General features: G+C 35.4%; 1 protein-coding gene and 1 non-coding gene across 3 annotated transcripts; both read left to right on the forward strand.

Moving 5' to 3' along the window:
• The first annotated feature begins 45,662 nt into the window (after positions 1-45,662).
• Positions 45,663-45,769, forward strand: LOC141687880 (small nucleolar RNA R71). Its single transcript, XR_012561359.1, has one exon. It is a non-coding gene; the product is annotated as a small nucleolar RNA R71 (small nucleolar RNA).
• A 7,690-nt stretch (positions 45,770-53,459) lies between these two features.
• LOC141684045 (sister chromatid cohesion protein PDS5 homolog A) lies at positions 53,460-71,695 on the forward strand. Of its 2 annotated transcripts, none has more exons than XM_074488872.1 (33): positions 53,460-53,690; positions 55,981-56,184; positions 56,286-56,467; positions 57,492-57,618; positions 57,720-57,938; positions 58,669-58,885; positions 58,961-59,106; positions 59,203-59,351; positions 59,491-59,640; positions 59,737-59,785; positions 60,015-60,206; positions 60,310-60,492; positions 61,202-61,356; positions 61,491-61,617; positions 61,708-61,857; positions 61,944-62,003; positions 62,182-62,318; positions 62,466-62,583; positions 62,790-62,921; positions 63,054-63,250; positions 63,804-63,960; positions 64,121-64,264; positions 65,390-65,470; positions 65,564-66,217; positions 66,308-66,403; positions 67,223-67,302; positions 67,833-67,884; positions 68,007-68,093; positions 68,178-68,215; positions 69,433-69,495; positions 69,568-69,740; positions 70,741-71,144; positions 71,229-71,695. In XM_074488872.1, exons 1-33 carry the CDS (start codon positions 53,598-53,600, stop codon positions 71,271-71,273), a joined length of 5,061 nt encoding a protein of 1,686 aa, XP_074344973.1. In that variant the 5' UTR covers positions 53,460-53,597; the 3' UTR covers positions 71,274-71,695. The 2 variants fall into 2 exon arrangements, with proteins under 2 accessions (XP_074344973.1, XP_074344972.1); XM_074488871.1 differs by having other exon boundaries at positions 53,461-53,690; positions 66,305-66,403.
• The last annotated feature ends 59,717 nt before the right edge of the window (positions 71,696-131,412 follow it).

Consider the following 131,412-nt stretch of genomic DNA (forward strand, 5'->3'; position numbering starts at 1 on the left):
CATTATAAATAATGAAGTTACGGGATACTTTATTAAGTTCCGATATATATATATACCTATATATATACATTCATACACTCCTTTAAAACCTCTATTATGAAAATAATAAATAGAGTTGCAGTGTCCAATGAATTTGGAAAGGAGAAAACCTTGGCATAAACCTGATATCTTGCTGATCAGGCAAAGATACCAATAAGTAACCTTTTCTACTAGTAGATGGACGAATTCCCCACTGGTCATCACCCTGGTCGCAATAGGACCTTATGCTGGACTGCCACTCAGCCACTTACGCATTTGATGGACTCCCACTGAGCCACTTACACTTTCATGGACGCCCACTGAGCCCATATTGCTTATGCCGACTCAAATAGATGGACTTAATTCCCGAACATTGGGTAAGTAATCAATTTATTTATCAAAACAGCAACCTCGTTGCGAATATAAAATACACCACAGAGCCGGATCCTTTAGATTTTTGAGCGAGTATTGAAGTCCCCTTCAAAAAGGAAGATCTTAAATTTGAAAATGAGTTTTGGGATCCGCTCTAAACTTTAAAAATCATTTTGAAGACTCGAAAACATTTTTAAGAATGTTTGGAGTACTGCTGATTTATTAAAATAAATCAGTCCCAATATATTAGAAAATATCTGAATATTATTATTTAAATAATATTCCCAAAAAGGATAGTTTCTATAAAAATAATCGAAGTAGAAGTGTTAAAACTCATACTTGAAATGGGTATTAAATAACCAAAGATATACTTATACGAAAGTACTATCTTTATTTAAATAATCAAAAATAAGTTTGATTATCGAAACATTATTCTTTAATAAAATAAAGAATATTACTTAGTAAATAATCGGAGTCATAAGTCCTCAAATGAATATTCAAAGTAATATTCATTAATAAAATAAACGGAGTCATATGTCCTCGAATGAATATTCAAAGTAATATTCAATAATAAAATAAACGGAGAAATATGTCCTCGAATGAATATTCAAAGTAATATTCATTAATAAAATAAATGGAGTCATATGTCCTCGAATGAATATTCATAGTAATATTCATTAAATAAAATAAACGGAGTCATATGTCCTCGAATGAATATTCAAACTAATATTCATTAAATAAAATAAAGTTATTGAATAAACCTTATTCGATTAATAGTTTTGAAAACTATATCAATATATATATATATAAATATATATATATATATATATATATTATACTCGGGAACATCGACTCCCGGTTTAGAAAAATGTTCACCTTTGGGTCCCCTATACTAAGAGTATACGCAACTACTGCTTATCTCTAGCATAGGTATTATGCAACTATAAGCATTGAAATCAACAGATAGATAACCAGATTACGAAACAGACATGCATATATATACCATCTCAGCATGCTTCAATATATCGCAAAATTTGCTAATTAACCAACATGCATCTATCACAAGATAATGCATATACATATATACATCACCACAACAGTATAACAGGTAGAAAACTTGCCTGAGTGCTCCCGGATAGACTTAAGCTTAGAGTGGATCTGATAACCTATGAACAACAACATAAGTTGGAATTAAACCCCGGTCTCTTAAGAAACTAGACTTTAACCAATTGAACCCTAACGTTCGCTTATGGTCACTCCTACGCTTAATGAATCACCTAAGTCGTTCGAGTACCCTCGGCTCCACCATTTTTAATAAATTAACCATTAAGAGTTTTAAGGAGATTCTTTCGCGAGTGCCTTAACAACTGCCTAATACACTTTACATAAATGTTTCATACTCCAATTAGTCATTTAAGGTCTTTAACCGATGTTTCAAAGTAAGGCGAGGGGTAATGGTTCGTTCGCGAAACGCGTTACTTAAAACGGTCGTTTCTCCTAAACCGTACATCGGATTCAAACGAACCACATATCAAAACGAAGCTCGTAACATGAACTATCTAATCATGGCAATGGTCAAAACCTAAAAGTGAGTCCTCGGGTCCTGATGTTAAGAACAAAAACAGTCTAAAGTAAATCGGACATTACGACGGCTATGTTTACGCGATTACCAATTTTTATCCTACTCCAAATCAACCACAAACCAACCACAATTCAACCATACAACCAAACTCCATACATACAATGCTACAACAGCCCCAACAACTCAATATTTCCAATTTACACTACTTCCCAATCATGAACTAAAAGCTTACATAAGTTCTTTAACTAATAAACAAGATTTACAACTCCAAACACATCACAAAACCAACTAATCTCTACATATTCAAACACCATGCTTCTCATGAACTATAATACTCATATTAAACTCTTAACATTCAATAACAAAGTTAGGTTAAGAGATTATACCTTCCTTGGTGAGTAAAAGTAACTAAGGAGCTTAGAATCACCCTTGAAAGTCCTTACCAAAGCTTAATCTAAACAAAAACTCAAGAACAAAATTTCAAGTTCTTGAAAAACACTATTCACCAAGAAATTTGATGAATTGATTAGCTATGTTAAACATGGAATCTTGAGCTTAAACTTATGGCTCATCTAAGTTATGAATTATGGAAGCTAAAGAAACAAACCTCTTGAATTATGAAGGTGTGTAGCTTGATTTTTGAAATTTTTCCTTTGCTTTTCATGGAAAAGCCGAGAGCAATAGATGGGGGAAGAAGAGAAATGGGTTTGTTTTGGTTGCTTTTGATTTTGGTGTTTGTGAAATGAATACTTGGTGGAGATTGCTTTGATAAAGTGATGACATCACTTGGATGACCTCACCTCCAAGCCACATATCTTTCCCTTAAGGTTTGATGATGTCACCTTCTCTTTTAACCACTTATTTTAGCTTTTCTTTAAAGCTTCCTTCCCATTCTACTTGTATGTGCTTGTCCCTTGGTCGTTTATTTGTTTTTCGGTTCGCTTAACTCTGTTCTCTTTTGTTGTTTTAGGGATAACATCCGGGATCTTATTACTTGGGTTCCCCTAAATCTTTCTCAATATCTTATAATCCTTTAATGATCCTCTCTTATAATCCTTGAATTTAAATCCCTTTAACCATGTTACCTTATACTCAATTCTTTCGGTATCTGGTGGATTTTCGGGAAAAATCAAAATGTTCGGATTTGGATTCTGACGATCTTTACATACACTTATATACCACATAGAGTACTAATAATATCTCAGAAGATCAATAAAAGAACCCCTACATAGTGTGGTATGAAAAGTTTTCTTATTCAGCATAATCAGCAAAACACTATTCATAAGGGTTTCAAAAATTCCAAAAATTGGGGTTATTACAGTCTCCCCTCCTTAAAAGGATTCCGTCCCGGAATCAGATAGGAAAATGAATAGGGATACTCTCTTAGCATTGCACTTTCTAATTCTCAAGTAAATTTTCCCACATTGTGGTTCTACCATTAAACTCTGACTAGTTTGATAGCCCTTCTCCTAAGCACTTGTTCCTTTTTAATCTATAACCCTTCCTGGTTGCTCCATATAGGTTACGTCTGGTTGCATGCCTATGCGCTCATATGCCCTTATTTACCTGGCATCCGGATTACACTTTCTTAACATTGATACGTGGAACACGTTATGAACTTGCTACATGTTCGGGGGTAGGGCTAGCTCATATGCTAACTTCCCAATACGTCTTAATACCTCAAAGGGTCCAACAATTCATGGGCTTAGCTTTCCTTTCTTTCCGAACCTCATCCATCCTTTCCAAGGGAATACCTATAACAGCACTAGGTCCCCTACTTCCTATTCCTTGTCCTTTCGGGTCAAATCAACATACTTCGTGTTCCCATCTTGGGCTAATACCAGCCGTCCTCTGATTAAATCTATTATATCCTTGGTCCTTTGGACCATTGCTGGTCTAAGCATCTTGCGCTCTGCAACCTCATCATATCATAAGGGAGATCAACATTGTCTTCCCTCAAGAATCTCATAAGGCGAAATCTCGATAATGACATATGATCTATTGTCGTAAGAAAACTCAATCTGTGTTAAGTGATCATTCCAATTTCTTTCAAATCTATTGCACAGACCCTCATCATAGCTTCTAGAATTATAGCTTTTGCTTCTCAATACCCACTCTTTTCCAGTTCGTAATCGCTACTATCTTCCGTACCAAATTTTATACTGATTACACTTTTTCTCATTAGCGTTCTATAACCTTTTAATAATCGCGTCAACCTTATTATCACGAACGCGTTAGAATCGGAATACCACCATAATTGGTACCACTTCCTTTCTAGCTGCTTCTATCTTCGAAAGCTTGATCCATCATATAGAAGTAAAAGAATTTATTGAGAGATCACTATGATCATGAACACTTGTTACATTGCATAGTTAGTACAGAAGGTGGCCAGCCTTTAGTACTTGACAAGCAATTAAACAATAGATGGTATCCTACTAGGCTTCTATCACACAGATAGATAGTCATTCGGCAATACCTCCCCTTCTGGAAGGGTTGTTCTTCTCAGCTTACATGAAATGAAAAGGAGAGAAAAGAACGAATTGAAGAGAATTGTATATATATTAAAATATATACTGCCACAAAATATATGGCTTGAAATCTACCTCTGAACTATAGAGGTTTATCATAGGAGAACAAAACATATATGTATATAAATCAACATTAAGCATTATAGCATCGTATTTCACATGCCTAATTATTTTTGATATTCTGTCCATCATTCTATGGACCCATGCTCTTTCTCGAGCTTATACACAATCACATTTGAAACTCCCTTGACATCGAAAATTGAATCTGGGATTTCATTCTAGACATCATCGTTACTAGAATTCTATGCTTGCACCGCAACCTTCTTCGTATAGTAATACGACTCTCTATTCCTAAGAAGGAATAAATATTCAATAGGTAGATAATCGACTTAATTAGTCTATCAATGATAACTTATACATCACCACGACCCGATTAGTGGTACTCAATCTCAACATCCATTCTAACACAACTCTTACGGTTGTAATCAACTCATTACTCGCAGAATCATTGTTGCACTACTATGGTCCATCGCTGACCCACTGTAGTCATTCGTTTTCCTTGGATCTTAACAGTTAACCATACGGAGTCCATACCCGTCGTATCAAATTCTTCTAAGGAGTTAACATAATCACCATTCATAATTCATGAAGAACACTCCAGATCCTGACGTACTTTCATGACATGAAGAAGATAAAATTGCAGAAGAGTTTCAATCAAAGCAACGATAGCAGGTTAATACCATTCTTAATCATATACCTTCAATAGAAGACTTAACTCGAAGGTTCGTTTAGTCCTTTTTGAAACATGGTCCTGGATTATCCTCAGGATAGTTCCTTCTAAGATAGATAGCCTGCCCATGGCGATTATACGAATTAAACCTTTACCAAACTACTATTACGGTTGGGTATTGCACAGTCATCAGAAGGAATGTCAATCTTCCAAACCATAATACAACCTTTACGGCTTCAACCATCATCACTGTATTCCTCTGGCACGAGCGCCTATAATTGCTCTCTTACATTTAAAGTGTCGGCCACCTCTTTGGCCTTTCCTGATAGTAAAATTTCCTTACAATCAACGTCGTTTGAACGTTCTCCAACTAAATTTTCTACCTCATTTCCAATCACTGCTTGTGTGAAAATGCTTTTCTTAAGTCCTAGTGAGAAAAAAAAATCACCATTTTTCCATAAGTCATTGCCTTAGTCTTTAGATGTGAACATTGTCACGACTGACTCTCAATCATACTTATGACGTCTTTTATCTTGGGTCCTTCTTACTTTAACAGTTCTGACCTCCATTGGTTCAATCTATACTTTCTCATGGTTTAACATGTGCCCCACTTGACATTATTATAATTATGTCACAATTCCTTTATCAAAATTTCTATTCTAGAGAACTTTGAATATTACCATTCTCCTTGTAAAACTTTTAAGGTTATCCTTGAATCATTCCTCATGTATTCCCTAGATACAGGGCATATCAAAATACCATTTACTAATACTAGAACCATTGTCTATGTACTTCTGAAAAATTTCTCTACTGATCTTTAAAGGTTGTTATTACCTTAATCTTTTCCAATTCATACTGTCAAAACTCATACCATCCCTATTAAGGGTGAAATGCCAACCTTTATGCATTCCCCTAGGATTCATTTTAAGTTACCGATGTTCTATCCTTAATTCCACCTTTAGAAAAAGTACATGCATTCTTCCATGGATAAATCAAGTCATATATCCCTGATGAGGGTGTCTTATTCAATCATTCCCACCTCGATAGTATAGGCCTAATTTTACAATAATATCTGTATTCAAAATGAGGTCAATCAATATGGCCTCCAAAAGATAACAACGGTTATCCGCTTTTCTTTCCTAATTTTTTAATGACAATAGGGATGTCCTGGAAGATATTGGTCGTGTTCAACGTGAACTTCTTCTTAATAATTCCTTATTTACTCTTGTTGTTTATCTCAACAGTCATCTCAATGTTGGGATATCTTTCATACCTGGTGTCTCCCTTTCTGGGTATCATGCCCCCGGTCTTACACTTCACTTTCTTGAAGGCACTTCCTTCATCCAATTTTCCTAATTTCTTAATTTCTTGTCTCCTCAGTCTATCTGCGTCTCCTTGTTTATCCTTCGGACTATCTCAAGGTTTCCTCGAATCCTCCCAACTTAAAGGGGATAAAATATATGTATCTTTCATGCCTTCATCCATCAGTTTAACTCATGGTGAATCACTCTCATCCCGACGATTACATACTTTTCTATTTCTATTGCTACGAGTCTTTAGGGTTTCTTCATACCCAACTCCCTTATCATTCCTCAAACTCTATTGTCTTTATTTTCCTTTCCACTTCAGTTTCTTTTTATTTTCTTTTCTATTATAATCATTTCATGAACCCACTACTCATTGACTTCAAATATCACGTCGTTCTGGGATTCTTGTCATCAGAACGAATCTTGACAACTTTTACAACTTAGCTTCATAATTCATCATACTCGTCCGCCTTTGTTCTGGCTCTAAAGCTTTTACACTATCTCCATAACCTTGGGAATTACTTTCCCGAAAATAATTGACTGAACTTTAATCAGTTTATTCTAACCTCTGGCTCCGTGCCTTTCTTGGTCTTTTACCAGCGGGTGGCCTCTCTCTTAGGAGTGACAAAAACAGTCTTTTGTGATTCGTCAATCATTTAGAATCTCAATGATTCCTATATTTCCTTTATCCAGGCTCTTGCCTCGACTGGGTCAGCTTGTTCCTTGGAACTCTGAGAGCTTAGCGACTTAAAGAACCTGAAAGAATTTCTCACCGCATTGTTTCCTCAAGGTGGTGGTTGGGGATAATAGTCTAAGTTCTGTCTAAAAAGGTCCATAAATTGTCGTATAGGAGTACCGTCTCGGGTCTCCTTTCCTTACTCGACTTCCGTTTTCTTAGTCTGAACGTTCCCTCATTCTCCCCATAATCGGGGTCATCCTACATGTTTTAAATCCTCATTTTCCACTCCATTATGTTATGGGTTCCTTCTATCTTGATGGCGACCTCCCTGACTATCACGTTCAGGGTTTGCTCTAAATCTTATTCCTCAAACTAGTTTTCATCTAAGATTTCATCTTTAAGCTCTTGAACATTTGGAACCCAAATTCTGTAGGAATACCTCATTATTCCCTTATCATCTTTCTCGGTATTAATCTCTTATCTATTTGTTGGCTCTCTGCCTTCATTCATCACTTTTCCTGTCACAATATGTTCTTTTCCAATAATTCGGGCTGTATTGCAATCTCAAACAGCTTTTCGGTACCGGCTGCGGTTACCTTCACTTCTATTTCCATTTTCTCAAAATCTCTTATACACTCTCCCAAAGACATTATCATCTTGAGTCTCTCGTTTTTACTAAGGGCATCAGCCACCACATTGGCTTTCCCTGAATGATAAAGAATCTCCCAATCATAATTCTTGATTAGCTCTAACCGCCTCCTCTGGCGTATGTTGAGCTCTTTGTACATGAAAATGTACTAGAGCTCCTACGGTTTGTGTAAATCTTGCACTTCTCTCCATACAAGTAGTGCCTCCAATCTTTAGGGAAAAACTATGGCCACGAGCCCAAGCTCATGGGTGGGGATATCGAATTTTATATTCCCTTAATTGTCTTGACGCGTACGCGATTACCTTGTTGTGTTGTATAAGAGCACCCTAATTCCTTATGTGAAGCGTCACTACACATCACAAAATCTCCTTTTCCATCCGGCAACGCCATCATAGGGGCCGTCACCAACCTTTGCTTCAGTTCTTAAAAGTTGTTCTCGCATTTCTCTGTCCATTCGAACTTCTCAGTCTTACGAGTAAGCCGCGTTAAAGGGGCTACTATCTTTACAAACTTGAACGAACTTCCGGTAGTGACCGGCCAATCCTACCTCTGGTAGTCGCTCTAACCATGGTTATCATTTCCTCAGCGACCATCTCTTTAGTCTTGTTAGGATCCTCCACGAGATCCTTCTCAGCAACAATCCCTTCTAGGACAACATTCTCAACCGCTACATCCTCAATATTAACATCATCCGGTCCCGCGTTAGGACGCTCTATCGGATCCACAATCTGATCTCCAATAAGTAATAAAACATCATCGCGTTGTTGCTCCTCAACCTCAGGGTTCGGAGTCCCGCTACCATATACGATAACGAACTACGCTTCTATCACGATATTTATAAGGGTTCCCATAAGGGTTTTAACTGTCAGTACTACGTTAGGTAGTCCGACTATGAACTTGGCAAGAGTTCTTATTATCTTAGTGAACTTGTTATTTTAACGTCATATCATCTCTAAGGTTTATAACGCTTAGCTCTGATACCATTTCTGTAACACCCCCAAATCTGGGGTCGGGGATTCGGGTTGTCACGAGTTCCATTTCCCTTATCAATACTTAACCTTAACAGTCAACCAACTACTGCGTACTGTGACCCCACAATATACACACACACACCACAAGTTATAGTCTCAGAGATGAATACCAAAAATAACACAAGTTATTTTATTCCACAATTATAAGTCATTACACCTCAAAAGGGTTTCTGAATAAATTTATATATTCCTTGCCATTATTACAATTCATAAATATACATAAGTCTGGTACATCAAAAGTTGAAAGCCTAGCCTACTGGTAGATCCTACCCCAGCTACAATGGCATCAACGCCTACAGGAAACTGCGAAACGTTTCCTATTCGCTCACGAATTGGGAGCTCGATCCTGTTCAACTTGTCTATTTGTTGTTGTGTGATGAAAGAAGAAAGCAAGGGTGAGCAACAAGCCCACCAAAATAATATGTAGAATAATTAACAATATATGAGCATTCTCATAGTACTCATTAAAGTCTTGGTCAAAAGAAATGAACCAAGTTTGATCTCATATGCGAACAAGTCGCAAAATATTCAGTATATATACATATATACTTTTCACAATCTTTGAAATCCTCTGACCTGTATAATATACACAGAGTTCCAGTTTATAACTGTATAAAAATATCGTTGCAAGGTGATCTCATATATCTAACCTTGTCTCAACGTTTTTCTGAAAATCTTTCTCATGCATAAGATAATCAATAACCAGATATAAGTTGAAAAGATGAAGTTACAAGATACCCCAATATACTTATATCTTTCCCAAATACTACTTGAACTACCACTGTTCAAGTTATAATCAGTTTCAAAAGTTCATCACATAGATGAGACTACAAGATAAGACTTGAATAGATTCAATCCTTGAAATATCATTATAAATAATGAAGTTATGAGATACTTCATTAAGTCCCGATATATATATACACCTATATATATACATTCATACACTCCTTTAAAACCTCTGTTATGAAAATAATAAACAGAGTTGTAATATCCAATGAATTTGGAAAGGAGAAAACCTTGGCATAAACCTGATATCTTGTTGATCAGGCAAAGATACCAATAAGTAACCTTTTCTACTAGTAGATGGACGAATTCCCCACTGGTCATCACCCTGGTCGCAATAGGACCTTATGCTGGACTGCCACTCAGCCACTTATGCATTTGATGGACTCCCACTGAGCCACTTACACTTTCATGGACGCCCACTGAGCCCATGTTGCTTATGCCGACTCAAATAGATGAACTTACTTCCCGAACGTTGGGTAAGTAATCAATTCATTTATCAAAACAACAACCTCATTGTGAATATAAAATACACCACAGAGCCGGATCCTTTAGATTTTTGAGCGAGTATTGAAGTCCCCTTCAAAAAGGAAGATCTTAAATTTGAAAACGAGTTTTGGGATCCGCTCTAAACTTTAAAAATCATTTTGAAGACTCGAAAACATTTTTAAGAATGTTTGGAGTACTGCTGATTTATTAAAATAAATCAGTCCCAATATATTAGAAAATATCTGAATATTATTATTTAAATAATATTCCCCAAAAGGATAATTTCTATAAAAATAATCGAAGTAGAAGTGTTAAAACTCTTACTTGAAATGGGTATTAAATAACCAAAGATATACTTATACGAAAGTACTATCTTTATTTGAATAATCAAAAATAAGTTTGATTATCGAAACATTATTCTTTAATAAAATAAAGAATATTACTTAGTAAATAATCGGAGTCATAAGTCCTCAAATGAATATTCAAAGTAATATTCATTAATAAAATAAACGGAGTCATATGTCCTCGAATGAATATTCAAAGTAATATTCATTAATAAAATAAACGGAGTCATATGTCCTCGAATGAATATTCAAAGTAATATTCATTAATAAAATAAACGGAGTCATATGTCCTCGAATGAATATTTAAAGTAATATTCATTAAATAAAATAAACCGAGTCATATGTCCTCGAATGAATATTCAAACTAATATTCATTAAATAAAATAAAGTTATCGAATAAACCTTATTCGATTAATAGTTTTGAAAACTATATCAATATATATATATAAAAATATATATATATATATATATATTATACTCGGGAACATCGACTCCCGGTTTAGAAAAATGTTCACCTTTGGGTCCCCTATATTAAGGGTATACGCAACTACTGCTTATCTCTAGCATAGGTATTATGCAACTATAAGCATTGAAATCAACAGATAGATAACCAGATTACGAAACATACATGCATATATATACCATCTCAGCATGCTTCAATATATCACAAAATTTGCTAATTAACCAACATGCATCTATCACAAGATAATGCATATACATATATACATCACCAAAACAGTATAACAGGTAGAAAACTTGCCTGAGTGCTCCCGGATAAACTTAAGCTTAGAGTGGGTCCGATAACCTATGAACAACAACATAAGTTGAAATTAAACCCCGGTCGCTTAAGAAACTAGACTTTAACCAATTGAACCCTAACGTTCGCTTATGGTCACTCCTACGCTTAACGAATCACCTAAGTCGTTCGAGTACCCTCGGCTCCACCATTTTTAATAAATTAACCATTAAGAGTTTTAAGGAGATTCTTTCGCGAGTGCCTTACCAACTGCCTAATACACTTTACATAAATGTTTCATACTCCAATTAGTCATTTAAGGTCTTTAACCAATGTTTCAAAGTAAGGCGAGGGGTAATGGTTCGTTCGCGAAACGCCGTTACTTAAAATGGTCGTTTCTCCTAAACCGTACATCGGACTCAAATGAACCACATATCAAAATGAAGCTCGTAACATGAACTATCTAATCATGACAATGGTCAAAACCTAACAGTGAGTTCTCGAGTCCTGATGTTAAGAACAAAAACAGTCTAAAGTAAATCGGACATTACGACGGCTATGTTTACGCGATTACCAATTTTTATCCTACTCCAAATCAACCACAAACCAACCACAATTCAACCATACAACCAAACTCCATACATACAATGCTACAACAGCCCCAACAACTCAATATTTCCAATTTACACTACTTCCCAATCATGAACTAAAAGCTTACATAAGTTCTTTAACTAATCAACAAGATTTACAACTCCAAACACATCACAAAACCAACTAATCTCTACATATTCAAACACCATGCTTCTCATGAACTATAATACTCATATTAAGCTCTTAACATTCAATAACAAAGCTAGGTTAAGAGATTATACCTTCCATGGTGAGTAAAAGTAACTAAGGAGCTTGGAATTACCCTTGAAAGTCCTTACCAAAGCTTAATCTAAACAAAAACTCAAGAACAAAATTTCAAGTTCTTGAAAAACACTATTCACCAAGAACTTTGATGAATTGATTAGCTATGTTAAACATGGAATCTTGAGCTTAAACTTATGGCTCATCTAAGTTATGAATTATGGAAGCTAAAGAAACAAACCTCTTGAATTATGAAGGTGTGTAGCTTGATTTTTAAAAATTTTCCTTTGCTTTTCATGGAAAACCCGAGAGCAATAGATGGGGGAAGAAGGGAAATGAGTTTGTTTTGGTTGCTTTTGATTTTGGTGTTTGTGAAATGAATACTTGGTGGAGATTGCTTTGATAAAGTGATGACATCACTTGGATGACCTCACCTCCAAGCCACATATCTTTCCCTTAAGGTATGATGATGTCACCTTCTCTTTTAACCACTTATTTTAGCTTTTCTTGGAATCTTCCTTCCCATTCTACTTGTATGTGCTTGTCCCTTGGTCGTTTATTTGTTTTTCGGTTCGCTTAACTCTGTTCTCTTTCGTTGTTTGAGGGATAACATTCGGGATCTTATTACTTGGGTTCCCCTAAATCTTTCTCAATATCTTATAATCCTTTAATGATCCTCTCTTATAATCCTTGAATTTAAATCCTTTTAACCATGTTACCTTATACTCAATTCTTTCGGTATCTGGTGGATTTTCGGGAAAAATCAAAGTGTTCGGATTTGGATTCTGACGATCTTTACATACACTTATATACACTTATATACTTCGGATTTGGGGATGTCCAGCTTATGTCAAGTAAGGTGACCCAGATAAGCTGGAATATCGATCCGTAAAATGTAGTTTTGTGGGATATCCTAAAGAGACTTTAGGGTATTACTTTTGCACCGATCATCGGGTGTTTGTCTCCAGACATGCTACCTTCTTGGAAAAGGAGTTTATCCTTGAAGAAAACAGTGGGAGCAAAATTGAACTTGATAAAGTTCAAGAAGCACAAACTACTACAGATCGAGTGGAAACACATGTTCTGACTGAACAACCTTTTGTGGAACAGCCCATTCATAGATCAGGGAGAGTGTCTCGCCAACCTGAGAGCTATTATGGCCTTGTCATTGAGAATGACAGTGAGTTGTCGATCATTGATGATGATGACCTTGTAACCTATAATGAGGCTATGAGTAGTGTTGACTCAGAGAAATGGCATAGTGCCATGAAATCCGGAATGAAATCTATGTATACAGGATACAAAAGAATGATTAGAGCAGATGGCCAGGTGGAGACCTTTAAGGCCAGGCTTGTGGCAAAAGAATTCAAACAAAGGCAATGGATTGACTTTGATGAAACCTTTTACCTGTAGCCCTGTTATAATCAGTTCGGATTTTGCTTGCGATTGCTGCTTACTACGACTATGAGATCTGGCAAATAGCCAGATGGTTTTCTTTCCAAGAGAAATGAAAACCTAGTGTGTAAGCTGCTGCAAACCATATGTGGTTAAAGCAAGCTTCTCGAAAGATGGAACATTCGTTTTGATGAGACAATCAAAGAGTTTGATTTTATCAAAAATGAAGATGAACCATGCGTCTACAAAAGGGTTAGTGGGAGCGCGGTAACATTTCTTGTATTGTATTGAAATAGAGTTGACACACATAACAACATAGCAGACCCACTCACAAAGCTACTTTCTGAAAGTCACTTTGATCGTCATAAAGACTAGATGGGTATTAGATACCAGAGTGATTGGCTTTAGTACAAGTGGGAGATTGAAAGGAATATGTCCTAAGTCCAATCATGTATTAGGATTTAAGAATAACTTTTTATGTAATCTGTTTTGATTTCATTGATATTAATAAAAGACTTATTTTGTTTTTATTACGGGCTCTATCTATTTAAGTGTTTAAATAAGATATACCATAGTTTAGAGTAAAGCTTTTTATGGATTATGATGAGATCATAATAGTGAGACCTAAAAGATGATAACTCTAAACTTAAATAGTTTCTAGTCGTAGGATTACTAACTGGTAATTAATAATCCGCAAAGATCGGTACATACTATGCTTGCTTCATTATGAAGGATGTCTGTTCTCATAGACATTTGTGTGGTGACACTATAGCTAGTATGTAGGTGCTTATTATGGAATAAGTTCACTGAACATGACTCGCACAGCTGAACAACTGATGGAGTTCACTCACGTGTCAGCAATTGTTCACATAGTGATAGTTGTACAAGTATCCTTAGACTTGAGGTCATCATAGTCATCTTGTGTACACTGAACTATGCTTACCATAGTTTAGAGTAAAGCTTTTTATGGATTATGATGATATCATAATAGTGAGACCTAAAAGATGATAACTCTAAACTTAAATAGTTCTTGGTCGTAGGATTACTAACTGGTAATTAATAATCCGCAAAGATTGGTACATACTATGCTTGCTTTATTATGAAGGATGTCTGTTCTCATAGACATTTGTGTGGTGACACTATAGCTAGTATGTAGGTGCTTATTATGGAATAAGTTCTCTGAACATGACTCGCACAGCTGAACAACTGATGGAGTTCACTCACGTGTCAGCAGTTGTTCATATAGTGATAGTTGTACAAGTATCCTTAGACTTGAGGTCATCATAGTCATCTTGTGTACACTGAACTATGCTTTGGTTTAGTTCTTAGTCTCCAGGGACAATTATTAGGGCTCTACTGGGTATAGGAATTTGTACACGAAGATAGTGTATGATCAATAAAGGATCTACCCCTTCCAGTGAAGGAAGCGAATGTTCAAGGCTGATCCACTTATGCTAGTTCAGGAATCTCTGGCCAGAGTAAATGAAATTAGAAAGGAGTTTCTAATTTGCATAGAACTACGCATAGTAAATGGTAAGCAAGTGATTGAATTAGATAGGCTTGACACGAGATCCATGCCTTGTATTTAATCGGGACATTGTAGGGTAGAAGGAGTTTATTGTACGGTAACTATTCACTGAATAGGTTCTTGATATTCTAAGCAGTGAATTCATATTATCCGGATAGTCGCGATATGCTGAGAAGTATCCCTCACGATGTAGAATAAATGTGATTAATTAATTAATCATATTTAATAAATTAGAGAATTTATATAAATAATGATAAAATAGTTTTATTATTATTTATTTCTACTACCGGCTTAATATTGAACCTACAGGGTCACACCATAAAAAGAGAATGATTTAATGGTGGAGGAATTAATTAATAATGGCTAATAATTATTTATTTGTGAAATAAATAATTAATTGGAAAATTTGATAATTGATTAAATGAGATTTAATTGATTATAAATTAATTAAGAAAAGTTCTTAATATTATTAATTAAGGATTTAATTTTTAGAAATTAAATCAAGAGAGAGAATTATTTCTAAAGTGTTTAGAAAAAGGATTAATAATTAAAAGGTGTTTTAATTATTAATGAGAATAATAAATGGGATAATAATAATAATAATATTTATGGGAAAATTTCAGCTGAAAATTTTGCCTATAAATATACTATTATAGACCCTATTTTTATTAGAACCCCAAAAAACCCAAAAAGTTTGGAAAACCCAATTCTCTCCACCTCCTTCCTCCTCCTTAACATCGTTTTCTTGGTGGATACCAGTGAAGTGCTTCACACTTGAGAAGCAACTGCTAAGGATCTCTGATCATTGTCTCCGAATTATTTTAGAGGTTAGATTCGATCCCTGTGTTTTTACCACGATTTATATGCTTTTATTTGGATTTTGTATGTGTAAAAGTGTTTTGCCATGCCCCCGCTGCGATTAAAATCCAACATTGGTATCAGCGCCTAGGTTGTATGCATATAGATCTGTGGTAAAAATTTCAGAATTTTATGTGCTTGTATGAATTAATTATGATTTTTACAAGTTATATCATGGATTAATTTTGTCTGATGAGAAATCGTTTCTCAGAATAATTTTGAATGTTGATCTGGGTTCTACAAGTGTTGTAGATCGTCTGGGTATTTTTTTCATAATTTTATGATGTATAGATTTTTTATTATGAATTTTTGAAGTTCTTGTAATTAAATTCATAATTTAATAAGTATAAATATATGTATATATAGTATATATATATATATATGTTTGTATTGTATGCTGTTGTCTGCATAATCTGTCTGCACGGATAGAAAAGCAGACGAAGAACAGTGGTGTCAGGCGGCTCGTTTTCCGAGGAAAGCAAAAGGCGGCTGCTGCAAGAAAAAAAAAGGGGGTGTCGCGCATTCCGGGAATGCGTTACACCCTGTGGCGCATTCACGGAATGCGTTACACCTTTTAATGGGTTAAAAGGGTTGTAACGCATCACCGGAATGCGTTACAGGGCTTGTAATGCGTTCCTGTAATGCGTTACAGCCCGACTGTTTACATTAAAATTGATTTTCTGGGAGTTTCGTAACTCCGTTTTAGGTGTGCAATATACCGTTGGATTCGTTTTTCCGAGACGGATCTAATGGAGTGATCAATTTTAGTTTATATAAAAGTTTTGAACTGTTTATATTTCCATGAAGTGTTTTAAAGCTGTTTTTGACTGTTTAATTGCTTTTAAATGCTTCATGTGATACATAGAGATGTATAATGCTTAGACTAATGTGCTAGATAATGTAACATGCCTACCTTGATATTTATTCATGTTTATATATGTGATATATGCTTAGTTTATCATGCGATGATAGATTTAGGTGAACTTAAATGAACATAAGGCGTTTGTTAGACAACCTAGTATAGTGAAATTGTTTCATAACCTTAATAACAATATTATGAATACAATCATGAGATTCTTGTGTTTATGAAACACGTAATTGAATATGAATTTTCGATATGAGAGAAAGGATGATTCTGTCAACAACAGATTTCTATCTGTAAGAAAGGGTTATTAAGTGACGCCTCTTGACAATGCTCCACCCGATCTGGGAATCATCTGATTATTGATTATTGATTTGAAATATTTAATTTAAAAGGAAGAATCTCTTTATAATATGATTATGATTGTAACGTAATATAATCCCTCTAAAATTAAATAATATCAAGTAGTAATTGGCCAATGACACAACGGGTTTGTGTCGGTCATAGCCTTCCAACATGATAGAAAAGTAGTTCTTATTTTTAAATCATTGTCGTTTCATGCCACAGCCGAGGGCTTTGATTTCGAAGTAAGAAATACTTGTCTATTACATAGAGATGTGTACATTGAATAAGAATTTAAAGGTCGTTACGTGCCACAGCCGTGGGCCTTTGGGGACTGATTCAATTGTACGGAATGTTGGGTTAGACTTGACTTAGAATATTGAGTTTTTCGTGCCACAGCCGTGACTCAATTATTCAAGAGGCTAAAGTTTGATTAGGGAATAACATTAGATGTAATTGACAAGAGTTGTCTGCCTATTGAACATTACATGGCGTTTCGTGCCACAGTCGGGGTTGTGTAATGAAATGTAGGATCCCTATTCCCACTAGCATTATGAATGCATAATTTTTCACGTAGGGGGTTGAATAAATTAGGTAAACTAGTGGGAGCCACTTATGAATAAAGACCCGATTCATATAGTGTTTTAAAAATGAAATCGAATATTTGCTAAGTGTTGTTATGTGTTTATCATTTACAGATTTACAATATACATTATGTCTTTTGCACTATCACTCAGGAGCATACTGGATGCTCACAAATTGACTGGTCCTAATTATGCTGACTGGCTTCGAAACTAAAGAATTGTTCTCAGGATTGAGAAGCTGGAATACGTGATTGACTCACCTAAGCCTACTGAACCTGCTAGTGATGCACATAATGATGAACATGTTGTGTATCGTAAGTGGATAGATGATGCAAATGTTGCTCAATGCATCATGCTAGCTTTCATGAACATTGAGCTACAGAAGCAACATGAGCATATGGATGCTCACACTATCCTCATGCATCTACAAGAGTTGTATGATGTGGCAGGGAGGACAGCTCGATATGAGATATCGAAGGAGTTGTTCGGTTGTAGGATGTCTGAAGGAACATCTGTGAATGACCATGTACTTAAGATGATCAATTTGATTGAACGTCTTGGACAACTTGGTTTTGCCATGGATGGGGAGCTGAGCCAAGACTTGGTCTTGCAATCGCTTCCGAGTTTGTTCTCGCAGTTTGTTGTGAACTTTCACATGAATAAGTTGGATGTCAGCCTGCCTGAACTCCACAACATGTTGAAGACTGCGGAATCGAATTTTCCCCCTAAGAAGAGTTCTGTTCTTCTAATTGGTGAAGGTTCCAATTCTAAGAAAAGGAAGAGGAACTCTTCCAAGAAGAAGAAAGTAGGTGAGAAAATGCCGGTTCCACCAAAAGCTGAAGACCCCAAGAGCAAAGTTGTTTGCTTTCACTGTAACAAGGTGGGGCACTGGAAGAGGAACTGCAAGGTTTACCTTGCAGAATTGAAGAAGAAGAAGGGTAGTGAGACTACTGCTTCTGATTCAGGTATGTTCATGATAGAAGTGAATATGTCATTAAATCAAATTTCTACTTGGGTATTAGATACCGCCTGTGGTTCTCATATCTGCAATTTGTTGCAGGGACCAAGGAGAAGTAGGACTCTTGAGGAAGAGGAGGTGATTCTACTGATGGGAAATGGAGCAAGAGTTGCTGCTGAAGATGTAGAATCATTTCATTTACATATGCCTACGGGCAAGACTATTGTTTTAAATAATTGTTATTTTGTTCCCTCGATTGTGAGGAATATTATTCCCATGTTAGACTTGGCTGGATTTTCATTTATTATTGAGAATAATGAATGTTCTATTCTTAGAGATAATATTCTTTATGGACGTAGTACTTTAAATCATGGTCTGTATAAATGTGACATAATTTACTTTAGATTGAACAAACTAATAAAAGAAAAGGGATGATGAAAATCTCACTTCATTGTGGCACTGCAGTCTCCATTTAGTAGACATGGAGAGAGGGCTGCAAATTTGCTAGGAATGGTACACACAGATGTATATGGACCAATGTCTATGCAAGCCATGGGTGGATTTTCATACTTCATTACTTTTATAGATCATAGATCTGGATTCGGATATATGTTTGATGAAACACAAGTCTGAGGCCTTTGAAAAGTTCAAAGAATATAAGTATGAAGTGGAGAAACAACCAAACATAGTATTATAACACTTCGATCAGATCGAGGTGGTGAATACTTTAATGGAGTGTTTCTAGATTATCTCAAAGTAAATGGTATAGTCTCCCAGTGGACTCCTCCAGATTGGTATCTGAAAGGAGAAATCGAACTTTGTTAGACATAGTTCGGTCCATGATGAGCTATGCAAATCTTCCAGTATTCCTATGGGGTTATGCATTGGAAACCTCAGCATATTTACTGAATATGGTGCCTTCCAAAATCTGTTCCTCAAACTTTGTATGAGATATGGAAAGAAAGGAAACCGAGTCTTAAACACGTTAAGATTTGGGGATGTCCAGCTTATGTCAAGTAAGTTGACCCAGATAAGCTGGAATATCGATCCGTAAAATGTAGTTTTGTGGGATATCCTAAAGAGACTTTAGGGTATTACTTTTGCACCGATCATCGGGTGTTTGTCTCCAGACATGCTACCTTCTTGGAAAAGGAGTTTATCCTTGAAGGAAACAGTGGGAGCAAAATTGAACTTGATAAAGTTCAAGAAGCACAAACTACTACAGATCGAGTGGAAACACCTGTTCTGACTGAACAACCTTTTGTGGAACAGCCCATTCATAGATCAGGGAGAGTATCTCGCCAACCTGAGAGGTATTATGGCCTTGTCATTGAGAATGACAATGAGTTGTCGATCATTGATGATGACGACCTTGTAACCTATAATGAGGCTATGAGTAGTGTTGACTCAGAGAAATGGCATAGTGCCATGAAATCCGGAATGAAATCTATGTATACGGGATACAAAAGAATGATTAGAGCAGATGGCCAGGTGGAGACCTTTAAGGCCAGGCTTGTGGCAAAAGAATTCAAACAAAGGCAATGGATTGACTTTGATAAAACCTTTTACCTGTAGCCCTGTTATAATCAGTTCGGATTTTGCTTGCGATTGTTGCTTACTACGACTATGAGATCTGGCAAATAGCCAGATGGTTTTCTTTCCAAGAGAAATGAAAACCTAGTGTGTAAGCTGCTGCAAACCATATGTGGTTAAAGCAAGCTTCTCGAAAGATGGAACATTCGTTTTGATGAGACAATCAAAGAGTTTGATTTTATCAAAACCGAAGATGAACCATGCGTCTACAAAAGGGTTAGTGGGAGCGCGGTAACATTTCTTATATTGTATTGAAATAGAGTTGACACACATAACAACATAGCAGACCCACTCACAAAGCTACTTTCTAAAAGTCATTTTGATCGTCATAAAGACTAGATGGGTATTAGATACCAGAGTGATTGGCTTTAGTACAAGTGGGAGATTGAAAGGAATATATCCTAAGTCCAATCATGTATTAGGATTTAGGAATAACTTTTTATGTAATCTGTTTTGATTTCATTGATATTAATAAAAGACTTGTTTTGTTTTTATTACGGGCTCTATTTATTTAAGTGTTTAAATAAGATATACCATAGTTTAGAGTAAAGCTTTTTATGGATTATGATGAGATCATAATAGTGAGACCTAAAAGTTGATAACTCTAAACTTAAATAGTTCCTGGTCGTAGGATTACTAACTGGTAATTAATAATCCGCAAAGATCGGTACATACTATGCTTGCTTCATTATGAAGGATGTCTGTTCTCATAGACATTTGTGTGGTGACACTATAGCTAGTATGTAGGTGCTTATTATGGAATAAGTTCACTGAACATGACTCGCACAGCTGAACAACTGATGGAGTTCACTCACGTGTCAGCAGTTGTTCACATAGTGATAGTTGTACAAGTATCCTTAGACTTGAGGTCATCATAGTCATCTTGTGTACACTGAACTATGCTTACCATAGTTCAGAGTAAAGCTTTTTATGGATTATGATGAGATCATAATAGTGAGACCTAAAAGATGATAACTCTAAACTTAAATAGTTCCTGGTCGTAGGATTACTAACTGGTAATTAATAATCCGCAAAGATCGGTACATACTATGCTTGCTTCATTATGAAGGATGTCTATTCTCATAGACATTTGTGTGGTGACACTATAACTAGTATGTAGGTGCTTATTATGGAATAAGTTCACTGAACATGACTCGCACAGCTGAACAACTGATGGAGTTCACTCACGTGTCATCAGTTGTTCACATAGTGATAGTTGTACAAGTATCCTTAGACTTGAGGTCATCATAGTCATCTTGTGTACACTGAACTATGCTTTGGTTTAGTTCTTAGTCTCCAGGGACAATTATTAGGGCTCTACTGGGTATAGGAATTTGTACACGAAGATAGTGTATGATCAATAAAGGATCTACCCCTTCCAGTGAAGGAAGCGAATGTTCAAGGCTGATCCACTTATGCTAGTTCAGGAATCTCTGGCCAGAGTAAATGAAATTAGAAAGGAGTTTCTAATTTGCATAGAACTACGCATAGTAAATGGTAAGCAAGTGATTGAATTAGACAGGCTTGACACGAGATCCATGTCTTGTATTTAATCGGGACATTGTAGGGTAGAAGGAGTTTATTGTACGGTAACTATTCACTGAATAGGTTCTTGGTATTCTAAGCAGTGAATTCATATTATCCGGATAGTCGCGATAAACTGAGAAGTATCCCTCACGATGTAGAATAAATGTGATTAATTAATTAATCATATTTAATAAATTAGAGAATTTATATAAATAATGATAAAATAGTTTTATTATTATTTATTTCTACTACCGGCTTAATATTGAACCTACAGGGTCACACCATAAAAAGAGAATGATTTAATGGTGGAGGAATTAATTAATAATGGCTAATAATTATTTATTTGTGAAATAAATAATTAAATGGCAAATTTTATAATTGATTAAATGAGATTTAATTGATTATAAATTAATTAAGAAAAGTTCTTAATATTATTAATTAAGGATTTAATTTTTAGAAATTAAATCAAGAGAGAGAATTATTTCTAAATTGTTTAGAAAAAAGATTAATAATTAAAAGGTGTTTTAATTATTAATGAGAATAATAAATGGGATAATAATAATAATATTTATGGGAAAATTTCAGCTGAAAATTTTGCCTATAAATATACTATTATAGACCCTATTTTTATTAGAACCCCAAAAAACCCAAAAAGTTTGGAAAACCCAATTCTCTCCACCTCCTTCCTCCTCCTTAACATCGTTTTCTTGGTGGATACCGGTGGAGTGCTTCACACTTGAGGAGCAACTGCTAAGGATTTCTGATCATTGTCTCCGAATTATTTTAGAGGTTAGATTCGATCCCTATGTTTTTACCACGATTTATATGCTTTTATTTGGATTTTGTATGTGTAAAAGTGTTTTGCCATGCCCCCGCTGCGATTAAAATCCAACAGTTACCTTATACTCAATTCTTTCGGTATCTGGTGGATTTTCGGGAAAAATCAAAGTGTTCGGATTTGGATTCTGACGATCTTTACATACACTTATATACCACATAGAGTACTAATAATATCTCAGAAGATCAATAAAAGAGCCCCTACATAGTGTGGTATGAAAAGTTTTCTTATTCAGCATAATCAGCAAAACACTATTCATAAGGGTTTCAAAAATTCCAAAAATTGGGGTTATTACACTATCTGACCTTTCTTGTCAATCGCCATCCTATGTTTATCTTATCTCTGTATTTACTCATCTGATGTATTTCATATAGAAAATCTTTACTCTTAATCTCTCTATTTGGTTTTGAATGCCTCGAACTATGTGTATCTATCATAAAATATACCATTTCAATTATCCGACAATATATAATTGTATAGTCTATACGTTTATCCTTATCGTCTACCCACCGATAATAACAGATAAGGATCACATTTCAATCATATAACATTTAAAGGGCACGTGGACTCACAATTTATATAACACGTAAAGACATAAGGCACTTATCACATAATTCAGGTAACATATGTTTCGGTTCGTGAAAACGTTCGACTCGGTACATTTAAAACTGAAATCGAGTCGAAATACGACCTTTTGATAATTACGCGACTCAGAAATGTTTACAAAATCAAGCGACCTTTCGAAATGAAAGATTTTATGTCTCAGAAGTATTTTTTAATAGAAGTAGAATATTTTTCTGAGTCTAAACGCGTTCGTTTCGTTTTAAACGGACGAACGACCTTTTTAGTATGAATTAAATAAAAATAATTCAATTATTAATAATATTAATTGAATTTTAAATACCTCTATATAAATTTAAAAGTTCAAAATAATTTTTAAATCATTACTTGGCTTAATTATAAATAATCATATATTATTTACCTATTTATAGATAAAATTAGTTAATTAAATGAATTAATCAATTAATTAAATCTATAAATAATTAACTAAAATAAATTATAAATAATTAAATCAAATTTTGATTTTTGAAAATAATAAGGAAAATAATTTCTCGAAATTAAAAATAATGTAGTTAATTATTTAAATAATTAACTAAATAAATTTTGAATTTAAAAATAAATTTTTAGAATTTAAAAATGATTTCGGAATTATTTTTAAAAATACTGTTCCAGAAACATTTTTCTAAAACCAGTTTGAACTCAGGAGGATTGAACGGCGGGGAAGGCTCGCGGGACGTTGTTGGAGAAGGATGAACACGTTGCCGGAGTTCTGGATTTCCCAGATTTCGGCCGACGTCCGGCAGTCCAATCCCGGCCAAAACAGCTCCTTTATATCCCTTTTTATGCTCAATCGATCCAAAACACTCCAGGAACTCGAATACAGCCTTATTATCGATAACTAATATCAGAATCATTCACACCGGCCAAAATCATCAGAAATTCGGCGAAGTTCTGGCTAAAAAAACGAATTCAATCAACCCTTAACCAAATTCAATGAGTTATATAGGGAATTAAAGCTTAGGATCTAATGAATCTAATCCTTATATCCACATCTTTTAACAATCAACATTTAGAACGAAAAGATTGAATTAAAATTTTCAAAACCCTATGAATTCGACTAGACACTTCCAAGAATCATTCGATACAAATAAATATATAAATCAATTGCAAATCACATCAGGAAACTATTCCGATCATCAAAATCAATCAAAAACCTTAGAATCAAAATCCCCCAATTCAAACTATGAACCCTAAAATCGAATTTTAATAATTACTAACCTGAGATAATTGTTTATGATATAATTGGATTGTACTCCTCAAGATCTTCAGTTTGACTACAAATACGACCTACTTTGCTTCCCAGATCATTGCAAAATCATACTTTGATTCTCAAAAACACATGAAGAACATAAACCCTAATTTTGAGAGAATTTTTTTGTTAGGCACAAAGCATGCGCTAATAATTCACGCAAGTATACGCGTTCGCAAGTAATATAGAATAATTTCTAGTTCGTTCCCACAAAGACTCAGACTAATTATATTTAATTAACACTTACTCACCAATGTATGATTACTTCTCAATGTCAAGACAATAACACTTAAGGTTGATTAACTAATTATTAACTACGATTAACTACGAGAATAATACACTTAAATAACACTTGAATTAACAATATTAAATACACATGAGATCATAACTTCATTACTACTTCCTTCAGTAGTTATTGTTATTACCCTTAGCATGTAACGGTGATGATATTAATCGAACAACATGAAACTGATAAAAGCCAACTTTCGTTGCACAAATACCATTCTACCAAGCATCCACAATTAAGATAGAAGTTGAATAGGCATCAATTATTTTGAGACCCTATATGTTTATAGAATTTGACAACATAACGATTTAAGAGCAAGTTATTCATTATGATTACATAGGGCAAGTAAAATGGTTAGAGTTACCCACTAATCATGCATACAATACATGAACCTATGCTAGCATGGCAAGTTCTAAATCTCAAGATTCACTGTCGCTTCACAAGAGATTAACAGGCTATCTTATATGTTCTTGACGCACATAAGACGAATAAGCACAACCTATACTAGATATCATACAATCATCAAATACCAAGGTATTAAACAACTAACTAAAGAAATCCATAGTAAATCCGCTACGACCCCATGATCACGATTAGCCATGATAGAACTCATCGTCACCATGGGTTCATATGAAAACATGATAATAACACGACAATATAAACTAATAAAATACTTATTAAAACCAGAGTACGCCACAAGAGTATTAATGTTCAAAGTAAAGAAAACTAGCATCCACTGTTACAACGAATACAAGAATCACAAGATAACGTATGCTTCCTCTTCTTCATTGCGGTGTGCTAAAACGGTCTTCTTAATCTTCTCTCCTTGCTTGATTGATACTTGATCCTTGTTGCTTGTTATTGTGAAACGTCTCTCAAGTAGGTTTATATAAGAGTCCACAAGAAACAGCGTCGTCAGAAGCCCAGTAGAATACGAATTAAAAATCCAGAATTAATTTTCTCGACCCCAGGCGGCTGCCCCAGGTCCCAAGCGGGCGCCTGCACCTCCAGGCGGTCGCCCCACATCCCAGGCGGGCGCTTGGACAGCTTTTGGAAAAATCAACTATCTGCTCCTGATTTTGCTGATTTCTTCGCACAACTCCCCGCAATTGATTCCAAGTACTTCCCTAGGCTTATTATGATGAAATCTCCCTAAATTCGCAGGTTATATCCTGAAATGTAAAGACACTAGAAAAACGCATCAAATACACAAAATACTTGATTTCAAGACATCAATTCAAGCCATTATAAGACGTTCTAAGTGATATAAAATGCCACTTATCACACCCCCAAACTTAAATCGATGCTTTTCCTCAAGCATCACAGACTCAAAAACAAAATAAAACATGCATGAATGCAAACTACATGAAATGCAGCGATCCCCATCACAATGACTAAACCAACCAACACATAACATCTCAACAAATGCAATTAGGCGACTAAAGATCAATCAAATCACGCAAGCTAACATACAACTAGAAACGTGGTGTGTTCGAATGCTTAACAAATATGCTTCAAAACTAGATCAATTATCATAACTCAATTATCCTCAAGGAAATCACAAGATTACACGAAGAATAAATTCTATACACAAAATGACTTATAACACTTCAAGATCACAGGAGCTTATTACGGAATCATGCTTTTATTTAACACAATAATGCTTATTTGATTGTGCAATGAGTGAGGTCCACAAAAGATTTATGCAATGGCATCCATTTAGCGAGCGTTAGGTTAGCGGATCCCTGACTATAAAAGCCTTAGGTCACTAGACAAAAAGTACCCTAAGAACTTAATAACTCGAATACCAAAGAGCTCACTTGTGATCAATTATGCATTAAACCATATTTTTTTTCTTTTTTTCTTATTTTTTTCATTTTTTTTCTTCTTCTTTTTTTTCAATTTCTGAGCAAGTGCGTTTCGCTCCATCTTGCTCAACCCTAGACTACTCGCATACAAAACGAGCCGACTACTAGCCATTTGACACCTAGCCACGACTAGCAATGAATTCTAATTTTTTACTCCAATTTTATCTTTTCATGCCTTTTATCATTAAGAGCCTATAATACATTCTAAGCATAATCAATAAATTAACCTCAAAAACCATCAAACCATGACAACAATCTAGTCCTTAAGCATACTCTAAGACTTAGTGAAATTACAAGTGTTTCTAGCATGCATGTCAACCTAATAAGATTCAACATCCCTCTAATGCTATCACTACACTCGCATCAATATCACAAATCAATTGGTAAAGCAACACAAAAGGGATCATGGTATATGCATGAGCTACATGACATGATAAACAAAGCTATAAAATAAAAAAAACTAAATAAACTAAACTATCATGAATATGTAACTACATGACACACACACAAATATATTCCTTAACTACCACCCCCAAACTTAAAATCTTCACTGTCCCCAGTGAAGGTAATATAAAGGAACACATGGTATACCTACTCAGAGAAATCATCATCATCACCCTCAGAGGGTGGAGTGTCAGGAGGCGGATAAGTAGAGTCCTCATCAAAAACGGGCCACTGGATGTCAGCTCCAAGGCCTCTAAAAGCAGTCCCAAGTGCTAGGGTGAGCTCTTGCGCAAACATACTCTGTGACTCGTACATCGCATCCATCCTCCTAGATAGCCTCCTATATTGGACATCGGCTATACCTGAACCATCGCCTCCCTGGGCTCTAGAAGAACCTGTCTCGCCATGAGCCTGACTGGGCCTAGCCATCTTAGTACCAGCTGTTGGACGTCCTCCTGGAAGATGATATCCCAAACCATGCTCCTCGGGCTCTCCACCCGTCCACTCCTGCATCGCATTCAGCGTCGATAAATCAATAGGAGCGGCAGGCATCTGCAGCTGCTCATAAGAAGGCCAGTGGACTCCAACTGCCTTGCACAGCTTCGTAACAATAGAGGCATAAGGGATGTTGTTATGCGTCCTCCCCCTCAAAAACTTCAAAATCCTTTGGTAGATGAACTCACCAAGGTCCACATAATATTCCTTATTCAAAATCCCCCACAACAAGCTAGCTCTCTCAACTGTAACCTCATGTGCATGCGAAGAAGGCAAAATATTAGCACAAATAAATGCATTCCATGCACGGGCATACCTGTTCATTGTAACAGCCGGAAAAGAATGATACTCACTAGATCCCATCTTAAACTTCCATACCGTGGCCGGCTGACAAAGAGTAGCAATAATCAAATCCGAGTCAAAATCCTCGGGGGTCTTCTCATTCCAATTCTCCTCCTGGGGCTTCCTTTGTCGCTGCCCGATAACACGGCGAATCACCTCGGGCTGATAATCAACAGTAAGCCCCCGAACAACAGAATACCCATTCTTGTCGGACTTGGCGTTCACATAGAACTCGCGAACCACACTCATCGGGACCGCCTCAGGCGACTCACAAAAAGTAATCCACCATTTCTCTGCAATCATCGGCAATAACTCACCATCCCTCCCCGATGGCAAAAATCCCCTCTCCTTCAGAATCGGCTTAGTCAGAAGCCTAGCATACTCCTCCTCAGGAGCCCTATCCACCAATCGGGGCCTCGCAGCAGTACCCCTCGAAGAATCAGCAGTAGAAATGGTGCTGCTACTATCAACAGTTCGAGATCTCTTTGGGGCCATTGAAACTGAGAATAAGTGTTTGAGAGTTGTGTTTTGTGTGTCGGAGAGAGTTTGTAAGTTGAAAGTATATAGGAGTGTATATGGAGAGGTTGTGTGTATATATAGGGTAGGATTTAGGTTTAGAAATTGATTAGGGGTGGGGTTTGTGGCTTGTTTGTAGGAGAAAATTCGTGGGTTAATGGGGTTATGGCTGTGGTATTTTGTTTTTGTGTTTTTTCTATTTTTTTTATAAGGCTAATTTTTTTTTCAAACAGTCGGGCTCCAGGCGGTCGCCCGGGGCCATCAGGCGGGTGCCTCAATTCCCAAGTGGCCGCCTGGACTAGTAGGCGGGCGCCGGGGAGGTTCCTGGAAAATTTTTTCTGTCTTTTTCTTTTCTGATTTTTTTTGGGTTTTTGGATAGAGTACTAACTTCTAAAGGTTCCTATAGTCTCAAATCTTGGGTTGCCTCCCACGAAGCGCTTCTTTTACATCATTAGCTTGACGTAGAGTAGTGTGATCAAGTTGACAATAAAACGTACTAACCACTTCCCGGTTTGCCGTGTCCCCATAATAGTGCTTCAATCTCTGACCATTAACCTTGAATGCTTGGCCCGGATCATTCTCAAAAATTTCCACCGCTCCGTGTGGAAACACAGTTTTGACGATAAATGGTCCAGACCACCTTGATTTCAACTTTCCAGGAAAAAGTCGGAGACGAGAGTTGAATAAAAGAACTTGTTGCCCCGACACAAATAACTTAGGAGATAACTTCCTGTCGTGCCACCTTTTCACTTTTTCCTTGTACATTTTGTTGTTTTCGTACGCTTGCAGTTGAAATTCATCAAGTTCATTTAACTGAAGCATTCGCTTTTTCCCAGCTGCATCTAGATCAAGGTTTAACTTCTTCAATGCCCAATAAGCCTTATGCTCAAGCTCCACAGGTAAATGACATCCTTTACCATAGACAAGTTGAAACGGGGACATCCCAAGTGGAGTCTTGTATGATGTTCTATAAGCCCAAACAACTTCATCGAGCTTCAAAGACCAAACTTTCCTTGACGGACAAATAACTTTCTCTAGAATGCGCTTGATCTCTCTATTAGACACTTCAGCTTGACCATTAGTTTGCGGATGATAGGCAGTAGCAATAGGATGATTCACATTGTAGCGTTGCATCATAGAAGTAAACTTATAATTGCAGAAATGCGACCCCTTATCACTTATGATAACTCGTGGCATTCCAAACCTTGTGAATATCTGTTTATAAAGAAAACTCAACACTACCTTTGCATCATTTGTCGGTAGAGCCTTGACTTCTACCCATTTCGAGACATAATCGAATGCCAGTAAGATGTACTGATTATTGCAAGATGAGATAAATGGTCCCATAAAATCGATTCTCCAAACATCGAAGACCTCAACTTCAAGCATCATATTTAAAGGCATCACATCCTTTCTAGTAAGATTCCCAACTCTTTGGCAACGATCACACCTTAAAACGAACTGATGTGCATCCTTAAACAACGTAGGCCAGAAAAAACCTGCTTGAAAAATACGAGTTGCTGTCTTTTCACCACCATAATGTCCACCATAAACTATGGAATGACAGTCTCGTAATATCCCCTGCGTCTCACAGAATAGGATACATCTCATGATGATCTGGTCAGCTCCTTGTCTAAACAAATATGGTTCATCCCACATGTACCACTTCACCTAATGCAGAAACTTCTTCTTTTGAGCCGCATTCATATTATGAGGCATTATATTGTTGACAAGATAGTTCACGATGTCTGCAAACCATAGCTCTTCCTCCTGAACTGCGAACAACTGCTCATCCAGAAAAGATTCGTTGATCAATGTCTTATCATGTGAAGTAGAATCGGGATTCTCCAGTCTAAAGAGATGGTCAACTACTTAATTTTCAGTGCCTTTTCGATCCTTGACCTCTAACTCAAATTCCTGTAGCAAGAGCACCCAACGAATAAGTCTAGGCTTCGAATCCTTCTTTGAGACCAGATAGTGAATGGCAGCGTGGTCAGTGAATACTGTCACCTTTGTCCCAAGTAGATAAGATCGAAATTTTTCGAAACCAAAAACTATAGCCAAGAGCTCCTTCTCAGTAGTGGTGTAGTTCATTTGAGCTCCATTAAGCGTCTTACTAGCATAGTAGACCACATAAAAAATATTATTCTTGCGCTGCCCAAGAACTGCTCCCACCGCATAATCACTTGCATCACACATCATCTCAAAAGGTTCTGTCCAATCAGGTGCCGTAATAACTGGTGCAGTTATTAAACTCTTCTTGAGAGTCTCGAATGCTGCCAAACATTCATCATCAAATTTAAAAGACACATCTTTCTCGAGCAAATTGCACAACGGCTTAGATATCTTAGAGAAGTCCTTGATGAAATGCCGATAAAAACCCACATGACCAAGAAAACTACGGATTCCTTTCATAGAAATAGGTGGCGGAAGATTTTCAATGACTCCCACCTTGGCTTTTTCCACCTCAAGACCTTTACTAGAGACCTTATGCCCAAGAATGATGCCTTGTTGTACCATGAAGTGACATTTTTCCCAATTGAGCACCAAATTAGTTTTCACACACCTTTTGAGCACCGAACGGAGATTAGTCAAACATTCATCAAACGAATGTCCAAAGACGGAGAAGTCGTCCATGAACACTTCGACATTATTTCCAATCATATCGGAGAATATTGCCATCATGCATCTCTGAAAAGTGGCAGGTGCACCACATAAGCCAAAAGAAACTCTGCGAAAAGCAAACGTGCCAAATGGACAAATGAAAGTAGTCTTTTCTTGATCTTCTGGTGCAATGAAAATCTAATTATAACCCGAATAGCCATCCAGAAGACAATAATACTCATGACCAGCCAACCTGTCAAGCATCTGATCAATAAATGGAAGAGGGAAGTGATCCTTCCTCGTGGCTTTGTTCAACTTTCTGTAGTCCATGCATACCCTCCATCCTGTGACTCTTCGGGCGGGGATGAGCTCGTTCTTCTCATTTGGTACCACAGTAATACCTCCTTTCTTAGGTACACATTGCACGGGGTTCACCCAAGAACTGTCAAAAATAGGATATATGATTCCTGCATCTAGCCACTTTAGAATTTCTTTCTTCACCACTTCTTTCATGATAGGATTAAGTCTTCGCTGTTGCATAACAGTTGGCTTGCTACCTTCCTCTAGCAGAATTTTATGCATGCAATACGAAGGGTTGATCCCTTTTATATCTGCTATAGTCCATCCGATGGCCGATTTGAATTCTCTCAAGATCCTCAAGAGCTTGTCCTCATCACTACCTGAAAGGTCAGATGCAATAATAACAGGCAAAGTAGATGCATCACCTAAAAAAACATACCTCAAGTGTTCAGGCAATGGTTTAAGCTCCAAAGTAGGCATTTCCTCAATAGATGGTTTGAGCTTTCCCTCAGCATTCTTGAGATCAGTATTACCAAGAGATTCAAATGGCATGTCTAGCTTTCGCTTCCCAGGAGAAGCATTTAGATATTGTAGTTGCTCATTGCCTTCCTCATCTTCACTGTCAAATTTCGCCAATAAGGCTTTTTCTAAGACATCAGTCCTTAGCACATGATCAAGTTCTGAAGTTACCGCAGAATCAATCAAATCCACCTTGAAGCACTCCTCATCTTCTGTAGGGAATTTCATCGCATTGAATACATTGAATGTTATATCATGATCTTGCACCTGCATAGTAAGTTCACCTTTTTGCACATTTATCAAGGTATGGCTTGTAGCCAAGGAAGGTCTTCCCAAGATTATGGGAATCTTCTTATCTTCCTCGAAATCCAGAATGACAAAGTCTACAGGAAAGATGAGCTTATCATATCAACTGATTAATTCATATCAACTGATTGATTCTTTTCCATGTATATCATATCAACTGATTGATTTTGTAACATTGCAGTATATAAGCACATATTAGGTTAACACTATATGTGTCGTGCATTGTTTTATCATGCACATAACCTAGCAGCTCTCAAAGATATATGTTCATCCTTTGAGAGAGTTTTGTAATCAGTTTTTATTCATTAATATAAATATTATTCTTCATTGTTTTTCCATGTATATCATATCAACTGATTGATTTTGTAACAGTGCAGTATATAAGCACATATTAGGTTAACACTATATGTGTCGTGCATTGTTTTATCATACACATAACCTAGCAGCTCTCAAAGATATATGTTCATCCTTTGAGAGAGTTTTGTAATCAGTTTTTATTCATTAATATAAATATTATTCTTCATTGTTGAGTTCTTATTTCGAATTCATTATGAGCTTATCTTTGGAAATCTTCTTATCTTCCTCGAAATCCAGAATGACAAAGTTTGCAGGAAAGATGAGCTTATCATATCAACTGATTGATTCATATCAACTGATTGATTCTTTTTCCATGTATATCATATCAACTGATTGATTTTGTAATATTGCAGTATATAAGCACATATTAGGTGAACATTATATGTGTCGTGCAATGTTTTATCATACACATAACCTAGCAGCTCTCAAAGATATATGTTCATCCTTTGAGAGAGTTTTGTAATCAGTTTTAATTCATTAATATAAATATTATTCTTCATTGTTTTTCCATGTATATCATATCAACTGATTGATTTTGTAACAGTGCAGTATATAAGCACATATTAGGTTAACACTATATATGTCGTGCATTGTTTTATCATACACATAACCTAACAGCTCTCAAATATATATGTTCATCCTTTGAGAGAGTTTTGTAATAAGTTTTCATTCATTAATATAAATATTATTCTTTATTAGGATTCTTTTTCCATGTATATCATATCAACTGATTGATTTTCTAACAGTGCAGTATATAAGCACATATTAGGTTAACACTATATGTGTCGTGCATTGTTTTATCATACACATAACCTAGCAGCTCTCAAAGATATATGTTCATCCTTTGAGAGAGTTTTGTAATCAGTTTTTATTAATATAAATATTATTCTTCATTATTGAGTTCTTATTTCGAATTCATTGTTATAACTGTATTCACCCCCTCTACAGTTAATTAAAGGTGTAAGAACCCAAATTTTTGACATCGGTAAAAGACCTTTATGAATGGTAATATAATAACTTGAATTGTTGAGACCTTGTAAAACGTTTAATGAATAGTTACCCTGGGGGACGGGAAAAACTTTTGAGCCCACACTATGTAGTGCACGAGAAAATGAGTTTCGGAGTTGATATTACGATTATACGTACTAAATGAGTGTATGTAAACGCTATTAGTTTTTGAAGAAAACGAACTTTGAAAAATGACCGTATTTACGACTCATCGAGGATTACGGGAATCACAATATAATTACGAGATTAAAACCCTACGGATTTATATTCAAATATGATAATTAAAAATATAAGGAATAAATATGAGAGGAATTACGTCGCGAACCATTTGCGAGTAAGTATTACAAAAACGTTTAAGTAACCGAGCGAACGCATAAACTATTAAATAAACGTAACACACTAACTAAACCATGGTAAGGAAGTAACCATGGTTACTTCATCAAATAGTGAGCTAACCATAGGATGAACAAGCTAGCTAGCAAAATAGTATGCTAAGGAAACTAACCAAGTAGTTTAGCTTGTAACCTAGCAAGCTATTAAGATTTGTCCCTAAGATTTGCAACCAAGAATCAACCTAGAATGCTATACTAGGAGAATAAAATCAATTGCAAGATATCAACCCATCTTCCTAGAAGTTACCTAGCAAATCAACCAAGCTAAGCAACCAAGAGGAGTATAAATACCCCCCTTGATGCTTCCATTAGGCCCTAATGCAAAAGAAGGGGAAATCCAATTCAAAATCTCAAGTTCTAGCCATGGTAAAATCATCCCATTAATTCTCAAGCCTCCTAGAAATTAAACTAAGGTAAGAAAATTCTTTCATCTCTTTTTATCAAGGTTTGATGGGTGAAATAAATTCAAGAAACTCACTAGTGAATAGTATGAATAGTATGAATAATAACCTCTCTTTGGTTTCTTGATTTCAATGGTGGTTTTAGGTTCTAAAAATCATACCAAGCACTTCCAAGCCTCCACCATCCTCAAGAACACATCTCAAGCTTTCGAGAAAGGTAAAAAATGTTTGGCCCAACTTTATTTAAGATTCATTTTTTAAGATCCATTTAGTATGTGGTAGTAAACTTAGCTCAATGAGTGGTATTGATGAAATCTTGGTGTTTAAGTTAAGTAGATTTAAGGTTGATTGTTGTTGCATCAATAACATGATGTTCTTGAGAGGAGTTTATGTTTTGATGATGAAATGATGATTGTTGGTGGTTGTGTTAAGAGTTAGGGCGTAAACGAAACCCCGATCGTAAACGTAACTCCGTTAAAACCAACGAATCGTAACTTTAAGTTTCTGCAGAAAGTCCCGGAGTTGTAACCTATAGTTTCTTGAAAAAATAACCCTTGTTTAGGATAGATAATGTTATAAGTATCGTTTAGGCGCTTGAATCGCTTGATTCGATTTACGGATCAAAAGTTATGACCATTTTAGTAAAAGTGATTTACACGACAAAAACTGCTACAAATCACGAACTTTGAAAATATAAAGGATTGACTTAAAAGTATTCATAAATTATGAAATTTTTACAGAGAGTAACATATTGAGTTTCCTAACTTCTATAAAAATTTCAAGTGAGAATAATGATTTCTCAATTTTATAAAAATATCGGAGCCGAGACCGCGCGAGTAGAAACCGTAAGAATTCATAAGCGGAGCCGACGACGATAAAGAGAATGAACCTAAGATACTTAGAAAAATGAAGCGACCATGATGTGAATAAGGACTTAAAAGAATAATAAGGGTAGTATAAGTTGAGAGGGTTCATAATAAATAGCACATGAGTGCGAGTCGCCGTAAATTAGAACGGGACCTAACGAAATGAATTGTGTTTATGGTCATAGATTTCCAAGCGGAACCTAGAGCATCCTCCACCTCGAGATACCCAGGCAAGTTTTCAAACCCTACCTTTTAAAAACTGTTGTGTTGTGAATATTTTACAAAACTGTGATATATGCATGAGGTTGCTTTAAACTGTTTTACGAAGTTTGAGATGTATTACATTACTCAATTGTTGATAATTTCTAGTATATGTTCATACCGAGTTCATAATATCATATTTAGACCGAAGGTCTGTCGGTGTAAGCTTATAAAAACCCGGAGGTATCCCGGAGGAGTTTATAATTAAGAACGTTAATGCTAGCGAGTAGTGTGGCGTGTATATATTTTAGACTGAGGATCGGTCAATTAAATTGATGAAAACCCGGAAGTATTCCGGAGGTGCTTATTTAAGAATATTAACGCTACAGTAGAGCGTGATGTATAAGTCATAAGACCGAGAGTCGGTCAGTTTTGTTTTATAAAGAATAAAACTCGGGAATCATTCCGGAGATATTATAGGACGGTTATAAGTCCATAGTAGTACGGTTTAAAAGGGACTCATCGTCCACTTACGAAACATTAAAACACCTCGAACTTTTATTAAAACAATTTCCCAACGATCATATTCCCTCAACTATATTTTATTGTTCAGATAATAAATATTATATACTTATTCCTTTATTATGGGAGTAGTATACTCCAATGTTGATTTATTTCAAACCCGATTAATCATTATAGATTATTAATTATGTAGACACAAACTAGTTGAGGAATATTATTTTAAATATTCTTTCAGAAAGTAAACTCATTCGAGGTTCAATTATTTATCGACTATTATTTAATTAATTATCATTTATTAAAGGGTTTATTATTGATTCAAAAATTATAGATCCTGATTTAAAACATACTTTCTGATTTCGGAATATCATTCGAATAATTTCAGATCGTCGGTGAATATTATCCCGACTTATTAATATTTTGAATATAGTTTCAAGGAGAAACTTTCCCCCCTGATTGATTATCTGTTGACAACGGTTAACTCACATCCTTAGTACTTCCTCCGAAACTTTCGGAAGTACATATATATATATACAGTAAAGTTATGCCTATCAACAAACAAAACGCTTGGAGGAACTTAGATGTCGTTCGAGTTCTCGAGATATGATAGGATTTCCTAAAGGACAAGGGACGGGTAGAATCCAAGTACTTCGTGTATTGGATAGGCTACTGGTACCGTAGGAGACGGTACAATATGTACCTATGGACCTGCGAAGTGTGTGTATACCCGAAATGAGGACACATAGCCTGTATGTGTTAGGGCGAAAACACGCGCTAATATTCACGCAAGTATACGCGTTCGCAAGTAATATAGAATACTTTCTAGTTCGTTCCCTCAGAGACTCAGACTAATTTATTGTCTAATTAAACTCACTCACCAATGTATAATTACTTCTCAATGTTAAGATAATAACACTTAAAATTGTTTGATCAAATATTAACTATAATTAACTACTTAATTAACCACTTAACTAACACTTCAAATTATCAATAATAAAACACTCATGAGATCACAACTTCATTATTACTTCTTTCTATAGCCATTGTTATTACCTTTAGCATGTGACAGCGATGATATTAATCAAATAACACAAAACTGATAAAAGCCAACTTTCATTGTACTAATACCATTCTACCAAACATCCACAATTAAGATAGAAGTTGAATAGTCATCAATTATGTTGAGTTCCTATATGTCTACAGAAATTGACAACACAACGATTTAAGCACAAGTTATTTCTTTTGATTACATAGGGCAAATAAAACTGTTAGAGTTACCCACTAATCATGCACAACGTACATGAACCTATGCTAGCATGGCAAGTTCTAAATCTCAAGATCCACCGTCACTTCACAAGAGATTAACACCCTATCTTATATGTTCGCGACGCACATAAGACGAATACGCACAACCAATACTAGATATCATGCAATCATCACACACTAAAGTATTAAACAATTAACTAAAGAATTCCATAATAAATCCGTTGTAACCCCATGATCACGATTAGCCCATAATAGAACTTATCGCCATCATGGGTTCATATGAAATCATGACAAACAACACAAGAAAATAATAACTACACTAATTATATTAAAACAGAGTACGTCACAAGAGTAAATAAGTCAAAGCAAGAAAATTAGCATCCAACGTTACAACGAAACAAGAATCACAAGAATATATGCTTCCTCTTCGTTGCGGTGTGCTAAATCGGTCTTCTTCCTTATCTCCTTCGCTTTTTGCGTAAAACACAATCTAAAACATAATCTCCTTAATACTCTCCATGAAAACGTCTCAAATCTACCTATATAATAGTCCCATAAAACTCAGATTACATAGAAGTTGGAAGCCACACAGAAGTAGAAGTCTAAAATAATTCAGCTTTTTCCCCGACCTTGCGCGGCCGCTCAGCATTTCTGCGCGGGCGCGCAAGCTGCTGCGCGGCCGCTCAGCATTGCTGCGCGGGCGCGCAGGACCCTACTGGAAAAATTCCAAGCTTGCTCCATTTCTTCGCCGTAATCTGCCCATTCCTTTCCTCTCGCAATGGTGAACACATGCCAAGGCTTATTCTTGATGATTCCTCCCCCGAAATGCAACTATTACCCGGAAATGCATAAACACTAGAAAAACGCATCAAATACACAAAATACTTGATTTTAAGACACCAATTTAAGCCATTTTAAGACGTTCTAAGTGGTGTAAAATGCCACTTATCACACCCCCAAACTTAAATCGATGCTTGTCCTCAAGCGTCACAGACTCAAAAACAAATACAAATATGCATGAATGCAATCTATATGAAAATGCAACGATCCCCCTTACTATAATTAACCAACCAAATTGTTACCTCTCAACGAATGCAGTTAGACAACTAAAGATCAATAAACTCATGCAAACGGACATACAGCCAGAAACGTGGTGTGTGCAAATGCTTAACAGATATGCTTCGGAACTAGACCAATTACTATGACTAGACTATCTTCAAGGCAATCCTACGATTATACAAAGAATAAAAAATTCTAGGCACAAAGTGATATACAACACTACAAGAACTCTGGAGCTTACTACGGAATCGTGCTTTTTATTTACAACTCAAATGCTTATTTGACCGTGCAATGAGTGAGGTCCACAAAAGACTTATACAATGGTATCCATGTAACGAGCGTTAGGTTAGCGGATCCCAGACTCTAAAAGCCTTAGGTCACTAGGCACAAAGTCCCCTAAGAACTTAATAACTCGAATACCAAAGAGCCCACTCTTGATCAATTATGCAATTTTTTTTTTTTTATAACTTCTGAGCAAGTGCGTTTCGCTCCATCTTACTCAACCCTAGACTACTCGCAACATAAGCGAGCCGGCTACTAGCCATTTGACGCCTAGCCACAACTAGCAACAACTTCCATATTTTTTTTCTCCAAAAATTTTTCTTTTTCATGTTTTTATCACTAAGAACCTATAATCGAATTCTAAGCATAATAAATAGATTGACCTTGAAAACAACCAAATCATAACAACAATTTAGCCCTTACGCATTCTTTAAGACTTGGTGGACTTACAATTGTTTCTAGCATGCATATCAACCTACACAACTTAATATCACTTTAATGCTATCACTACACTCGCATCAATATCACAATTCAGTCGATCAATCATTGCAAAAGGGATCATAGTAAATACATGAGCTACATGACATTCATAAAAAAAAACTATATGGCATAAATTATGCAACTATATGAACTAAACTATCATGAATATGCAACTAAATGACACACACACAATATTCCTTAACTACCACCCCCAAACTAAAAATCTTCACTGTCCTCAGTGAAAGTAGTAGAAAGGAACACAGGGTATACCTACTCGGAGTCATCATCATCATCACCCTCAGTGGGTGGAGTATCAGGTGGCGGGTATGCAGAGTCCTCACCAAAAACTGGCCACTGGATATCAGCTCCAAGGCCTCGAAAAGCAGTCCCTAATGCAAGGGTGAGCTCCTGAGCAAACCTGCTCTGCGTCTCATACATGGCATCCATCCGCCGTGAAAGCCTCCTATATTGGGCATCACCCATCCCAGCACCCTCCTGAGCTCTCGAAGAACCAGCCTCACCACGCCCTGGCCTAGCCATAGTAGCACCTCGTGCTGGACGTCCTCCTGGAAGACGATAACCCAGCCCATGCTCCTCAGGCTCACCACCGGTCCACTCCTGCATCCCATTCAGAGTGCCAGAATCTATCAGAGCTGCTGGCAACTGCAACTGCTCATGAGCCGGCCAGTTCACTCCTACTGCTCGGCATAGCTTCGTAACCGTGGATGCATAAGGGATGTTCATATGCTTTGCTCCCCTCAAAAACTTCAGAATTCCTTGGTAGATAAACTCACCAAGGTCCACATAGTACTCATCATGCAGAATTCCCCACAACAACTGTGCTCTCTCAACTGTGACCTCGTGTGCATGTGAAGAAGGCAAAATATTAGCACATATAAATGCATTCTATGCACGGGCATACCTGTTCATGGCGATCGCCGGAAAGTGACGATACTCATTATTGGCTGGACTGCGGTTCCAAACTGTGCCCGGTCGACAGAGAGTCGCACAAATCAAATCCAAGTCAAAATCCTCAGCAGTCTTTTCATTTCAGTTCTCCTCCTCGGGCTTCCTCTCTCGCTGTACAATCACACGGCGAATCGCCGCAGGATGATAATCAACTGTTAGCCCACGGACTACAGAAAACCCATTCTTTTCAGCCTTCGCGTTCGCGTAGAACTCGCGAACAACGCTCATCGGTACTGCTTCGGGTGACTCACAAAAAGCTATCCACCCCTTCTCTGCAATCATGGGCAACAACTCACCATCCCTCCCTGATGGTAAAAACCCCCTCTCTTTCAGAATCGGCTTCCCCAACAGCCTAGTGTACTCCTCCTCCGCAGCTCTGTCAGTTAACCGAGGTCTTGCAGCTGTACCCCTCGATGAATCAGCAGTAGGAACTGTGCTGCTGCTGTCAATAGTGCGTGCTCTCTTGGGTGCCATTGATTCGTGAATAAAAGTGTGTAAGAACTGATTTTTGATGTTTGTGAGAGGGTTTAAGTGTAGGAAGTTTTGTGAGAGATATGTAGGATAGGTGTATATATATATAGGGTGTGGATTAGATTAGGGTTTGGGAATTAAGGGATAAAATGATGGGGTAGTGGGAATAATTCGTGGGTTTATGGGCTACAACTGTTTTTGTGTTTTTTTTTGTTTTTTTTTTTCTGAACTGTAAAAAAAAATTCTGGAACTCGACCCCTGCGCGGCCGCGCAGAGGGTCTCTGGAATTTTTTTTTTCAGCCCCTGTTTTCTGATTTTTTTGTTTTTTTCTTATGTAGTGGAAACGCCTTTGGATCCCATTGAATTTCATTCGGAAGAGGAGCCTTATAAAGATCGTATCGATTCTTATCAACGAAAGACAGGATTAGGTTATTAACTTCTAAGGGTTCCTGTAACAACAATTCATGGGTTGCCTCCCACGCAGCGCTTCTTTTTCGTCATTAGCTTGACGTTCCGTACCTTTCTCAAGTAGTCAACAAAATGGCACTCACCACCTCTCGGTTTGCCATGTCCCCATAGTAGTGCTTCAACCGCTGACCGTTAACCTTGAATGCTTGGTCCGAATCATTCTCAAAAATTTCCACCGCTCCATGTGGAAACACAGTTTTGACAATAAAAGGTCCAGACCATCTTGATTTCAACTTCCCAGGAAAAAGTCGGAGCCGAGAGTTGAATAACAGAACTTGTTGCCCTGGCACAAATAACTTAGGATGTAGCTTCCTATCGTGCCACCTCTTCACCTTTTCCTTATACATTTTGTTATTCTCGTACGCTTGAAGTCGAAATTCATCAAGTTCATTAAGCTGAAGCATTCTTTTCTTACCAGCTGCATCTAAATCCAGGTTCAATTTCTTCAATGCCCAGTAGGCTTTATGCTCAAGCTCCGCCGGTAGATGACATCCCTTACCGTACACCAACTGAAATGGTGACATCCCAAGTGGAGTTTTGTATTCTGTTCTGTAAGCCCAAACAGCTTCATCGAGCTTTAAAGACCAATCCTTCCTTGACGGACAAACAACCTTCTCTAGAATACGCTTTATCTCTCTGTTAGACACTTCCGCTTGACCATTTGTTTGCGGATGATAGGTAGTAGCTACTCGATGATTCACATTATGACGTTGCATCATAGAAGTGAACTTACGGTTGCAAAAATGCGATCCTTCATCACTTATGATTACCCGAGGCGTTCCAAACCTTGTGAAAATTTGCTTATGAAGAAAATTTAGTACTACCTTTGCATCATTTGTCGGTAAAGCTTTAACTTCGACCCATTTTGAGACATAATCGACTGCCAGCAAGATGTACTGATTATTGCAAGACGAGATAAAAGGCCCCATGAAATCGATTCCCCACACATCAAAGACCTCGACTTCAAGCATCACATTTAATGGCATCTCATCCTTCCTTGACAAATTTCCCACTCTTTGGCAACGATCACACCTTAAAATAAACTGATGAGCATCCTTGAACAAAGTAGGCCAGAAAAAACCTGCTTGCAGAATACGAGCTGCCGTCTTCTCACCTCCATAGTGTCCACCATAAACCGTGGAATGGCAGTCTCGTAATATCCCCTCCGTCTCACAGAACGGGATACATCTCCTGATGATCTGGTCAGCTCCCTGTCTAAACAAATATGGTTCATCCCACATATACCACTTCACCTCATGCAGAAACTTCTTCTTTTGAGCGGATGTCAAATTAAGAGGCATTATATTGCTGACGAGATAGTTTACAATATCTGCAAACCATGGTTCTTCCTCCTGCATTGCAAACAACTGCTCATCCGGAAAAGATTCATTGATTAACGTCCTATCTTGTGAAGTAGAATCGGGATTCTCCAACCTAGAGAGATGGTCAGCTACTTGATTCTCAGTACCTTTTCTATCTTTGATCTCTAACTCAAATTCCTGAAGTAAAAGCACCCAACGAATGAGTCTCGGCTTCGAATCCTTCTTAGAAACCAGATAGCGAATAGCTGCATGATCAGTGAATACTGTTACTTTCGTACCAAGCAGATAAGATCGAAATTTCTCAAAGCCAAAGACTATAGCCAAAAGCTCTTTCTCAGTAGTGGTGTAGTTCAATTGGGCCCCATTTAAAGTCTTACTCACATAGTAGACCACATGAAAGATATTTTTCTTGCGCTGTCCCAGAACTGCACCTACCGCATAATCACTCGCATCACACATCATCTCAAACGGTTCTGTCCAATCTGGTGTTGTAATAACTGGTGCAGTGATCGAACTCTTCTTGAGAGTCTCGAATGCTGCCAAAAATTCATCATCAAATTTGAAAGGCACATCTTTCTCAAGAAAATTGCACAACGGCTTAGATATCTTTGAAAAGTCCTTGATGAATCGCCGATAAAAACCCGCATGACCAAGAAAACTACGGATTCCTTTCACAGAATTGGGTGGGGGAAGATTTTCAATGACTCCCACCTTGGCCTTGTCCACCTCCAGACCCTTGCTAGAGACCTTATGCCCAAGGATAATGCCTTCACGCACCATAAAATGACATTTCTCCCAATTAAGCACCAAATTAGTTTCCACGCATCTTTTGAGTACGGCGCGCAGATTATTCAAACATTCATCATATGAGTGTCCAAAGACGGAGAAGTCATCCATGAACACTTCGACGTTATTTCCAATCATGTCAGAGAATATAGCCATCATACATCTCTGAAAGGTGGCTGGGGCGCCACATAACCCAAATGAAACTCTACGAAAAGCAAATGTGCCAAATGGACAAGTGAAGGTAGTCTTTTCCTGATCCTCTGGTGCAATACAAATCTGATTATACCCGGAATAACCATCCAGAAGACAAAAATACTCATGTCCCGCCAATCTGTCAAGCATTTGATCAATAAATGGAAGAGGAAAGTGATCCTTCCTTGTGGCTTTGTTCAATTTCCTATAATCCATGCATACTCTCCATCCTGTAACTGTTCGAGTAGGGATGAGCTCATTCTTTTCATTTGCGACCACAGTGATACCTCCTTTCTTAGGTACACATTGTACGGGGCTCACCCACGAGCTGTCAGAAATAGGATAAATGATGCCTGCATCTAGCCATTTCAGAATTTCTTTCTTTACCACCTCCTTCATGATCGGATTCAGGTTTCGCTGCTGTTCCACAGTTGGCTTACTACCTTCCTCTAACAGAATTTTATGCATATAATATGAAGGACTTATCCCTTTAATGTCTGCTATGGTCCATCCTATAGCCGATTTGAATTCTCTCAAAATCCTTAAGAGCTTGTCTTCCTCACTACCTGAAAGGTCAGCTGAAATAATAACAGGTAACGTAGATGAATCACCTAAAAAAGCATACCTCAAGTGTTCAGGTAATGGTTTGAGCTCCAAGGTAGGTGCTTCCTCTATTGATGGTTTGAGCTTCCCTTCAGCGTTCTTGAGGTCAGAAGTACCAAGAGATTCAAATGGTATGTCCAGCTTTCGCTTCCAGGGAGAAGCGTTCAGATATTGTAATTGCTCGTTGCTATCTTCATCATCACTGTCAAATTCCCCCACTAAGGCCTTTTCCAATGCATCAGACATTAGCATGTGCTCGAGTTCCGAAGTAACCGCGGAATCAATCACATCCACTTTTACGCACACCTCATCTTCTGTAGGGAATTTCATTGCCTTGAATACGTTGAAGGTCACATCCTGATCTTGGACCCGCATAGTAAGTTCCTCTTTTTGCACATCTATCAAGGTACGGCCAGTAGCCAAGAACGGCCTCCCCAAGATTATGGGAATCTTCTTATCTTCCTCAAAATACAGAATAATAAAATCTGCAGGAAAGAAGAGCTTATCCACTTTGACGAGCACATCCTCAACTATGCCCCTTGGGTAAGTAATGGAACGGTCAGCCAATTGTAGCGACATGTATGTGGGTTTTGGATCAGGCAGATCCAGCTTTTTAAAGATCGACAAAGGCATTAGATTAATGCTTGCTCCCAAATCACAAAGGCACTTGTCAAAAGTTAGATTGCCAATGGTGCAAGGAATGGTGAAGCTTCCTGGATCTTTCAGTTTTGGCGGTAACTTTTGCTGCAGAACAGCGCTGCATTCTTCCGTGAGAGCAACGGTTTCAAGGTCATCCAGTTTCACCTTCCTTGAAAGAATAGTCTTCATAAACTTCACATAACTAGGCATTTGTTCCAGAGCCTCAGCGAAAGGTATATTGATGTGAAGTTTCTTGAACACCTCCAGAAACTTCCCGAACTGTCTATCCAGCTTTTGTTGCTGCAATCTCTTAGGAAAAGGTGGTGGAGCATAGAGCTGTTTCTCCCCTGTATTAGCCTCAGGCAGAGTGTTTAACAGTAGTCTTCCTTGGTTCCGCCGCTTTTCCTTTTGCTTAGATTCTTCATCTCTAACTTCAGCTTCGACTTCTTTTGCCTTTTCAGCATCAGCTACTTTTCCAGACCTTAAGGTAATAGCCTTGACTTGCTCTTTAGCTTCCTTCCTGCCTGGTACTTCCGTGTCACTGGGCAGAGTGCCAGGTTGACGATTGAGCACTGCATTGGCTAATTGACCGATTTGATTTTCCAAGGTCTTGATAGAAACCGCCTGACTCTTGCACAACAACTTAATTTCCTCAAAATCAGCACTAGTAGGTGCAGCTGCACTTCCCTGTTGAGGATATGATTGCCTTGTAGCATACTGATGTGGTTGCTGGAATCCAGGTGGGTTAAACTGTTTACTCACTCCTTGCTGATATGTTGGCTGAATCGCATTCTGATTATTCCCCCAGCTGAAATTTGGATGATTTCTGTTATTAGGATGATAGGTCGCTGGCACAAGCTGCTGTTGTCGCTGATAATTATTCACATACTGAACAGATTCGTTGACAAGAGAACACTGATCTGTAGCATGAGAACCTGCACAAAGCTCACAAACCATAGCTATTTGATTAACTCCATACGTAGCCAGAGAATCGACCTTCATTGATAGCGCTTGGAGCTGGGCTGCAATAGCGGTGGCTGCATCAACTTCCAGAATACCTGCTACCTTGCCTGACGTCATCCTCTGAGTTGGGTTTTGATGCTCATTTGCAGCCATCGTCTCTATAAGATTATACGCCTTAGTATAGCTTTTAGCCCATAAGGCGCCTCCAGCTGCTGCATCGAGCATGGGCCGAGATTGGGCCCCCAAACCATTATAGAAACCATTGATCACCATCCAATCCGGCATTCCATGATGTGGACATTTTCTCAACATTTCCTTGTAGCGTTCCCAAGCCTCGCACATAGATTCTGTAGGTTGCTGCGCAAACTGAGTAAGAGCACTCCTCATAGCAGCAGTCTTTGCCATTGGATAAAACTTCACCAGAAACTTTTGCGCAAGATCTTGCCACGTAGTGATGGACCCAGCTGGTTCAGAATGTAACCAGTCTTTAGCCTTATCCCTCAATGAGAATGGGAAAAGCCTCAACTTGATAGCCTCATCAGTCACGCCATTATACATAAAAGTGCTGCAGATCTCGACAAAATTTCTTATGTGCATGTTGGGGTCTTCAGTTGCCGCTCCTCCAAAAGAAACAGAATTCTGCACCATCTGAATAGTGCCCGGCTTGATTTCAAAGGTGTTAGCTTGAATAGCCGGATGAAGGATGCTTGAATGAATATCATCAATTTTAGGCCGAGAAAAATCCATAAGAGCTGGATCAGCTTGAACAATACGATCTCCCATGTTTACTGGTTCTTTCTGCTCAGCTCCTGAATCCGAATGCTCAAAATCTAACTTCTCAGGAATATCAAGAACTTCGTCTGTCTCCTCAGCTGTATCTAAAGTCCTCTTGCGAGCACGAGAACGAGTTTGCATAAACGCTTGCTAAAGTACCTGAAACACAACCGAAAAGAGTAAGTAACTATTACGTCCTAATCACTGAGTCCTAATGACCAATGATGGTAAGCACATAAAATAAACAAATACGCCGAGTCCCCGGCAACGGCGCCAAAAACTTGTTAGGGCGAAAACACGCGCTAATATTCACGCAAGTATACGCGTTCGCAAGTAATATAGAATACTTTCTAGTTTGTTCCCTCAGAGACTCAGACTAATTTATTGTCTAATTAAACTCACTCACCAATGTATGATTACTTCTCAATGTTAAGATAATAACACTTAAAATTGTTTGATCAAATATTAACTATAATTAACTACTTAATTAACCACTTAACTAACACTTCAAATTATCAATAATAAATCACTCATGAGATCACAACTTCATTATTACTTCTTTCTATAGCCATTGTTATTACCTTTAGCATGTGACAGCGATGATATTAATCAAATAACACAAAACTGATAAAAGCCAACTTTCATTGTACTAATACCATTCTACCAAACATCCACAATTAAGATAGAAGTTGAATAGTCATCAATTATGTTGAGTTCCTATATGTCTACAGAAATTGACAACACAACGATTTAAGCACAAGTTATTTCTTTTGATTACATAGGGCAAATAAAACTGTTAGAGTTACCCACTAATCATGCACAACGTACATGAACCTATGCTAGCATGGCAAGTTCTAAATCTCAAGATCCACCGTCGCTTCACAAGAGATTAACACCCTATCTTATATGTTCGCGACGCACATAAGACGAATACGCACAACCAATACTAGATATCATGCAATCATCACACACTAAAGTATTAAACAATTAACTAAAGAATTCCATAATAAATCCGTTGTAACCCCATGATCACGATTAGCCCATAATAGAACTTATCGCCATCATGGGTTCATATGAAATCATGACAAACAACACAAGAAAATAATAACTACACTAATTATATTAAAACAGAGTACGTCACAAGAGTAAATAAGTCAAAGCAAGAAAACTAGCATCCAACGTTACAACGAAACAAGAATCACAAGAATATATGCTTCCTCTTCGTTGCGGTGTGCTAAATCGGTCTTCTTTCTTATCTCCTTCGCTTCTTGCGTAAAACACAATCTAAAACATAATCTCCTTAATACTCTCCATGAAAACGTCTCAAATCTACCTATATAATAGTCCCATAAAACTCAGATTACATAGAAGTTGGAAGCCACACAGAAGTAGAAGTCTAAAATAATTCAGCTTTTTCCCCGACCTTGCGCGGCCGCTCAGCATTTCTGCGCGGGCGCGCAGGCTGCTGCGCGGCCGCTCAGCATTGCTGCGCGGGCGCGCAGGACCCTACTGGAAAAATTCCAAGCTTGCTCCGTTTCTTCGCCGTAATCTGCCCATTCCTTTCCTCTCGCAATGGTGAACACATGCCAAGGCTTATTCTTGATGATTCCTCCCCCGAAATGCAACTATTACCCTGAAATGCATAAACACTAGAAAAACGCATCAAATACACAAAATACTTGATTTCAAGACACCAATTTAAGCCATTTTAAGACGTTCTAAGTGGTGTAAAATGCCACTTATCAGTATGCGGCAAGGGTGATACCCGAGAGATGACGGTTTCGTCCTTCTACTAGTAGAAAATGTTACTATTTCCGTAGTACGACTGATCATCGTATGCGGTGGCTCTAGTGAATGTCCTATTCTTCCGATTGGAATTGTGATGCAATACCGTAACCCAAGCCTAGGTGTTGGGTTTACTAATAAGGTATTCGCAGGTTAATAAAATCACTAAAGGATTGTTTTCAAAAGAAGGTGTATATCACCAAGGAAAACTATTTTGAAGAAAACGTATTTATCAAATATGATGTTTTACGTGAGTTTATCATACAGTCATTTTTATACTGTACATTATTATGCTGGGCATTATAGCTCACTCTTGCTTTCTTTTAAATGACACACCACAACAGATAACCAGTATACCGGTGTGGGACCTAGTCGCTTGCAGTCATGGGGAGGATCCCTGGCAGCTTTGTCTCAGGTGTGCTAGAGTATCAGATAGATATAAGATATCAGTCGTAATTATGGTAACTTCATGTAGAGGTTATAAATAATTGTTTGAGATCCTGTAAAGTACATTCGAGTGTAATAAAAGAAGATTACATTTTGTACGTCGTTTCTAAGACTATAACTTGTGTGTGTGAGTATGAGATTGGGGTCTATGAATTATTGAATCAATACCAGGTTACACATGAGTGAAGGATGGCGTGACGACCCAGATTCCTGACCCCAGATTTGGGGGCGTTACAAAAGGCCTAGTAGATATTGTTAATCGTAAATATATATAAGGTCTTATAAATTTAGGGGCCTTGTATATTCGGGGGTCCTATGCGGTGGCTCACCTCACGCTCCTCGAGCGCCCCCTCTAGTCCATAACCTAACTTATTTTCAAGTTCAATTTGGTGCATCTATGAAGGTATGAAAGAAGCTTATGCTCGAGGTTTCTCCAATCTCCTTATCGTGATTGAGCATGTAGAATTGTTTCGCATTCTCAAAAGACAGAACTTTGAGAAAGCTCAACATGAAGGCTTGGTAGCTATCATTCAAGCTATTAACACGTGTAATCCTTTATTTCCTTATGAGCATGAATCTTTAGCAATGTCTACCTGATAAAAGAAGAACAAAACCAGGTGGGTTGTTTTGCTGCAAACCTCAAAATGTTAAATCTATCTAATCTGATGCGTATAAATTACTCATTCATCACACTAAGGGATCTTATGGATATTGACATAGGGTGGGGTAACCATGAGGCATTCGTTGTTCAGCCTATCAGTGTAGGAAAATTTGTGCAAAGCCATAAACCAAAAAAAAAAAGATGTGATGGATGAAAAAGCCCATGATGTTCTTTTAAAAATTTCTAAAAAATTTACACTTCTTAAAAGTATGATGGAAACTCAGTTAAATTTTATGGGAGCGAAATATGTGGCTTATTCTATGAAGTCGAATCCTAGATTCGTTTTCAAAGCGGCTCAATCCTTACCTTCTGTCACGATCAAGAAGGGGCAATCAAGTATGGCTAAGTTTAAAAATAAGAACTCAGTTCCTAATTAGGGTAAAGGGAAAGCAAAGATTAAAGAGGGTTCAAGTTTGGCTAGGAAACGGCTGTAACATCCCCAAATCTGGGGTCAGGATTGGGTGTCACCAAACAATTTTAAATTATATAAACCTGTATATTAAAATAATATACAAATAACCCCTCAATTACGGATCATTTACAGGTAATGGTATGAAACAAGAATCTAAACATCTAAACTTTATAACAACTAACTCAAATATTATTACCTCTTTACCAACTTCCTCACTATATCACTTTGAAATTTCCAACTTTCTGCAAATGGGATCTTTCCATTATTGCTGCCTCTTGTGGGTTATTTACTTTTATCCTCGTGTTATACTGAAAATATAAGGAACAATAAGTAAGAGTGAGCCAAAAATGCCCAACAAGTATCATATTTTAGTTTCCAGATATCTGTATCAAAATAAACCATTGGAAATAAATTTTCAAATTATTTTATAAACACCCTTGTTCGTTTAAATAGTTGAACAAATAAAACACCGGCCTTTATTAGCCTTTCATCGTAAATCATATTTCTTTATAAAAGAACAATGAACCTTTCACTGATTCATCTCCTCAATCAGTTATTTGTTTGTTTTTGTAATCATAATTCTTTCCAAGAAGGAATATCGTTAATGGCGATCAACAATAAATTAGACTAGACACTAGATCAACGTTCGCACCTATACCCTACTGATCAGTCAGGATACAATGCAAATCTATACCTACCTGTATAGATCCATTCGGATACCCAGGCACTATGGCCCAATATCAGGGGTCCGGTCCATCCCTGACCCTTAGGGTCTAGTCCATCTTTGGCCTTATCGTAACCATCCAGTCTGTGGAGTATTTTGATGAAAACCAATTTTTGTTAAACCATCACGATTCAGGGTTCACAAATAACCCGGAACAATAGGTATTTTCTCAAGAGCTCACAACTCATAATAGGGAACAAGAACAGAAGGTACTTGCATAATTAAACGTAATTGCAGCGAAATGTAAAACATTTAACTATTCTGAATTTAGAATAGGGAAGAAATACTCGCCTCAATTGATATCCCTCCGATCTTTAACTATCTGCCATATCACTTATCTGTGTTTTCATCGACAGGCTATCTGACCCTTCTTGTCAATCACCACCCTATATTCATCTTATCCATGTATTTACTCGTCTCATGTTTTTAATATAGACAAGCTTTACTCTTAATCTCTCTGTCTAATTTTGAATGCCTCTAACTATGTGTATCTATCATAAAAGATACCATTTCAATTATCCGACGATATATAATTGTCTAGTCTATACGTTTATCCTTATCGTCTACCCACCGATAATAATAGATAAGTATCACATTTCAATCAGATAACGTGTAAGAGACACGTGGACTCACAATTTTAACACGTGAACACATAAGGCTTATCTTATAATTCAGGTAACATATGTTTCAGTTCGTCAAAACATTCGATTCGGTACGTTTAAAACTGAAATCGAGACGAAATACGACCTTTTGATAATTACGCGACTAAAAAATGTTTACAAAATCAAGTGACCTTTGGAAACGAAAGATTTTATGTCTCGAAAGTATTTTAGTAGAAGCAGAATATTTTTTCGAGTCTAGACGCGTTCGTTTTGTTTTAAACGGACGAACAATTTATTTATTATGAATTAAATAACAATAATATTATTAATAATAATATTAATCAAATTTTAAATACCATTACATAATTTTAAAAGTTCAAAATAATTTTTAAATTATTACTTGGCTTAATTATAAATAATCATATTGTATTTAACTATTTATAAATAAAATTAATTAATTAAATGAATTAATCAATTAATTAAATTTATAAATAATTATTTAAAATAAATTATAAATAATTAAATCAAATTTTGATTTTTGAAAATAATAAGGAAAATAATTTCCTGGAATTAAAAATAATGTAGTTAATTATTTAAATAATTAACTAAATAAATTTTGAATTAAAAATAATTTTGGAATTATTTTAAAAATACTGTTCCAGAAACATTTTTCTGAAACCAGTTTGAACTCAGGAGGATTGAACGGCGGGGAAGGCTGGCGGGACGTTACCCGAGAAGGATGAACACGTCGCCGGAGTTGTGGATTTCCAAGATTCCAGCCGACGTCCGGCGGTCCAATCCCGACCAAAACAGCTTCTTTATATCCGTTTTTTATGCTCAATCGATCCAAAACATTCCAGGAACTCGAATACAACCTTAGTATCAACTACTAATATCAGAATCATTCACAGCGGCCAAAATCATCAGAAATCCGGTGAAGTTCTGGTTAAAAAAACGAATTCAATCAACCCTTAACCAATTTCAATGAGTTATATGGGGAATTAAAGCTTAGGATCTGCTGAATCTAATCCTTATATCCACATCTTCTAATAATCAACAATTAAAACGAAAAGATCGAATTAAAATTTTCAAAAATCTATGAATTCGACTTAATGCTTCCAGGAATCATTCGATACAAATAAATATATAAATCAATTGCAAATCACATCAGGAAACTATCCCCATCATCAAAATCAATCAATAACCCTAAAATCAAAATTCCCCAATTCGAACTATGAACTCTAAAATTGAATTTTAAAAATTACCAGCCTGATATAATTTTTAATGATATAATTAGATTGTACTCTTCAAGATCTTCAATTTGACTACAAATATGACCTACTTTGCTCCCAGATCATTGCAAAATCATGCTTTGATTCTCAAGAGCACATGAAGAGCATAAACCCTAATTTTGAGAAAATTTCTGATTTATATATATATTCTGATTTTTTTAATAATTAAATAATGATTAAATAACAATTAAATTGTATTTATAGTTAAAAAAATAATAACGCCAAAATTATTTAGGGTCTAATTATATCATTTAATAAAAATAATTAGCCCAAAATTAATAATTAATGTGGAATAATTTTTAATCCAATAAATACAAAAATTATGCCAAAATTTCCCAAAAATTATGAATAATTCAAAAATGCAAAGACATGAAATATTTGAAAGTCCCATGATTTTATAAAAATCAATATATGATTTTTGTGGGGGTTTTGAGCACTCACAGGGGCCCAAACAAATCATTTTTCACTAAACCAATTTTTTTCTAAATTAACTGGATGTTCAGAATATCAATATGGTATAGACCATATTAGGCAAAATAAAGCCAATTATTTTATATGAAATATTAGCTATTAAAACAAAGTCTGGGTCGTATAACTTTTGATATAAAAATATCTAACACATAACAAAATATCCGAAAAATAACCCGAACCACACAGAACATATATAGCACATAATAGATACCATTCTATGATCAATCATAATTTATAATATCATAAATCACATAATACTCTTTTAACATGATACAAAATAGTCAAAATTTTCCGGTCGTTACAATGACTCCGGAAGCCTTTAATTTTATTGAGATCAATGGTTTGGATCTAATGAATGAGCATTTTTGCAAAAGGATGGCTCAAAATGTCTTTTTTTAAATCACAAACACAAAGGTGTTGTAATATTAAAATTTGTTTTATAATTTCTAAATGATACGTATGTCATTAAATAAACAACAATCATTATTAGTAATATTATATTCTTAATATTTTAATATAAGGAAAACACATTTTTAACCTATATAAATTAGTATACCAATTTTTATTAAAATATATTATTATGAAAATATATTTTATCTTAAATTTAAATAACAATTAAAAATAAATATCAAAAAAGAATACCATATAAGTTAAATTATAATATTTTAAAAATTATCCATAAATCCCATATAAATGACAAATTTTTAAACAAACTTGTAACGAAATTCAAGTAATACAATTAAAATATACATAATTATCTTCACAACTTATCCCCATCTCACTATCTCACACTCATCCAAACAGTAGAATTTAAGTAGTCGATGCCAAATCTGAAAATAAATAAAATGAAAGACTCATCCAAAAAAGACTCATCCGAACACACATATATAAATCTTTGTTTTTTATATATCTCGTGTAATAGACAGACCAAATCAAAGGTTACTTGTTCGAACGAGAAACCCTGTTTTAACTTGGAGCAACATATACATACACACATCTATCTTATATAAGCAGATGTTCAAGTGTAATTAGCTACTAGTTGAACTAAACATGGCTCAGAAACCTCAATTTCTGCTCAAGGAGCTTGGATCCAAGCTTCATAATTTACCCTCTTCTAAAGACACTCTCATCAAGCTCTTAAAGGTACCATTTTCCTCTATTTTTATTTTCAAGATTTAGGTTTTTAGGGTTTTCTTGGAACTTTATTTTGTGCTTAATTGTTGTTTTTTTGGGTAAATTAGTGATCTTTTTGGTGAATTCTTGGTTGGTTTTGAGAAAAGTTTGAATCTTTAGCTTCAATTAGGGCTTGTAATGCATACTGTATTTGTCTTCTTGTTGCTGAGTTGTAAATCTTGGGTGAATTGTAAGTTAAAGTTGGTTTGAAAGGATGTAGCTTTTCGGGTAATTTTATGTTAAAAATTTGAATATGGTTGAAGAAAAAGATTGATTTTAAGCCTTTATGGTGCTCCAATTCACTTAATCTGGGTTGGTTTTGAGAAAAGTTTGAATCTTTAGCTTCAATTACGGTTTGTAATGCATGCTGAACTTGTCTTCTTGATGTTGAGCTGTAAATCTTGGGTGAATTGTAAGTAAGAATTGGTGGTTTAAAAGGATGTAGCTTTTTGGGTAATTTTTTGTTTAAAATTTAAATATGGTTGCAGAAAAATATTGCTGTTAAGCCTTCATGGTGCTCCAATTCACTTTTTCTTGGTTGGTTTTGAGAAAAGTTTGAATCTTTAGCTTCAATTACGGTTTGTAATGCTTGCTGTCCTTATCTTCTTCTTGTTGAGTTGTAAATCTTGGGTTAAGTTAGAATTGGTTTAAAAGGATTTAGCTTTTCGGGTAATTTTTGTTTTGAAATTTAATTATGTTTGAAGAAAAAATTGCTTGGAAACCTTCATGGCACTCCAATTCACTTAGTTTAGTGGTTAAGGCGTTATTATATATAGATTTTCGAAATTTACTATTGTTTTTGTTGTGAAGTATGCAAGATTATTTTATTATATTTCTATAGTGCACTGTTTTTTTGAGTATGAGAAGAAATTGTACGTAATGTAAAGGAAGGTACAATTAATTATTTAAATGAAGTAATAGTTGGAAGGTAGCACCATCTCCGGCTTGCTGCCCGAATTTCTCCCCACTTAAAAGCAGGGGGTGTTGGAAGACTCTCCATGTTGTGACAGTTCTGCTCAGAGAAAAATTAGATCCACTACATTTAAGAGTGCATTAAATGTAAAAGATTGTGTAAAATGACAAAAATTGTTTCTAGAAACTGCTCCTTTATTTTGCTACCTTTCTTTGCAATATGTATCTGTTACTTGGTCCAGATTTGAATTGGAAATGGAAGTGTCAGTGCTACAACAAATATAATTTGAACTGCTGTATAAAGTATTTCGAGGTTAACGAATACTATTGACCTTGCTTTTGCATAAATTCTGCCCCCGCTACATTTTGTTTGGTTTCCGATGCATTATTTTTACTTCAGCACCTGGTTTATTGTCAATCCTTAAGAAATTTTGGGCTAAAAAAGTTTTTTAACTATCGGGAAGCTAATAGAACTATAAGGAATCAAAGATTATTAGGAATATTCAGCGGCATGCTATTCATTTTTTAGTTATCTGGGCCAGAGTTTTTGAGAGTTGGCATTCCATGGGGAGTTGTATTTTGCCACCTCTCTGGCAGTATTTACTTAAGAATAGATTTATATGTGTGTTTCTTAGTAAATATAAAGAAGTCTAAGCCTATATGCAAGTAGATGAAACAATTGGAATGATAATGTGAACAAATGAAATGAGATGATGATGTGAACAAATTAAATGAAGCAGCAGTTAATGTACAAAGATACAGTGGATTATATTGTATTGGTATTTTTTCTGTACATATAAGGAAGACAAAGTACATTAAAAAAATAAAATCTGAATCCAGTTGATTAAATCCAAGCTAATGGGCACAATCTAATGAACAAAACCTTACATATGTAAAGTTATGCATGAAGTAAAAGGAAATTTTATGATAACTGGAAATCTATGTCTTTAACATTAAAATTTTTTTCTTAGCACATTGTGCTCTTCTGTCTCAATTTTTTATTTTTTAATTTACCATTCGTTCTTACTGTTCTGAAATGGCTGATCTTATTAAACAATCGACTTCCATAGGAAGAAAAATTTAATATTACTTTCTAATTTTAATACTTGTAACAATACTGATTAGAGAAAGGTAATGTCGCTTGTGATTTGAAGTTCTGATTTTTACTTGGCATCTTTGTTTGTTTAGAGGAAATATGAATCAGGTATTGCAAGTTGACTTAGTTTACACATGCCATTTCTCTCATCCCTGTCTTTTTTATTTGTTTATTATTTTTAATATAAAGAGAATGTAGTTATTCTGCGTTTCTACGTAATAGACTCTGATATACACATGGCTTGTTGTGCAGGAAGCTGCAGCCACCCTTTCTGAGATTGATCAGTCGCCTCCGAAGTCTGTGTTAATGTCCATGCAACCTTTTTTAGATTCCATTGTGAAACCGGAACTGTTAAAGCATCAAGATCGAGAAGTTAAGCTTCTTGTTGCAACCTGTATATGCGAGATAACCCGGATCACTGCACCTGAAGCTCCTTACAGTGATGACATTTTAAAGGTTGTCAAGAATATAATTGTAGCTGTTACTGGCTAGGTCTGGGCATTACTGTTATCATCACAAAATCATTTGATATTAAACCTCATGTCTTAATGTTTCAGGAAATATTTCGTTTGATCGTAAGCACCTTTAGTGGGTTAAGTGATACAAGTGGTCCATCATTTGGAAGGAGAGTTGTTATCTTGGAGACTCTAGCAAGATATAGGTCGTGTGTTGTGATGCTAGATCTTGAATGTGATGACCTGGTTAAAGAGATGTTCAGTACGTTTTTGGCTGTTGCCAGGTAGGTTTTTTCTCGTAAAGATTTTTCGGATTTTGTTCTCCAATATGAACACTACTATTTCTTGTCACCGTTCTCAATGTTATTTGATCAGTCCAGAGTAGTTCCTTATATTTTGATAATACTTTGGCTACAATTCTCTATTTCATGTTAAGTCAAGTATCACCCTGTGTTATATGTACAAAGTTGCATAATTCTCTTTCTTTTTTCGGGAGAGTTACATTCTTAGATGTATTTTTCTGTGCTGTTATAGCAGTGGAATTTTTTTTCAGCTTCCTAAAATTTTTTAGGGTTATTAATTTCAGTCAGACTCCTTTTTCTGATTCTTGGCACAGCGATCTCCGTCTGTTGTCTTAATGTCTTCTAATCTTATGTCCCCGTGGATAATACCCGGTTTTTTATTTTTTTCGTGGTTACTAGTTCTGAACACTAGGAATTAAGGGGAGAACTGATAGAAACCCACACACATTAGCAAACGCATTGGAGGATAAAATAATTAGTCAACTTGCACATGTTGTTCCTCAACTAAATAATTTGATTGAGTTTATTTATGTATAAAAAAGAGAATAGTTCCTTATGGATCTGTTGATCTTATCTGGAATCCACCAAAGCATGATCCATGCTTTCACGTCAATTCACAAGAATTCATTCTATTGAGCTGAACCTTTTTCTTGTTGAAAATTAGAAAGGATAATCTTTTCTTTGACTATCCTTGATTGACCAACTGCTGCTATTAATGCTCCTTTTGGCTTTGTGTTTTTTTTTTTAACTTGGTGGGGGTCAACAACCACACACACATATTGCTTCTATAATAGTTGGTACTTTTTAACTTAATGTTTCACTTTGTATATAATTCTTCTCATGATTCTTATAAAGATCATGTTTCCCCTTGTTTTTTTTCCAGGCTTGTAAATCATAAGTAGTAGGCAACGAGTTTTGACTCAATTCAGAAAATAGCTTAGCCAGGCTCTTAATCGTATTTTCAACTGTGATTAATTAACTCCGTTCTTTCTTGCACGCATTGCAGTGATGGGCATCCGGAGACTGTTTTGAGCTCAATGCAAACTATTATGGTGGTTCTTTTGGAGGAGAGCGAGGAAATTCAAGAGGATCTCCTACTTGTTATATTGTCCGTTTTAGGCCGGAATAAAAATGTACTCACATCTGCTTCTTGTGAACTTCGTGTTACTACCACTATAACATGATTTTGTTATTGCTGATTACATAAATTTATTTGTTGATACTACAATTTTAGGATGTTACAAAGGCTGGGAGAAGACTTGCTATGAATGTTATAGAGCAATGTAGTGGAAAACTTGAGCCTGGCATAAAGCAGTTTCTTATATCATCAATGTCAGGTGACAACAGGTCGTTGGATTGTCAAATTGACTACCATGAAGTTATGTATGATATCTATCGTTGTGCTCCTCAAGTATTATCTGGAGTTGTTCCATACCTTACAGGAGAGCTACTGGTAAGCACAAGAATGTAGTTGCTTTTTTTTGTGACTATCATTTCCATGGTTGTCACGTCGATAAGTCGAATCGAGGGAGGTCCAGCTTGTCGACTAGTCGACATATTAATATTAATTAATATATAATTTATAATAATATATCTTATATCCGTGGTTTCCTACAAAAAAATGCTAATACTCTAATACTTATATGTATACCAATCACAAAATAGATATGTTAATTACAAATATATTTCTTTTCCTGATGTACACACATAAAACGCTAACTGTACCAGTATATGAACAAATATATAAACAGATTACATGTATATACAATTTTAATCAATTTAAACATACACACAAAGATATATAAACTGAGATTAGTATGCTGATTATTGCTGGGTGGGTTTTTAGAATTTATAGTTTAGTCGATAAGTCGAGCGATTAGTCGACCAAGTCGATCAACTAGTCGACAATTTGCAAGTTGACCTCTCCGGTCGATTGTCTCAAACCGACTAGTCAACTAGTCATCGACTAGTCGAGCACCATGACAACAATGATCATTTCCAAGTGAGTTTTTAGTGTAGAAAAACTCTACCCTCAACCTGAATGAGAAGGGTAGTTTGGCCTATTCACCTGTCTTTTGTCAAATTTTTACTTTTTTTACCCCGTCCACATAAGTATGTTTGGTCCAGTAATGCACGCACTTTTAGCGAGTAATTTCTTGGCTTTGGTTGCATACTCTTGACAGACGGACAATATAGATATTAGGCTGAAGGCTGTACGATTAGTTGGTGATCTATTTGCACTCCCAAAATCTGCTATCTCTGAAACATTTCTGCCAATCTTTTCCGAGTTCCTGAAGAGGCTGACTGACAGAGTTGTAGAGGTTCGGATGTCTGTCCTTGAATATGTAAAAAGATGTCTACTGTCAAATCCTTCAAGAGCTGAGGCACCTCAAATTATCTGTAAGAAACACTAAATTCTTTTACCTACCTACTTCATTTAAAATTATTTGACATCAATATGTGAATATTTTTCAGCTGCCCTATTTGACCGGCTGTTGGACTATGACGCAAACGTTCGTAAACAAGTTGTTGCAGTTTTGTGTGATGTGGCATGTTGCTCCCTGACTTCTGTTCCAGTTGAAACTGTAAAACTTGTTGCTGAACGTCTCAGGGATAAATCGGTATACATCACCTTTTCCAATTTTAGAGTGCCGTTTTCTCCCTATGGCGCCAGTTTTTGATTGTATACTGTAACTTGTAAATTTGTTCTCTCTCAGCTTCTTGTGAAAAAGTATACCATGGAGAGGCTGGCCGAGATTTATAACAACTATTGCCTGAAGTGTTCTGATGGTTCGTATACAAGTGCTGATGACTATGATTGGATTCCTGGGAAGATTCTAAGGTGTTTTTATGACAAAGATTTCAGGCAAGATATAGTATTTTGTTACAAAAACATACAAACATATATTTTTCTCCTTACTATGGAGATATCTGTCTAGATATTGATCTGTGATGATATTGATGATACCAAACAACATACTTGAACACTTAATCTAACTCCACAGGTCAGATGCTGTCGAGCCTATTCTATGCTCATTATTGTTTCCCAGTGAGTTTTCTGTTAAAGATAAGGTTAGAAACTGGGTCAAAGTTTTTTCGAAATTTGACAAAGTTGAGATTAAGGCTCTTGAAAAAATACTGGAGCAGAAGCAAAGGTTTGTTACATGTAGAACTATAAAACAGTTTTACACTTATTGTTCATCTATCTTTTGCAGTAATGTATTTGGTGATTTTTCTAATTTGGTTTTCAGGGTACAGCAAGAGATGCTTAGGTATCTTTCCATAAGGCAGATGCATCAGGTATTCACTTTGAATGCTCTTGTCAACACAATAGAAAAATATTCTTATTGTCATATAAGGAAAGAGTGAGAAATACTATTTGTTATATTACTTTCCTGCTTGGTACACTTCAAAAATGATAGGTGTACCATGTGATCATGTGGAAACCTATGTGAATTAGTGGGAATTGGGCTACTTAAAAAAAGAGAGGGAACTATAAATTCACAATGCCATTCTTGATCACGTGCAGGACAATGATGGTCCAGAGTTCAGGAAAAAGGTTCTGGTGTGCTTCCGGATTATGTCTCGATGTTTCATAGATCCAGGAAAAGCAGAGGAGAACTTTCTGATACTTGATCAATTAAAAGATGCCAACGTTTGGAAGATATTGACTATTCTACTTGATCCAAATACTACATGTCTACAAGCTTGTCGTTCTCGGGTATGGATATTAATTTGGGCATAATTTTTACCATCTTTGTGTGGGATGACTGTCAGTGAACAATATAGTTCCGTAATGATCCCAAAACATTAATTTTCTGCAGGACGACGTACTTAGGATCCTTGGTGAAAAGCATAGACTCCATGAGTTTTTAGGCGCTCTCTCGATGAAATGTTCATATCTGCTGTTTAACAAAGAATATGTCAAAGAAATCCTTGAAGAGGCTAATATGCAGAAATCTACTGGAAGTGCAGAGTCTATTTTGTCCTGCATGAATTTACTTGTGGTACAACTTTTATCTAGTATATTACTTTCAAAGTTTAGTACGTCCAGTGATCTTATCGTGATTTGTGGTAGTTCTCTTTGCATGTTTTAGGATTCCATGATATGGAAATGTGTTATATGACTAAATATCTAAGATATAAGAATCTCTTCTGCGTCCATGAACAGATTCAGTGTATGCAAATGAGGCATTTTCCCACAACCTCATTATCCATGTGTTTGTATCCGGGTATCTATTATAGTTATGTTATGTAATTTGGTAATTATTTTTTGTTATTAGTAGCTTTTTATTTGCTCTATTATGAGAATAATCTAAATTTATTATCCGATGACAATATTTCACTGGATTAAACAATTTTTTAATACAAAATAAATTATCAAATATTAACTTTTTATACAATTATAATAAAATTTCAGAGTAAATTAAAATTCTAAATATTTATTGTTGTAAAATATTTTGGACATCCATTATTTGAATGTCCAGGTCATTCACCGTGTGGATGTGGGTATACGGTCCCAGCTTACACTCCCTTGATTATATTCTTACATGTATTTTTCTGGAATAAGCTATTTGTGCTAATGTATTTGGCCCATTATATCTATAAAATCTAAAATGTAATTTTATTGGAGCTGATATTTTTGCTATTTCTTGCATGCAAAACACGAAATGGACCAAGTTTTTTTTGATACAATTTTTACTCGCTATAATTCAGATTTTTGCTTGCTCCATTCCGTCGGTGCTTAGTGGGATTGAAGAAGATGTTGTACACCTCCTTGAAGATGAAAATGAAGTAATAAAGGAAGGTGTTTTACATGTTCTAGCAAAGGCTGGTGGAACCATTAGAGATCAACTGCGAATTTCATCTAGGTACAAAAGCTAAGTTATGTATTTAGTGATGTCAAGAATGCATAAATAGCTAGCCGTGTAATTTTATAGATAAATTTAAGAGTTCTGAACAAATATATCCATGTATTTATAAACATTTTTGGTTATCTCTGTAGCTCACTGGATCTTATATTGGAAAGAATATGTTTGGAGGGTAGTCGAAGGCAGGCCAAGTATGCTGTACATGCACTAGCAGCAGTAACAAAGGATGATGGGCTTATGTCACTCTCTGTTCTATACAAGGTTCTTCCTACCTTAATTGCACAGCACTTGTAGATTAACTCCACCTCTATTGATTATCAAGTTGTGACATCTTCCCGGCTCACTGTGCAGAGGCTATTGGATATGTTGAATGAAAAGAAACATTTACCTGCTGTGCTACAATCTCTAGGATGCATAGCTGAAATAGCGATGCCTGTTTTTGAAACAAGAGAAAGTGAAATTGAAACTTTTATAAAAAAGGAGATTCTAGAGCAAAGTCATGTATGCATCCCTAAATTTTCATATAATTGTAATAATCCTCATGGTTTCCATGCAAGCAACTCTTATAAACAGTGTCATTGCTGCAGATAGTGGAGGACAAAGCAAAAGAAAGTTGGGATGAGAGAAGTGAATTGTGCTCCTTGAAGGTCATTTTGTTTGAGCGTTGTAAATTTATTAGTTCTGAAGTATTTAAATTTCTTCTAGTATTTTTCTGCAAAAATAACTCTGTAACTGTTGTGTAAATTCTTTCTTTGTTGATGCACCACCTGGATAAATTTCTTACTCATAGTCATTGCTATGGGCCTTAAATGTTTTCTTATGCAGATATTTGCATGTAAAACCTTAGTGAAGAGCTACTTGCCTATCAGAGATGCTAACCTTCGTCTGGGAATTGAAGACTTGATGGCGATGCTCAGAAATATACTTTCCTTTGGGGAGATTTCGAAGGATATCGTATCAAGGTATATTGACTACTTAAGCAAAATGATGCTAGCGTGGCTCTTAAGAACAAATAAGACTAGTTAAGAGGTTGTTTCTACCATTGATTAATGCCTCCTAACTGCAAAAGGTTTCTTATACTGCATTTTTGTATTCTTTCCATTCTCCAGTTCATTTGCGAAGGCCCATATGAAGCTTGCTGGAGCAAAGTCTATTCTTCGATTATCTAGACAGTGGGATCATATGATTTCCATTGATCTCTTTTACCTGACACTGAAAACTTCAGAGGTCAAGTCTATAATATTTTATACTTAATGCTAAGAGAAATAATATAAAACAACATATTTCTGTTTGTATTTACTTGTACATCCCATACATCTATCGTGGTCGTATTGTATTCTGATTTTAATTGTGGATCTGATTCTTTCAGTATTGTCTCCGGACAAAATTGACAGACTAAACAATGTTTTGAAACTCTTGCTTGATAAATTTAGGTTGATTTCCCCCAAGTTAAGAGACAATTTCTTAGAAAAGTTCACCAATACGTAAAGGACCGGCTTTTGGACCCCAAATATGCCTGTGCCTTCATATTTGATTTAGAACCGCAGCAGACAGATTTCGAAGAGGTATATATCTGATCGATTACTGTATATTTGGTCTTTAAAGCATAAAAAAGCATAGCTGGTAAAGAGATATTGTAGTTGAAAATTTGAGTTTCTTTTCTAATTTTTACAATTTTCTTTGTGTTGATTTCACAGGATAAACATAACCTGTATGATATCATTCAGACGTGTCAGCAAGCGAAAGCCCGACAGTCTGTACAATCTGATGCGGCTTCATCTGTGACTTATCCAGAATCTATTCTCCCATATATTGTCCATGCTATTGCTCATCATTCATTATGTCCTAATGTTGATGAATGTAAAGATATTAAATCATATGAGCCAATTTACAGGTATTGATTAGTTTGATGTTTACAACTCTATGGCCATGTTGAAAAGATAATTAGAAAGATAAAGAAGGTAAAAGAAGTTAAGAAAGATGCTGAAGAAGCATTATTGAATGAAAAAACCCTCCCTCTTTCTTGATTTATGCCATCAATATATAGAATAAGTTTCATCGATTCATAGATGAACAGTTCTGTTTCCTCTGGCTTATGTCTGAACTTAAATGACATCTGTTACAATTGTTGTGCCCGTCCAGTACTTTAGAAGTGTAATTGCTCATCATGCTTATCACAGATGAGCCTGAACTGACTCTTCCGGCCGCCCCCGTCAATATCTGTAACTGTATGTCAAATTAGTCCCTTGATTTCACCACTAATACTAATATCTGTAACTGTATGTGAAATTAGTCCGATCATTCCATCACTAATACTACCAAGGTGAACCGTAAATTCAATGTGTGCATATGAAATAATAGTCTTCACAGTGAAAATATTAATACTTGTAGTTGACAGATTTCTAAGCTCTCACAAGTGAAGTATTGCCGCTGTGTTTTCTTTCTAGGCGATTGTATGTGTTTCTTTCTATGTTGGTGAATGGGGATGAAGATGACAAATCAGAAGATAATATCAACAAGGAGAAAGAGAGTATTTCGATGATAGTTTCAATACTTGAAACTATCAAGCTTTCGGAAGATTCTGTAGATACAACCAAGTCAAAGGTTTGTGTTCAAGCCCCAACTTAGATGGTGCTGCAGGGTTCATATAAAGAAAAATAAAAGCATAACTCTTACCTTGTATTTTCACAATATGAAATTAAAACATAAGGAAGACAATTTAAAAGAAAAGCCGCAACTTCATTCTGATACTAATTATTTTCAGAACTCTCATGGAATCTGCGATCTCGGGCTATCAATCATCAAACGCTTGGGTAAGAAACAAGAGAACCAGCAACACTTACACGTGTCTGCATCCTTGCCTCCTATCCTGTACAAAGAACATGAAACTAAAGAAGTTGAAGCTCAGGTGAGTTATTATTCACTTGATAACAACATTTTTTAATTCAATTTACAAAAACCTGCATGCAAGGGTTAAAATTGAATAGTTTTTTAGATACGACTATTTTGATCGGAATTTGTGTGTTGACTAATTGGGAATTGCATTGACCTCTTTGCAGTATTATATTACTGTCTGGATTTATCTTAATTTAATTTATAAATTCATATGTATTTGGTTGTTTTGGACATTGTGGAGGCCATTTAAGCCGGCCTTAAAAAGGTGGAGAATCTAGATTTCACACCTATCCAAAGGTTTATGTTTAATTTCTGAGTCAATTCTATTGACTTTTCTTCAAAACATTTAAAACCTTGTAAATTCAGTGACCGTTTATATTAAAAAGTATCTTGCTTTTAGTCCCTTGTGTATCATCACTTTTCAATTATTGTTGTATTCATAAATTACAGTTGAAAGTAGTGTGTACTGCTTCCTCTAAAGCGTTAAAGACATTCGTCACGGAATCATCACAGGCCATTATTCTCTTAATACAGTGATAACTCTGGATAGCCTATCACATAATGTTATGGCTTTATAGGATCACATAAAACACCGATATATTGGTACAGGACATTCGTTTCACACCATTAATCCCCATTTAGAGAGTAAACGACTATATATCTTTGGGATTGTTGGAGACCTCGGCAATGGCGAATGTCCGATGACTCTACATGAGTGTTCTTTCTTCCTCCTTTTTTAAATTGATTTTTTTCTGGTATTCAACTGCTGGAGAGCTGGTTGCCAGCCAGAAGTAATGCATTTTGTTATGACATATATGCAATGTGGTCGATACTAGACTCAATGGAATGTGGAAAAGGCGTGCGGGTGAGAGTTATTTTCTGTGATAGCGGTTTAGAGCTATAGATGTCCCTGAAGTGAGTTATTTTGTGATAATGGTTTAGAGCTATAGATGTCTCTCAATTACTCATGATTCATTTAAAATTTCTCATCTTCCATTTTTGATATAACGTATTGTGTTTCAGAATTTAGCAAATGCAGCTCAAGCATGACATTGAGTTTCTTGTTTTCTAATTTGATTGTAGTGTGGAAGTTTATTACTACTTGTTACTTACTTGGGTTGGCACATTAATGTAATAGGTCAATGAAGGGACGACATGGTTAGCTGATGATGGTGTAGTATCACACTTTGAGTCTCTCAGCTTAGAAGCTAATGCAACTGTATGTCCCTTTTCTCTTTAATGCTTTTAGTACACACACACATGAGATGATCTGGACAGAATGTAACCTAATATAATTTTTTTTTTACATTAGGTTCATGTGGGAATTGCTGCCGATGAGGATATAAAAGACAGTGATACTGATGAAAACGAGGTTCCTTTGGGAAAAATGATAAAACGGCTAAGAGCCAAGGGTATGAAGGCAAGAAAAATGATGAAGGATGAGCGTTCACCACTTAAATTAAAATCGAAAAATGATATTGATATCTTGAAAATGGTGAGGGAAATGGATTTGGATAATGCAGGAAATTTGGATAAGGTCGAACCAAGTGGCCATGAATATGTTGGCAAAAAATCTGATATTCAAAAGCATAAAAAGAGCAAGAGAAAGACGAGTGAATCAGCAAATGTTACTATACCAAAACGCCAGAGGTCATCATCTACCCAAGCTCATAATATAGCATCTCCTTCAAGAGCTGTTACAAAAGGAGTATCCAGGCCTTTAGCAGACAGCTTTTCTCAGGAAAGGAAGCTCTCCTCAGAATCCATCGAAATGGATGATAAACTACAGAATGGTTCTGAAGATAAAAGTTCCCAGGAAAATACCAATGAAGCAGCGGAGTCAGACCTGTTGGCATCCAGCGTTTGGAAAAGATCAACCTCCTCATCAAAACTAAAAGGTAGAAGCTCTACCAATGATCGTAACGGGGTTCATAAAGTAGAAGAAAGTTCAGACCATGACCTGGAAGTAAGCTTTCTCACCAGATGAAGTTATTAAATTGAATCATAAGTTATTGATTATCGGTATTTACATATAATTTACCCGTGTGCTTAGAAGCGTAAAAAGCACAGGGACACAGATGGCAAACATACTGGCACCGATAGCCGATCGGGCAAGAAGCGCAAACGGAAAAGCATTGTGGGATTGGCAAAGGTCAGTTTTCCCAATCTGATTCAACCTCCTTTGTCAACTGAGCATGGTTGATGCAAAATGATTTAAATCCTGTGCGACTTTGTTCAACTGCTTTAGTTGTAATTGTTATTTGTTGACAAGTGCTGGTGCTATTTTCAGCAATTGGGTTGGCAAGTAAACACTCAAGAAACTTTACACGATATGCATCCATCAACTTCACCTATTTACTATCCCTGCAAGAATTACAAAGAAACTTTCCAGTTGCAGAAATTTGTTGGATAGACAGCCATCAAATGTATTGTAATTTAACAATAATGTAAAATTTTCTATATGAGTGGCCTGAAAATTGAACTGCCTACTTATAACTTGAATATTGAATTTTAAAGATGAATACATGAGTAGAGATTAGTGATAAAAATTAGGCAAATTTTCAAAAATTGAGACTCAGAAATCATTGGAGCCTCTGATAATCCTATTTCAGTTTTGACCCAGTAACGAGCATGCATAGTCTACTTGATCTTTAGGGCAATATGCATAACCATCTTGCCTATAATCGTCAGATTAAACCCTCAACTCTAACAAACTAATAATTGCGGGTTACCAGTGGCTCTGCATCGTTTAAATTTAAAGCCGATTCAATCTTTAAATCTACAAAAGAAACAAGGGGGACAACACTGTGTGACACTTAAGTGGAATTTGTTGAGATAGAGTGACTAATTTTCCTGTGATTAGTTTATTTCCCTTTTTTTTGCTAGCTATCTGTGGCCTTATCGGGACTGCGGTTAACATTACAACTTCCTTCTTTATCATTTTTTGATGTTACTGGACTTTTGATTGCAGTGCTCTTTAAAGGAAGGGGGACATTCTACCGCTGACTTGATTGACAGCAGGATCAAAATTTGGTGGCCAATGGATAAGCAGTGAGTGATTTATCCTATGAAGATAAAAATTGTTTATATATATGGGCAATTTAAATACTAGAGATGAGGAAAACCAATATAGAGTTTGGCATGTTCTCATGCCTTTGTAAGTGTCAGTCCATTATATAAAAGACTCCTGACACATTTTCTTATGCATCCAAAAAGTTTATCATTGCATATGTTTGCTTCATGCTTTCACTTAGGCAGGGCTGGTTGGTGTGCGTGTGCATAGAAATAATCTTTGCAAATATTTTCCTCATTCAGTTTTTGGCTGTACAAATCATTACCAAAAACTGGAATGACTGGACGTATGATGGACAGAAAAAACTGCAATTATGGATTTCACTTGATGGCAGTCAAGCCTCTTACCTGTTCTGCTATGACAATGATTATTCATTATCTTACCTTTACACTTCCCAAGACATCCTTTGTGGTGTTGCACATTATTTTTTGCGGAGTAGGTTTGGATTAAAGGATTTTTTTTTGATTTATTAGAAATTTATTGTTTTCTTTCATTTGGAACTCCGCAGGTTCTATGAAGGTGTGGTGAAGTCATATGACCAAAATAAGAACAAACATGTGGTAAGTAGTACTGTCATTCCTTTGTTTCTAACTCTTGGGGTTTGGCATTGTATTATTTTTAAGATGCTTCATACTGGTTGTGTACCAGCTAATATATCTTTCTTTGAATTTTATGTGAACAGATAAAATATGATGATGGCGATGTTGAAGTGCTCTGTTTGGACAAGGAACGCTGGGAGCTTGTTGAAAACGCTCGCAAGATGACGAAGGTCTAAATTTTATTTATTTATTTGGTCCTTTTTGAATCTTGTTGGTTTCTGATTTTTTTTTTTAAAATGGAACCCTTCTTTCAGAAAGTAAAGATTTCAAAGAACGGGTCTGCTAAAGGACTGTAAGTACATCCTGCCAATTTGTATTGCTTTTTAGCCACTGAATTTGATACTGATGTTTACTTGGTTACTGGATTAACCTAATATAGATTAATTTCTTATTATATATATAGACTTCTTACTCTTCTCTAATATATGGCAAATTGTGGTAGGGAATTAGTTAAAAATTTGCAGTACATGAACAAGAGGAATCTACTTCTAAACCTTAGACTAATAATCTATCTTACAGAAAAATTTAATTATGAAACTTAAGCAACCAATGAACACAACAAAAACTTTTTTAAAATTTTCAGTTTTTTTTTAAATTGTCAGCATATTCCCTTTTTACTTAAATTATTAGATTATTTACAGGACCCTTAATTTCTATACCACTTTGCATAGACAATCCGAGTAGAACCATTAGCGTCTCATATTAGTAGCAATTTATAAATGCGTTTCGAAGGACTCCACCATGTTGTTTAGGGTATTAGATATTTATTTTGTACTAGATTATGTATTAGTGCAACAAATTAGCTACTTAGCACTAGTTGGCAAGTCAAAAGTAAGTCACGATTAAGTCCTATAAAGTACTACAGATGTATATGCTATTTCTTTATGCAGATGTAGCAGATATCCTGTCCCTACATTCTGACACTCTTAAACTTGAGGCTTTTGTAAAACAATCTGTGAATTAAAGATTTGAAGGAAAATAAACAAGGATCCTAGTGAAACATAACATGCAACAGGGGATGAATTAGGATGGTACTATATGCTAGACAGCTCTCTCTATATCCTTGAGATTAAGGGTCCAAGTCTTAAGGTCCGTCATTCATCATAGTCTGGTGCCGGGGTTGGATGTAATAACTGGTGTCTGGGTGTATCTCACTTCACACTCATCTTGGAAAAAAAAAAGAAATAAGCAAAATGCTTTCTTTTGGAAGCATAAACAAGTGTAAATAGTTTATGGTCATAAGTTACACTCACAAGGAAATGAAGAAAATAATCTAGTACTGTAGTGCTACCTTGTCGTCTATGCTCTGTAACTATTGAACTTTCCTGTTTAGAGAAATCTGCAATCCTGTGGAATATGCTGCTTCTCAGCAATTCGTCAAGTTCTACTTTCTTAAAACAGAAAAGATTTTTGTTTGACATTTCTGACTGGTTATATGTATCTAAGATTTCTTAAGAAGGTATGTTCAAGTTTTATTTAGTTATTCATTATTATTTTTTTGGTGCTTAGATCTAGTGAGAAGAGAAAGAAGTCTTCGGGTGGTTCGAAAGAAAGCAAACAGCCTGTCAAGATGTGAGTAAGATATTGCGTGCAGTCTGAGATATACCCTCTATGTTTACTAATGTCAAAACCCATAATTATCAGATCTCTGTCATCAAAAGTAAGAGGAAAAAGAACTCCAAGGAAAAATTTGAAGCATGGTCAAAAGAGGGTGTCAAAGAGTATTTCTGACGAACTTGGCGAGGATAGAAGACACAGTCCCGGCGGATTAGATTTCGAACCTGTGACGACATTGCAAGCTGAAGACACTGAAACAGGTGAGGTCTCTGATCCAGTTATAAGAATATCATTTACCTTTTGGATATCAATAGGGGCATTTATTTGTAGAACACTTACTATTTCCATATAGATGAATGTCATTACTCAAACCATAAAATGGTATGTCCAAAGTTAACCTCCTGGGATTATTAATTTATATGGACTTGGATGGAGTGTTTGAGTGGACTTGTTGCACAATTTTGACTGTCAACTCTTGCTTCTTAGATTTGTTTTCAAAAAAGAAGTATTCATGTAAGGAAATTTGTTGACTTGAGTTGTCGACCACTTGCAGAAATTTTTGTTGTTTTTCTGTGTTACGATATATGTGCAATTTTCTTGCATGTGCTTTTATAGAAGCTTCAACCAGTCATATGCATGTGCATAATAGCTGCGGCCGTGTAACCAGAGCATCACAGATGTTCACCAAAATTCTAAAGTCGTACATAACAAGACATCACATTTTTACCTGATCCTACTCGCATGGTAATTACCGGATAGTGAATTCCGTGTTTAGACATGAATAATCAGCACAAAGATGATTTATGAAGAGAACAATTATGTTATGTTCCTATGTCTTGCAAGCGTAAGTCTGGGGATGTTAACGAGCATATTATACCTTTATTTGATCATTAGTTAAATGCGAGGAATTTGTTTTATCTGTTCTGAGCAAATGATTACCTAGCACCTGAAGTTATTGCATTATGAATTACCAAGATGTTACATGATTAGTAGTTCAAATTTTAACGGAAGCTTTTTGGATATGCAAAGAGAAACACACATTTGAAATTATAAAAAGCTGAAGATGTAAAGGCTTGGCAAATCTTGGGTAGGTCTTTGAGAAGTAAAGTGATCCAAGAGCATAACAGAAAAATGGATGAAATTGTCTACTACTGTAAGAAGTCTGTAGGGCTAGTATCATTTATATAGGTAGTTTTTTTTAAATCTCAATTATGTAATGTACCACCCTTTGATATTTTCTCTCTTTTCGTTGCCATTCAGATGAGGAGCGAAGTGATAAAATGGAAGAAAATTTAGGCAGTGAGGAGGGTCCTATTAAGCACAAAATTACAGTTTCCAAAGAACGTCAGATAGATGCTGAGGGTGACTCGAGTGATACAGAAAAGTCGAAGGAAGACCCTGATTTGGGAACAAAGAATAAGTACGCAGCAGGCGCCTCTCGTACTCATAGTGGATCCGATGAAAATGTGTCTGATGCAGAAGGGACACAAGAAGAAGCTGTATCAAGTAAAGACCGCAGTGAGGTTGCTATTGAAATGCGGAAATCGGATCAAGAAGTTGACGAAGATGATGCTGATAGTACTCCACTAGGGGTAGATGAATCTGCAATTCCACCTTCATCTACCAAAGATTCTGAAGCAGACATTTCCGACGATGAGCCTCTTGTACTAATCTTCGGATTTCATTAAGCTTTATACTGTTTCACTATCTGCATCTTTCATAACACTAATTTTTTCTGTCGTTTGCAGGAGGTTTGGAAGAGCAGGGTGGTGAAATCACTTGCAGGCAAATAGGTCAGGGATAAGAGCATACTAGTATTTTGACGAAATAAACAGGACAGCAACAGAATGAGGATGTATCAGAGCACCGTGTATTAAAATTACTATACTACGAGAGAAGCTGCCTATGGAGATGTAGTCCCATGTTGTAGTATTAGTATGTAGGTTACGAGTAGGTTTTACCAAATTTGTGTGTTAGGATTTGTCAAACTATTTTGTTAGTGGGTTGTTACTATTTAAGGGTATTTTGCTGGTGGAAAACAGCGGGTATTGTGTTATATTGAGACCACTGAGACTTTGTTTGTTTTGTAAGACTGTATGTGGTGTACAGCTATAGTTGATATATGCTGTAGTGTTAGTCGGAAGTGTACTAGGGTTTAGTTTATTCATGATGTATAAATCTCTAACTAATTACAAAGATAATCTCCTTTCCTGTAGCTCTCTTGTTCTTTAGAATGATTGATCATCTGGTAAAGCAACGCAAGTTTTTAATATTTCTTTAGGGTTTGTCACCTCCCGGTAGACGATGTTGAATTACAGTGAGATGAACAAACATCTATTACTATTGTTTTTGGGTATACGCTAAATTTACTGAATTAGTTTTAGTAATCGAATTATAATAGAAAAAGATATAAAAATTGTTTTGAACTATAACATGTCACTTTTTTTTTTATTTTTCTCAGTTAAAAACTTCTTTAAATATCACACTCTTAGTAATCTAATTATAATAGAAAAAGAAATAAAAGTCATTACCAATTATAACACTTTACTTTTTTAATTTCTCTCAATTAAAACTTCTCTAAATTACACATGCAAGTTTATTTAATAAAATAGGATAATAATATTATAATCACTAATAACTAATAAATTACCTCTTTCAACTACTTAATTGTTTATTTTATTTAATTATTATTTTACATAAAGACTTTGTTAAACTCCTTAACTTTAGCAATCAATAAATTCTTAACTGCTTTACAAGAATAACTTACCATCATCACCCTATTCCTCGACAACAATAACGATTTCTCATAATGCAAAACCTCTTCTTAAAACAATGCAAAAGTCAAAATTATTTACACCTCTAACCAGTAGATGTCGCACCTCTAACCAGTAGCTGTCGCAGATATATTTTTTACGGGTCCACATTAAAAAATATTTGTTTTATATAATTTTAGTATTAATTAAAGACAAATATACTTACATTAAGTATTATCTTACAATTCAATTACATAAACAAAATAGGAAAACATAGACGAAATATTAAAAGTTTGGTAGTCGGTCGATCAGTACTTGCTGGAATTACTTAATTACCCTTACTTAATTATTCTAATTCTAATTATTGGGTCGATCAATTCTAATTGATATTGAAGTCAACTTCTTCTATTACTTTACCAATTTAAATTCTATTCTATATCCAACTCTATATCACTATAATTTATATATTAAATTCAACTTAATGTGACTCGTTAAGATAAAATAATAATATTATCAATTCTCCTAAAAACATTATACTAATGAACTTGGATAAACAAAATAATATATTTTATTTATCCAGGATAAAAAAATATATTATACAATTGATTCATACTAACACAAAACTAAAATAAATACAATTCGATCAATATATATATATATACTAATTATTCAGTCTAAAACAAAATTATCTTATTGATCCAGACTTAAAAAAAATTAAAATTAAACTAAAAATAATTAGTTTAATTTGGTCGATGTATTGGGCATCGGGCTAAATAAAATAATGTAAATCACTGATCCGAGATAAATCAAATTAATATTAGACTAAGTATAATTCGTATCATATTCATGTGAAATAAAAAAATTCAAATTTTATTTAAAACATAATTTTTTTTAAATACACTTAAAAATTATCAATAAAACTATATCGTTCAATCAGTAATATTGCCTTTTTCAAATATCTTTTATATAGTTACAGTTAATCAATTAAGTAATTACCATTATGAAATAATATTTTTTTAAGGTTCCAACATAATGGAGACATTATATTTTTACTCTCAATAAATAATAATTTCATTATAATAATATTTCACCCTTACCAATGTTATCACTTTAAATAAGTTTAAATGTTTTAAAAACACTACTACAAATTTTAACTTGCATAACATTTATTTTTAAACTTGCTTTTAAGTGCTATATAAGCCAGTGCTATGCAAGTAAAAAGTCAATTACATAGCTCTTTTCTATGTGCTATAGTTTAAAGTTATGAACATATATGTTTACTTATATAATTATCACGAAGTTATATCGTTTAAAATTTTAAATGAACAAAATTAAGAATTGAATTCAAGTATTTGTTTTTAAAATTATGTTACAAAATATTAAGATGATAGCAAGACTTTCGAGATGTCCAGGCACTCCTAAGGTATAATAATAATACAAATAAAAGAAATCACCAGATAGTTTCTTTTTCCCCAACTCCTTTCTATTATCACTTCCCCTTTTGTTTCAATTCCCATTTTGCCTTTTGACTGTTGTTTGTTGACCTTAGTTCCATATTTACCTCTTTACCCCTCCGTTCTTTCTTTAATACGTTATTATATCGGGTGACAATACCCCCATCGCAAAAACCCACCTTGTCCTCAAGGTGTAACAAGGGAAATTGGTGTTTGAGGTAAAATGGTAAACTCTTCCATTTGATCAATGCTTCCGGTCGCACTTTTAACCCATCCTTTGCTTGTCTTACTTTTAATACTGCTTCAGGCTTCACTACTAATTCCAATTCAGCTGATAGATGTGGAGGTATTATTGGAGATACTGGCTTGGTCCCGATACTCGATTTTAGCCGCAAAACATGAAATATGAAATATAATTTGCGGGTTTCACGTAGGTCCAATTCATTGGCAACCATTCCATTTTTTTTTTGTTACAAGAAATGGCCCGTAGTACTTGGCAACAAATTTTTCGTACGGGTGCCTTGCCGATGAATGTTGACGATATGGCTGTAGTTTGACATAAACCATCTCCCCTACCTGGAACTCATATGCTCTTCATTTTTTGTCCGCATACGACTTCATCGAATGATATACGGTTAGTAAATTATGATATAAACCGTACAAGATTGCATCACGCTCCTGAAGCATAACCTCAACACTGTCCAAAGGAGATTGGCCTTTACCCACTCGACTGACCAAAATGGGATCCCTACCATACAACACTTTGAAAGGAGTGAGTTTTTCCTCCTCAACTATCTTCGCCTCCCCAAGATCAATTGGATAATTACTAAACTTCGAATTTTTCTTGATGAGGTATTTGATATGTCTCTCCTCAAGATACTCTAACTAATCTTCCTTGAGGAAGAGAATAATATTGGGACCTCTACCAAGTTGTTCTTTATCTACATTCCTGGTGACCGTAAAAAAGGTACCAGTTTGAGACTCCCAGACATATTGCTTATTGTCCTTGTGCCTAGTAGTTCCACTCTCAATGACTTTATCCGCAACAAGGTAATCAGGGTATAACATTATACCAAATTTCACAATCATACTCACATCAGGACCAACCTGCACTACTTTCATAAATTCCTTCACAAGCAACAAATCCTGACAAGCATTCAAAAGAATTGATAAATTTATTTTTTTGATTCTTCTTTGATATCACCAAAACATGAAACTCGTTGTTATACCTCATAATATCACTAACATTCGAATTTTCCCCGGTCACAAACTGTGAGGCATGTACTGACCACCTATTATCCTTGCAATTATTCATCTGAACATAACCACCATTATCATCACTCCTTACACCCTCCCCTTAATAACCTGATACAAGTTCGGTTCAGCAGTTTGAAGATTAACAGGCCTCTCAAGCTTAGTTGCAGCCTCTAAATTTAACTCTAGTCTTTTTTCTTCAGGTAGCTTATAATACATTGCTTCTCCTTCATCATCACACATCACAAAATTTCGCTGAAGCTTACTATTAAATAATTTGCATCCTCTTATATTATTGGATCTATACACCAAACTCAACAAAATTATCATCAGTGAAACCTCATCTTTAAAAGAGAATTCATCTACTTTTATCACTTCATGTACCATCCCTTTGTAAGCCTGATACAATTCTTGTTCACCAAGTTGAAAAGTATTAGGACTCTTATTCCCATCATATCTATCTTCAACTCCATCCTTATATCTTCCTTTCATTGGATACTTACCATACTCGTCTGCGTGAAGCTTGTAAATCGGAACCTTTTCATACTCCTTGTAATGTAGCTTCGAAACCATAACCAAATCATACTTGACAAGTTGTTGAGAATGTATTTTTAAATTCATTTTGCACATAACAGCAGGCAAAACAAAAGAAGATGATAGCAAAGTTTTATCTACCCGCACTTTCTCAAGACTATTATCAAACATTTTAAGGGAATTCTTTGTAGGTTGTACCGATTGTAAAAAACTTGTTAAGGCGAAAATACGCGCTAAAATTACACGCAAGTATACACGTTCTCAAGTAGTATAAGATATAAATCAGATTCGTACCCACAAAGACTCTTTTTAGTTAACTTAAGATTATGCACCTATGCAACAATGGTATGGCTATCGCTTAATGCTAAGACAATAACAAGTTGAGATGTTTATAACTAAGAATAAACTAACATGTAATTAACTAAGAATAAAAATGATTAAATTAACTATATGAGACAAGCATGGGATTCTAACTTCATTAAATACTTCATTCAAAGTCATTGTTTTTAACCTTAGCATGCAATGATGATGACAACTAATCAGATAACACGAAACTAGTAAACGCCAACATTCATTGTACGAATACCATACTACCAGACATTCACAAAAGAGATAGAAGCTGAATAGACACCAATTATGTTGAGACCCTATATGTCTATAGAATTTGACAACATAAAGGTTTAATGAACAAGTAATCTATCGTGATTACATAGGGCAAGTAAGATGGTTAAAATTACCTACGAATCATGCATAATTCTTGAGCAAGTTTGAAGATGTATGTATAACTCAACAATACTGGTTTGGATAACTCAATATAGAACAAGGACTTTGCAATAATCTATGTTTCACTGGAATCAGTACAGATTGTTTATTGGGTATATGCACAAAAGGTTTTGTTAGCTGCAGTGAAGAAGACGTCAACAGTGATCCGTATGAAGTTCATTAATATGTTCAGGCATCGGAGGAATAAGGTTGAAGTCATTCGAAGCAGCCATCAGGATCAGTGTGAAAACCTCAAGGATTCCCCGTGAAGTTGGTTGTATTTGGTAGAAAACTTAACAGTGGTTTATACGGGTATAATACGAAGGCCTGAGAGCGGAACTAGTCGTCTGTGAACCAGACCCTTTGCACTAGACGTCAGTGATCCGTGAAAGGAAACAGAGTATTATTTTAAGAAATACTGTTAAGTGGTTTTTGTACTCGAGCAGACTGGAAATATTTTAAGGTACAAAACCCCGGAAATTAGAAGGCTTGCAGATACAGGGGAGAACAGTCTGAGGATTTACATGATTTAGTTTTAATCAATGTCTGATTGTTTATTAAATGAATAAATGGAAATCAATTCATTTATTTATTTAATTTTACATCAACAAATGATTTTAAATAAATAAATTAATATTTGATTTATTATATGAATAAATAAATAAAATCTCATTTATTTATTTATTTACTTAAATAAAAAGTATTAATTTAAAACCAAGCCAACCAGATTAGTATTACTTGCATGCATGTACCTGGTTCTGTTCGAAATTAAATATATAAAGAAAAGGAGCACATGACTTCAAATGAAAAGAATGGATGCATTTGGTTCTTGATTTCCACGTGGGACCCAGGTGAACTATTAAAAGAAAAACATGAGAACACAGCTTTGCACTTCAGTAAATGGCAGGTTGTTCATTTAATAAACAAAAGGAAACCAACTCATTTGAAAAGAAACAAACAGAAAAACAATTGAAAGTAGCAAGTTCTTACGGTGGTTGTACTTGTCCTCACGCGCGTGTGACGTGTGGCGACCCCTCCTGGGTTGTCACCGCGTAAAGCGCACACAATCCTCCCTCTGCTCCTGTTTATGTTTGTTAAAGAAGTCATATGCACTTCTATTTTGCTTAACACAGAACTGGTACTCCCTACTCTTTCCAACTCGAAGTCGCCACATAGTTCAAAGAAGAGGTCACCATAGAAAGAATTCTCCAAGGCAAAGATGACGCACTGAAATACAATAAGTCGCCACAGACACTCTCCCTTGGTCGCCACAGGAACTCGAGTGCATGCTGTATAGAAAGGTCGCCATATAAGTTCAACAGAAGAAACCAAGTCACTTTATTTATATAGTGGTCGCCACAAAATTATTAGTAGTCGCCATACAAAAATGATTCTAAGGCAATTACTACTACCCTGGTCGCAATATAGCTTGTTAAATTTAAGTGCATGAACATAAGACCTCCACGTATCCTGTATTTATCTCTCCTACAATTCTACCTCCTATATAACAAAATTTGCAGCAGATTGAAGAAACACACTTCTCCACAATATTCAAGCGAAGCTCTGCAGAATTTATTTCTTGGAGAGTTGGTTGATTTCATTTATTGAAATTAAGGAGAAAAGTGCTGCCCAATTTGATTCACACCTCATTAAAGTCTTACAAATTGTTACACTCATTATGTGTAACTTCTTTATGTGTATTATTATCATTTGGTAAAGGAGCTATAGTTTTTTAGAGTGATTAAAAAACCCTAGATTGATAGAACATTGTATTGGTTCTTTTTATAATTATTTCTTCGGATCTTTGAATTCGAAGTTGTAAGCAAACCTCCGGGTAATTATACTTTTGAATAAAAAGAATATTTACCCCGAATCTCTTTGTGTGGTTATTTCATTTTAGATTTGATATTCCGCTGTAATTTATTTTAGAAAACGAAGAACATACATTCACCCCCTCTGTATTACCTTTTGGACCTAACAATTGCTATCAAAGCCTACTAATCGATATACAGATCAGATCCGTATGATTAGTAAGTTCTGTGTTGGTTTTGGTTATTGCGGAGTGTGGGGGTGCTTTCGGTGTGTAGAACTAATTTGGATTAATTTGTGGTCATAGTGTTCTTGATTTTTGTGGATTGGTTGATAGATTGGTATTGGTAGATTTTGACTGTTTGGGTTATTGTATTTGGAGACGTTGTATTGCAGAATTTTTACAGATCTGAAAGTATGAGCACTCGGACAGTTAATGGCATCAAGGTTCCTTCCTTCAGCAATGTCAGTGAAAACAACTATAAATTATGGAAGAAAAAGATCACTCTGTTTATTTCAGTAGTTAACCGGGATTACAAGGGAATTTTAGAGAGTGGTCCGTTTGTACCAAAAAAGGACATTTCTGTAACTACAGATTTAGACAGTAGAGTTCCTCAAGAGTTTATCCCAGAGGATCCGTCTGAATACACTGATAGGGATAAGGAATTAATTTCTTTGGATGCAAGTCTTCAATCAATTTTAGTCGAGTCAATGGATTCAACATGCGTCATCAGATTAAGGATTGTGTTAGTGCTAAACATATGTGGGAAACCATTGAAGCTATAGTGGAGGGAACTGAAGATAAGAACATATTGAATTTCTGATGTCTGAATATAAGGAATTTAAATCTCTTTCCGATGAAAGTATCAAACAGTTGTGTTTGGCCTCAATGATACTATAGAAGGGGGTTGAATATAGTATCTACAATCAATTCGATTATGAACACAAGTATGTAACATAAAATAAGTTTATTCAATATATCAAACTCTGTTACAGTAGGTTAATCTACTCTCTCAGTGATGTATGATATCACTAAGAGCTGCTAAGGTTACAATGAATAATATTCTCGTGAATGATAACACTTATAGTGTAAACCCTAAGTTGTGTTTATATAGTACACAGTTACAAGATATCTTCTAATTGATATGAAATATATCTCTTCCTATAATATATCAATCATATATTATCTTCTGTAGTCCTTTAGCTCTTCCTATAATATATCAATCATATATTATCTTCTGTAGTCCTTTAGCTGTCCAACTCTCCATGCATATCTTTATTTATTTAATCTAGATCTTCTCCTAAAAATCAGCCGCTTTTCATCCCTGAAGTGTATCCGCACTTAAGTTCTGATATAAGTTCTGACGCCTTAAGTTCTGATAACTTCCTGTCTTCAGTAAGTTCTGATATTCTAATAATAAGTTCTGAAACTAAACAAATCAGATTAGACATGAAATCATAAATATATCTAACAATCTCCCCCAACTTATAAATTATGAAAAATATACAAGTTAATAGATTTGATGATGTCAAAAACATTTAAGTACAAATGCAATGAGAGTTTATTTAGACAACTAACTACAACTTACAGTACATGTAGCTTTACCAATATCACTGGATCAATCTGAATCCAAAGTGATTCCTTGTAAAGTCTGTTACCAGCTTGTCCTCTGCATTTCTCAAAACTTCAACTAACTGTGCTTTAAATTACATCAGTTCTTTATCTTCATTATCACCAATCTGATAAATGGCTGCTCTGAGTCCAGGAATTGATGTTCTTTCAAGCCCGTTAGGTCACACAACACTGTAGAAGGGGGTTGAATACAATGTTAATACAATCAAATCGATTTAACACAAGTATGTAACAAAGATCAAGTATATTGAATAAACTCTGTTACAATAAGAATTGTTGTTCTCTCTCAGTGATGAACAAATATCACTAAGAGCTGCTAGGTTACAATGTATAATCTTCTCGATAATGATAACACATATAGTGTAAACCCTAAGCCTGTGTTTATATAGTACACAGTTACAAGATAACTTCTAATTGATATGGAATATAATTCTGTCTCCTAAAATATATCAATCAGATATCTTCTACAAGTCTTTCAGTCTTCTAACTATTTCCATGTATATCTTCTTTTGTTTTAGTCTCGATCTTCTACTGTAAATCAGCTTCCTTCCTTATATGAAAGTCTTCCCGCACTTAAGTTCTGATATGACCTTAAGTTCTGATATTAAGTTCTGACTTCCAGTAAGTCCTGATATGACCTGTTTGTTAAGATTTCAAAACTAAACATGAATCATATTAGACACGAAATCTCAAATATATCTAACAATCTCCCCCAACTTGTAAATTATGTAAAATATACAAGTTAATAGATTTGATGATGTCAAAAACATTTACGTACAAATGTAATAAGAGTTTAACTAGATAACTAACTACAACTTACAGTCCTTGTAGATTTTACCAATCTCACTAAGTCAATCTGAATCCGTAATGATTCTTGACAAAGCTTGATATCACATTTTCTTCTTTAATCCTCAGGACTTGAGAGAGTGTAGTCTTGACTTGCTTCATCTCTTCATCTTGACTTCCAATCTGATAGATTGCAGTCCTTAAAGCAGAGATATGGTTTCTTTCTAAACCATCATTCAGTCTTATTACCCTAGGATAAGAAGAATCTTCATTGTAGCACATACATTTCTCATTCAGTAACACTTCAAGCTTAGCAGAATTCTTCTTCATTGGAATCTCACTTCCATCATTTTTAACAATACTAGGAATGAATTCTGTAACTCTTGAACCAGAAATTCTTGCTTTATCTCTGATGGTCTTCAATATAAAGTTCAGATTTTACCTCTAAAAGGTAATTAAAGAATTGAAGTTCTTTCAGTGATTTGTTTAGCACAGCTGATTCTGACATCTGATATGTCCTTCCATCTTCAAGAAATAGAATCAGATTTTCCTTGACATTGTGCTTGTCATGAGCATCCAGTACCACTTGAACAGAGATAACCTTATCAAGGTGTTTCTGTGTAACATCTTCAAGAGGTCTGTCAGTCAATAGAAATGGATCTCTAGTAGCAACTTCAACTCCTGTCTTAATCTTTGCTTCATCAGAACCTAGTCCAGCCCTGTCTCTTGGTTCTCTAGCATTTAACCCAATAGTCATGAAAGTAGACAGCAATTGGCTTTTCTTTGGATCCGATGGTTTGACATTTTTCCACAAAAGTTTCTTTTAATCAGCTACTTCCATTTTGTCTAAATCAACTTGAGCACTGTCAGAGGTTGACTTGATGACTTTATCAGAACTTGTTATTTCTGTTATAGCTTGCTGTTCTTGACTCTGAACAACTTGAGCCTTGTCAGAGGTTGTCTTTGATTCTTCAGAAATCTTCTTTCTTTTCAGAGTTTGAACATCTTTATCTTCAGCAAGAGTGTCATCAGTAACTTGTACCATTTTGCACACAGTTTTTATCAGAATTTGAGAAATTTTCGTCTCCTGTGGCTTGATTGGTTCATCAACTTTTCATTTCCCTTTGTCTTTGGGATCAATCTTAGATTGTGATCTTGTTTTGGGCTTTGATGCCTCAGTATTTGACTTCTCCTTGATCACAATGCCTTTTACCTTAGGCCTTGGAGGTTTCTTTGCAACATAAGCTTTTGGATTTAGATTTTTCTTTTCATCTTTAAATCTAGCTTTTTCCTCCTTGAGATTTTCTAAATCCATTCCTGGATTATGCTTCAGAAATAATCTCCTAGCAATTTCCTCATCAAGTGTCTGAATCTTGGGATCCTTGTAGTAGACAGTAGTCTGCTTTCCCTTGAGCTTCGGAGTTTGCATGAACTTTTGAGAATCTTGACTTCCACCTTGTATCAGAACATCAGGCTTTGTCATCAGACTTTGCTCATCAGAACTTGATATCAGATTTTGAGTTTCAGTACTTGCGATCAGATTTTGAGTTTGAGCAGCTTCAGAACTTGTCTTCTTTTGAGTAGAAGATTTGCTTGCATCAGTAATTAGTTTCCTTGAAGAAACCTTACTGCTCAGCCCTTTACTTTGAACTTGACCTCTACCCTTGCTAGGGTTTCCCTGGTCATCAGCTTCATCATCTTTCTTCTTCAGTATTTGATCATTTGAGCATTTGGACTTAACTATCTTATCCCCCTTTTTGGCATCATCTAATAGTAGGAGTGAGAGAAGAAGTTCAACTGAAGATTGGATTTCATCCAATTGAGCCTGTTGAGAAGCTTGATTAGTCAGAACCTCAGAGATTTGGGTCTGTTGCTTCTCTTGAGCTTTCTCAATTGCTTCTACCTTTTCAGAAATAGGTCTGATAAACTCTTTTTGTCAAGCTTGGTCTCCATATCTAGCTTTTCATCTTTTTCAAGAAGCTTATCAACCTTTTCTTGATTTTGTGAGTGTAGACCTTGAAGGTTCTTGGTAGATAGAGCAGTTGAGTTGTGTCTTGATATCAGAATTTATCACAAGCTCATCAGCTTTAACAATGTGCTCTGTCAGAACTTTAGAGCTTGGAATGAAATCAGAATTATTCCACTTCTTGGTCCATTCTACTCCTCTATGAGTTTTATCCCAAGGTTCAGAAGCATCCTGTTCAACAAATTTCTTGACCAATGCTTCCTTTTCAAGTACAGGAGCTGGAGTATGTACTGAGACACTGTCTCCAGAACTTGATGAAGACTCATTATCCTTTGATAACATAACAGTGTGTGAGGCGATAGGAGTTTCTGATTCAATTTCATCAAAATTCTGATCTTCAGGTTCTTGATCTAGAATTGGTGTAGATGGTATCTCAGCATCAGCATTTAAAATTGGAGAATGAGTTGGAGATGTCTGAGCTGCTGTTGGAGCTTCTAAATATAAAATAGTAGGAGTGTGCAGCCTGTTGATGTCAATTTCAGGACTTAAGCCTGAATCTTCAACTATAACATCTTCATGAAGAGGAGAGACTGGAGGTGTAACCACTGTATCAGGAACAGTGTCTTGGTCTTTAGCTGGAGGTGGCAGAGTTTCAATGATAATTGGCTCTTTGGAGATCAGAGATTCCTGATATCCTTCCTCAGCTTCAGTTGTATCCTCAGATGTAGGCTTAGCATTATACCTCTTTGCCTTCATTTTCTTCAATCTCCTTGCCAATGAAGGAGTTGTTTTAGCAGTATCAGAACTTACAGTTCTCTTTCTTTTCAAGGAATCAGAATCTTGAGCTGTAGTTTCTTTCTGAGAAGTGACATTCTCAGCTTCAACTGTCACAGGTTCTGATGCATGAACCTGTGCTTCCTCTTCACTATCAGATTCATCCCTGAGAATCATTTTCCTTTTCTTTTGTGGAGGCTGAGGAACAAACTTTGTCCTTTTTGGCCTGGTAGGTGAAGGTCTGATGGTATGTGCTGATGGTTGAGGTTGAGATGACTGTGTTGGTTTGAAATATGTCCTGATGGTAGGTTGTGGTTATGGTTGAGAAGTGGTTGGTTGTGTAATGGTTGGAGGTTCTGATGGAGGTTGGGATGGTTGGACATCAGGATATAGAGAAGTGTATGTGGTTGGATCAGAATTTACCAAAAACTGTTTGACTGATATGGGAATTTGGAGGGGTCTCAAAACAGTTTTCTTATTATCAGTAGATAATAAGTCAGTAAATGCTCTCTTAGAAAGTTTAAAAGGTTCAATTAACTCACTTGCTAATTGGGGTGCATCAGAACAATAAAAACTATAAATAAGCTGACAGAATCTAGCAAAGTAAACAGTATTTCTATCCTCTGTCATCCTATCCCCAATAAATTCTAAAATAGCACTTGCAAAATCAAAATGAGTTTGATTTATGAGAGCATATCCGATTTGTTGACTGAGAATTGGGATTGCATCAAAATTCGAACATTTGTTGGCAAAGGCCTTTGTGATGTAGTCAAAGAAGAAACTCCATTCCCTCCTTATGTAGGGTCTCTTCAACTATCCCAGCTTCGCCAAAGTTTTCTCATAGCCCAGATTGGCCATTAGATATTGAAGAGCTGGCTCCTCAACTGTTGAGAATGTGCAGTTTTCGGGTAGATGAAGTGCTTGTCTAACTGTGGCCAAGGTCACCACATGGGCATCTTCCCCTGTAGTAAGGACAATACTTGGGGACCCATTGGAACCACCATCATCATACACGTCTGACCTCCAGAACTCCAGCACTTGAGTTGCTGAGAATGTGTCTGGTTGGGTCAGTGAATAACCTATCTCAGAGTTAGCGAGAAAGTCCTGAACGAAATGAAGATCTGATGGGGCTTCACTTGCTGAGAATAGCCAAGTAATTGTTGGGGACAAACTTCGCTCCATTGAAAACAATATCTTTTGGTGCCATTTCTGTAAGAAATAAGTGAGAAAATATATTGTGCACAAGTTGTTTGATAAAAGTCCTGTATGAAAAATAGCTTCAGAGAATATTAGTGGGTGAGAGAAAATAAGAGAGATGAGAGAATACGAAAAGTAGGTAAAAGATTAGAAAATCTTTTAACTCCCATATTTATACAACCCACGTGATAACAGTTATTTTTGAAGTATGGCAGACAATTTACACCTGGAAACATGTGAACAGTTAGTAAAAAGTTAAAGCAGGAGTTAGTGGGCACGGGAAATAAGTAATAATTACTGTGCACATGCAGTTATTCAAGAAAAACATGTTTACCACTAACCCAAACGATTATGACTATTTTTATCTCACCTAATTATATTCTGATTAAATATGACCGTTACAGTATTTACCACAAATAAGTCAAGTAAAGAATAATGCCACGTAAGCATCAGAGTTTCCATCAGGATTTAATATCAGAACGTGACTATTATCAGATTTTAACAGTCATCAGAACATGGCTTATCAACTCAAAAAGTGAATGTTTGTATCTGTGATTCTTCATACAAATACTGATTGTTTCTTCAGAGTTTAATCATCAGAACTTCCATCAGAACTTGTCCTCAGAATTTATGCAAATGACACTTAACTGTTTGTCAAAAATAACTTAATCACCACAGTAATTTTTATTATTCATATGGAGTGAGAGTGTGTGCATTAGCAAAATATCAAAAAAAGATTAAAGTCTGATAAACTTCAGTACATCTTAGAAATAAGGCATAACTAAGAAAAGTTCTTAAAATCTGTCATTAATAATGAAGTCTACTATAGGATAAATTTGTGCATGAGTCCACCTCAACTGTTTGTGCTTACTTTATGCATCTTTTATAATTCCTTTTCACAGTGGCTTCTCAGTGTAAATGAGTCACAACTGCTATCAGGATTTATGCTATTATCAGAGTATTTCTCCAGTAATCAGAGAATGTGAAAAGTCACCAAGAAAATTTTATTTGCTTTTCTAAGCATATTACTTAATACCAGCAATACACTTTGGTCTTCCCTTCCACATATTTACTCTAGATCTCAAAGTAGTACCTGACTTTAATTTTCTTTTCTTTTCTTTTCTTTAGATAAGTGAGGCTTATCAGCATTTAGTTCATCCTTAAGATTTACTGACATCTGAATTTGACAGATAAGAAGCAAGAATCTAGTTTGTGACTTAGTAATAAGATACACAAAGTAAATTTGACTAAGCTCAAAATCAGAATTTGCTTGTGTTAATGAATTTCCACATAAACAACTAATTCAAACATGGGATTTCCAGTATGTTAAAGACTACTAGGTCAGCATCTAGCACAATAATCCTCATTGGATTGAATAGTCACAGAACATTCAAATCACTATCAGAGTATATAGATCCACATCAGATAATAATCAGCATTTAATGTATTTCGATTGAAGTACAGATTACATGAAGATAAGACAATCTGTAAATACTGATCATAAAGTCTGATGCATGAGAACAAAAACTAAGCAGATTTAGAGAAAGAACCTGAAACCATTCCAAGTTCATTTACCAGTCTTGTAAAAGTAGCTTCACATAGTAGTTTTGTGAAGATATCTGATAGTTGTTGATCTGTTGGAATAAAATGCAATTCCACTGTACCTTCCATCACATGTTCCCTTATGAAATGGTACCTTATGATGATGTACTTTGTCATTGAGTGTTGAACTGGATTATTTATCATAAAAATAGAACTTTGATTGTCACAGTAAATAGGTATTTTGGAAAATTCTAACCCATAGTCCAGTACCTGATTCTTCATCCAAAGAATCTGTGTACAACAGCTTCCTACAACAATATATTCTGCTTCTACAGTTGATGTGGAAATTGATTTCTGTTTCTTGCTAAACCAAGAAACCAATCTGCCTCCAAGAAATTGGCAGCTTCGACTAGTGCTTTTCCAGCCTATTTTGCATCCTGCAAACTCCGCATCTGAGTAACCTATTAGCTTAAAATATGATTCTCTAGGATAACACAATCCTAGTTCAGCTATACCCTTGAGGTACTTGAAAATTCTTTTCACAACTATTAGATGAAGTTCTCTTGGATCAGCCTGAAAACTTACACAAAGACAGGTAGCATACATGATATCAGGTCTACTTGCAGTTAAATAGAGTAAAGAGCCAATCATACCTCTGTAGTTAGTAATATCTATTGATGAACTAGTATCTTTATCTAACTTGGTTGCAGTGGCCATGGGAGTGGATGCAGTTGAACTGTCTTGTATTTCAAATTTCTTGAGTTAATTTCTGATGTACTTGGATTGACTAGATAAAAGTACCTTCTTCATTTTACTCGACTTGAAGTCCCAGAAAATAACTAAGTTCTCCCATCATACTCATTTGATATCTTGACTGCATTAGCTTTGCAAACCTTTCACAGAGTTTGGCATTTATAGAACCAAATATGATATCATCAACATATATCTGTACCAAAAGTAAGTCCTTTCCATGGTTGAGGTAGAACAGTGTTTTATCAATTGTACCTCTGTGAAATTTACTTTCCAGAAGGAATTGAGCTAAAGTCTCATACCATGCTCTTGGAGCTTGCTTAAGCCCATAAAGTGCTTTGTCAAGCCTGTAGACATGATTTGGAAATTTTGAATCTACAAAGCCTGGAGGTTGTTCAACATATACCTCTTCTTCCAATTCTCCATTGAGAAAAGCACTTTTCATATCCATTTGAAAGACTTTAAACTTTTTCTGAGCAGCATAAGCCAAAAAGATTCTTATGGCTTCTAATCTAGCAACTGGTGCAAATGTTTTATCATAATCAATACCCTCCTGTTGAGAGTAGCCTTTAGCAACCAACCTTGCTTTGTTCCTTGTAATTATGCCATCACTGTCGATTTTGTTTCTGAACACCCACTTTGTGCCAACAACTGATCTATTCTTTGGTCTTGGCATTAGGGTCCAGACTTTATTTCTTTCAAATTCATTTAACTCTTCCTGCATTGCTTGCACCCAATCAACATCTTGAAGAGCTTCTTCCACTTTCTTTGGTTCAGTCTGAGATAGAAAAGAATGATAGAGACATTCATTTGATGTTGCAGTTCTAGTTCTGACACCTGCTTCAGGATCTTCAATTATCTAGTCAGGTGTATGTGATTTTGTCCACTTCCTTGCAGATGGAAGTTGTTCTCTAGAACTGGATCCTCCCCCATGATCCATGTTATCTCCATCAGCATTTTCTGATGCTCCCCCTGGTTGTGCTCTCTGAGTTTCCCTGGTCCTCATTTCCATCATCCTTACCCTTTAGTGGTTGATCAATTTTGCATTTGGAATTAATCACTTTCTCCCCTTTTTGGCATCATCTGGTAGAAGGAGAGAGACAAGCAATTCCACAGAGTTTTGGATTTCATTGAGTTGATCTTGTTGAGCAGCTTGATTCTTTAAAATATCAGATATTTGAGCTTGCTGCTTTTCTTGAGTCTTTTCTATATACCCAATGCGGTCAAAGGTTGGCTTAAAAACCTGTTCTTTTCCAATTTGACATTCATATCTTGCTGAATTAGTGTTTCTTGAATTTTGTTCACCTTGGCTTGAGTTATTGAGTGTTGACCTTAAAGGTGCCTAGTACTCAATGCAGTAACTCTGAGCTGTGCTTTGAAGTCATCATTCACCAGCATCTCATCATCTTTAGCCAGGTGCTCAGCACAGTAGAAACAAAATCAACTTTGTTCAACTCCTTGATCCATTCTTGTCCTCTTGGAGTTTCACTCCAAGGTACTGGTGCATCCTCTCTAACAAAGTTCTTGATTAGATCAGCTTTGTCTAGAACTTGTTGATATGCATGTCCTGAAGGACCAGCTACATCAGCATTTTGATTTGTAGCAGCTTCACCAGTAGTGTCAACATTTGCAGTATCAGAACTTACAGAGTCCGCAGAATCAACATCCTCTGATAAAATGATAGTATGTGAGGCTATAGAGGTTTCAAAATCATCCTCTAAGTTCTGATCAACATCCAAATTATGATGCTCACCTAATATCTGATCTTCATCATCTAGATTCAGAAGAGGTGTTGTTGGAATATCTGCATTGAAATCAGCATTTAAAATTGGTGTTGTTGGTGGAGTATGTTGAGGAATGGTTGGAGCTTCCAAGTACAGAACTTCAGGCACAACCAAGTTGTAAATATCTATTTCAGCACTTGTACCTGATGCATCTATATGTAATTGTTCAATGATAGGAGACACAGGAGGTGTAGGCACTCTATCTTGAGCATTTTCTTCAGCTTGAATTGGTGACAGTGGAGGTGTAGATTCAGTGGCTTCAGCAAATTCTGGTTGTGTAGATGGATGGGATTCAATCACAATTGGCTCCTTTGGGATCAGAGATTCCTGATCCCCTTCCTTAGATGCTGCTTCCACATCCTCTGAATCTGACTCAACTATGTCCCTGTTAGCTCTTTGTTTCTTCACTCTCTTCAAGGGTGGAGAGACTTTGGGAGCTTTGTCATCAGAATTTATCTTTCTAAGCCTTTTGAGGGGCCTAGAACTCCCAGTTTCCTTTGTTATCTGAAAAGACTCTTCCACAGCTATTTTTACAACAGGTTCTGATGTTTGAACCTGTGCCTCATCTTCTGATTCATCTCTCAGAATCATCCTCCTTCTTTTCTGCTGTGACTGAGGTACTATCTTAGTCCTCTTTGCTCTAGAAGAAGAAGGCTGCACTTTAGGTGCTGATGGTTGATTGGCTTGTGCTGATGTTTGTGGTTGCTGTGGTTGGGTGATGGTTGGTTCTGGTGGGTGTTGTGTGTTAGTGGGTTGGACATCAGGATATAGCAATGAATAGGTGGCAGCATCAACATTTACAAGAGCTTGCTTTACTGATAAAGGAATTTTAAGGGGTCTTAAAACTCCCTTCTTATTGTCAGCAGTTAAAAGATCAGTAAAAGCCCTTTTTGCTAACCTAAAAGGTTCTATGAGTTCACCTGCTAGTTTTGGTTCATCTGATGTACAGTAATTGTAAATTAACTGACAGAACCTAGCAAAGTAAACTACATTCCTGTCCTCTTTTATTCTATCTCCTATAAAATATAACACAGTCTTTGCATAATCAAAATGAGACTGGTTTAGGAGTGCATACCCAATTTGCTGACTCAGAATAGGAATAGCATCAAAGTTGGAGCATTTGTTGGCAAACGTCTTCGTGATGCAATCGAAGAAGAAGCTCCATTCCCTTCGAATATATGGGCGTTTGAGTTGACCCAACTTAGATAAACTCTGTTCATATCCAAGACTTGCCATCATTTGTTGTAGCAATGGCTTCTCAATAGCAGAACTAAATTGACAGGATTCAGGTAGGTGTAGAGCTTTTCGAACTGCTCCCGGAGTAACAACATACTCAACCTCATTTGCTGTAAACACGATGCTTGGAGTCCCATTCTTACCAGCATCATCATAATGTCCAGTACGCCAGAATGTCAGAACTTGAGTTCCAGATATACTGGATGGCTGTGTCAATGCGAACCCAATTTCAGTATGAGATAAGAAATCCTGGATAAAATGAAGTTCCGAAGGAGCTTCACTCTTAGTGAGAATGGCAGCATAGTTGTTGGGGACGAACTTTGCTCCATTAAAGATTATATCCTTGGGTGCCATTGAAAATAGGTGAGAAGTTAGAATGCCTGAATAGTGTTTGATAAAATTTCTGTATAGTAAACCGTCAGAAAATATGAGAGAATAAGAAAAAGAGAGAGAGTAAATAGAATAGAAATGTAAATAAAAGATTTGAAAATCTTTTATCTCTTTTACTTAGACACCCCACGTGACAACAGTTATTGAGAAGTGGAAAAGACGTTACACCTGTCAGGCATGCAGTAGTTAAGACAAAAGTTAATGGGCACGGGAAATAAGTAATGATTACTATGTATATGCAGTTTTTAAAAAAAAACGGTTCCCACTAAATAAATGATTATTACTGTCTTTATCTCACATAAACCAATATTCTGATAAAATATAACCGTTCAAGTATTGACCTAAAAATAAATCAAGGAAATAAATACTGCCACATCAGCATCAGAACTTGATTTTTTATCAGAACTCAAAAATTGAATGTTTATTTCTGTAATTCTTCACACAAATACTGATATGGTTTCAACAGAACTTAATTATCAGAACTTCCATCAAAACTTGTCCTCGGAATTTATGCAACTGACACTTAAACTGTTCATCTAAAACAACATTGATCACCACAGTAATTTTCATCATTCATATGGAGTGTAAGTGTGTGCTTTAAGCTAAATATCAGACAAAGAGTAAAGTCAGATTCACTTCAGTACATCTTAGAAATAAGGCATAACAAAGAACTTTGCTTAAAATCTGTCATTAGTCTGAAGTCTACTATATAATGAGTTCATGCATGAGTCCACCTCAACTGTTTTGTGCTCATTTTATGCATCTTTTAAAATTCCTTTTTACAGTGGCTTCTCAGTGTAAGTGAGTCACGACTGCTTATCAGAATTTATGCTATTATCAGAGTATTTCTCCAGTAATCAGAGAATGTGAAAAGTCACCAAGAAAATTTTATTTTGCTTTTCTAATGCATATTACTTAATACCAGCAATGCACTTGGGTCTTCCCTTCCACATACATTTTTCTCTAGATCTCAAAGGAGTACCTGATATTTATTTCTTTTCTTTACTTTTTCTTTTGATAAGTGAGGTTTATCAGCATTTAGTACATCCATAAGATTTACCAACTTCAGAACTTAACAGATAAGAAGCACTATTCTAGTTTTTGACTTAGTAATAAGATACACAAAGTAAACCTAACCAAGCTCAATATCAGAATTTGCTTGTGTTAAAAGATTTCCACATAAACAATTACTTCAAACATGGGATCATTAGTATATTAGAGATTACTAGGTCAGCATCTAGCACAGTTATCCTCATTGGATTGAATAGTCACATAAACATTCATATCACTATCAGAGTTTAGAAATCACATCAGACAACAATCAACACTTACGCAAATTTTAATTTAAGCTCAGATTACATAAAGATAGTAATATCTGTAAATACTGATCATAAAGTCTGATGTATCAAAACATAAACTAAGCAGATTTAGAGAAAGAACCTGAAACCATTCCAAGTTCATTTACCAATCTTGTAAAAGTAGCTTCACATAGTGGTTTTTTATAGATATCTGCTAGTTGTTGATCTGTTGGAACAAAATGCAATTACACTGTACCTTCCATCACATGTTCCCTTATAAAGTGGTACCTAATGCTGATGTGCTTTGTCATTGAGTGTTGAACTTGATTACCTGTCATAGCAATAGCACTTTGATTATCACAGTAAATAGGCATTTTAGAAAATTCTAACCCATAATCCAGTAACTGATTCTTCATCCAAAGAATCTGTGCACAATAGCTTCCTGCAGCAATGTACCCTGCCTCTGCAGTTGATGTGGAAATTGACTTTTGTTTCTTGCTAAACCAAGAAACTAATCTGCCTCCAAGAAATTGGCAGCTTCCACTTGTGCTTTTCCTGTCAATTTTGCACCCTGCAAAATCTGCATCTGAGTAACCTATTAGCTTAAAGTCTGATTCCCTAGGATACCACAATCCCAGATCAGCTGTACCCTTAAGGTACTTGAAAATTCTTTTCACAGCTATTAAGTGAGGCTCTCTTGGATCTGCTTGAAATCTTGCACAAAGATAGGTAGCATACATAATATCAGGTCTACTTGCAGTTAGATAGAGTAATGAGCCAATCATACCTCTGTAATCAGTAATATCTACTGATGTACCAGTATCCTTATCCAATTTTGTTGCAGTGGCCATAGGAGTGGATGCACTTGAACAATCTTGCATTCCAAATTTCTTCAACAAGTTTCTGGTGTACTTAGATTGACAAATAAAAGTTCCTTCTTCATTCTGCTTGACATGAAGGCCCAAAAAATAGCTAAGTTCTCCCATCATACTCATTTGATATCTTGACTACATTAGCTTGGCAAACCTTTTACAAAGTCTGTCATTTGTAGAACCAAAAATGATATCATCAACATATATCTGCACCAAAAGTAAGTCCTTTCCATGGTTGAGATAGAATAAAGTTTTGTCAATTGTCCCTCTGTTAAATCCACTTTCCAAAAAAAACTGAGCTAATGTCTCATACCATGCTCTTGGAGCTTGCTTAAGGCCATAAAGTGCTTTATCAAGTCTGTAGACATGATGAGGAAATTTTGAATCTACAAAACCTGGAGGTTGTTCAACATATACTTCTTCTTCCAATTCTCCATTAAGAAAAACACTTTTTACATCCATTTGAAAAACTGTAAACTTTTTGTGAGCAGCATAAGCCAAAAATATCCTTATGGCTTCCAATCTAGCAACTGGTGCAAATGTTTCATCATAATCAATTCCCTCCTATTGAGAGTATCTTTTTGCTACCAGCCTTGCTTTATTTCTTGTAATTATTCCATCACTATCAGTTTTGTTTCTGAACACCTATTTTGTACCAACAACTGATCTATTCTTTGGTCTTGGCATTAGGGTCCAGACTTTATTTCTTTCAAATTCATTTAACTCTTCCTGCATTACTTGCACCCAATCAGCATCTTGAAGAGCTTCTTCCACTTTCTTTAGTTCAGCTTGAGAGAGAAAAGAATGATAGAGACATTCATTTGATGTTGCTGTTCTAGTTCTAATACCTGCTTCAGGATCTCCAATTATCAAGTCAGGTTTATGTGCTTTAGTCCACTTCCTTGCAGATGGGAGGTGATCTCTAGAACTGGATGCTCCCCCATGATCCATGCTGTCTCCATTAACATTTTCTGATGCTCCCCCTGAAATTATACTCTCTGAGTTGGATTCTTCAGAATTTGAGTTTCCAGAATTATCAGAACTTGGCCCATCAGAACTTGACGAATCAGAACTTGAAGAGCCTGTTCTAGGTTCTGATGCTTCTTGAGATGTAGTTGGATCTTCAGTATGCTCCCCCTGCACATGTGCATTTTCCTTTGGCATAGTCACCACAGTTTCAATAACATAAGAGTTTAACCCATAAGAAATTGCAGTATCAGGATTTAGACTATCAGAATTTACAGAATCAGAATTTAAAACTTCATTCTCAAATCTCAGCTGATCATGATCATTGAAATATTCAAGTCCAGTAATCTTCTTATCATCAAAAGATACATTGATAGATTCCATGACAACCCTTGTTCTTAAATTGTAGACTCTGAAGGCTTTTGTGGAAAGTGGATATCCAACAAAAATTCCTTCATCAGCTTTTAGATCAAATTTGGATAACTATTCAGGGTGAGTCTTAAGAACAAAACACTTGTATCCAAATACATGAAAGTACTTCAGATTTGGCTTCTTTTTCTTCACCATCTCATATGGTGTCTTTCCATGCTTGTTGATAAGTGTTGCATTCTGAGTAAAATAAGCAGTCTGCACAACTTCAGCCCAAAAGTAGGTTGGTAACTTTGCTTCATCAAGCATAGTTCGTGCAGCTTCAATAAGAGTTCTATTCTTTCTTTCAACAACTCCATTTTGCTGTAGAGTTTTAGGAGCAGAAAATTCTTGCTTTATTCCATGGTCTTTGCAGAACTCTTCCATGATGATATTCTTGAACTCAGTGTCATTATCACTTCTTAAGATTTTCATAGAGTCTTTAACCAATTTATCCAGTTGTTTGACATGATCAATCAAGATAGATGCAGTTTCACTTTTTGTGTGCAAGAAATACACCCATGTGTATCTGGTAAACTCATCTACTATGAACATGACATATTTCTTCTTTGCAATATACATGACATTCACTGGACCAAATAGATCAACATGTAGTAGGTGGTAAGGCTCAAGAATTGATGATTCAGTCTTGCTCTTGAATGAAGGCTTTCTTTGTTTTGCCTTTTGACATGAATCACAAAGGCCATTAGGAGCAAATACTGATTTTGGCAGTCCTCTCACAAGATCTTTCTTGACTAGTTCATTTATATTGTTGAAATTTAAATGAGAGAGTTTCTTGTGCTAATCCCAGCTTTCTTCAATTGATGCTCTGCTTAACAGACAGATTGCAGAACCATCAGAACTTGTTGAAAGCTTGGCTTCATACATGTTACCATGCCTGTATCCCTTCAGAACAACTTTGCATATAGATTTGCTTACAACTTCACAGTGTTCTTCAAAGAAATCCACATGATAACCACTATCACAGATTTGACTAACACTCGGCAGATTGTGTTTAAGTCCTGAGACTAGAGCTAGGATGTTTTTCCTGTTTCCCTGCAATCACAAAGACCACTAATGATTAGTTTTAAGGACCCAAACTTGCTTGGATCCTTTGGCCTTATTAAGTTTGTTAACATTTGCAGCGGATTTAACATCAGAGTTTATGTTAACATTTTTCTTCTCAGAATTTACGGTATCAGACTTTGCATCAGAACTTACACTAGAAGGAATAATGCTAACTTTCTTTAAAGAAGGTTTTATTTGATAATAATCATAGTACAAACTATGATATTCCTTACAAGTATAAATGGAATGCCATAAACTACCACAATAAAACAAGGATTTTATGGCTTAAACCTAACATACTGACTCTTAACTCCTGACTTAGAAGGTAAGGAGTTTGTATTCTTATTCTTCCTGCAAAAATAAAGCCAGATGGTTAGAATTTCCACAGTTATAGCATTTCTTTTTAGGAGCATTAGGAACAGGCATATAATTATTGCTTTTATTCACACCTTCTTTTCCATTTCCTATTTTTCCTAGGTGGCTTTACCTTATTTACATTCTTAATCTCTTTCAGCTTATACTTAAGCTGCTTCTTTATCATTAAGCCTTTGTTAACTTCAATTGGCTTATCCTGTTTCAATTTGTCAGAAGTTGACTCTGCCTTAACTTCTGTTTCAATATCTTTCATCTTTTCAGAATCAGAATTTACAGTTTTAGCTACAAACTTAACAAGATTTACCTTTGGCTTATTAGTCCATTTAACAATAATTGGCTTAATTTGTTCAGTTCCTGTTTCACTTTTATCATCTCCATAGCCTAAGCCCTCTTTCCAGTTTCCACTACTTAGTAAATTCTGAGTTGTTCTTCCAGAGTTAGTCCAAGTCCTGATAATCTCTCTTTCCTTTTCTAACTCAGTTTTTAGAGATTGATTCAATTTTAACACTTCATCTCTAACATAAAAGGCATCATCTCTTTCTTTTTGAGTTTGATGGAACATAACTAACTCCTTTTCTAAATAGTCATTCCTTTTCTTAAAAGCCAGATTTTCAGAAGTTAACCTATCACATGTTAAAGTCTTATCTCTATAGCTAATGAATATGGTTTTAAGATAAGATCTCAATTCAATAATATCATCAGTATGAAAAGCATAAGTTGTTTGAGGTACCTTTAACTCAGCAGCTTCAGAAGTGCTATCAGCATTTGCCATCAAGGCATAGTTCACCTCATTTTCAGAATCTGAAGTGTCTGTCCAACTTTTCTTCTTTGTGACAAGTGCCTTGCCTTTGTCATTTTTTTCTTTCTTGCAATCAGGAGATATGTGGCCTTTCTCACCCCAATTGTAGCATTTAACATTTGAGTAATCTCCTCTATCAGATTTTCCTGCTTTGCCTTCAGATTTTCTGAATCCCTTCTTATCAGAACTTCCACTTTTCCTGGAAAACTTCCTTCCCTTTCTGAATTTCCTATAGGCTATCTTTATGATACCCTTCACCATAAGAGCACATAATTTCATCAAGAGTAGTTTCATCAAGAGCATAGTTGTCTCTTATAGTAGTTGCCTTCAAATCCCAACTTTCAGGAAGAGCTAAAGGGAATTTAAGATTAGTATCTTCAAGATCATATTCCTTATCCACCAGTGACAGATCATTCAAGAGTTTGACAAATCTTTCATATAAACTAGTTAATGACTCATTTGGTTTTGAGTCAAAGTGCTCATACTCTTGAGTGAGTATAGTCCACCTGTTCTTCTTAATTGCATCAGTTCCCTGGCATCTTGTTTCCAAGGCATCCCATATCTCCTTTGCAGTCTTGCAGTTTATTACCCTGTTTGACATGACATTATCAATGGCACTATGCAGCAAATGCCTTACCTTTGCATCATTGGCAATAGATGAGATATCTTCAGCTGTATATTCACTTTTCTCCTTTGGTACAGTCATGGCTGGCTGATCTGCAACTACAACAGAGAGCTTGGTTGGCTTATGTGGTCCTTCATTAATTCTATCAAGGTATTTTGGATCTGTAGCTTCAATAAACATAGTCATCCTCACTTTCCATATGGGATACTTAGAAGGTTTCAATATGGGAACCCTAATAGTCTCATATCAATTATGGATTTGAGTTTTTGGAGTTTCTTCAGTTTTGGTGGGCTTGGTTGGAGTTTGTTCTTCTTCAGACATGATTGTTTTGGATCTTTACTGTATATGTGTTAACAGATTGGCTCTGATACCACTTGTTAGGTCACACACACTGTAGAAGGGGGTTGAATACAGTGTATACTACAATCAAATCGAATTAAGAACACAAGTATGAAATACAGAATAATCTTATTAATAAAACAGTATTACAATGAAACCGTTCTCTCTCAGTGATGAATAAATATCACGAGAGCTGCTAGGGTTACAATGAATAATATTCTCGGTTAAGATAACACATATAGTGTAAACCCTATATTGTGTTTATATAGACACACAGTTACAAGATAATCTTTTAATTGATATCGAATATAAGTCTGCATCCTAAAATATATCAATTAGTTATCTTTTCCTCCAAGTCTTCTATTCTTCATAGAATTCTTTTCCATGCATATCTCTTCTTGTTTTAGTCTTGATTTTCTTTCCTTTCAATCAGCCGCCTTCCTTATCTGAATGTCTTCTTAAGTCCTGATATTATCTTCTGATAAAAACTTCTGATATCTTAAGTTCTGACTTCAGTATAAGTACTGATTTTCAGTTAAGTCCTGATTTGTCCTGTTATTCAAGATCTGAAAACTAAACACAAATCATTATTAGACATGACATCACAAATATATCTAACAGCATAGTTCACCTCATATTCAGAATCTGAAGTGTATGTCCAGCTTTTCTTCTTTGTGACAAGTGCCTTGCCTTTGTCACTTTTTCCTTTCTTGCAGTTAGGAGATATGTGGCCTCTTTCACCACAATTGTAGCATTTGACATTTGAGTTGTCTCCTCTGTCAGACTTTCCTCCCTTGCCTTCAGACTTTCTGAACCCTTTCTTATCAGAACTTCCACTTTTCCTGAAAAACTTCTTGCCTTTTCTGAATTTTATGTAGGCTATCTTTGTGATACCCTTCACCATAAGAGCACACAATTTCATCATCTCTTCATCAGCATCCATCTCAGGTAAACTTTCAGTTTCTGAATCATCATCATCAGAATATGATGACTCTGAATCGAACTTTATGATGAGAGTCTTTCCTTTGCCCCTTTTTGAGGCAGCCAATTTAGGAGATTCCTCCTCAGCCTTAAGAGCAATTGTCCTTGATTTTCTTCCATGCCTCTTGCTCCTTTGATCCATCTCAAGTTCATGAGTCTTGAGCATACCATAAATTTCATCAAGAGTAGTTTCAGTAAGGTCATAGTTGTCTCTTATGGTAGTAGACTTCAAATCCCAATTTTCAGGAAGAGCTAAAAGGAATTTTAGATTTGAATCTTCAAGATCATATTCCTTGCCCACCAATGACAGATCGTTCAAGAGTTTGGCAAACCTGTCATATAAATCAGTTAATGACTCATCATCTTTTGAGTCAAAGTGCTCATACTCTTGAGTGAGTATAGTCTTCCTGTTCTTGATTGCATCAGTTCCCTGACATCTTGTCTCCAAAGCATCCCATATCTCCTTTTCAGTTTTATAATTAATTACACTATTTGACATGACATTATCAATGGCACTATGAAGCAAATGCCTTACGCTTGCATCCTTGGCAACAGATGAGATGTCTTCCGCTGTGTACTCACCTTTCTCCTTTGGTATAGTCTTTGCTGGTTGATCTACAACTACAACAGAGAGCTTGGTAGGCTTATGTGGTCCTTCATTAATTCTGTCAAGGTATTCTGGATCTGTAGCTTCCAGAAACAAAGCCATCTTTACTTTCCATATTGGATACTCAGAAGGTCTCAGTATGGGAACCCTAATAGTCTCATATCTACTGTGGGCTTGAGTTTTTTGAGTTTCTTCAGTTTTGGTGGGCTTGGTTGGAATTTGTGTTTCTTCAGACATTATTGTTTGGATCTTTACTGTATGTGTGTTAACAGAAAAGCTCTGATACCAATTGTTAGGTCACACAACACTGTAGAAGGGGGTTGCATACAGTGTTAATACAATCAAATCGATTTAACACAAGTATGTAACAAAGATCAAGTATATTGAATAAACTCTGTTACAATAAGAACTGTTGTTCTCTCTCAGTGATGAACAAATATCACTAAGAGCTGCTAGGTTACAATGTATAATCTTCTCGATAATGATAACATATATAGTGTAAATCCTATGCCTGTGTTTATATAGTACACAGTTACAAGATAACTTCTAATTGATATGTAATATAATTATGTCTCCTAAAATATATCAATCAGATATCTTCTACAAGTCTTCCAATCTTCTAACTCTTTCCATGCATATCTTCTTTTATTTTAGTCTCAATCTTCTACTGTAAATCAGCTTCCTTCCTTATATGAAAGTCTTCCCGCACTTAAGTTCTGATATGACCTTAAGTTCTGATATTAAGTTCTGACTTCCAGTAAGTCCTGATTTCAGTAAGTCCTGATATGACCTGTTTGTTAAGATCTAAAAACTAAACATGATTCATATTAGACATGACATCTCAAATATATCTAACAAAGCCCATCTCCAAGTCTGATAACTCTAGGATATGAAGAGTCTTCATTGTAACATAAGCATCTTCCTTTCAGAATTACTTCTACCTTAGCAGAATTCTTCCTCATAGGAATTTCTCTTCCATCATCTTCAACTATCTTTGGAATAAATTCTGCAACCCTTGATCCAGAGATTCTGGCTTTATCCCTTATGGTCTTCATCAAGAAATTTGACCATCTTCTGGTAACCTCAGACTTTATCTTCAAAAGATAATGAATGAATTGAATCTCTTTAAGAGATTTATTCAACACATCTGATTCTGATATTCTGTATGTTCTTCCATCTTTAAGAAATAGAATCAGCTTTTCCTTGACTTTACTCTTATCATGAGTATTCAGTACCACTTGAGCAGATATAACCTTGTCAAGGTGTTTCTGTGTAACTTCCTCAAGTGGTTTGTCAGTTAATAAAAATGGATCTTTGATAGTTACTTCAACTCCTGTTTTGATCTTGGCTTCGCTTGATCCTAACCCAGATCCGTCTCTTGCTTCTCTGGCATTCATTCCAACAGTCAAGAAATTAGATAGCAGTTAACTTTTCTTAGGATCTGATGGTTTAACATTTTTCCATTGGAGTTTCTTCTTATCAGCAACTACCATCTTGTTTAAATCAACTTGAGCTCTGTCAGAGGTTGATGTCTTGATGACTTATTCAGGATTTGCAGATTCTTCTGTAGCTTGCTGTTCTGAAATATCTTCACTCTGAACAATTGAGCTATGTTAGAGGTTGTCTTAGATTCTTCTGTCATCTTCTTTTTCTTTAGAGTTTCAACAGTTTCATCTTCAGCAGCTGTATCATCAAAGACTTGAACCATCTTACACACAGGATCCATCAGAATTTGAGGAATCTTTATTTTTTGCTTCTTGACTATCTCTCCAACTTTTCCTTTTCCCTTGACTTTGGGATCAGTAGTAGTTTGAGATCTAGTACTTGATCTAGGAATCTCTGTGGCAGATCTTTCTTTTATCACAATACCTTTTTCCTTAGGTTTGGGAGGCTTCTTTGCATTAGAAGCTTTAGATTAGGATTTGTCTTCTCAGCAACAAATCTAGCTTCTTCCTCATTTAGAGTCTCTAAATCCATTCCAGGATTATGCTTGAGAAACAATCTTTTAGCAATTTCTTCATCAAGAGTCCGAATCTTGGGATCCTTATAGTAGACAATAGTCTCCCTTCCCTTAAGCTTCAGAGTTTGTAAAAACTTCTGAGAGTCTTGACTTCCAGACTGAATCGGAATATCAGAACTTGATATTAGAGTTTGAGCATTCACAGCTTCAGAACTTGTATTCTTCTGTGGAGAAGATTTGCTAGAATCAATAATTAGTTTCTGTGAATAAACTTTGCTTGCCTTGACTTTGACCTTTGCCCTTGTAAGGGTTTCCCTGGTCATCTTCAGAATCATCCTTTTTCTTCAATGTTTGGCTTGGTGAGCATTTGGACTTAACTACCTTCTCCCTCTTTTTGGCATCATCTGACAGGAGTAGAGAAAGAAGGAGTTCCACTGAAGATTGGATTTCATTGAGCTGTATTTGTTGAGAGGCTTGATTCTGCAGGACCTCATCCAGTTGGGCCTGCTGCTTTTCTTGAACAAGGTCAATAGCCTCCACTTTTTCTTGAATTGGTCTGATAAACATATTCTTGTCTAGTTTGAGCATCAGGTCTAGCTTATCAGCTGCTTCCTGAAGTTTATCAACCTTTTCATGAGTCTTGGAGTGTAGACCTTGAAGATTTTTAGTACTGAGAGCAATGACTTTTAGTTGGTGCTTGAAATCAGAACTTGTCAGCAACTCATTAGCTTTTGAAATATGTGCTGACTGGACATGTGAGCTGGGAATGAATTCAGGTTCATTCCACTTCTTTGTCCATTCAAATCCTCTAAAGGTTTCCTCCCATGGAACATGAGCATCTTCTTTATTAAATTTAAGCAGTGCCTCCTTACCAAGAATTGGAGCATTTACTGGAGCACTTGCTGGAGCACTATCTCCAGAATCTGATAAAATCTCATCATTTTATGATAACACCAGAGTGTGTGTTATTGAAGGAGATTCTGGAGCTTCTGTTTCCAAATTCTGATCTTCAGGTTCCAAATTCAGAATTGGTGTAGTAGGAATTTCAGCCTATAGAATTGGTGAAACAGGAGATGTTGGATGTTTTGCTGGTGGAGCTTCCAGATAGAGAACATAAGGTATATTCAACCTGTGAATGTCAATTTCAGGACTTAACCCTGAATCTTCAACTGGAGCAGTTCTTTTGAATGGAGAGATAGGAGGTGTGATCACTGTGTCATGAACAGTGTCTTCAGGTTGAGGTGGAGCTGTCAAAGCTTCAATGACTATAGGTTCTGATGAGATCAGAGATTCCTGATCCCCTTCCTCAGCATCTTCAGTATCCTCATATTGAATTTGTGCAATATGCACACTTGCTCTAGTCTTCCTTGATCTTCTAGATGGAGGAGTGACTTTATCTGTATCAGAACTTAAGGTCTTTTCCTTTTCAAAATTCCAGAACCCTCAGCTTCATTCTCTTTCTGAAGAGTTGACTCTTCAGCTTCTACTGTCACAGGTTCTGATGCAGGAACCTGGACTTGTTCATCCTCATCGGATTCATCTCTCAGAATCATCCTTCTTCTTCTCCTTGGTGGAGATTTAGGCACATAGATAGTTCTTTTGGGTTTGGGGCTAGAGGATGTGTCAGATTTTACAACTGGCACCTTTTAAGAAGTACCAAAGGTTGGTTTGGTTTTGGATTTGAGAGGTGGGGTTCTGATAGTAGGTGCTGATGGTTGTGGTTGAGAGGATTGTGCTGGTTGATAGTAGGTTCTGATAGTAGGCCGTGGTTGAGTATTGGAAGGCTGGGTTGATGAAGGTTGAGGAGTAGTAGCCTGTGTAGGTGCAACATCAGGATATATGGTTGTGTATGTTTGAGGATCAGAATTTACTAAGAACTATTTTACAGATTGAGGAATTTGAAGAGGTCTTAGTATGTCTTTCTTATTATCAATAAATAACAAGTCTGTGAAGGCCCTTTTATGAGGTTTAAAAGGTTGAATCAAGTCACTAAAGGCCTGGGGCTTATCAGAACAACAAAAACTATAAATAAGTTGACAGAACCTAGCAAAGTAAACAGTATTTGGGTCCTCTTTCAACCTATCCCCAATAAAACCCAAAATAGCAGTAGCATAATCAAAATAAGTTTGATTAAGAAGTGCATACCCTATTTGCTGACTCAGAATTGGAATAACATCAAAATTGGAGCATTTATTGGCAAAGGCTCTGGTGATGCAATCGAAAAAGTAGCTCCATTCCCTTCTGATGTATGGCCTCTTCAGTTGTCCCAGCTTGGAAAGACTTTTCTCATAGCCAAGATTGGCCATCATACTCTGTAGAAGTGGGTCCTCAATCTGAGCATTGAAAGTACAATTTTCTGGCAAATGCAGAGCTTGTCGAACAGTAGACAGGGTAACCAGGTTCTCATCCTCCCCAGTTATGAAAATGATGCTTGGATACCCATCTTCACCACCATCATCATAGACTGCAGTCCTCCAAAACTCCAGAATTGGTGTTCCTGAGAGTGCTTGTGGTTGGGTCAAAGCATACCTAATCTCACCGCGAGCCAGAAAATCTTGAATGAAGTGAAGATCTGAAGGAACATCGTCCTTGCTGAGAATATCCATATATTTGTTGGGGACGGACTTGGCTCCATTAAAGATAATGTCCTTTGGTGCCATTTCTGTGAGAAATCAAGTGAAATAATGTGTGTGTAGAAAGTGTTTGATAAAATGCCTGTAAGAAAGTCTGTCAGAAAATAGAGAGAAAAAGAGAGAGAGGGAGAGAGACTAAAAGAAATAAGAGATAAGGTAAGAGAGAAGTTAAAAGATTTGTATAATCTTTTATCTCTAATTTTTATACTCTTTCCACTCAACGACTCTTTTTGGAAGTAAAACCGGCATAATTACACCTGTCATATAGTAAATAGTCAAGGCAGTCATTAGTGGGCACGAGAAATGTGAAGTAATTATTACACACATGCATATGCAAAAACCAATACACAACCCATTAATCAAATGATTATTATTGTTCTTATCTCACTTAATTATTTTCTAATAAAATGACCGTTACAGTTAAAACTAATAATGAATCAACCAATTAAAATGTGACACGTAAGCATCAGAGTTTGTATCAGAACTTGACTATTATCAGAATTTAACGGTCATCTGAACATGGCTTCTATACTCAAAAAGTGAATGACTGTTTCTGTGATTCTTACACAAATACTGATTGTATCTTCAGAGTTTAATCATCAGAACATAATCAGAACTTGTCCTCAGAATTTATGCAAATAAGACTTAACTATTTATCAGAAACAACTTAATCACCACAGTAATTTTCATCATTCATATGGAGTGATAGTGTGTGTATGTGCAAATTATCAGATAAAGATTAAAGTGTGATAAACTTCAGTATATCATAGAAATAAGGCATAACTAAGAAAAATGATTAAAATCTGTCTTGAATTGTGAAGTCTACTATAGAATAAAGTTATGCAAGAATCCACCTCAACTGTTTGTGCTTATTTTATGCATCTTTTGAAATTCTTTTGACAATGGCTTCTCAGTGTAAGTGAGTTACAACTGCCATCATAATTTATGTTATTATCAGAATATTTCTCCAGTAATCAGAGAATGTGAAAAGTCACCAAGAAAAATTAATGTGTTTTACTAATGCATATTACTTAATACCAGCAATGCACTTGGATCTTCCCTTTCACATATTTACTCTAGATCTCAAAGGAGTACCTGATTTCAATTTTTCTTTTCTTTTATTTTCTTTAGATAAGTGAGGCTTATCAAGCATGTAATTCATCCTTAAGATTTACTGACATCAGAATTTGACAGATAAGAAGCAATAATCTAGTTTGTGACTTAGTAATACGATACATGAAGTAAATTTTACTAAGATCATAATCAGAATTTGCTTGTGTTATTGATTTACACATAAATAACTAATTCAAACATGGGATACATAGTTTGTTCAAGACTACTAAGTCAACATCTAACAAGATAATCCTTATTAGATTGAATAGTCACAGAATATACAAAACACTTTCAGAGTTTATAGAATCACAATAGATAATAAGCAGTGTTTAATATGTTATAATTTAAGCACAGATTACATTGAGATAAGAAAATTTGTAAACACTGATCATAAAGTCTGATGTATGAGAACAAAAACTAAACAAATTTTGAGAAAGAACTGAAACCATTCCAAGTTCATTTACCAGTCTTGTAAAAGTAGCTTCACATAGTGGTTTTGTGAAGATATCTGCTAGTTGTTGATCTGTTGGAACAAAATGCAATTCCACTCTACCTTCCATCACTGGTTCCCTTATGAAATGGTACCTAATGCTGATGTGCTTTGTCATTGAGTGTTGAACTGGATTTCCTGTCATAGCAATAGCACTTTGATTATTAAAGTAAATAGGTATTTTAGAAAATTCTAACCCATAGTCCAGTAATTGATTCTTCATCCAAAGAATCTGTGCACAACAACTTCCTGCAGCAATATATTATGCTTCTGCAGTTGATGTGGAAATTGATTTCTGTTTCTTGCTAAACCAAGAAACCAATCCGCCTCCAAGAATTTGGCAGCTTCCACTAGTGCTTTTCCTGTCAATTTTGCATTCTGCAAAATCTGAATCTGAGTAACCTATTAGCTTAAAATCTGATTCCCTAGAATACCACAATCCTAGATCAGTTGTACCCTTGAGGTACTTGAAAATTCTTTTCACAGCTATTAGATGAGGTTCTCTTTGATCGGCCTGAAATCTTGCACAAAGACAGGTAGCATAAATGATATCTGGTCTACTTGTAGTTAAATAGAGTAAAGAGCCAATCATACCTCTGTAGTTAGTAATATCTACTGATGCTCCAGTATCTTTATCTAACTTGGTGGAAGTGGCCATGGGAGTTGATGCAGTAGAACTGTCTTGTATTCCAAATTTCTTGAGTAGATTTCTGGTGTACTTGGATTGACTGATAAAAGTACCTTCTTTAGTTTGCTTGACTTGAACTCCCAGAAAATAACTCAACTCTCCCATTATACTCATTTGATTTGGAAAATCTTTCACAAAATTTTGTATTTATGAGCCAAAGATGATATCATCAACATATATCTGTACCAAAAGTAAGTCCTTTCTATGGTTGAGGTAGAATAAAGTTTTGTCAATTGTGCCTCTGTGAAATCCATTTTCTAGAAGGAATTGAGTCAGAGTCTCATACCATGCTCTAGGAGCTTGTTTAAGGCCATAAAGTGTTTTGTCAAGCCTGTAGACATGATTTGGAAATTTTGGATCTACAAAGCCTGGAGGTTGTTCAACATATACCTCTCTTCCAATTCTCCATTGAGAAAAGCACTTTTCACATCCATTTGAATGACTTTAAACTTCTTATGAGCAGCATACGCCAAAAAGATTCTTATGGCTTCCAATCTAGCAACTGGAGCAAATGTTTCATCATAGTCAATACCCTCCTGTTGAGAGTAACCTTTAGCAACCAACCTTGCTTTATTTCTTGTAATTATGCCATCACTGTTAGTTTTATTTCTGAACACACATTTTTTGCCAACAATGGATCTGTTCTTTGGTTTTGGCACTAGGGTCCAGACTTTATTTCTTTCAAATTCATTTAACTCTTCCTGCATTGCTTGCACCCAATCAGCATCTTGAAGAGCTTCTTCCACTTTTTTTGGTTCAGTCTGAGATAAAAAGCAATGATAGAGACATTCATTTATTGTTGTTGTTCTAGTTCTGACACCTGCTTCAGGATCTCCAATTATTAAGTCAGGTGTATGTGATTTAGTCCACTTCCTTGCAGATGGAAGTTGATCTCTAGAACTGGATCCTCTCCTATGATCCATGCTGTCTCCATCAGCATTTTCTGATGCTCCGCCTGAAGTTATGCTCTCTGAGAATCCAGAATTTCAGTTGGATCCTTCAGGAATTACAGAATTAGAGTTTCCAGAGTTGTCAGAATTTGGCTAATCAGAACTTGATGAATCAGAACTTGAAGATGTTACAGGTTCTGATGCTTCTTGAGAGTCTTGAGATATGGTATGATCATCAGCTTGCTCCCCCTGAATAGGTGCATTTTCCTTTGGAGCAGTTACCACAGTTTCAATGACATCAGAATTTAACCCATCAGAACTTACAGAATCAGGATTTAGGTCATCATAATTTACAGAATCAGAATTTACATCTTCATTTTCAAATCTCAGCTGATCATGATCATTGAAATCTTCAAGTCCGGTAATCTTTTTATCATCAAAAGATACATTGATAGATTTCATGACAACCCTTGTTCTTAAATTGTAGACTCTGAAGGCTTTTATGGAAAGTGGATATCCAACAAAAATTCCTTCATCAGCTTTTAGATCAAATTTTGACAGTTGTTCAGGATGAGTCTTACGAACAAAACACTTTCATCCAAATACATGAAAGTATTTCAGATTTGGCTTCTTTTTCTTCACCATCTCATATGGTGTTTTTCCATGCTTGTTTATGAGTGTAGCATTCTGTGTTAAATAAGCAGTCTGCACAGTTTCAGCCTAAAAGTAGGTTGGTAGCTTTGCTTCATCAAGCATAGTTCATGCAGCTTCAATAAGAGTCCTGTTCTTTCTTTCTACAGCTCCATTCTGCTGTGGAGTTCCAGGTGCAGAAAATTCCTTCTTTATTTCTTGCTCTTTGCAGAACTCTTCCATGATTGAATTCTTGAACTCAGTGCCATTATCACTTCTTATTATTTTAACAGAATCTTTGACTAACTTGTCCAGCTGTTTGACATAATCAGTTAGAGTAGATGCATTTTCATTCTTCTTATGCAAGAAATACACCCAAGTGTATCTTGTGAACTCATCCACTATAACCATAGCATATTTTTTCTTTGTAATAGACATGACATTGAATGGACCAAATAGATCAACATGCAGTAAGTGATAAGGCTCAAGAATTGAGGATTCATTTTTTCTCTTGAATGAAGATTTCCTTTATTTTGCCTTTTGACATGAGTCACAAAGACCATCAGGAGCAAATATTGATTTTGGCAGTCCTCTCACAAGATCTTCTTTACTAGCTCATTTATGTTGTTGAAATTTAAATGAGAGAGTCTCTTGTGCCAATTCCAGCTTTCTTCAATTGATGTTCTGCTTAATAGACAAATTACAGAACCATTAGAATTTTTTGAAAGTCTGGCTTCATAAATGTTACCATGTCTGTAACCTTTCAGAACCACTTTGCCTGTAGAATTACTTACAACTTCACAGTGTTTTTCAAAGAAATCCACATGATAACCTCTGTCACAAATTTGACTCACACTTAGCAGATTATGTTTAAGTCTTGAGACAAGAGCTACTGGTTCAATTATGACATTCCCAAGATTGATATTGCCATATCCCAGAGTCTTTCCCATGTTGCCATCTCCATAAGAAACTCCTGGGCCAGTTTTCTCCATAAAGTCTGATAGTAGGGCTTTATTTCCAGTCATATGTCCTGAACATCCACTGTCCAGAACCAGGATGTTTTTCCAGTTGCCCTGCAATCACAAAGACCACTATTGATTAGTTTAAGGATCCAGACTTGCTTGGATCCTTTGGCCTTGTTAAGTTTGTTAGCATTTACAGCAGATTTAGTTTCAGAGTTTAAGCTAACATGCTTTTTATCAGACTTTATATCAGACTTTGCATCATAATTTACACTAGAAGGAATTACACTAACTTTCTTTAAAGAAGGTTTTATTTCATAATAATCATAGTACAAACTATGATATTCCTTACAAGTATAAATGGAATGCCATAAACTACCACAATGAAAACAAGGATTTTATGGTTTAAACCTAATAGACTGACTCTTAACTCCTGATTTAGGAGGTAAAGAGTTTATATCTTTATTTTTACTGCAAAAAGAAGCAATATGGTTAGAGTTTCCACAATTATAATATTTCTTTTTAGGAGAATTAGGAACAGGCATATAATTATTACTTTTATTCACACCTTCCTTTCTGTTCCTATTTTTCCTAGCTTCCTTTACCTTGTTCATATTTTTAATCTCTTTCAGCTTATACTTAAGCTGCTTCTTTGTCATTAAGCCTATGTTTACTATAGCTGGTTTATCCTTTATAATTTGTCAGAAGTTGACTTTTCTTTGACTTCTATCTTAGAGTCCTTCATCTCTTCAGAATCAGACACAACAGTTTTTGCTACAAATTTAACAGGATTTACCTTTGGCTTAATTGGCAAAGTCTCTTTCTCACTTTTACCATCTTTATAACCTAGCCCCTCTTTCCAGTTTCCACTACTTAGAATATTCTGAGTTATTTTGCCTGAGTTAGTCCAAGTCCTGATGATTTCTCTTTCTTTTTCTAATTCAGATTTTAGATAATCATTATGTTTAAGCAATTCATTCTTAACATACACAGCATTATCTCTCTCTATCTGAATAGTGTTCTGGTAGACTAACTCTTCTTCAGGATAGCTATTTCTGTTTTTGTACTTTAGATTTTTAGATTTAATCTTTCATTCTCTAAAGTCTGATCTCTATAGCTAAGATAAATTTTTTTCAGAAATAATCTCAACTCAGTAATATCATATGTATCAAAAGCAAGGGTTGATAGAGGTACCTCTAGTTTAGCAGCATCAGAACTGCTATCAGCATTTGGCATTAAGGCATAGTTCGCCTCTTCTTCAGATTCTGAAGTGTCTGCCCAGTTTTTCTTCTTTGTGATAAGTGCATGGCCTTTATCACCTTTTCCTTTCCTGCAATCAGGAGAGATGTGGCCTCTTTCACCACAATTATAGCATTTGACATTTGAGTTGTCTCCTCTGTCAGACTTTCCTCCTTTGCCTTCAGACTTTCTGAACCCTTTCTTGTCAGAACTTCCACCTTTCCTAGAAAACTTCTTACCCTTTCTGAATTTCTTGTAGGCTATCTTTGTGATACCTTTAACCATAAGAGCACACAGTTGCATCATCTCTACATTAACATCCACTTCAGATAAATTTTCAGTAACTGAATCATCATCATCAGAATCTGATGACTCTGAATCAGACTGTATGATGAGAGCTTTTCCTTTTGCCTTCCTAGAGACAATTGGCTTTTCTTCAGCCTTTAAAGCAACTGTCTTAGACTTCCCTCCATGCCTCTTCTTTCTTTGCTCCATCTCAAGTTCATGAGTTTTGAGCATCCCATAGATTTCATCAAGAAACATATCAGCAAGTTCATAGTTGTCTCTTATTGTAGTAGCTTTCAAATCCCACTTTTCAGGAAGAGCTAGTAGGAATTTTAGATTTGAATCTTCTGTGTCATATTCCTTATCCACTAGTGACAGATCATTCAACAGCTTTATGAATCTGTCATATGTATCAGTTAGTGACTCATCAGATTTTGAGTCAAAGTGCTTATACTCCTGTGTGAGTATTGTCTTCCTGTTCTTTTTGATGGCATTGGTTCTTTGATATCTCACTTCCAATGCATCCCAGATTTCTTTTGTAGTCTTCCATGCAATCACCCTGTTTGATATGACATTGTCAAGTGCACTATGAAGCAAGTGTCTTACTTTTGCATCCTTGCCTAGTGAAGAGATGTCTTCAGTGGTGTATTCTCTCTTTTCTTTGGGAATCATCCTCTGTGGCTCATTCCCAACTGCAACAGAAAGCTTTGTGGGCTTGTGTGGACCATCATAAATTCTGTCTAAATATTCTGGATCTGTAGCTTCCAGAAACATGGCCATCTTCACACTCCATACAGGGTACTCAGACACCCTGAGCAAAGGAACCCTGATGGTTTCATATCTATTGGTGTTTTGAATGTGTTGAACCTTTGCAGGTTCTTGAGGGTTTGGTATTTTTGCTAGTTCAGACATGATTGATTGTTTGTTTGGATCTTAACTATTTGTAAGCTTAACAGATTGGCTCTGATACCACTTGTTTGGCCTCAATGATACTACAGAAGGAGGTTGAATATAGTATCTACAATCAATTCGATTATGAACACAAGTATGTAACAGAAAATAAGTTTATTCAATATATCAAACTCTGTTACAGTAGGGTAATCTACTCTCTCAGTGATGTATGATATCACTAAGAGCTGCTAGGGTTACAATGAATAATATTCTCGTGAATGATAACAATTATAGTGTAAACCCTAAGCTGTGTTTATATAGTACACAATTACAAGATATCTTCTAATTGATATGAAATATATCTCTTCCTAAAATATATCAATCAGATATTATCTTCTGTAGTCCTTTAGCTGTCCAACTCTCCGTGCATATCTTTATTTGTTTAATCCAGATCCTCTCCTGTAAATCAGCCACTTTTCATCCCTGAAGTGTATCTGCACTTAAGTTCTGATATAAGTTCCGACGCCTTAAGTTCTGATAACTTCCTATCTTCCGTAAGTTCTGATTTTCAGTTAAGTTCTGATATTCTGATAATAAGTTCTGAAACTAAACAAATCAGATTAGACATGACATCACAAATATATCTAATAAGTTGCTTGGAAGGTACACCCAAATTCTAGATGAAATGAGTATACTTGGGAAGAAATACTCACAGAAACAGATAAACAGAAAGTTTATTCTTGCCTTGCCCAATCATTTAAAAAATAAAGTGTCATCCAACAGAGAAGGATTAGATTTCAATACAATGTCATTGGATGAGCTTTATGATAAGTTGAAGACCTATGAAGCTGAAGAAAAGCAGAGAAATATCAAACATGGGTCTGAGACAGTGAACAACAGGAACAAGACCATAAATGAATCAACATGTCCTGTAGTAGAGGAATACTTAATTCCTGAAGAAAATGTTGAAGGATCACTGACTTCGGAAGCTTCTACAAGTGGATCAAATTTGACTGAAGATGAAGAAGCTATAAATGAATATTATACTTTGGAAGAACTTGAGAAATTAGAAGATCAAACTATGTTTGAGATGGCTTCTAAATATAGTGCAATTAAATTCAGAATAAATTCCAAATATAAGGTTAAGTTATCTAGTGGAAACAGTCAAGATCTTGAAGTTGGAGAATCTATAGAGTCAGTATCTAGTAAATGTTGCAAGGAACAATTGATTGAAGGAAGCACACATGAACTGTGTGATGGTGAAGAAAAGGGACACTCTAATAGTGAAATGGAAGAGTCCACAAAAGCAAATGAGAAAGAAGCTTGTCTGAGAAGGAATGAAGATGGACAGAAGAAACATCAGGATAAAGAATTAGTCACTGATGAAAGCACTAGAATGGTATAAATGTAGAGGAAGAAAAATGCAATGATCCAACATTAATGGAAACCTCTTCATCGCAGGTATCTTCTGAGACCACTACTAATATATTCTAGCATGATTGCAAATATTGTGATAAGGATAGAAGAGTAGAATTATTTCAATTTCATGCTAGTGTGATCAGCCTTAAAGAGGAAATACATAGAATAAAATCTAAAAATAGATTGATGCTCACTAGACAAGAAGAACTAGGCCTAATTACTGTTGAATTAGATAATCTTAAGAAACATAATGAATGCCTAGAGAACATGGTCAAAGCCAGTGAGGATTTAGATGTTGTTCGTAGGAGTCAGATAGCTGAGTTAGAATCTAAGTTGAAAGATTATCAAGACTCTGCTATTAGTGCAAAGGAAACTATTAACAACCAAATTGGTGGAGCCATAATTGACATTGGATCCAGTGATGTTGGACAGAAACATGTGATAGAATCAGAGAGTATTGATAATGGTAAATCAAACTCTTCATATACATCACAAGCTTCTGAAAAGGTCAATAATTTGTTATACAAAAAGGGCACTCCTAATTCTTTCACTGAAGGTGAGGTGCTTGTTGAGGATTATGTCTCTAGTGATGAGGAGTCAACTGCAGAGTCATCTGAGGAGTCAACTTCTAGTGATGAACCTAAAACTCACTTAGATGATAGAGATGTTCACAAGGCTAAAAAGAAAAATAGACGCAATAGAAAAGGTAAGTTAGGTGTTAGCATTAAAAATGAAGATCAGCTAAAACCTAATTCTTCTAGGAAGTTATGCTTTAAATATAATTCTGCTTCGCATCTTGCATATGCATGTACTGCGAGTAAAGTAGATAAAGGTAAAATTCATAATAAGCATAATATGCCAACCATGCCTAGTTCTCATTCATCATGTCATAAATCTAAATATATTCCATGTGCTTTTAATACCTTGTCTTCTTATCTTAACTTGATGTATTTGCCATCCACTACTTGTAAGCATAATGATAAGAACATGAGTAGAAAGCATGATAGGGCAAGGACTGTCAGTCCTCCTAAGTTTAGGAAGGAAATTCCTACTTGGAAGCCTAAAGGCATTCTTAAGGCTTTTAAAGAAAAGAAGGAGTCGGTCGATGAGAAACAAAAGCATATTAAATTTGCATATAATATTGTTCAAACTGTGAATCTCTTTAAGTCCCCTGGACCCAGTTTAGTTTGGGTACCAAAGAAAACTTGATCCATAATGTAGACAGGGAAAGAAAAAGTGAAGTGAACCATGTGGATTGTGAACATTGGATGTTTAATACACAAGAGTTCAATGATAGAGCCCTGCTATCAGAAGTGGACAAGTGAGGTGGCCCAGTAGTGGCCTTTGGAGATGACAACAAAGGAATCACTACGGGATATGGTGTGAAACTAGGAATGTCATCTTTCACTTAATATTTAAATGCATATATTTATTAAATATCTGTTGCAGTTATTTGTTGAGTTTCTACTTTAATAGTTTGATTTATGGACTTTGAAGCAATTCAACTTTATTATTTGCCCCATAAGTCAAATTGTTAAAGTATTAGCAGCATCACACCTTTGATAATTTATTTCAGTGGTTTGTGATGAGATTAGCAGCATCACACCTCTGATAATCTATTTCAGTAGTTTTTGATGATATTAGTAGCATTACACCTCTGATGATTTATTTAGTGGTTTGTGATGAGTTAATTAGCATTACACTATTGAGAATCATTCTCAGTGGTTAGTGATGAGTTGTGTAGCACTACATACTTGAGTAAATTTGTTGACAATTTTTGTTAATATTTTTATCATAAGATAGTGGTGAGATTTTGATAATAATGAGATTGTTTAAATTTTCTTTTTCTGAAAAACTCACTAAGGTCAAAATCATGTGTGTAGCGTAGTTGGACATAATTCAATTTTCATGGAGTCTAACAATTAATAAGTTCTTGATTGAATATCATAATTGGTAGTAGACTTAGTGGATAGTGAGTCATGTTTAATTATGAGGTTGTATTTTTGTCATTATTAACATTTGATGACCCTAAGCTCCTAAGTATTCAAAAGGAAGATGATAGTGATAATCTTGATGGTGAAGATCTTTCTGATGGAGAAGATGAACCTGAAGTTGTTCCAGACAACAATGACAATTGAAATGATCCTGATGATCATAATTCTGATGTAGACTCTGAAGGTAATGGCCATGAGACAAGTAATGATAGTCACATTATCTCAAGGACCAGTCCTCAAGCTTCAGATTCTGGAGATCAAGCTGGAAACAACTCAGGGGGAGCAGAACAAGGAGAAGAACAAGGATCCGGTAGTCAGACACAACATAATTCTGGAAATGCTGAGTCGTCAAGGGATAGTCTACCAAGACATAGAGTATGGAGTAAAAACCACCCTCAGAACTTGATACTTAGTAATCCTGATAGTGGAGTTAAGACTAGAAGAGCTACAACAAATGAATGTTTCTATTCTGGGTTTCTATCTCAAATGAAGCCAAAGAAAGTAGATGAAGCTCTTGGGGATCCTGATTGGGTAATTGCTATGCAAGAGGAATTCAATCAGTTTGAACAATAGAAAGTGTGGAAGCTTGTACCCAGACCTAAGGACAAATCAATAATTGGCACAAAATGGGTGTTCAAAAACAAGCTTGATGAAGATGGAATTGTAACAAGAAACAAGGCGAGACTGGTTGTTAAAGGATACTCTCAAGAAGAAGGGATTGACTATGATGAAACCTTTGCACCAGTTTCTAGACTTGAAGCCATCATGATGTTTCTAGCATTTGCAGCACATTCAAACTTTAAGATATATCAGATGGATGTGAAAAGTGCTTTCCTGAATGGTGAGCTTGAAGAAGAGGTCTATGTGGAGCAACCCCCTGGTGTCATAAATCCTGAGTTTGAATATTTTGTCTATTTTATCTTCAAGGCTCTTTATGGTCTAAAGCAAGCGTTGAGAACATGGTATAACACTCTATCATAATTTCTTCTTAAAAATGGTTTCACTAGAGGTGTCATAGATAAAACTCTGTTTCATAAGAATCATAAAGATGATACCATATTTGTGCAAATCTATGTTGACGACATTATATTTGGGTCTACGAATGATGCACTTTGTGCAAGGTTTGCTAAGCTTATGCAAAGTAGGTATGAGATGAGTATATTGGGTGAGTTGAACTTCTTCCTTGGACTTCAAGTGAGTCAGAAGTCATATGGTATCTTCATTTGTCAAACGAAGTACATCAGAGATCTTTTGAAAAAATATCAGTTAGAAGATTCAACACCTGCTAAGACTCCGGTGGCAACTACCACAAAACCCGATCAAGACAAATCTGGTAAGAAGGTGGACATCACTTATTATCGAGGAATAATTGAATCATTACTCTACCTGACTGTGAGTTATCCAGATATTATGTTTGCTACATGCTTGTGTGCACGGTTCCAAGCTGATTCGAAGGAATCTCATATAATAGCTGTCAAAAGAATTTTCAGATATCTGAAGGGTACACCTAATCTAGGTATCTGGTATCCTAAAGATACGGGCTTTGATCTTATTGCCTACGCATATTCTGATTATGCTGGTTGTAAGATTGATCGGAAGAGTACTTCAGGAAGCTGTCAGTTTTTTGGAAGAAGATTGGTTTCTTAGTTTAGTAAGAAGAAGCATTCAGTTTCTACATCTACTGCTGAAGCTGAATACATTGCTGCTGGTATATGCTATTCTCAAATTCTTTGGATGAGAAACCAACTCCGAGATTATGGACTTGATTTGAAGAATATTCCTATCTACTGTGACAACACAAGTGCCATAGCAATCTCAATTAATCATGTTCAACATTCAAGGACCAAACATATTGATAGAAGGTATCATTTCATTCGAGAGCATATAACAAATGATACTGTGGAACTTCATTATATTCCCATAATGGACCAAATTGTAGATATTTTCACAAAGCCACTTGATGAAGTTACCTTCAATAAGTTGGTTAGTGAACTTGGCATGTTGAATTTTTCCAATTAATTGGAAATCAACAAATGTAATTTGGTGCGGGTAAACTTTACTACCCCTATGATGATGCTTTTAGGGGAAAGTAAGTTTATATATCTATTCACTATATATATCCATATTTGTAAACTTGTTTTGAAGCTAACTGATTACCATGTGTTAAATGTCATATGCTAGTGGTAAGTAAGTTAGATATTTTGATGCAATACATGAGTTGTTTGAATATTTACATGCTATATATTTTCTCTGATGCAAACACTCATGATATTGATATCTATTTTAGCACAAACACACATCTCAATATCATTTGCACTCTGATTTAAAATTCTATAATCTCCTTTGTGATTCTATCATAACTCTGATTCATAGATTTAGATCCTGTGCAACTAGCTTAAGTACTTTGATTATATTTTATGTGATTGTATCTTGTTTTCTGAGTAATTCTGTATGATTTTTGAGCTTTAGACCCTAGTTGACTCTGACAACAGATTCCTTGGTCACTCTGATTCTCTTTTTATGCTAGAATAACTCTGTATATTTTGTGCTAGAATAAATATGCAGTATGACTAGTGATAGTTGTGACATGATTATGTCAGGATTAGTTTTAATTGGTTTAGTTTTGTGTTGACTTATCAATTGGTGCATACTTGTTTTATATACTCTTGGCATAATTGATTGATTTTATGACTTGATTAATAATCTTTTGGACCAAACTCTTATGATCTTGCTATGCTTGTATTGTGTTCTGGATATTTGATCCTGATGTATTTCTTATATTTTGATTACCTTATGCATGTCTTATAAGCTTAAAATAATGTTCATATATTTCCTCTATAGTATTGATCTGTATTGGACTAACTTTGAAGTGTTTTGAGTTAATGAGATTTGTTTGAGTAGCATTGTCAAAAGAATCAGAAAGCATGATCATCTGAGACATCCTTCATGATCATATGGTGGTAAGTAAAGCTAAAGCTTTCTGGACCTGAGATCACTCTGTTATTGATCACTAAATTCTCTAATATTGTACTTCGGATGTTTGTGATCTTCAACACCCTCAGTAGTTTTAGGAACTGACTAAGAGCCTATCACACCTCATAGGTTCTAACCCAAGTCATTAGAACCAAACACTTCTCAAACAGTATTCCATTACCTTGCTTTGATTGCTCTGATTCACTTAATTTTCTTGAGATATCAACTCAGTGATCAGACAGAATTACCATTTGGTTTTGGAGTTGTGTTGAGAATGAGGGAGATAGTTCCAAGAAGTACCACATAAGGAAGAAAAGGTCAACCCTACAACTCTGTCTCTCACAAAAAAGTGGAGTATCTATAACCTGAGACATCTATATGCCCATCTGTATTCTCTCAAAAGAATATAGAGCTAAAAAGGCATATAAACAGTTACTAGGTGCATTCTCGTAACATAATGTTATCTATTGAAAATTTGTCTGTCATCCAGGGCATCTATATAAGAGTCACCGCCCCTTGATTAAAATATCTCCAATGCACATGTGATATTCACACACACAAGGAAGGTATTGACGCAACAATCATTGTCAAACCATATCAAGGTCAATGTCAATAGGTTGAAATCCTGGATCATGTTCTACTCTTTATCTCTGATCTTGAATAAGAACATATGATCCTGGTTGGTTACTTTGATAAGTCCTCACAGACTTTAGAAGAAATTTTTGATCCCTAATGGCATATCTTTGATCATTGGTTATCTTCCCAGAATTCAAATCCGGATATGATTTTGACTTAGTTAAAATAAAAACTTGTAAATGAGGACTCAGATATCAACTGACGAGTTTATAAGGTATACTTCTTCATGGAAGTTGAGGGATATAAGGAATTATCCCAGTTAAAAGAATCCTAATTTCCCCTCTTAGAAGGGACATTTCTGAATATCTTGACTGAGAGTTTCCATCCTTGAAGGTGGAAGGCAACTTTTCTATGAAAAGGATTTTCTCACAGGTACACTTGGATATTTGGAGCTTTGAGTGAGTGACACACTGTGAGACTGAGTGAAAAACACTTGAGTGTAGAGTGGAGTGAAACACAAATGTGAGATCACTAAATAGAAATCACACACTTGCACTATGAGGAATGGTTACCAAATAGTCTCTTCTTGGTTGATCCTAAGGTTCTACTCTGAATACATTTTGAAGGACTACTCAACTAATGGGGAGAGATTATGAAGAGATTATAGACTGATAGTCTTTCTATAACTAAGAAGAGGGATCTCTAACTTTACTGTACTGAGGAAGGGACTCTTCATCTTAGGGGGAGAGATTATTGGGTTTTGGTGGGTTTTGGTTCCGTATTCCAAAATGTTTTCTATGTGCTTTATGGGAAGATCTGAAGATTATTGAAGGCAGTATTTGGAAGACGTGGTATTTGCAACTTTACATAAGGGAGAGAAAAATCTGTTCTCTGTTGGAGCTGAATGCTTATAGAAGATGTGGTAGATATAAGATAACATTATTTCCAAGTCCAGGATTGAAAGTTGAAAGCTGATTGAAGATTTTTGGATAAGGTTAGTTGAGTTATCCTCCAAACTATTGCTTCTCCATGTTTATTTGACCGTCAGGTGTAACAGTCAAATAGGGGGAGATTGTTGAGCAAGTTTGAAGCTGTATGTATAACTCAACAATACTGGTTTGGATAACTCAACATAGAACAAGGACTTTGAAATAATATATGTTTCACTGGAATCAGTATATATTGTTTATTGGGTATATGCACAAATAGAGCGGGCAATCGGGTCGTGTCGTGTACTTTTGTGTTGTGTAATATCGTGTTTCATGTACGTAAACATGAAACTCATATCCGACCCGAAATGATTTCGTGTAACCATATATAAAACCCATATCCGATTTGAATCGTGTCGTGTACTTTCCGTGTACTTTTCGTGTATATTAAATAAAAAATTAATATAATATATATATAATATATAAAAAATTCTATTTTAATGTATAATTTGATGAAATATGGAGAGTGTATATATAGATATATATATTTACATAGTATTCTATAAAAACTTGTAAATATTTATATTATATACATAAATATATGCATGTTTTATATATATTAATTTATAAATATATTTATCTCGTGTAATTTCGTGTACCTAAAATGAAATCCATATCCGACACCAAATCTATCGTGTAATTTCGTGTTCGTGTACATTCGTGTTTCGTGTACCAAAAATTAAAACTCATATCCGTATTTTTCATGTCATTTCGTGTCGTGTTCACGTGTCGTGTACCAAATTGTCCGATCTATGCATAAAAGGTTTTGTTAGCTATAGTAAAGAAGACATCAACAGTGATCCGTATGAAATTCATTAATATGTCCAGGCATCAGAGGAATAAGGTTGAAGTCATTCAAAGCAGCCATCAGGATCAGTGTGAAGACCTCAAGGATTCCCCGTGAAGTTGGTTGTATCTGGTAAAAAAACTTAACAGTGGTTTATACGGGTATAATACGAAGGCCTGAGAGTGGAACTAGTTGTCTGTGAACCAGAACCTTGCACTAGACGTTAGTGATCCGTAAAAGGAAACAGAGTATTATTTTTAGAAATACTGTCAAGTGATTTTTGTACTCGAGCAGACTGGAAATATTTTAAGGTACAAAACCCCGGAAATTAGAAGGCTCGCAGATACAGAAGAGTACAGTCTGAGAATTTACAGGATTTATTTTTAATCAATATCTGATTGTTTATTAAATGAATATATGGAAATCAATTCATTTATTTATTTAATTTTACATCAATAAATGATTTTAAATAAATTAATTAATATTTGATTCATTAATTAATTAATTAATTAAAATCTCATTTATTTATTTATTTACTTTAATAACAAGTATTAATTTAAAACCAAGCCAGCCAGATTAGTATTACTTGCATGCATGTACCTGGTTCTGTTCGAAATTAAATATATAAAGAAAAGGAGCACATGACTTCAAATGAAAAGAATGGATGCATTTGGTTCTTGATTTCCACATGGGACCCAGGTGAACTATTAAAAGAAAAAACATAAGAACAAAGTTTTGCACTTCATTAAATGGCAGGTTGTTTATTTAACAAACAAAAGGAAACCAACTCATTTGAAAAGAAACAAACAGAAAAACAATTGAAAGTAGCAAGTTCTTGCGGCAGCTGTACCTGTCATCCCGTGCGCGTGTAGTACACGTGTGACGACCCCTCCTGGGTTGTCACCGCGTGAAGTGCACACACGCCTCCCTCTGCTCCTATTTATGTTTGTTAAAGAAGTCACATGTACACTTCTATTTCGCTTAACATATAACTGGTACTCCCTACTCTTTCCTACTCGAAGTCGCCACAGAGTTCAAAGAAGAGGTCGTCATATAAAGAATTCTCCAAGGCAAAGACGACACACTGCATTACACTAAGTCGCCACAGACACTCTCCCTTGGTCGCCACATGAACTTGAGTGCATGTTGTAAAGAAAGGCCGCCATACAAGTTCAACAAAAGAAACCAAGTCACTTTATTTACATAGTGGTCGCCACAGAATTCTTAGTAGTCGCCATGCAAAAATGATTCTAAGGCAATTACTACTACTGTGGTCGAAATACAACTTGTTAAATTTAAGTACGTGGACATAAAACCTCCACATATCATGTCTTTATCTCTCCTACAATTCTACCTCCTATATAACAAAATTTGCAGCAGATTGAAGAAACACACTTCTCCATAATATTCAAGCGAAACTCTGCAGATTTTATTTCTTGGAGAGTTGGTTGATTTCATTTATTAAAATTAAGGAGAGAAGTGCTGCCCAATTTGATTCATACCTCATTAAAGTCTTACACTCATTATTTGCAGCTTCTTTGTGTGTATTATTATCAATTGGTAAAGGAGCTATAAATTTTAGAGTGATAAAAAGAACCCTAGATTGATAGAACATTGTATTGGTTCTTTTTATAATTGTTGCTTTGGATCTTTGAATTTGAAGTTGTAAGCAAACCTCCGGGTAATTATACTTTTGAATAAAAATAATATTTACCCTGAATCTCTTTGTGTGGTTATTTCATTTTAGATTTGATATTTCACTGCAATTAATTTTAGAAAACGAAGAACATACATTCACCCCCCCTCTGCATGTACCTTTTGGACCTAACAATAATAAATACATGAACCTATCCTAGCATGGCAAGTTCTAAACCTATATATCCACTTTCGCTTCAATAGAGATTAACACGTTATCTTATATGTTAGCTACGCACATAAGACGAATAAGCACAACCAATACTAGGATATCATACAATCACCACACGCTTAGGTATCAAAATAATTAATTATAGAAATCCACAAGTAAATCCGTTAGAACCCTATGAAAACGATTAGTTCATAACCGAACTCATTGTCACCATGGGTTCCAATAAAAGCATGGTAAATAACTAAGATAAACTAGGTCTGAAATAATTGAATGATAATAACAGAGTACGTTAACAAGAGTTTAAGGTCCAAACGAATAAGAAAACAAGCATCCAACGTTACAACTTAAGCAAAAAATCACAAGTAAAAAACAAGATCTTCTTCTCCTTCATTGTATTATGCTATTAGGTCTTCTTATTACTCTCTCCTTGCTTTTCTTATTGTTAAAAACATCTTTATATTGGTATATATAAGCCCCTAATGGACCTGGACTTCAAATTCTTCGAATTCAAGTCAAATCAGGATTCTGGAAAAACGACCTGGGGCGGCCGCCCCTCATACCAGCGCGGCCGCCCTGGGTTTCTGAAAAATGGGCGTGGCCGCTCCCATGACTAGCGCAGCCACCCTGACCTTCTGGAATTTCCTAATTTTTCTTGTTTCTCCTGTATCTTGAGTTCCGTCTGTCAGAATTTGGCGATCCAATAGTTCACGCGAAGATACTGAGATGCTCTTCAACATGAAAATGGCCTAGGCTTCATATTTTGACCTATTTTCAGCATATTACCTTGAAAAGCTCATTTATTCATCCAACTAACGTCTGATATGCAAAAATACAAAATATATCAAAAATACCAAAAACTTGAGTCCAAAACACCAACTTAAGCTTGTAGTGAAGCGTTCCAAGTAGATATAAAATCCACTTATCAGTTGTACCGATTGTAACTTGTTTGAATGCTCACAGTTTTCTTTCTCAAATTTCTCTACCCTATTCAAATTATCCGGGTTATCAACCGAAATATGAGCAGGAGCATTAAAAGATTGACTTACCTATTTTATGAAGAACTCCTTTGAATGAGAATCCTCTTCACCATCTTGATCAGCCTTCCAAACCATCTCTCTAAGCGTATGATGCATCGCTTCCACTGCTCTATCTATTGCCTTAGATACCATATCTGAAATAAATTTTTCCATATCTGTAAACTTATCTTCCTCTACCTGGTTGATTCTTTGAGAAAGTCGTGTTTCCGGTTGGGGTGCCATGACCGAACTGCTCTGATACCACTTGAGATGAACAGGTATAATATAATAAAAATTAACAGGAACAATTGTTTACTACTATCAACTATTACAAAATATTAAGATGATAGCAGGACTTTCGAGAGGTCCATGTACTCCTAGGGTATAATAATAATACAAATAAAAGAGATGACAATCATCAGATAGTTTCTTTTCCCCCAAATTCCTTTCGATTATCACTTCCCCTTTTGCTTCAATTCCCATTCTGCCCTTTTACTATTGTTTGTTGACCTTAGTTCCATATTTACGTCTTTACCCCTTCGTTCTTTCTTTAATACGTTATTATATCGGGTATTTCTCTGGTTCATTACAATACCCCCACCGCAAAAACTCACTTTGTCCTCAAGGTGGAATAAGGGAAATGGTGGAACAAGGGAAATTGGTGTTTGAGGTAAACTGGTAAACTCTTCCATTTGATCAATGCTTCCAGTCGCACTTTTAACCCATCCTTTGCTTGTCTTACTTTTAATACACTTCAGGCTCCACTACTAATTCCAGTTCAGATAATAGATGTGGAGGTATTGTTAGAGATACCAGCATGGTCCTGATACTAGGTTGTAGCTGCGAAATATGAAATACCAAATGTAATTTGCAGGTTTCAGGTAGGTCCAATTCATTGGAAACCATACCAATTTTTTTTATTACAAGAAATGGCCCACAGTACTTGGCAGCAAATTTTTCGTACGGGTGCCTTGCCAAGGAATGTTGACGATATGGCTGTAGCTTGACATAAACCATCTCCCCTACCTAGAACTCATCTGCTCTTCGTTTTTCGTCCGTATACGACTTCATTGAGTGATATACGGTTAGTAAATTATGATATAAATCGTCCAAGATTGTATCACGCTCCTGAAGCATAACCTCAACACTGTCCAAAGGAGATTGGCCTTCACCCACTCGACTGACCAAAGTGGGATCCCTGCCATACAACACTTTGAAAGGAGTGAGTTTTTCCTCCTCAACTATCTTCGCCTCCCCAAGATCAATTGGATAGTTACTAAAATCCGAATGTTTCTTGATGAGTCTTTGATATGTCTCTCCTCAAGATACTCTAACTGATCTTCCTTGAGGAAGAGAATAATATTGGTACCTCTACCAAGTTGTTCTTCATCTACATTCCTTGTGACCGTAAAAAAGGTACCAGCTTGAGACTCCCGGACATATTGTTTATTGTACTTGTGCCTAATGGTTCCACTCTCAATGACTTTATCTGCAACAAGGTAATCAGGGTATAACATTATACCAAATTTCCCAATCATACTCACATCAGGACCAGCCTGCACTACTTTCATTAATTCCTTCACAAACAACAAATCCTGACAAGCATTCAAAAGAATTGATAAATTTATTTTTTAATTCTTCTTTGATATCAACAAAACATGAAACTCGTTGTTACATCTCACAATATCACTGACATCCGAATTCTCCCCGGTAACAAACTGTGAGGCATGTACTGACCACCTATTATCCTTGGAATTATTCATCTGAACATAACCACCATTATCCATCACTCATCGCACCCTCCCCTTAAAAACCTGATACAAGTTCGGTTCAGCAGTTTGAAGATTAACATGCCTCTCAAGCTTAGTTGTAGCCTCTAAATTTAACTCTAGTCTTTTTTCTTCAGGTAGCTTATAATACATTGTTTCTCCTTCATCATCTCATATCACAAAATTCCCCTGAAGCTTACTATTAAATAATTTGCATCCTCTTATATTATTGGATCTATATACCAAACTCAACAAAATTATCATCAGTGAAACCTCATCTTTAAAAGACAATTCATCTACTTTTGTCACTTCATGTACCATCCCTTTGTAATCATGATACAACTCTTGTTCACCAAGTTAAAAAGTACCAGGGCTCTTATTCCCATCATATCTATCTTCAACCCCATCCTTATACCTTCCTTTTATTGGATACTTACCATACTCTTTTGCGTGAAGCTTGTAAATCAGAACCTAATCATACTCCTTGTCATGTAGCTTCGAAACCATAACCAAATCATACTTGACAGTTGTTGAGAATGTATTTTTAAATTCTTTTTGCACATCACAGCAGGCAAAACAAAAGAAAATGATAGCAAAGTTTTATCTACTTGCACTCTCTCAGGACTATTATCAAAAATTTTAAGGGCATTCTTTATAGGTTGTACCGATTGTAACTTGTTTGAATGCTCACACTTTTCTTTCACATATTTCTCTACCCTATTCAAATTATCTGGGTTATCAACCGAAATATGAGCAGGAGCATTAAAAGATTGACTTACATGTTTTATGGAGAACTCCCTTGAATGAGAATCCTCTTCACCATCTCGATCAGCCTTCATAACCATCTCTCTAAGTGTATGATGCATCGCTTTGAGCTCTATCTATTGCCTTAGACACCATCTCTGAAATCGCCTTTTCCATATCTGTAAACTTATCTTCCTATACCTGGTTGAATCTTTGAGACGGTCGTGTTTCCGGTTGGGGTGCCATGACCGAACCGCTCTGATACCACTTGAGATGAACATGCATAATGTAATAAAAATTAATAGGCACAATTGTTTACTACTATCAACTATTACAAAATATTAAGATGATAACAGGACTTTCGAGAGGTCCAGGCACTCCTAGGGTATAATAATAATACAAATAAAAGAGATGACAATCACCAGATAGTTTCTTTTCCCCCCAATTTCTTTCTATTATCACTTCCCCTTTTGCTTCAATTCACATTCTGCCCTTTGACTATTGTTTGTTGACCTTAGTTCCATATTTACCTCTTTACCCCTCCATTATTTCTTTAATACGTTATTATATCGGGTGTTTCCCTGGTTCATTATAATACCCCCACCGCAAAAACCCACCTTGTCCTTAAGGTGGAATAAGCGAAATTGGTGTTTGAGGTAAACTGGTAAATTCTTACATTTGATCAATGCTTCCAGTCACACTTTTAACCCATTCTTTGCTTGTTTTACTTTTAATATCGCTTCAGGCTCCACTACTAATTTCAATTCAGCTAATAGATGTGGGGGTATTGTTAGAGATACCGGCATGGTCCCGATACTCGGTTTTAGGTGCGAAACATGAAATACGGAATGTAATTTACGGGTTTCAGGTAGGTCCAATTCATTGGCAACCATACCAATTTTTTTGGTTACAAGAAATGGCCCATAGTACTTTGTAGCAAATTTTTCGTACGGGTGCCTTGCCAAGGAATGTTGACGATATGGCTTTAGCTTGACATAAACCATCTCCCCTATCTGGAACTCATCCGATCTTCCTTTTTTGTCCGCATACGACTTCATCGAGTGATATACGGTTAGTAAATTATGATGCAAACCATCCAAGATTACATCACGCTCCTGAAGCATAACCTCAGCACTGTCCAAAGGAGATTGGCCTTTACCCACTCGACTGACCTAAGTGGGATCCCTGTCATACAATACTTTGAAAGGAGTGAGTTTTTCCTCCTCAAATATTTTCACCTCCCCAAGATCAATTGGATAATTACTAAACTCCGAATATTTCTTGATGATGTCTTTGATATGTCTCTCCTTAAGATACTCTAACTGATCTTCCTTGAGGAAGAAAATAATATTAGTACCTCTACCAAGTTGTTCTTCATCTACATTCCTTTTGACCGTAAAAAAGGTACCAGCTTGAGACTCCTGGACATATTGTTTATCGTCCTTGTGCCTAGTAGTTCCACTCCCAATGACTTTATATGCAACAAGGTAATCAGGGTATAACATTATACCAAATTTCCCAATCATACTCATATCAGGACCAGCCTGCACTACTTTCATAAATTCCTTCACAAGCAATGAATCCTGACAAGCATTCAAAAGAATTGATAAATTTATTTTTTGATTCTTCTTTGATATCACCAAAACATGAAACTCGTTATTACATATCACAATATCACTGACCTCCGAATTCTCCCCGGTCATAAACTGTGAGGCATGTACTGACCACTATTATCCTCACAATTATTCATCTGAACATAACCACCATTTTCCATCACTCCTTGCACCCTCCCCTTAAAAACCCGATACAAGTTCGGTTCATCAGTTTGAAGATTAACAAGCCTCTCAAGCTTAATTGTAGTCTCTAAATTTAACTCTAGCCTTTTTTCTTCAGGTAGCTCATAATACATTGCACATTGCTTCTCCTTCATCATCCCACATCATAAAATTTCCCTGAAGCTTACTATTAAATATTTTGCATCCTCTTATATTATTGGATCTATACACCAAACTCAACAAAATTATCATCAGTGAAACCTCATCTTTAAAAGACAATTCATCTACTTTTATCACTTTATGTACCATCCCTTTGTAAGCCTGATACAACTCTTGTTCACCAAGTTGAAAAGTACCAGGGCTCTTATTCTCATCATATCTATCTTCAACCCCATCCTTATATCTTCCTTTCATTGGATACTTATCATACTTTTATGCGTGAAGCTTGTAAATCAGAACCTTATCATACTCCTTGTCATGTAGCTTCGAAACCATAACCAAATCATACTTGACAAGTTGTTGAGAATGTATTTTTAAATTCTTTTTGCACATCACAACATGCAAAATAAAAGAAGATGATACCAAAGTTTTATCTACTTGCACTCTCTCAGGACTATTATCAAATATTTTAAGGGAATTCTTTGTAGGTTGTACCGATTGTAACTTGTTTGAATGCTCACACTTTTCATTCACAAATTTCTCTACCCTATTCAAATTATCCAGGTTATCAACCGGAATATGAGCAGGAGCATTAAAAGATTGACTTACATGTTTTATGGAGAACTCCCTTGAATGAGAATCCTCTTCACCGTCTCGATCAGCCTTCCTAACTATCCCTCTAAGCGTATGATGCATCGCTTCCACTGCTCTATATATTACCTTAGGCACCATCTCTGAAATCGCTTTTTTCATATCTGTAAACTTATCTTCCTCTAACTGGTCGATTGTTTGAGACGGTCGTGTTTCCGATTGGGGGTGCCATGACTGAACCGCTCTGATACTACTTGAGATGAACAGACATAATGTAATAAAAATTAATAGGCACAATTTTTTTACTACTGTCAACTTTTACAAAATATTAAGATGATAGAAAGACTTTTGAGAGGTCCAGGCACTCCTAGGGTATAATAATAATACAAATAAAAGAGATGACAATCACCGGATAATTTCTTTTCCCCTAGTTCCTTTCTCTTATCACTTCCCCTTTTGTTTCAATTCCCATTCTGCCCTTTGACTGTTGTTTGTTGACCTTAGCTCCAGATTTACCTCGTTAACCGTTCGTTCTTTCTTTAATACGTTATTATATCGGGTGTTTCCTTGATTCATTACAATAATATTGTTATTAGATGTTAGAAGTGGCATGTATAAATCTTAGGATCCTATTTTATATCATGATCCATTTGCACATTTCAGAGAATTTTCGGACTTTTTTTTTCCTTAAGAAAAAAATGTGAAGATGTATAGTTTTATTTTGCTAAAAATAGATAACATAGAATACTACTTCGTCCGTCAAGGTCAAGCTAAGTTGCACATGCTAAAGGTTAATTTCATGTCGTTCCAGATTATTGGTTTGATTTTAGTTCATCTCATGTTGTTTGTAATGATGGATTTGATTTTCGTTCATCCCGAGATTCGTTAAATGATAAGATATATTAAGCCAAAATTATTTTTTTAAAGATAACCGAAGTTTAAGTTGATAATTTTATTTATTTTGCAGTTTTTGATGCACCGATTAAAATAATTGATTTGTCCAAAAAATTAATTAATCGATGAATTTTAGTTAGTATAACACATGTTTTCAACTCCATTACCAACACTATCAACTTTTGATAAAATAATTACTCTATTAAATAAATAAAATTTAATTTAATCAACAATAAACTAACTCTCTGTTTATACTTTATTATAATAATAGGCCGAGGTATAATTTTGTATGCCTTTTTTATGTTGGTTTAGTTATCCCCAATTATGATCGCCGGATCTTTTTAATCAAATGATCAGAACCCGTTAGATTCAAATATATACTATCTATTACTACTATATAAATGACGAAATATTGAAAATTTTGGTACGGTACCTTTTTTTTGTACACCCTGAATTTATTGAATTACCCTTATTTTACTTAAAAGTTTTATTAGCATTAGTAATCGAATTATAATAAAAAAATAGAAATCGTTTTCAATCATAACACGTTACCTTTTTTATTTCTCTCAATTAAAACAACTTCTCTAAATATCACGGACAAGTTTATTTAATAAAATAGAATAATAGTATTATAATCACTAATAACTTATATATTACCTTTTTCAGCTACTTAATCGTTTATTTTATTTAATTATTATTTTACTTAAAGAATTTGTTAAACTCCTTGACTTTAACAATTCATAAATTCTTAACTGCTTTTACAAGAACAACTTAGCATCTTCATCCTTATTCCTCGACGAAAACAACAAGATTCTCATCTTATCGTTTAAGACACTACAAAAACCATTTATTCTTAAAACAATACAAAAGTCAAAACCATATTCACCTCTAACCAGTAACTGTCGCAGATATATTTTGTACGGGTCCACAGTAAAAAATATTTGTTTTATATAATTTTTACTATTAATGTAAAGACAAATATACTTACGGTAAGTATTATCTTACAATTCAATCACATAAAAAAAATTAAAAAAAATGATTTTTAAAGTCAAAAAATTTACTTATCTATGTTATTATATTAAATACGAAACTTTACGGTCCTTCCTTCAATTATATAATTGCCCTTTCTAAAAAAAATTAATATTTTACTCAATTGTCCTTACTTAATTAATATCTAACCAATTACCTTTATAAGTAAAATGAGTTACCTTTTTTATTTTCACCAACTAAAACAAATATTTCTCTAAAATTAAACAATTCTTTTTAGTCTATACTTTTTTTGAGTAAAACATGTTGTCTTTTTTATTTTCTCCAAATAAAACAAAACTTTCTCTAAAAATATGATGCACAATTCTTTTTATTATATGCTGATTATCTATCTATCATTCTATATATCTTCTATATTATCTATCTATCTATATTATTATATTAAAGACGAAACAATGAAACTTCGGTTGGTAGTCGGTCTAATCTCCGTAATTATAGTAATATTTAAAATAATACACTCTCATCATATAAATACAATTAGAATTGTAATATGCCTAATGGTTTTGATTTAAACAAAATAATATATAATATGAAATAAAATTATACTATTGATTCAATCCTAAATAAAAAATAAAAATTAAATTACGTACAATTAGTTAGATTTGCAGCCTCGGATTAAAATAAAATAATAAAGACTAATAAAAATTAAATAAAAAATTAAATATAATTAGCTAGATTAGATTGACATAACGAGTCTAAAACTAAAACCAAGATTTGCTACCTTGAGTAAAACAATACTATAAATATTATCAATCTAACTAAAAAATATTTTATCAAATAGGGCTATAACATAATGCGTTGGTCGATATAATGTCATCAGAATAAAATAAAATATTATCTATTTGGCTTAAAATAAAATAATACTTCAACCAGAACTAAAATAAAATTAAAAAAAACTAAATGTAAATAAATGGTTGATATAACAGGCTTAAGGCTAAAACAAAATAATGTATATTATTGATCTACGCTAAAACTAAAAGTAAATTCAAACTAAAGGTAATTCTTATATTATTGATCTATGTTAAGATAAATTTAAAGTCTACCTTATTCGTTGTTAGATATAATGTAGGTTTAAGATTGTGGGATAACTGAGATCCGACCCTAATACCCAAATATTAAAAGTTTGATGGCAGATTTTTGTGTAAAATGTTTGGGTTTATATAACTACGGTTTTTTTTTCAATTTTTATAATATCCAAAGTTATTTAAATAAAATAAAAATAGAGATGATTCATCTCTATTTTAAATCAATACATGTTATTCATCGTGGCTAAAAAAAATTATAGAATTGATTCATGATAAATTAAAATTAAAATAAGAAAATAAGTATACCAACTAACATAAAATCATATGTACTTTTATTCGGGTTTATCACTAATATATAAACTTTTTATCATTGATCTAAGTTTAAACAAATTAACCCAAAATAAATTTGAATATAATTAATTAGATTTGTTCGGTATGCCAAAGTAAAGATAATTCGTTTACTATTGATGTGAGCTAAAATTTATCTTTTAATTAAAACTTGATTATCTTTTGTGAACACACCTATGAATTTTTAATAAAACTAAATCTTTTAATCAGTGATATTTTTTTAAAACTAAAATTTGACTAAATTATACACATGCATATTTAAAATAATTATCAAATCATATTATCAAAAATTTCTAATAAATAAATTTCGGAGCTTAAAATTTGCACTTCAAATTAAATTCAAAAATTATATATTATTAAAAACAATCTCTGCATCACACGGGTTTTAAGCTAGTATATTATAATAAACGAAACATTAAAACTTTGGTAGTCAGTCGGTCGGTACTTGCTGAAATTACTTAATTACCACCAATTCTAATTCTAATTGATATTGAAATCAACTTCCTATATTACTTTACCAATTTCAATTTTATTTTATATCAAACTCTATATCATTATAATTTATATTAAATTCAACTTATTCTACCAATTTAAAATATCGAATTCTTTTATATTATAATTTGTTATTTTAGGCTAAATTAAATTTAAGAAAACTAAATATAATTATTAAGATTTAGTTGATATAATGTGATTCGGGCTAAGATAAAATAATAATATTATCAATCCTCCTAAAAAAATATACTAATGAACTTGGATAAACTAAATAATATATTTTATTTATCCGGGATAAAAAAAATATATTATTAAATTCATTCTGATTAACAAAACACTAAGTTAAAAAATACAATACGACCAACATAAATAAAATCAAATATACTAATTATTCAGTCTAAAACAAAATTATCTTATTGATCCACACTTTTAAAAAAATAAAATTAAGCTAAAAGTAATTAGTTTGATTTGGTTGGTGTATTGGGCATCGGGCTAAAATAGAATAATGTAAATCACTGATATGAGATTAATTAAATTAATATTAGACTAATTATAATTCGTATCCTATTGATGTGAACTAAAAAATTAAATTTTAATTAAAACATAAATATTTTTTTCAAATACACATAGAATTATTAATAAAATTATATTATTCAATCAGTAATATTGTCTTTTTCAAATATTTTTTATAGAGTTATAGTTAATCGATTAAGTAATCACCATA

This window comes from Apium graveolens, chromosome 9, assembly GCF_009905375.1.
Source record: "Apium graveolens cultivar Ventura chromosome 9, ASM990537v1, whole genome shotgun sequence".
In the NCBI taxonomy this organism is placed as follows: Eukaryota; Viridiplantae; Streptophyta; class Magnoliopsida; order Apiales; family Apiaceae; genus Apium; species Apium graveolens.

Excerpts from the sequence above, each read along its gene's own strand:
- LOC141684045 (XM_074488871.1), top strand. The coding sequence starts at position 53,598 with ATGGCTCAGAAACCTCAATTTCTGCTCAAGGAGCTTGGATCCAAGCTT. Across the intron at positions 63,251-63,803 it reads TCATATGAGCCAATTTACAG|GCGATTGTATGTGTTTCTTT; the intron begins GTATTGATTAGT and ends TTTTCTTTCTAG. Across the intron at positions 67,885-68,006 it reads AAAATAAGAACAAACATGTG|ATAAAATATGATGATGGCGA; the intron begins GTAAGTAGTACT and ends TTATGTGAACAG.